At 49.5% G+C, this 144,179-nt stretch overlaps 1 protein-coding gene across 5 annotated transcripts; it reads right to left on the minus strand.

Annotated features, from left to right (window-relative positions):
• Window positions 1-7,781: 7,781 nt before the first annotated feature.
• Window positions 7,782-98,032, minus strand: PARP14 (poly(ADP-ribose) polymerase family member 14). Of its 5 annotated transcripts, none has more exons than XM_083154314.1 (12): window positions 97,754-98,032; window positions 95,151-95,287; window positions 93,327-93,357; window positions 92,886-93,080; window positions 91,431-91,667; window positions 87,219-90,763; window positions 86,460-86,535; window positions 71,945-72,544; window positions 54,279-54,337; window positions 45,056-45,166; window positions 17,905-18,243; window positions 7,782-8,186 (listed from the first exon to the last, which is right to left on the minus strand). In XM_083154314.1, exons 1-12 carry the CDS (start codon window positions 97,941-97,943, stop codon window positions 7,797-7,799), a joined length of 5,910 nt encoding a protein of 1,969 aa, XP_083010440.1. In that variant the 5' UTR covers window positions 97,944-98,032; the 3' UTR covers window positions 7,782-7,796. The 5 variants fall into 5 exon arrangements, with proteins under 5 accessions (XP_083010440.1, XP_083010439.1, XP_083010441.1 ...); XM_083154313.1 differs by having other exon boundaries at window positions 54,198-54,337; XM_083154316.1 differs by having other exon boundaries at window positions 7,972-8,186; window positions 18,111-18,243; window positions 54,198-54,337.
• Between the last annotated feature and the right edge of the window lie 46,147 nt (window positions 98,033-144,179).

Raw genomic sequence — 144,179 nt, forward strand, 5'->3', positions numbered from 1 at the left:
CCTAACCCTCACCTTCCACAAGCTTAGCCCAACCATAACCCTCCTTCAGGCAGCCTAAAACTCCCTCCCTGCAGCCTAACCCTAACCTTCCCTCCCCTCCCCGCACCCTAACCCTAACCTTAGGTCCCTGCAGCCTAACCCTAACCTCTCCTGCCGCAGCCTAACCCTAACCTCTCCTGCCACAGCCTAACCCTATCCTCCCCTCCCACAGCCTAACCCTAACCTCCTCTCCCGCAGCCTAACCTCCCCTTCTGCAGCCTAACCCTAACCTCCCCTCACATAGCCTGACCCTAACCTTCCCCTCCCGCAGCCTAACCTCCCCTCCCACAGCCTAATCCTAACTTCCCCTCCGCAGCCTAACCCTCCCTCCCACAGCCTAACCTCCCCTCCCCGCAGCCTAACCCTAACCTCCCCTTCCCATAGCCTAACCCTAACCTCCCCTTCTCTCCGCCTAACCCTAACCTCCCCTCAGCCTAACCTCCCCTCCACTCCGCCTAACCCTAACCTCCCCTCCGCCTAACCCTAACCTCCGCCTAACCCTAACCTTCCCTCCCTGCAGCCTAACCCTAACCTTCCCTCCCCGCAGCCTAACCCTAACCTCTCCTGCCGCAGCCTAACCCTAACCTCTCCTGCCGCTGCCTAACCCTAACCTCCCCTCCCGCAGCCTAACCCTAATCTCCCCTCCCGCAGCCTAACCCTAACCTCCCTCCCGCAGCCTAAACCTAACCGCCCCTCCTGCAGTCTAACCCTAGCCTCCCCTCGGCCAGTCTAACCATAACCTCCCCTCCTGCAGTCTAACCCTAGCCTCCCCTCCTGCAGCCTAACCCTAACCTCCCCTCCTGCAGCCTAACCCTAACCTTCCCTCCCGCAGCCTAACCCTCCCCTCCCGCAGCCTAACCCTAACCTCCCTCCCCACAGCCTAACCCTAACCTCCCCGCAGCCTAACCCTAACCTCCCCCTCCCCTCCGCCTATCCCTAACCTCCCCTCCGCCTATCCCTAACCTCCCCTCCCCGCAGCCTAACCTCCCCTCAGCCTAACCCTAACCCTTCCCTCCCCGCAGCCTAACCCTAACCTTCCCTCCCCGCAGCCTAACCCTAAAGCAGCCCATACACGCTGCTTTGTGGGCGTGCTGTACTAGCACGGATCACATTGCATTGCATTGCATGTGCATCCGTTGTGCATGCCATGCGATGCAATGTGATGAAACCTAAGTACAAAAAGTATGTGCTTGCACATACTTTTTGTACTTAGATTTCATCACATTGCATTGCATTGCATGCACAACGGATGCACATGCAATGCAATGCAATGTGATCCGTGCTAGTACAGCACGGAAAGCACGCCCACAAAGCAGCGTGTATGGGCTGCTTAACCTCTCCTGCCACAGCCTAACCCTAACCTCCCCCCGCAGCCTAACCCTAACCCTCCCCCCTGCAGCCTAACCCTAACCTCTCCTGCCGCAGCTTAACCCTAACCTCTCCTGCCGCAGCCTAACCCTAACCTCTCCTGCCACAGCCTAACCCTAACCTCTCCTGCCGCAGCCTAACCCTAACCTCCCCCTCCCGCAGCCTAACCATAACCATCCCCTCCTGTAGCCTAACCCTCTCCTCCCACAACCTCACTTTAACCTATCCTCCCTCAGCCCAACCTTCCTTCCCGCAGCCTAACCCTCTCCTCCCTCAGCCTAACCCCAACACTGCCCTCTCACAACCTCAACCTAACTTCCCTTCCCACAGCCTAATCCTAACAGTCCACTACTGGCGGCTGACATGTCTAGGTCAACAGGCTGACATACAATATGGGTTACAAGGTCAAAAGGTCCACATAGCAATGATTGACACATGAAAAAAGGGGATTTTGTACTTACCGTTAAATCCTTTTCTCAGACTCCATAGGTGACACTGAGAGTTACAGTGGGGAATAGAAGGCGACCACAGGGAGCTTGGGCACTTTAGAATAAATTAATAGTGACTAACTCCTCCCCTTCTACTTCCTCTCCTAGGCAGTTAAGTATGTGCCCGGAGGGAGCTGGAAGAAAGGAAAAACAACCCACTTCCGAGAGGAGGTCAAACTTAACATAACAAGTCACACACACACTCACATAGAGTGAACATATAGTTTGAAGAATAGCATTCATAACAGAATGAACTCATCCATAAAACTTAGTAAAACTTAGAACTCAGACTGAGTACAGTAGTCTCTTTAACCTCAGGTAATTGACCAACCTGAAAACCAAACAGTAAACCGGAGAGACAGCGTCGGGTGGGCGTCCAGTGTCACCTATGGAGTCTGAGAAAGGATTTAACGGTAAGTACAAATCCCCTTTCTCTTTCCTCCACTAGGTGACACTGGAGAGTTACAGTGGGGACGTCCCAGAGCTCCCAACACGGGTGGGATGACGCTGAGAACCCCTTAACACAGAACGGCCAAACCGCGAAGCGGCCGCCGCAAAAGTGTAAAACTTGTAAAAGCGGACAAAGGTCCTCTGACCAGACCACGTAGCCGCTCTACATAGATCTTGTATAGAAACTCCACGGGCAGCCGCCCAGGAGGTACCCACCGACCTTGTAGTATGGGCGGAAATTGAAGAAGGTGGCACCCTAGAGGAGGCCACATAAGCTTGACGAATTGTCAATCTGATCCACCTGGCCAGTGCCTGCTTGGAGGCTGGCCAACCAGGACGCAAGGAGTCATAGAGGACAAATAAGGCATCCGACTTACGTACAGACTCTGTTTCTGGCCACGTAAATTCGCAAGGCCCGGACCACGTCCAGCGCCCTAGACTCCTGTGAGTCCTCCCGAAAGGCCGGCACCACAATAGGTTGGTTAATGTGGAAGGCCGAGACCACCTTTGGGAGAAAAACACTAGAGGTGCGCAGCTCCGCTCTATCCTCATGGAAACGTAAGAAGGGTGCCTTACAAGAAAGAGCACTGAGCTCCGACACCCTTCTAGCTGAAGCCAAGGCCAAAAGAATGACAGTCTTCCAGGTGACGTATTTTAGTTCCACCTCCTCCATGGGCTCAAATACAGAGGACTGGAGAAAAGCCAGTACCACATCCAGGTCCCATGGAGCAGTAGGAGGTCTTAAGGGAGGTTGCAGCCGCAACACCCCCTGGAAGAAAGTCTGTACCTGAGGAAGAAGAGCCAGCTTCTTCTGGAAAAAAATGGAGAGGGCGGATACCTGAACCTTCAAGGACCCCAGCCGGAGTCCTGAGGCCAAACCCTTTTGCAAGAATAGCAGTAATCTGGCCAGTTTGAAGCTCACCGGAGAAACCCCCCTGGATTCGCACCAGGCCACATAGGCCCTCCGAATGCGGTGGTAATGCACCGAGGTAACCTGCTTCCTGGCTCCTATCATGGTTGGAATCACCGCCTGCGGGATCCCTGCCTTCCTCAAGATGGACCTCTCAACAGCCATGCCGTCAAATGAAGCTGCTGTAAGTTGGGACAGGCGAACGGACCCTGTGTTAGCAGGTCTTCGCAAAGAGGCAGAGGCCATGGCTCGTCTACTAACAGGCCTGTTAGTACCGTGTACCACGACCGGCGAGGCCAGTCCGGGGCAATGAACATCACCGTCACCGACTCCCGTCGGATTCTCTGCAGAACCCGAGGGATTAGAGGCACTGGAGGAAAGATGTAAAGGAACTGATCCGTCCAGGGTGCCGTGAGAGCGTCCACAGCCACCGCCTGTGGATCTCTTGTCCGGGCGCAGTACCGGGGCAACTGATGGTTGTGTCTGGAGGCCATCATGTCTATCTGCGGACAACCCCACCGACGGGTCAGGGTCTGGAAGACCAGAGGGTTCAGACACCACTCTCCGTGGTGTACGTCCCGCCGGCTGAGGTAGTCCGCCTCCCAATTTTCCACGCCTGGAATGAAAATGGCGGACACGGCCCCTGCGTGCTCCTGCACCCAGCACAGAATCCTCTTTACCTCTCTCATCGCTGCACGGCTGCGGGTGCCTCCCTGCTTGTTGATGTAAGCCACCGCCGTGGCATTGTCGGACTGCACCCTGATGTCCCTGTTCCGGAGAACCACTTCTGCCCGGAGCATGGCGTAATACACTGCTCGCAGTTCCAGCACGTTGATGGACATCTGTGCTTCCTCCGGGGTCCACAGTCCTTGGAAGTGGAGGCCCAGCGTGACCGCTCCCCAGCCCCTGAGGCTGGCGTCCGTGGTGAGGAGCGTCCAATTGTGAATGGCGAACCTCCTCCCCTCCTGCAGGTTGCTGGAGTTGAGCCACCACGCCAGTGACGCTCGAGCCTGATGGGAGAGAGAGATCCTCTGCTGTAGAAACAGGTGTGAGCCTGTCCACTGGCGGAGCAGACACAGATGGAAGGGGCGAGATCGAAACCGCCCGTACTGCACCGCCTCGAACGTGGCCACCATCCTTCCCAGCAGCTTTGTGCAAAGGAGAACTGTGACTGTTCGATGCTGCAGCACCAGTCGAACCGCTTCCTGCAGGGACAAGATCTTGTCCATGGGGAGGAACACCCTTCTCTGGACAGTGTCCAGAATCATCCCTAGGAACAGGATCCTCTGCGATGGGATCAGCTGTGACTTCTGGATGTTGAGCATCCAGCCATGGGACTCCAGGGTCCGACGTGTCAGTTGGATGTTGTGCAGCAGAACCTCCTTGGACGGAGCCTTCAGCAGAAGGTCGTCCAAATAAGGGACAATGGTAACTCCCTGAGCCCTGAGTATTTCCATCATGACAGCCATCACTTTGGTAAATACCCGAGGCGCAGAGGAGAGGCCGAATGGGAGGGCTCGGAACTGTAGGTGATAGTTCTGGACCGCAAACCGCAAGAATGCCTGGTGAGGAGGCCAGATTGGGATATGCAGGTATGCATCTTTGATATCGATGGATACAAGAAACTCCCCTGGTTCCAGGCCTGCAATGACAGACTGGAGAGACTCCATCTTGAAGCGAGTGAACCGCAGAAAAGGGTTGAGCTGCTTCAGGTTCAAGATGGGTCTCACTGAGCCGTCCGGCTTGGGAACCAGAAAAAGGCTGGAATAGAAACCCCTTGCCCTTTCTGGTTCCGGGACCGGGATAACCACCCCTTGATCCCTGAGCTTTTGGATGGCGGCCTGTAAGGCCCTGCCTTTTTCCTGAGAAGCTGGCAAACCTGTGGGGAAAAACCGTTGAGGAGGAGGCAACAAGAAATCTATCTTGTAGCCTACTGCTACCAGGTCCTTTACCCATGCATCCTTGCATGAACCGGGCCAATACCTGATGGTAAAAGAGAAGCCGGCCTCCCACCCTGTGATCTGGACAGGAGCTGGGGGAGTCATGCTGAGGGCTTTGAGGTAACCTTTGCATCAAGTATTGGAGCACTGGCTGATCCTCTGCCTCTTCCTCGGAAGCCTCTGGAGCTAGAAGCCGCTCCCCTAGACCTACCCCTGAATCTGGGGGTGGGCCGAAAGGACCGAAAGGACTGCCCTCCAGTAGTAGGAAATGACCTACGTGGGGGAGGGGCTGCAGTGGGCAGGAACTGAGACTTACCCCCAGTGGCCTGCGAAATCATTTTGTCCAGCTCTGGACCAAAGAGGGCCTCCCCAGCAAAGGGTAATGCCTCCACCGCCTTTTTGGAGTCGGCATCTGCATTCACTGTCTCAACCAAAGAGTACGGCGAGCAGAAACTGAGAGAGCAGAAATACGGGCCACAAGCATACAAACGTCTGAAGAGGCTTCAACCAAGTAACCTGCAGCCTCACGTATGTGTTCCACTAAGAGCAACATATCACTTGCCCCTGGGTCTAGAGAGGAGGCCACCTGGGATGCCCATACCTCCATGGCCCTATTGACTCAGCAACCCACCTGTGCCGGACGTTGTAAAAGACCAGCGGCTGTATAAACATTCTTCAGAGCACTCTCTAACCGCCTATCAGACACATCTTTTAGGGTAGAGGCACCTGGGATGGGTAACACTGTCTTTTTAGACAAACGTGATACCGAAGAATCAACAGCAGGTGGCGTCTCACATGACTTTCTAGCATCCTTAGGAAAAGGATAGGCAGTGAAAAATCTCTGAGAAACCTGAAACTTTTTGTCTGGGTGTAACCAGGCTTTTTGCAAGTGTTCATCCAGCTCCTCTGAGGCTGGGAAATATGCAGACTGTTTTTGCCTTTTAGCAAACACTGAGGGACGCGCAGCCGGTCTCACCTCCTCTGCTACATTGAGGGTTAACCGGACTGCTTGTATTAAGTCCTCTAAACCCTGAGAAGGGACCTCAGTGTCCTGCATAAGCGGAGCATCAGGCTCAGCATCAGGCTGAGCATCAGGGTCATGAAATTCACCCTCCTCTAGAGCTGGCATGTCATCATCTGTATCATCTAACAGAGGGACCTGAGGAAACATCCTACTAGCAGAAGCCAGTCTAGGGGGAGGGGGGGAAGAGGTGTCTGCATGCAATGCTCTAGACAAACTCTCCACAGCAGAGGTTAACTCTGCCTGCTGATCCCTGGCTGCATCCCTATCTTGTCTGGCAGAAGATAACTCAGAAGCTAGCTGAGAAATTACTGTAGACAATTGTGAAGCCCATACAGGAGGTTCCTGCCCCGATGTAGTTGGGGTGGGGGCTGGGGATGCAGTACATGAGGGACATAAAATGGCGCCCTCCGCGTGTGGCGCGAACTTATTGCTGCACTGTTTGCACGCAATCTTTTTACCAGCCATCATACACTCCGCAATCTTACACAGAAAGGAGAGAAAGATGGAATACCGGACAGGAGAGGAGGTATAGGAAAGAGGCAGAGTCTGCCACGAGGCCGCTACGCGCACTGTATATAAATATAACTTGCGCCGGCTAAGGGACCTTTTTGGACACAGTCCAAGCTGCCCTGACCTCCTATGTCCCGCTGTGACTCACTGAACCAGGGTCACCGGCACTTCACAGACGCTTCGAGGGAGCCGCGGATCACGCTGCTGCTTCAATGGCCGCCGCTCCTACCAAGAAGGAGGAAGCGGAAGTACCCAGCATGCCGCGCTCTCGCTTCTCAGGAATGGCGCCGTGTTTAAAAGTGCGCTGCCGCGGCTTTTTACACTGAATCCCCCGCTAGCGGGGAATCAGTGTTATACTTACCCCTGCCGTAGCTGTCGGGTGCGGCATGCTGAGTGGTCCTCGAGGCGCGCTGCAAGCAGCGGCGACGGGACTCCAGGATCAGTGGATCCTGCAGCCAGGTACCGGAGGCGAACTGCATGCAGTTGCGACCGGACCTGCCGACAGCGCCCGCGTCGCAGGCAGGTAGGGACAGGGAGCTACCTGCCTGTCCTCTTTGCTGATTGTAGCATCATTATTTATTAAAAAAAAAAAAAAAAAAAATTATAAAGCTCAGGAGTGAGCCTTGAACGCACCCAGCTCCCGCAGGGCACATGCTAAAACTGCCTAGGAGAGGAAGTAGAAGGGGAGGAGTTAGTCACTATTAATTTATTCTAAAGTGCCCAAGCTCCCTGTGGTCGCCTTCTATTCCCCACTGTAACTCTCCAGTGTCACCTAGTGGAGGAAAGAGAAAGGTCAAAATGCGGTTTGGGGATTTTTTTTCATACTTGAACATCCGAGAAGCGAGGCAAGCGAGGGGACGCTGAACACTATTTGGGGCACACATGCTCTGGTGTTGACACGGACACCTAAAGAACAGGGAAAACTCATGTTGAGCTTTTGGGGTCAGCCTATTGACTAGAACAGTCTGTGAGCTATACCACACCCTCATGGGCCAGTTTGGCTTCACCAGTGTATGGGTCGGATGGGCCAACAAGGACAGGAGGTTTCCCTTTCTAAACAGAGATTGTCACATTATATCACTGCTTAGTACATCTGTACTGTTCAACACCGCACTCACCGACTGAATGCCGCTCGGGATGTTGTAATTAATCTCTATAGTTCCACATTTCGGAAATCCCGGCAGAGACCCTGCATTAACATGGTGTACCATAGTCCCATCGGGCTGGTTTCCAGTAACCGTTCCGTACGAGGCACCACATATCGGGCAGACGGGCTTATGGGCCATGGCTTTCTGCAGACAGTCAGGGCAAAACTCATGCTTACATTTAAGAGCTTTTTTCTCCTTCATGTCGTCCAGACAAATAGGACATTTATTATCCTGATCATCGGCCCTCGTATCCTTGTATGCTGTACGGCTGGTACCAGAGAAACGCTGTCCTGGCCGGGGACGGGTCGTCTGAATGCAGGCAAAACAAGACAGGAACAAAACATCACATTCACCAATAAAACTATTTGCATCATAAGAAAGCAGCCCTGGATTCTGTGTTATTAAGTCTTTTTGGGCACGGGTCATTGGGTAGACCCAAATTAAGTCGGCATGCATTGGATCGACCACAGAAGGTCAACAGGCCTTAAGCAAACACCTGATATAGGTCAACATGGGTAAGGTTGACAGGGTCGAAAGGTTGACACAATCATTAGGTTGACAATGGGAAGGTCTACAGTAAAAAAAAGACATGAGTTAATCACGTTCCCCCCCCCCCCCCCCGAAGGTTGACACAGTCGACAGACACCATCTAAGTGTACCACTGCTCGACACACTATTCTATTTTCCCACCACGCCATAGTGGACGGTAGGGCATGAAATACCGCCTATCGGCACATGTAGGCTCACAAAAATTGCGAAAAACTAATGTCGACATTGACACCTGTCGACCCTAATAGGGTCGACCTAATAACCATATTCCATCTTTTCTAAGTAAAACATTTTTTTGTTACCAGCGCTGCCATCTGTGCCAACCCAAAAATAAACATTCAGTGGCCACCGACAGCACCAACACCTCTAGCTATTCATTTTGGCAGTTGCAGGAAGCCGCTCTCCTTCTATACGGCCCTCACTACTGTTTCCGGGGGTTGGGAATGGGATCCTGGCATCACAATAGACCTAGGGTAAGTATGCTAACCTTCTACCCTCCTTCCCAGCAGCCTGACCCTAACCCCCCCGCAGCCTAACCCTAACCTCCCCTCCTGCAGCCTAACCCTAACCTCCCTTCCTGCAACCTGACCCTAACTACCCCTCCCGCAGCCTAACCCTAACCTCCCCTCAGCCTGACCTTAACCACCCCTCCCGCAGCCTGACCTTAACCTCCCCTCCCCGCAGCCTGACCCTAAACTCCCCTCCCCTCCCCGCAACCTAACCCTAACCTCCCCTCCCGCAGCCTAACCTACCATTCTGCAGCCCAACCTTCTACTCCCACCTCACCCTAACCTCCCCGCCCCACAGTCTGACACAAACCTCCCCTCCCGCAACCTAACCCTAACCTCCCCTCCCACAGCCTAACCCTAACCTCCCATCCTGCAGCCTAACTCTAACCTCCCCTTCCGCAGCCTAACCCTAACCCCCCCATCCCGCAGCCTAACCCTCCTCGCAGCCTATGCCTAACCTCCCCTCCCTGCACCCTAACCTCCCCTCCTGCAGCCTTACCCTAACCTCCCCTCCCGCAGCCTAACCCAAACCACCCGCAACCTATGCCTAACCCTAACCTCCCCTACCGCAGCCCAACCTTCTACTCCCACCAAACCCTAACCCCCCCATCCCGCAGCCTGGCCCTAACCTCCCCTCCTGCAGCCTAACCCTAACCTCCCCTCCCGCAGCCTAACCCTAACCTCCCCTCCTGCAGCCTAACCCTAACCTCCCCTCCTGCAGCCTAACACTAACAACCCCTCCCGCAGTCTAACCCTAACCTCCCCTCCTGCAGCCTAACCCTAACCTCCCCTCCTGCAGCCTAACCCTAACCTCCCCTCCTGCAGCATAACCCTAACCTCCCCTCCTGCAGCCTAACACTAACAACCCCTCCCGCAGTCTAACCCCAACCTCCCCTCCTGCAGCCTAACACTAACAACCCCTCCCGCAGTCTAACCCTAACCTCCCCTCCTGCAGCCTAACCCTAACCTCCCCTCCTGCAGCCTAACCCTAACCTCCCCTCCTGCAGCATAACCCTAACCTCCCCTCCTGCAGCCTAACACTAACAACCCCTCCCGCAGTCTAACCCTAACCTCCCACAGCCTAATAATAACCTCTCCTCCCGCAGCCTAACCCTAAACTCCCCATCCCGGAGCCTGACCCTAACCTCCCCCTCCTGCAGCCTAACCCTCCCCCTCCCGCAGCCTGACCCTAACCTCCACCTCCCGCAGCCTAACCTCCCACAGCCTAACCCTAACCTCCCCTCCCACAGCCTGATCCTAACCTCCCCAACCCGTAGCTTAACCCTAATCTCCCCGCAGTCTAACACTATCCTCCCACAGCCTAACCCTATCCTCCCCACAGCCTAACCCTAACCTCCCCTCCCACAGCCTGATCCTAACCTCCCCAACCCGTAGCTTAACCCTAATCTCCCCGCAGTCTAACACTATCCTCCCACAGCCTAATCCTAACCTCCCCCCCCCCCCCCGCAGCCTAACCCTAACCTCCCCTCCCTGCAGCCTAAGCCTAACCTCCCACAGTCTAACCCTAACCTCCCCTCCCGCAGTCTAACCCTAACCTCTTCTACCTGCAGCCTCACCGTAACCTCTCCTCCTGCAGCCTAACTCTAACCTCTTCTCCTGCAGCCTAAACTCCCCTCCCGCAGCCTGACCCTAACCTCCCCTCCCTGCAGCCTAACCCTAACCTCCCCTCCCCGCAGCCTAACCCTAACCTCCCCGCAGTCTAACCCTAACATCCCCTCCACGCAGCCTAACACTAACATCCCCTCCACGCAGCCTAACCCTAACCTCCCACAGCCTAACCCTAACCTGCCCTCCAGCAGCCTAACCCTAACCTGCCCTCCAGCAGCCTACCCTAAGCTCCCCTCCCACAGCCTAAACCCTAAACCACCCCCTCCCGCAGCCTAACCCTAACCTCTCCTCCTGCAGCCTAACCTTCCCTCCTGCAGCCTAACCCTAATATATAGTACATGGGGGAGGGGCCCTAAACTGCACACCCTGGACACATGAGGTGCTACCTGCTGAGACCTGTACTGCAGCAAGTAGGAGGAGGAGTTTGCAGGTGCACACTAAATATAAATGCTAGACCTTTTGATATCTTTGCTATATTGCATTTGAGGTTATTAGCATAAGGATGGCCATTATTATGGGCTTGTCCACCGCATCCAGGTTACCTCAATAGGACAAGTCCCTAACACTACTCTGAGACAGGTCCAGGGCACAGGACCCCCCAGGCCAGCCCAGCAGAGCCACCCCATGGCATCACATTAGTGTGAAATTGAAGGGATAGTAAAAGGGATAGGGTAAATTATATGTGATAAGACTTACCTAAGTAAGAGGTAATAATAAATGTGAAGGGTGCTACATATATACTAAACAAACTAAAGGGGTGATGGAAAGTGTACGATATGATGCCATTGAGCAGCCCAGCAACAGCAGCCCAAAGAGCCCTGCGCCCCAAACACAGTCCCACAGACTAACACTCAGCATATATGTACAGTAGGACTTACCCTCATAGTGCCAAGCTGAGGTGTGCAGTCTTGAATGTTGGGACTCCAACCTAATTAAAAACAATCTGGGACAGGTGGGTGGGGTGCTAGTTAAGGAGGAAGGCGTCTCTAGTTCCTTCCAGTGTGTATGAATACACAATATATAGTACATGGGGGAGGGGCCCTAAACTGCACACCCTGGACATATAACCCTAACTCCTCCCTGCAGCCTAACCTCCCTTCCCGCATCCTAACCCTAACCTCCCCTCCTACAGCCTAACCCTAACCTCCCCCTCCTGTAGCCTAACCCTAACCTCTCCTCCTGCAGCCTAACCTCCCTTCCCGCATCCTAACCCTAACCTCCCCTCCTACAGCCTAACCCTAACTTCCCCCTCCTGTAGCCTAACCCTAACCTCTCCTCCTGCAGCCTAACCCTCCCCTCCCGCAGCCTAACCCTAACCTCCCCTCCTACAGCCTAACCCTAACCTCCCCCTCCAGCAGCCCAACCCTAACCTCCGGCAGCCTAACCCTAACCTCCCCCTCCTGTAGCCTAACCCTAACTCCTCCCTGCAGCCTAACCTCCCTTCCCGCATCCTAACCCTAACCTCACACTGCCTAAGCTCCCCCTCCCACAGCCTAACCTTAACATCCCCTCCCCGCAGCCTAACCCTAACCTCTCATCCGCCTAACCTCCCTCTCCGCAGCCTAACCCTAACCTCTCCTCCCGCAGCCTGACCCTAACCTCCCATCCCGCAGCCTGACCCTAACCTCCCATCCCGCAGCCTGACCCTAGCTTTCCCTCCTGCAGCCTGACCCTAACCTCCCCCTCCTGCAGCCTAACTCTCCCCCTCCCGCAGCCTAACCCTAACCTCCCCCTCCTGCAGCCTAACCCTAACCTTCCATCCCCGCAGCGTAACCCTAACCTCTCCTGCCGCAGCCTAACCCTAACCTCTCCTACCGCAGCCTAACCCTAACCTCTCCTGCCGCTGCCTAACCCTAACCTCTCCTCCCGCAGCCTAACCCTAATCTCCCCTCCCGCAGCCTAACCCCCCCTCCCGCAGCCTAAACCTAACCGCCCCTCCTGCAGTCTAACCCTAGCCTCCCCTCCTGCAGCCTAACCCTAACCTCCCCTCCCGCAGCCTAACCCTCCCCTCCCACAGCCTAACCCTAAACTCCCCACAGCCTAACCCTAACCTCCCCTCCGCCTAACCCTAACCTCCCCTCCGCCTAACCCTAACTTTCCCTCCCCTCCGCCTAACCCTAACCTCCCCTCCGCCTAACCCTAACCTCCCCTCCGCCTAACCCTAACCTCCCCTCCGCCTAACCTTCCCTCCCCGCAGCCTAACCCTAACCTCTCCTACAGCAGCCTAACCCTAACCTCTCCTGCCGCAGCCTAACCCCCCTCCCGCAGCCTAAACCTAACCGCCCCTCCTGCTGTCTAACAGTAGCCTCCCCTCCTGCAGCCTAACCCTAACCTCCTGCAGCCTAACCTCCCCTCCTGCAGCCTAACCCTAACCTCCCCTCCCGCAGCCTAACCCTCCCCTCCCCAAAGCCTAACCTCCCCTCCCCACAGCCTAACCCTAACCTCCCCGCAGCCTAACCCTAACCTTCCCTCCCCGCAGCCTAACCCTAACCTTCCCTCCCCGCAGCCTAACCCTAACCGTCCCTCCCCGCAGCCTAACCCTAACCTTTCCTGCCAAAGCCTAACCCTAACCTCTCCTGCCGCAGCCTAACCCTAACCTCTCCTGCCGCAGCCTAACCCTAACCTCCCCGTCCCGCAGCCTAACCCTAACCTCCCCCTCCCGCAGCCTAACCCTAGCCATCCCCTCCTGTAGCCTAACCCTCACCTTCCACAAGCTTAGCCCAACCATAACCCTCCTTGAGGCAGCCTAAAACTCCCTCCCTGCAGCCTAACCCTAACCTTCCCTCCCCGCAGCCTAACCCTAACCTTCCCTCCCGGCAGCCTAACCCTAACCTCTCCTGCCACAGCCTAACCCTAACCTCCCCTCCCGCAGCCTAACCCTAACCTCCTCTCCCGCAGCCTAACCTCCCCTCACATAGCCTGACCCTAACCTTCCCCTCCCACAGCCTAACCTCCCCTCCCACAGCCTGATCCTAACTTCCCCTCCCGCAGCCTAACCCTCCCCTCCTGCAGCCTAACCCTCCCCTCCCGCAGCCTAACGTCCCCTCCCCGCAGCCTAACCCTAACCTCCCCTCCCCGCAGCCTAACCCTAACCTCCCCTCTGCCTAACCTTCCCTCCCCGCAGCCTAACCCTAACCTCTCCTACAGCAGCCTAACCCTAACCTCTCCTGCCACAGCCTAACCTTAATCTCCCCTCCCGCAGCCTAACCCCCCTCCCGCAGCCTAAACCTAACCGCCCCTCCTGCTGCCTAACCCTAACCTCCCCTCCCGCAGCCTAACCCTCCCCTCCCCAAAGCCTAACCTCCCCTCCCCACAGCCTAACCCTAACCTCCCCGCAGCCTAACCCTAACCTTCCCTCCCCGCAGCCTAACCCTAACCTTCCCTCCCCGCAGCCTAACCCTAACCGTCCCTCCCCGCAGCCTAACCCTAACCTCTCCTGCCAAAGCCTAACCCTAACCTCTCCTGCCGCAGCCTAACCCTAACCTCTCCTGCCGCAGCCTAACCCTAACCTCCCCGTCCCGCAGCCTAACCCTAATCTCCCCTCCCGCAGCCTAACCCTAGCCATCCCCTCCTGTAGCCTAACCCTCACCTTCCACAAGCTTAGCCCAACCATAACCCTCCTTCAGGCAGCCTAAAACTCCCTCCCTGCAGCCTAACCCTAACCTTCCCTCCCCTCCCCGCAGCCTAACCCTAACCTTCCCTCCCGGCAGCCTAACCCTAACCTCTCCTGCCACAGCCTAACCCTAACCTCCCCTCCCGCAGCCTAACCCTAACCTCCTCTCCCGCAGCCTAACCTCCCCTCACATAGCCTGACCCTAACCTTCCCCTCCCGCAGCCTAACCTCCCCTCCCACAGCCTGATCCTAACTTTCCCTCCCGCAGCCTAACCCTCCCCTCCCGCAGCCTAACCCTCCCCTCCCGCAGCCTAATCTCCCCTCCCCGCAGCCTAACCCTAACCTCCCCTCCCCACAGACTAACCCTAAACTCCCCACAGCCTAACCCTAACCTCCCCTCAGCCTAACCCTAACCTCCCCTTTGCCTAACCCTAACCTCCGCCTAACCCTAACCTTCCCTCCCTGCAGCCTAACCCTAACCTTCCCTCCCCGCAGCCTAACCCTGACCTCTCCTGCCGCAGCCTAACCCTAACCTCTCCTGGCCGCTGCCTAACCCTAACCTCCCCTCCCGCAGCCTAACCCTAATCTCCCCTCCCGCAGCCTAACCCTAACCTCCCCTCCCGCAGCCTAAACCTAACCGCCCCTCCTGCAGTCTAACCCTACCCTCTCCTCGGCCAGCCTAACCATAACCTCCCCTCCCGCAGTCTAACCCTAACCTCCTCTCCCACAGCCTAACCCTAACCTCCCCTCCCGCAGCCTAACCCTAACATCCCCTCCTGCAGCCTAACCCTAACCTCCCCTCCCGCAGCCTAACCCTCCCCTCCCGCAGCCTAACCCTAAGATCCCCTCCCCACAGCCTAACCCTAACCTCCCCTCCCCTCCGCCTATCCCTAACCTCCCCTCCGCCTAACCCTAACCTCCCCTCCGCCTAACCCTAACCTCCCCTCCGCCTAACCTCCCCGCAGCCTAACCCTAACCTCTCCTGCCGCAGCCTCACCCTAACCTCTCCTGCCGCAGCCTAACCCTAACCTCTCCTACCGCAGCCTAACCCTAATCTCCCCTCCCGCAGCCTAACCCCCCCCTCCCGCAGCCTAAACCTAACCGCCCCGCCTGCAGTCTAACCCTAGCCTCCCCTCCTGCAGCGTAACCCTAACCTCCTGCAGCCTAACCTCCCCTCCTGCAGCCTAATCCTAACCTCCCCTCCCGCAGCCTAACCCTCCCCTCCCCACAGCCTAACCCTAACCTCCCCTCCCCACAGCCTAACCCTAACCTCCCCTCCCCGCAGCCTAACTCTAAGCTTTCCTCCCCGCAGCCTAACCCTAACCTTCCCTCCCTGCAGCCTAACCCTAACCTTCCCTCCCCGCAGCCTAACCCTAACCTTCCCTCCCCGCAGCCTAACCCTAACCTTCCCTCCCCGCAGCCTAACTCTAACCTTACGTCCCTGCAGCCTAACCCTAACCTCTCCTGCCGCAGCCTAACCCTAACCTCTCCTGCCGCAGCCTAACCCTAACCTCCCCCTCCCGCAGCCTAACCCTAACCTCCCCCTCCCGTAGCCTAACCCTAGCCATCCCCTCCTGTAGCCTAACCCTCACCTTCCACAAGCTTAGCCCAACCATAACCCTCCTTCAGGCAGCCTAAAACTCCCTCCCTGCAGCCTAACCTTAACCTTCCCTCCCCTCCCCGCAGCCTAACCCTAACCTTAGGTCCCTGCAGCCCAACCCTAACCTCTCCTGCCGCAGCCTAACCCTAACCTCTCCTGCCACAGCCTAACCCTATCCTCCCCTCCCGCAGCCTAACCCTAACCTCCTCTCCCGCAGCCTAACCTCCCCTTCTGCAGCCTAACCCTAACCTCCCCTCACATAGCCTGACCCTAAGCTTCCCCTCCCGCAGCCTAACCTCCCCTCCCACAGCCTAATCCTAACTTCCCCTCCCGCAGCCTAACCCTCCCCTCCCACAGCCTAACCTCCCCTCCCCGCAGCCTAACCCTAACCTCCCCTCCCCACAGCCTAACCTCCCCTCCTCTCCGCCTAACCCTAACCTCCCCTCAGCCTAACCTCCCCTCCACTCCGCCTAACCCTAACCTCCGCCTAACCTTCCCTCCCTGCAGCCTAACCCTAACCTTCCCTCCCCGCAGCCTAACCCTAACCTCTCCTGCCGCAGCCTAACCCTAACCTCTCCTGCCGCAGCCTAACCCTAACCTCCCCTCCCGCAGCCTAACCCTAATCTCCCCTCCCGCAGCCTAAATCTAACCGCCCCTCCTGCAGTCTAACCCTAGCCTCCCCTCGGCCAGTCTAACCATAACCTCCCCTCCTGCAGTCTAACCCTAGCCTCCCCTCCTGCAGCCTAGTCCTAACCTCCCCTCCTGCAGCCTAGCCCTAACCTCCCCTCCTGCAGCCTAACCCTAACCTCCCCTCCCGCAGCCTAACCCTCCCCTCCCGCAGCCTAACCCTAACCTCCCCTCCCCACAGCCTAACCCTAACCTCCCCGCAGCCTAACCCTAACCTCCCCTCCCCTCCGCCTATCCCTAACCTGCCCTCCGCCTATCCCTAACCTCCCCTCCCCGCAGCCTAACCCTAACCTCCCCACTCAGCCTAACCCTAACCTTCCCTCCCCGCAGCCTAACCCTAACCTTCCCTCCCCGCAGCCTAACCCTAAAGCAGCCCATACACGCTGCTTTGTGGGCGTGCTGTACTAGCACGGATCACATTGCATTGCATGTGCATCCGTTGTGCATGCCATGCGATGCAATGTGATGAAACCTAAGTACAAAAAGTATGTGCTTGCACATACTTTTTGTACTTAGATTTCATCACATTGCATCGCATGCACAACGGATGCACATGCAATGCAATGCAATGTGATCCGTGCTAGTACAGCACGGAAAGCACGCCCACAAAGCAGCGTGTATGGGCTGCTTAACCTCTCCTGCCACAGCCTAACCCTAACCTCCCCCCGCAGCCTAACCCTAACCTCCCCCCCGCAGCCTAACCCTAACCTCTCCTGCCGCAGCTTAACCCTAACCTCTCCTGCCGCAGCCTAACCCTAACCTCTCCTGCCACAGCCTAACCCTAACCTCTCCTGCCGCAGCCTAACCCTAACCTCCCCCTCCCGCAGCCTAACCATAACCATCCCCTCCTGTAGCCTAACCCTCTCCTCCCACAACCTCACTTTAACCTATCCTCCCTCAGCCCAACCTTCCTTCCCGCAGCCTAACCCTCTCCTCCCTCAGCCTAACCCCAACACTGCCCTCTCACAACCTCAACCTAACTTCCCTTTCCACAGCCTAATCCTAACAGTCCACTACTGGCGGCTGACATGTCTAGGTCAACAGGCTGACATACAATATGGGTTACAAGGTCAAAAGGTCCACATAGCAATGATTGACACATGAAAAAGGTCAAAATGCGGTTTGGGGATTTTTTTTCATACTTGAATATCCGAGAAGCGAGGCAAGCGAGGGGACGCTGAACACTATTTGGGGCACACATGCTCTGGTGTTGACACGGACACCTAAAGAACAGGGAAAACTCATGTTGAGCTTTTGGGGTCAGCCTATTGACTAGAACAGTCTGTGAGCTATACCACACCCTCATGGGCCAGTTTGGCTTCACCAGTGTATGGGTCGGATGTGCCAACAAGGACAGGAGGTTTCCCTTTCTAAACAGAGACTGTCACATTACAGTATATCCATGCTTAGTACATTTGTACTGTTCAACACCGCACTCACCGTCTGAATGCCGCTCGGGATGTTGTAATTAATCTCTATAGTTCCACATTTCGGAAATCCCGGCAGAGACCCTGCATTAACATGGTGTACCATAGTCCCATCGGGCTGGTTTCCAGTAACCGTTCCGTACGAGGCACCACATATCGGGCAGACGGGCTTATGGGCCATGGCTTTCTGCAGACAGTCAGGGCAAAACTCATGCTTACATTTAAGAGCTTTTTTCTCCTTCATGTCGTCCAGACAAATAGGACATTTATTATCCTGATCATCGGCCCTCGTATCCTTGTAGGCTGTATGGCTGGTACCAGAGAAACGCTGTCCTGGCCGGGGACGGGTCGTCTGAATGCAGGCAAAACAAGACCGGAACAAAACATCACACATTCACCAATAAAACTATTTGCATCATAAGAAAGCAGCCCTGGATTCTGTGTTATTAAGTCTTTTTGGGCACGGGTCATTGGGTAGACCCAAATTAAGTCGGCATGCATTGGATCGACCACAGAAGGTCAACAGGCCTTAAGCAAACACCTGATATAGGTCAACATGGGTAAGGTTGACAGGGTCGAAAGGTTGACACAATCATTAGGTTGACAATGTGAAGGTCTACAGTAAAAAAAAAGACATGAGTTAATCACGTTCCCCCCCTCCCCCCCCCCCCCCGAAGGTTGACACAGTCGACAGACACCATCTAAGTGTACCACTGCTCGACACACTATTCTATTTTCCCACCACGCCATAGTGGACGGTAGGGCATGAAATACCGCCTATCGGCACATGTAGGCTCACAAAAATTGCGAAAAACTAATGTCGACATTGACACCTGTCGACCCTAATAGGGTCGACCTAATAACCATATTCCATCTTTTCTAAGTAAAACATTTTTTTGTTACCAGCGCTGCCATCTGTGCCAACCCAAAAATAAACATTCAGTGGCCACCGACAGCACCAACACCTCTAGCTATTCATTTTGGCAGTTGCAGGAAGCCGCTCTCCTTCTATACGGCCCTCACTACTGTTTCCGGGGGTTGGGAATGGGATCCTGGCATCACAATAGACCTAGGGTAAGTATGCTAACCTTCTACCCTCCTTCCCAGCAGCCTGACCCTAACCCCCCCGCAGCCTAACCCTAACCTCCCCTCCTGCAGCCTAACCCTAACCTCCCCAACCCGTAGCTTAACCCTAATCTCCCCGCAGTCTAACACTATAATCCCACAGCCTAACCTCCCCCTAACCTCCCCTCCCGTAGCCTAACCATAACCTCCCCCTCCCTCATTCAAACCCAAATATACCCTCCCCGCAGCCTAACCCAAACCTCCCTTCCTGCAACCTGACCCTAACTACCCCTCCCGCAGCCTAACCCTAACCTCCCCTCAGCCTGACCTTAACCACCCCTCCCCGCAGCCTGACCTTAACCTCCCCTCCCCGCAGCCTGACCCTAAACTCCCCTCCCCGCAACCTATGCCTAACCTCCCCTCCCGCAGCCTAACCCTAACCTCCCCTCCCGCAGCCTAACCTACCATTCTGCAGCCCAACCTTCTACTCCCACCTCACCCTAACCTCCCCTCCCTGCAGCCTAACCCTAACCTCCCCTCCCACAGCCTAACCCTAACCTCCCCTCCCACAGCCTAACCCTAACCTCCCATCCTGCAGCCTAACTCTAACCTCCCCTCCCGCAGCCTAACCCTAACCCCCCCATCCCGCAGCCTAACCCTCCCCGCAGCCTATGCCTAACCTCCCCTCCCTGCACCCTAACCTCCCCTCCTGCAGCCTTACACTAACCTCCCCTCCCGCAGCCTAACCCAAACCACCCGCAACCTATGCCTAACCCTAACCTCCCCTACCGCAGCCCAACCTTCTACTCCCACCAAACCCTAACCCCCCCATCCCGCAGCCTGGCCCTAACCTCCCCTCCTGCAGCCTAACCCTAACCTCCCCTCCCACAGCCTAACCCTAACCTCCCCTCCTGCAGCCTAACCCTAACCTCCCCTCCTGCAGCCTAACACTAACAACCCCTCCCGCAGTCTAACCCTAACCTCCCCTCCTGCAGCCTAACCCTAACCTCAACTCCTGCAGCCTAACCCTAACCTCCCCTCCTGCAGCATAACCCTAACCTCCCCTCCTGCAGCCTAACACTAACAACCCCTCCCGCAGTCTAACCCTAACCTCCCACAGCCTAACCCTAACCTCTCCTCCCGCAGCCTAACTCTAAACTCCCCATCCCGGAGCCTGACCCTAACCTCCCCCTCCTGCAGCCTAACCCTCCCCCTCCCGCAGCCTGACCCTAACCTCCACCTCCCGCAGCCTAACCTCCCACAGCCTAACCCTAACCTCCCCTCCCACAGCCTGATCCTAACCTCCCCAACCCGTAGCTTAACCCTAATCTCCCCGCAGTCTAACACTATCCTCCCACAGCCTAATCCTAACCTCCCCCCCGCAGCCTAACCCTAACCTCCCCTCTCTGCAGCCTAAGCCTAACCTCCCACAGTCTAACCCTAACCTCCCCTCCCGCAGTCTAACCCTAACCTCTTCTACCTGCAGCCTCACCGTAACCTCTCCTCCTGCAGCCTAACTCTAACCTCTCCTCCTGCAGCCTAACTCTAACCTCTTCTCCTGCAGCCTAAACTCCCCTCCCGCAGCCTGACCCTAACCTCCCCTCCCTGCAGCCTAACCCTAACCTCCCCTCCCCGCAGCCTAACCCTAACCTCCCCGCAGTCTAACCCTAACATCCCCTCCACGCAGCCTAACCCTAACATCCCCTCCACACAGCCTAACACTAACATCCCCTCCACGCAGCCTAACCCTAACCTCCCACAGCCTAACCCTAACCTGCCCTCCAGCAGCCTAACCCTAACCTGCCCTCCAGCAGCCTACCCTAAGCTCCCCTCCCACAGCCTAAACCCTAACCCACCCCCTCCCGCAGCCTAACCCTAACCTCTCCTCCTGCAGCCTAACCTTCCCTCCTGCAGCCTAACCCTAACTCCTGCAGCCTAACCCTAATATATAGTACATGGGGGAGGGGCCCTAAACTGCACACCCTGGACACATGAGGTGCTACCTGCTGAGACCTGTACTGCAGCAAGTAGAAGGAGGAGTTTGCAGGTGCACACTAAATATAAATGCTAGACCTTTTGATATCTTTGCTATATTGCATTTGAGGTTATTAGCATAATGATGGCCATTATTATGGGCTTGTCCACCGCATCCAGGTTACCTCAATAGGACAAGTCCCTAACACTACTCTGAGACAGGTCCAGGGCACAGGACCCCACCAGGCCAGCCCAGCAGAGCCACCCCATGGCATCACATTAGTGTGAAATTGAAGGGATAGTAAAAGGGATAGGGTAAATTATATGTGATAAGACTTACCTAAGTAAGAGGTAATAATAAATGTGAAGGGTGCTACATATATACTAAACAAACTAAAGGGGTGATGGAAAGTGTACGATATGATGCCATTGAGCAGCCCTGCAACAGCAGCCCAAAGAGCCCTGCGCCCCAAACACAGTCCCACAGACTAACACTCAGCATATATGTACAGTAGGACTTACCCTCATAGTGCCAAGCTGAGGTGTGCAGTCTTGAATGTTGGGACTCCAACCTAATTAAAAACAATCTGGGACAGGTGGGTGGGGTGCTAGTTAAGGAGGAAGGTGTCTCTAGTTCCTTCCAGTGTGTATGAATACACAATATATAGTACATGGGGGAGGGGCCCTAAACTGCACACCCTGGACATATAACCCTAACTCCTCCCTGCAGCCTAACCTCCCTTCCCGCATCCTAACCCTAACCTCCCCTCCTACAGCCTAACCCTAACCTCCCCCTCCTGTAGCCTAACCCTAACCTCTCCTCCTGCAGCCTAACCTCCCTTCCCGCATCCTAACCCTAACCTCCCCTCCTACAGCCTAACCCTAACCTCCCCCTCCTGTAGCCTAACCCTAACCTCTCCTCCTGCAGCCTAACCCTCCCCTCCCGCAGCCTAACCCTAACCTCCCCTCCTACAGCCTAACCCTAACCTCCCCCTCCAGCAGCCCAACCCTAACCTCCGGCAGCCTAACCCTAACCTCCCCCTCCTGTAGCCTAACCCTAACTCCTCCCTGCAGCCTAACCTCTCCTCCTGCAGCCTAACCTCCCTTCCCGCATCCTTACCCTAACCTCCCACTGCCTAAGCTCCCCCTCCCACAGCCTAACCCTAACATCCCCTCCCCGCAGCCTAACCCTAACCTCTCATCCGCCTAACCTCCCTCTCCGCAGCCTAACCCTAACCTCTCCTCCCGCAGCCTGACCCTAACCTCTCATCCCGCAGCCTGACCCTAACCTCCCATCCCGCAGCCTGACCCTAGCTTTCCCTCCTGCAGCCTGACCCTAACCTCCCCCTCCTGCAGCCTAACTCTCCCCCTCCTGCAGCCTAACCCTAACCTCCCCCTCCTGCAGCCTGACCCTAACCTCCCCCGCCTGCAGCCTAACTCTCCCCCTCCCGCAGCCTAACCCTAACCTCTTCTCCTTGCAGCCTAACCTCCCGCAGTCTAACCCTAACCTCTTCTACCTGCAGCCTCACTGTAACCTAACCCATGTATGTGACAGGGGCAATGACATATGTCATGGAAAAAAAACAGGTGTGCCCAGGCATTTTCAGGGAGGAACAAGAAAAAAAAACAATATAAACTGCGCTATAATGGAATTAATATTTTAATAAAAAAATAATTAAAACATACATAGATATAATTATACCTTTTCTACGCTAAAACACAATTACTAATCACTGACAGAAAATGTGCACAGTAATATTTTAAAGAGTCGATGACCAAAAAAGAATGAATGGCCAGGATTATCAAAACAAGATGTTAGTAAATAAAGATAGCAAGCTTGTGGGTATTTCGCAAACAGCTGTTAGTTTTCATGCAGCTTTTAGATAGGGTTTAGAAATGAGGCTTATTAGCCTAGGGTTTTGAAGTTAGGCTTTTATAGTGCAGGCACTTGAAAAGATATATATTGAAGCAGTTTTTAGCAAGTTTATAGGGTGCAAGCATTTGGAGGGGATATAATTACCACATCTTTCAGGCAATGTTAAATTATTTTCTCTTTATTGAAGATTTTGTATCCAAAAGATAGTGAACCAATACATTTGGTGAGATAAATTGGCTCTTGATTCCTTAATGGATTTAGCAATCCCACTTTAGCATATAAGGGTCCACACTTGGTCAGGTTGTGGGTTCTTGGCTCCCAATTCCTTGTTGGGTTTACACTCCCACTTCTCCTTGTCAGGGTCAGCCCACAGTAGAGAGAGCCAAGTGGTAAGAACTGGTACCAGATAGTGCTATGGCTTACGCGTTTCCCCGCCTAGTAGGACTTCAGCGGCTTCCTCAGAGACAGTGTCCCTAGCGCACAGCCCCACATTTTCTCTTGTCTTTTTTAAATTTTCAGGGAGGGTCTATGATGCCAGCTTTAGTTTTTACACAGTGGAAAAACCATTTCATGGCGAATGGATTTGCAGCTAGTCTCCAATTGGCAATCTCTTTCCAAGCCATTTGCGAACTTGCATATGGCGTTATTTCACTCTGGGCGGCAGCTATTTGATTGCACGGCACTGCTAATTCGTCCATCAGCAATCAGCCCTGAATAACCCCGATTGTCTTTAGTTTTGTCCCTCTATGGTGGTAGCCATTTTCACAATGCTCTGCTCCTGCACTTCCCTCTTTGTTTGTCGGGAGGCTTGCCACCTAGCAACAGCTGGTGGGTTATGGTGTAAGCCTCCCGACATACGCTGGAATGGTATAGTGAAATAAAATTTTCACTTACCTTACCACAGCCAGGGGAGTAGGGAGCTTAGCTGCTGATGCATGACATGTGCACAGGCAGTGCACATATACTGCAGGTCATGCAGGTGCACTCTAGTCACATGCACCTGCTGTATATAAGGCTAAGCCCCACCCCCTGAGGTCAGATTTTTCCTCAGCGCTGAAGGATGGAGGAAGCTGTGTCTGTGTCTGCTACAGACAGACTAATAAAATCCCCATCCTTCAGCAAAACAGACGGCCCTCCAAACATTACATGGCTGTGGCTGCTTATACCTCCTCTTCCTCTCAGAATGAGGTATTGATAGCGTTATTTAAACCCCCCTTATATTTGAATATATGTTTATATATCATTATGTTTAATCATTTAAGATTACATAGCTTTTACAAATCCATTTAGTCTGGAAAACGTTTGACCTCTGTAACTGTTTCTGCTGGGTTTGTGAAACTGAGCTTAGAGGAAGTAACGAGCTAAGAGCTCAAAGGAAATGGCCGACCACAAACTGTATGGAAGAGGAAGTGTGTCCAGATGCTATGGCCTCGTGGTTTGAGAAAGCAGAATAGATCCCTTAGAGCAGCTTCCTTTGAGACAGTAAACAGTTTAGTGGAATTTTCCAGACAACTCAGCATTAGGGTGTCACAAGATAGCTTAAATCCCACCCCAGTGATACAAGATGGACGACAAACGTGCTTACGCTTGTTACGCAGATCATGGTCTGAACCTAACTTTGGATTTTAAATCCTCCCCATTGGGGAGGATCATATATGAATATGTATGAATTTCTCCTTAAGACCCAACCTCTAAAGGGAAGGGCATGATTGTGTATTCCTATAAAGATGTATGCTTTGCCATTAAAAACTTTAGAGTATTAGAGGAAATAGACCATACTTGTCTTGTGTCATTACTCTTTTACTCTCCTGAATCGATTCAGCAACTGGTGCCAAGGGGTGACTGACAATAAATCGAAGGTCATTATTACGATCCATCATCTGGGGGCGAGCCCGGGATTGATACTTTAAAGGAGAGATCTAATGGTACTCGCTCTTCGCTGGAAGATACAAGCAGTCTCTGACTAAAACTAAAAAGAAATAACTGATTGATTTTTTAATCGTGTTTACTCAACTCAGACACTGTTTGTATCATAGCTAGCACCTTTTATTAGAGCACAATTATACATTTCTGTCTCCTTATAAAACAATCAAAAAAGAAACCCGATTTATTCAGATCACACATTTAACAATGCATTGTATGTTGTAATAATCCTTTGTGACATTGCAAATGTTTGTTATACTGTTCTGTCTAAAGTAAATGTTGAGTGAATGATTGGCTACAACGGTTACCTTCACGGAACCAGCATGAAAGATTACACCCTGCAGTATCACTTCGGTTAACGCTGTAGAAGGAAATCTGTAAAAATGTTTTGTGTTGTCTGACTGTCTGGTAAATATTAAGGTGAATAAGGTTCAGTGTCATCTAAAATTTCATGCTAAGTTGTACTGTGTGTACACAGTGTTACATTGAACCCATTAGGACACAGCTCTTATGGAATAGTGCTCTCTATGACCTATGTCACCACGTGGAACTTGTGCAGAGTGTAAGAGCAGTATAATCTTATGGTATGATATAAAAAAAGATTATCATAGGGAACCAAAATTAATTGCAGTAACAAAACCAACAGAGTTTAAAGCCACAATTGATGTACAGAAAGACCAGATCAGACAAACTGTTCTAGTATTGGGTTGTCATCTAGAAATAGAGGTTCTTCAGAACCTAGTTGACAAACCCTATCCCTGGTTTTTTAATTGGGTACCAATAAACAGGTGCAGTCTCCCAATCATATGTCCAAACAGTTTCTTAGAGATATCAGAACTTCCGGAGGGTGAAATATTATGGATCTTTCTGGATGAGAATTCAGATTATATTTTTAGGGAAAGGAATAGATAGTGGCGAAGGTGGATCAATAAACAAAAGAGATTTGCACATTCACATTGATGGTTTTATTCCATGTCACACCCTAGACACCCAGAACGCGGTACCTGTTTAGAGTGTAAATGTAGTGTTATATTGTGGTTTGACAATCACAATAGAGACGACTTCTGGCCAAAATTAACAGCTGTAATCAGGGAACCTACACAATTTAGATCTAGTGTCCAAGTTTCACAGGACCACAAAATAGTTGAGTTTGTAGTAATTTTGGGTTGTCACTTAGAACCAGAGGTTATTGAAAAATATATCGGTCACACATATCCTTTTTGTGTAGATGATATACCATTAAATCTTTATACTCATCCAGTTATATGTCCTTGTACCATTATTCAAATCTCTAACCTTGCACAAGGAGAACAATTATTAGAGACATTAGATTGTACAAGGAACATTCTTTATAGGGACCAAGTAAGGAGGTGGAGAAAATATCTGAAAAGTCACAAGAGCCATAGAGTCAGAGCAAACCCAAGCCAGTGATACAGTTTTACTTCATTGCACACAGACATATCCCGTCTCACCGCAGGTGGATAAGGCCACGCCCTTGAACGGTTGTTTCAATGGGAGGGAACGGGAGTAAGAATATGGAACGTTCCCCTTTAGAAATAGTTGCATTGAAGGAAGGAAAAAAGGGAATCAGGAAAATTAGTACAATCCTGAGACGGGCCAATTTTCCCGAACAAGGGATCTTGGATTCTCAGGCCTGGCAGAGATTCCTAATTACAGATACATGCTGGTTGAGAGATAAGGGTTTCTTAGATACGGCAAACATATGGCTCACCGTCTCACAAGAGTTAGAAGATGAACAAAGGAAAAAACAAGATTTATTGTTGGATAGCCCACCACCATATCATTTACCCAGACCACAAGCAGCACCTCTGGCAAATCAAGCAGTAGGACAGGGACTAGAATTAGAAGTAGTAAATTATGATATAAATATTGCACCAACAGCCCCAGTAACTACACCCTCGATTACAAGTTTAGTTTCAGATAGAGCCACAGCAAGCACAGTTACTCCAGGGACAAGAAAGAAAACAATGTACCCAATTCCAGATTTAAAAACACTTAAAATAGCTCAGGACTATCCACAAAGGAAATGTACGTACTGTCAGTTTTGTGTACCTGAAGGGGATACATCGTGCCCGAGCTGTGGCAATTGGGTAGAAGCCTCAGCTCCACCCTGTGATCCAGATACCAGTGCAAGATCCCTTAAGAGGTTAGCTGGACATAATACAAGTCCTAGAAGAAATTCACTACCAGAAAATAGGTTACGTACTAAGCCAGAAAGGTATGGTGATCTGGTGCCCAGCAATACCCCCAGTCTATATACAGTTGCCATGAATAGTTTCCCAGGGGACTACATGCCACAAAAAGATCACCCGTTATACCCAGTACGTGTAACCTATCATCCCATGACTGATGCACAGGGTGTGACAACTCTAGTACCCAGGCAGAACTATAAACCCTGGTTTGCGTCAGATCAAATGAAAGTAGTAAATGACTTACCTGACATTAGGAAGAATCCACTTGAATATGATAAAAAAATCCAGCAAGCCATTACTGTGTACAGACCATGCTGGATAGATTTAGAACAGGTCATTAGAGCTACTGCTGGCACTGGAGAATACAATTTAATTCTTAACATACCTGACAATGCAACCGGTGATGGTTTGCCAGTCTTGGTAGTTGTCCCTGATGATAAATATACCACAGAGAGCGGAATCATGCTGGGAAACAGAGTAAAACACAGATGCCATACACTAGCAGCACAAGCCCCAGCAGAACCAGATATCATGCAGAAACAAATGTCAAAGACTATTATGACAAAGTCATTACCAGACAAGAGAATGAAGGCTATCCAATGACCACGGCTGCTAATCAGAGACTGTTTAAAACAAAATTTCTAAATGGGTTACGTCCTGACTTAAAGAATCAGCTACTTCAGATCCGACCAGAAGCTAATTTCATGGAATCAAGTGCTTTATTACAGGTGTTGGAGGGTCTTCAAGAAGTTGACAGACAAAGACAGGAAAGAAAGAACAACAGGGCACCAGTTTTCAATGTCAATATTGTCCAGCCCTGGGATAACAGAGACACCAATAAAGGTCCAAAGACAGGCACTAGACCAGTAAGGGTGGTGCAGCATGACGCTCAGGGCAATGATGTCACAGGCAAGTGCTTTTGGTGTAAAGGGGTGGGGCATGTCAAAAAGGATTGTAGGAAATACCAAAGATGGCTGCAAGGCAAGAATTTGACAGATGGCCTACCCTATAAGAAACAAGCATGACAATTCCAGACCTCCAAAGGCGTGGCAGCATTTCATCTCGAAGAAAAAGCAAACTCTCCAAAAGGTACTGTTTCTCTCACTCTCCCCACAGGACACAAACTTGAATGCCTCATTGATACAGGTGCCAGCCTTACCGTCCTAAGAGAAGAGGAAGTACCAAGTCAGCTATTATCCGGAAGTATTGTACAAGGTACAGGACTGGGCGGAAAGCCACTCCCACTTCAAAAGAGTAAGCCAACCTCTTTACTTATCAATGATGAATGCACGCCCATACCCATTGAATTTCTCACTTCCTCTACATGTCCTGTTAACCTGTTGGGTGCTGACATTCTGCAACTCATGCAAGCCTCAATTGAATATACCAAAGATGGCCTGAAATACAAGTCCAATATCTCACAAAACTACTTACCACAAATAGAGGCAGCTGTGTATTTGTTTCTCTCCCAGTCTTCTTCCACAGACTCTGCTGATGCTATACTACCTGACTGGGTTACCTCTCAAGTACCTGACAGGCTGTGGTCAAAGGGAAAAATGTATACTGGCAAGCTTAATGTGCAGCCCGTCCAACTGCAACTAAAGCCAGGAACAGTTCCAGTATCTGTGAAGCAATATCCACTGACCCCTGATCAAAGAACTGCTATCACCAAGCAACTACAAGCTTATCTACAGTCTGGTATCCTGGTCCAATGTAGATCCCCATGGTCGACTCCCCTTTTTCCTGTGAGGAAACGGAACATCACCGGTTCTGATGAGGTCCAATACAGAATGGTGCATGATCTAAGAGAAGTTAACAAGAGACTGTTGATAAACTGCCCCATTGTACCTAATCCGCACACCTTACTCAATCAGATCCCACCTTCTGGGGCCTGGTTCACAGTAATCGACCTTGCTAACGCATATTTTTCAGTACCTATCACCAAAGACTCACAAGAACTGTTAGCTTTTACACATGATGGCAAGCAATACTGCTGGACACGATTACCCCAAGGGGGCGCCAGTAGCCCCAGTGATTATACTGAAGCCATGTCACTGGTTCTCCAGGCTTGGAGACCCCTCTACCCAGAAGACACCCAGCTTATCCAATATGTTGATGACCTCCTGTTAACCACAACAACTCAGGCCAAATGCCAGCAGGAAACAGCGTCCCTACTCAAGTTTCTGGAAGAGCAAGACTGCAGGGCTTCGAAAGACAAATTACAGCTCTGCAAACAGAAAGTCATATTCCTGGGCCATTGCATTTCTCAAGGCATCAGACACCTGACAGAAGATAGAAAGAAGCTCATCCTGCAAGCCAAGGTACCAAAGACTGTTAAACAAATCAGGTCATTCCTAGGCCTGGTTGGCTACTGCAGGGACTGGATTCCTCTTGCATCCGTTTATATGCAAACCTTGTATGATGCCACAAAGAAAGAATGTCCATGCCCGTCAGAGGAAGAAATGTCTCAAGCGGTGCAGCAACTAAAGGCAGCCATAGCTTCTTCACCAGCTCTAGGCCTTCCAGACTATTCAAAACCCTTTTCTCTCTATTGTCATGAGGAAAGAGGACATGCACTGGGAGTCCTTACACAGCTACATGGGACAAAACAAAGACCTCTTGCCTATTACTCCAGCAAACTTGATAATATCATTCAAGGATCACCCACGTGTATCAGAGCGGTTGCATCTGCAGCAGTATTGAAAGACAAATGTACAGACATTGTTCTAAATCATGAACTGATCATACAAGTACCACATGCTGTTACTGAGATCTTACAACAAGCAAGAACCAAACACCTCTCAGCAGCCAGACTCACCAAATATGAAGTCTCCCTATTGAGTGCAACCAATGTAACAATAAAGAGGTGCACAACTCTTAACCCGGCAACGCTACTGCCAGCTCTGTTGCAGGAACAAGTGTGTGAACCTACAGATTCAAAAGCGGGGAGATTAGGGGGACAAGCACCTTCTACAAACACACCTTTATCTACAGCAGGCCAGAGAATGGAAGTAGATTCAGAGGAAGAAAATGAAGGTGATGAAACAGAGGGTGAGGAGGGAAATACTCATACTGAAACTTTTTCCCATGACTGTCTTGCTTTAATGGAACAAGAGACTCAGACATTACCACATGTCCAGGATACCCCCATACCCAATGCACATTATGAACTGTATGTTGATGGGTCCAGATACTATGAGGATGGCACACCCTACACCGGATATGCCGTCACTACCGACACTGAAGTAGTAACATCTGGAGCCCTACCAGCACACCTATCAGCACAAGCAGCTGAACTTGTGGCCTTACTAAGGCATTGGAACATGCGGAGAACACAACAGCAAACATTTATACAGATTCTAGATACAGCTGGGGAGTAACGATGGACTACGGGTTGATCTGGAAAAGCAGAGACTTTAAAACAGTCACAGGCAAACAGATACAGCACGCTGACCTCATAAAGAAACTTTTCCAAGCATTGATGAAGCCACACAAAGTTGCCATTATCAAGATTCAAGCACATACAAAGAATCAAACAAAAGAAACAAGAGGAAACAACTTTGCAGATGCAGAAGCCAAAAGAGCAGCCAAATCCCAGTCAGTAAAACAAAGAAACTACATGGTTGTGACAGAAACAGAAACACAACACATGGCCAGTATGCAGGAATTGAAGAAATTTCAAGAACAAGCAGGAACAATGGAAAAGGCAGAATGGCAAAAGAAAGGAGCAACAGAAGATGAAGAAACAGGGTTCTGGAAAAATGACCAGGTGTTATGCCTACCAAGAGTATTATACCCAGCCATGTGTCAAGTCGCTCATGGACAAACACATCTCGGAAGAGATCAAATGACTGCCATTACTAAAGAAAGATGGATCGCTCCAGGGTTCCAAGCGGCAGCAGCACTTCATACACAAGCATGTTGGATCTGTGGAACAAACAACCCAGGGATAAGAGTAAAAACTCCACAAGGGGCAATACCAAAGGCAACAGCGCCTTTTCAGAGACTCCAGATTGACTATATCCAGATGCCTAAGTGTGGGGCCTATGAGTACATATTGGTAGTGGTAGATATTCTGTCAAAATGGGCCGAGGCTTTCGCTGTGGCAAAGGCCACAGCAAGGAACACAGCAAAAAAGATCCTCTCAGAGATTGTCTGTAGATACGGTGTCCCAGACGTCATTGAATCAGATAGGGGCACACACTTTACAGGTGAAGTTATGACACACATAATGGAAGATTTAGGCATACAACAGGCCTTTCACACAGCCTACAGACCTCAGGCGAGTGCACTCGTTGAACGCACTAACTATACTTTGAAATCCAAGGTAACAACAGCAATGAAAGATACAGGTAAAATATGGGTGGAGTGTCTGCCATTAGCATTGTTTAGCATGAGGACCACACCTCATTAAAAGTCAGGATATTCCCCATATGAAATATTGTTTGGTAGCAAGCCAAAAATAGGGTGTTATTATCCGCAAGAACTTGTGCATAAACATGCTGATTTAACGAGTTATGTAAAAGAACTGGCCGAGAGACTAACTCAACTTCATATTGCAGCCTATGCTTCACTTCCAGACTAGACAGCAGAGAACAACCCTCATCATCTCCAACCAGGAGACTGGGTTTATGTGAAAAAACACGTGAGAAGATCACTTGAGCCCAGATACGACGGCCCATTTCAAGTCCTGCTGACCACCCCAACATCTGTGAAGCTGAAAGACAAAGTATCTTGGATCCACGCCTCGCACTGCAAGAAATTGAAAGTTACGTTTGATAATGCAGTTTGCTAGGATGTTATTAGGGCCCAAACCAGATAGGGGTCTATGGGGATGTATTATGTGTCTTGCAGTCACAACAGTGGCAGTAATTGTTGCACGCCGCCGTCCGGGTATCCCTGCACCTGGACGGACGGCGAGTGCAGCGTCATCTGACGCTGCGGGGGACGTTGCCGGGCAGCGTCCCAAGCCTCACTCTGAGGCTAAGCGTCGGGGAGTTGCTAGGCAACGTCCCCGAGCTTCCCCCCGGTGGCCAGGGACGCGCGCGCCTGACGTCAGTCAGGCGGCGCAAAATTTAAATAAATAGCCGGCGTCTGCTGGGCACAGACGCCGGTTATAGCTTTATGCACTTGTTGCTAATTGCTTCTACTCTCCGGTCCCCTGGGTCCTTGGTCCCAGTCTTCCTGGCTGCAGATCTCCAGTGCAGCCCGCCTGGTCTCCCAGCCTGTCAGCTGTGTTTGCCTGTGGATCCCTTGATTCCAGTACTTCACCGGACTCCTCTGCTGTATTCCATCCTCAGCCTGTGAGCCTGCAGCGGACCCACTGTCTCCATCTTCCGTGGGTCACGTAAGTGCTCCAGTGGAGCTCCGGTCTTTTTCTTCTTTGGTTCTCTGGCCCTCCGTGGCTAAGCCCCTCCGTGGGACTATCCTTGGTTATCTTCTTTGGTATTCTTGTCCCCGTCTTTTGTATGTGTTCCCTGGCCCCCGTCTGTCATTAGTGTTCTGTTTAGGCAGGAGTGTCACCGTTCTTCCAGATCCTTGCTTTGGGAGTCACGGTCCCTTCTGAGTATTCTTGGGGACTCCCTTCTATCCGCTGGTGTCTGCGACTAGGTCGCACTCCCCGTCTTGGCCAGGTGCCGGCAGTTAGGGGCCAGTTTCCAGTTAGGTCCTTTAGTCAGCTTATCCTCTTGAGTGTTCCCCGTGGCGATCGCTTACCCCTTGTCACCACATAAGACCTGGCTGCATCGGGGTCGGAGCGGGCTTAACTCGCTCCTTCGAACGCGGCGGCCACAGGTGAAGCCTAGCTCCGCAGGGGTTTGCCATCTGCCTCGGGGACTCAACAGAGAGAGTGTAGGACCCGCTGTGGCCGTCCTAACCGGCGGTCCCGGCTGTGGGCTCACGCCTTATTATCTTGCCGTCTGGAACCCGTATTGTCCCTGGTGCCCAGGCCAGGGCAACGTAACAGTAATATGGTTGGTTATAGTGATTCTTCAGTATGGTAGTGATACAGTTCCTGCAATACCCACCTTAACCCTGCAGCCCACCCCCAAATGGGACAGAAGGGCGATCACAAGTAAAGGTGGGGATTCACAGTATCTATCAAGTATGCCCCAGGCCTACTCGGCACTACAGGCTCATTATCCATCAGGAAAAAAATTAAAATCAAGAGATAGCTGGGTCCGTTCGCATCCCCCTCTTAATGCAAGATCTAGGCGTTGGCTAGGGGTCCCACTAACCATAAAAGAATCACATAATATTTTGGCGAAAAAAAGGGACAACAAGCTCACTTTAACACGCCAGAAACGGGAAGTAGTAAACCCCAATCATGAATGCAAATATTTGCCACCCATTTCAAGGTGTATTTGTGAGTATTGTGGACATCCACCAGAAGAAGTATGTAGTAAATGGTGTAAGGCCCCTAGTGGACTAAACCAAAACATGTTTTTGCAATTGCATGATTTGATAGGAAATGCCCTTAACACCACAAACTGTTGGGTCTGCTCTCATGGTCCCACCTCAGCAGGAGGAGGAGAGTGGACATTTGTCCCCATCACATTTGAAGAATGGGCATAGTTTGAAGATAACCGCACAGATGGTGTCCCATTCAGGGTATCAGTAGGCCAATATATCCACAAGAAACCCCCTAGGTTGCTAGCACATTTAGTTGCCCCAAATGTATCTTTCTGCATTGAATTTAGGAAAAGACGAAGAGAAAGTATACTTGACCAGGGTAAATATTATTTTCCGTCAAACACCTATCTGGGAACATTTTATCCATGCGCTAAGGCCCCTTTCCGAGTTGGTGATGCCCAATATATTAAGAAACCAGGAGTACCCCCATTCCCCATATTTCTGACACCACATAAGGGGGAGCCAAAAAGAACGATAATGGTAAACATTGGAGTATGGCCAGGGCCGGGATTTCCTAGCTGGATGAATGAGACAGGAAGCAGTCCCATCCAGTTTGTAGTAAATGGTACAGTAGCAGCTAAAGGACTGGAAAACCTAAGAAGTATGTGGGATGCCATACCCCCAATTCTCCCAAAACACTTGTATTTTTTGTGTGGCAAATATGCCTACAAGTGGCTTACCTTTGGCGACTATGGGAATTGCACCCTAGGACGCATAGTACCTACAGCACGACCAATAGATCATGAGGATCTGAAAGAAATGATCAGAAGCCAGAAAGGCCAGGTAGGAAAGCATAGTCCAATACACAGAGCCACAAGGGAGGTTAAAAAGGAGCAGGAAAAAATGCAAAAAAATTAAACTACACACCCTGGCATGAGAGAATGGGATTTTTGGACCTATTTGGGTCAAAATCATACTATAGAATTGAATCACTTGCAGAACTATTAGATAACATCACTGAAATATATGATAGTACGTTTAGATATGTAGGAAAGGAAATTCAGGAAATTAAAAAAGAGCAATTACAATCCAGAATCATTATTGATTATTTAACGGCACAGACAGGAGGCTATTGTATGACTTTATATACAGACAGGACAATTGTGCTGTACATTTATTACCAATGAAACAGACAATGCTCAAGAGACAATAGAAAGACATGTGCAAGAGGTAGAAGAAGAAAAACGGATTTATGCCAACAAACATAACACCCCTGACACCCTAGGAGGTGACTGGGGCTGGTTGTCCTGGTTGAATCCAGCCACCTGGTTCTCAGGAATCAGTGGATGGGTTATAGGAATTCTCATGTTCGCCCTGAAAATTATAGGATTAGGTATATTTGCTTATATTGCCTTCAGAATATTAATGTGTGCTTTTTCTGTTTGTCAGAAAAGATGTCAGTCTGATGTAACTTCAGCCAGGTTCAAGAAACTCACAGCTGCGAAGATACAGAAAGCAGAAAATCAGTCTGTTCCGATGGATGTGAGAGAACGGTGAACAACCTCCTAAGCTGGACGCAAGAAGTGCAGATGGCTTCAGGAAAATATCCACTAGAACCATCCGATTAGACTGATACTTTGCATATTATAGGTAGTCTGTATTGTAAGATGTCCGACCAGTGTGAGCTTTCTCATGAGCTTCCTTTATAGCATATATACAGCTTTTTGCATATTCATATCCATAATATATATATTGGTGATTGTAAAGGATTATTAAATTGATTGTGATATCATTTACAAAATGGGGGAATGATAGTGTTATTTAACCCCCCCCTTATATTTGAATATATGTTTATAAATCATTATGTTTAATCATTTAAGATTACATAGCTTTTACAAATCCATTTAGTCTGGAAAACATTTGACCTCTGTAACTGTTTCTGCTGGGTTTGTGAAACTGTGCTTAGAGGAAGTAACAAGCTAAGAGCTCAAAGGAAATGGCCGACCACAAACTGTATGGAAGAGGAAGTGTGTCCAGATGCTATGGCCTCGTGGTTTGAGAAAGCAGAATAGATCCCTTAGAGCAGCTTCCTTTGAGACAGTAAACAGTTTAGTGGAATTTTCCAGACAACTCAGCATTAGGGTGTCACAAGATAGCTTAAATCCCACCCCAGTGATACAAGATGGACGACAAACGTGCTTACGCTTGTTACGCAGATCATGGTCTGAACCTAACTTTGGATTTTAAATCCTCCCCATTGGGGAGGATCATATATGAATATGTATGAATTTCTCCTTAAGACCCAACCTCTAAAGGGAAGGGCATGATTGTGTATTCCTATAAAGATGTATGCTTTGCCATTAAAAACTTTAGAGTATTAGAGGAAATAGACCATACTTGTCGTGTCATTACTCTTTTACTCTCCTGAATCGATTCAGCAACTGGTGCCAAGGGGTGATTGACAATAAAATCGAAGGTCATTATTACGATCCATCAGTATTATTTAAGAGGAGAAAGTTATTTAACCCTGTCAGGTCGGAAGACAGCAGGGAATTTCTGTGGAGAAAGGAGAGCCCAGTCAGGCAGTCTCTCCTCCTCCCCCTGCCTATTCTCACAGTGTTGTGGAAAGGCACAAAAAGAAACAAACAGTTCATGTTTCTTCAAGAGATGCCTGTTCAGGCAATAACATCTCTTTACCAGGTATTGCCTGCAGTAGGAATACCTGAGAGGTCTGTAACAGACCACCCTATCTTGCCCATGGCCGGCACATTTTCCTGCCTGTCACTGGCAGTATGCTCAACAACAAGCTCATAACAGGGACTAGTGCTCAGAAAAGGGACTAGTCACCACAGTACACAGTCCCCAGCTAACTCATACAGGGAGTGGCTTGGGAGTTGGAGGATGTAACAAGATCCAGTGAATCCTCTCACAGGGGTGAATATAGTGATTTGCAAATGACCTGAGTGGCATTGGCAAGTGAAATGCCCCATTTATGCTATACACAGCACTTCCCTGCCCTGAACAAGTGCTTGAGGTGTATTAATTCACCCAGCTGGCTTTTGCAGCCCCTCATTAAGGAGGACAGATTGTTCTCTGTAACACATGGGCATTCCTGAAATCCCTGCCCTGTTTGCCCTAGAGATTGACCCTGCTTTCTCAGCAAAAGTGGGGGAAAAAGTGCTGGAAAAAAAAGTCAAGTTCAAAGTAACTGACACTGTGGGCCAGTATTATTTGCCCTGGATAAGGCAGAGTAAGAAGGGTTCCAGCGAACTCCCTAGATTCCCTGCTTCCAAATGGCCCTATTGAAAGCTGTTAATAGAGCTACCCTGATGATTGGCCAGGCCTTTAATTCTATTTCAAATGCCCGCAGAACTGCCAGCAAGCAAGTGCAGATCTCAGTAATGTAGCTCCTGCATCAGTGGATGTCCCAAAACTAATTCTGATCTTTCAGTCCTGACTTCATACACAAGGTTAAGTTCTGCTAAAGTCCCCAGCCCTTCAAGGGGCCTGTTTGCTAGGAGGGTCATTCTGTTGGAGCCAGCAGTTTGAACCTATAGCAATGTGACAGCCACAGAGTGCTCAGAGGAGGCTTCTCCCAGACACAGGTCATGAGAGGTGAAGTGAATTTCATCCTAATAAAGACAGAGGATTCCTCCCTGTCTTTCCAGAGCATTGGCCTCCTGTAGGCGGACTACCATGTACAGGTGGGGGGAGGTGGCATGTTCCCCTTGTTCCTTTTCCTAACCAGATATGCTCCCATCCAGGGAACACTAGTTCTGGATGCTGGATGAATAATGTCCCTGTCCCATTAACAGGGCTAGATCGAGTCGGCAGACAATTGCAAATAGGTTGGGTCAGCTACCATTTCCCTGTAAGGAAACAGGACCGTTCATACAGGCCAGTACTGAATATATATGAAACCTTGGTCTTTCCATATGGAGGGTTTAGCAGATATACCCTTTAGGCTGGCACAAGCGACCATTGTATCTTAAGAGACATGAAGGAGGCCTTTAACATGATACTGGAACATCCAAATCATAGGGCGATTGTTAAGTTCCCTGTGGAGAGACGTTCCATACAACTGAACTGTTATGGATTTTGGACTGTCCAATGCCCCTTACATACTCATATGCATCATGAAGGCAGCAATTACGCACCTCAGACTGTAAAGGGTTTGCTGTTATTATCTACCTAGGTAATCTCCTGGTAGTGCATGCAGAACAATTGTCCCCCTTTTCTCCCAGGTATCTTATCCTGTTGCTCCTCTGACATCTAGGTTTCATAAGAACCTTGAGAAATTTGTATTAATACCTTCCCAATCTGTTGTCTTTCTGTGGTATTTGATAGATTCTTCTTTATCAATATCAGTTCCCTCAGACAAGTGGAACGTCATACAAGTCTGTTTCTCAGGTGCTCAGTTTTCACTGAGAGACTTGGCTGATAAGGAAAATGAGAGCCTCAGATCCTGGGTTTTCTCCACGTTCCTCTCATATGCAGACAATTCCAGAACCTCCTATCATCCCTTATTTGACAGGATTTGCACAGGACAGACAAAATGATACTATCTCCCACAGTCCACAGGGAGATTCACAGTTGGATAACATTTCCTCTTCTAGATATCCCCTACCTCCTACTCCAGACATAGTCATCACATCAGATGCATCCCTCATGGGCTGGGGGGCATTCACCCAGTGCAATACAGTAGGAGGGAAGTGGACCGCTTGAGATTCTAAAGCCCATATCAATCTCTTAGAGCGAAGAGCTGCCAGATTGGCTATATCCTCTATATTTCCCTCAGACCACGGGATAATTCAGTTAAGCTCTGTCTGGACAACAAAACCACTGTTTATCTAACTCAAAGGAATGAGAGGCACTTGATCTTGCATTCAATAAATGTCTGGAAGTGGGCAGTACAGCGGTCCATTCTGCTGTTTGCTACACGCATACAAGAAGAGTTAAATAAGCTAGCCATTTCCTTATACATAACCAGTCATACTGTGGGTTGAGCATCTCTCCAGTTCCTTTGGAGGTGTAGATTTAGATCCAACTGCTGCCATAACACACCAGAGATCTTTCTCAGAATTACAAAGACCTTGGGTCACCCACAGGTGGATACGTTTGCAACACCATTAAACGTACAAGTTCTGACATTCATATAGAAAATTCGGACTCAAGGGACTCTCCACATGGACGCTATGTCCTTTTTCGTGGGCTGACATTCCACTTCCATATGCCTTTTTCCCCCTGGCTCTGCGGTTGTGGGTCCTCCACAAAATTAAGACAGACGTGTCCAAAATACCCAAATATTTCTGGCATACTCTGTCTGGCCCTCCAGAGTTTTGTTCCCTTTATCACCTTTTTCACAAGGTTCCGGGCTTCCTCTAGGTTCATCTACAGACTGCTTCCAGGGCAGCACAGACCTACTGAAACATCTTCCACATTGCATGCGGATTGCAACATTACTTGGATGCAGACCATTCCCAACCTCTCGGCCTTTTCCACGCCTTGCCTGTTTTAGGCCTAGAATAAGATCCAGATATCAATCCATAACTGATGAATTTCTGGCCTTACAGTCCTCTAACCTTCCTTCTTCAGGCCCCCTTTTCAGAGTCTAGCTTAGACTTCCTTGCCACCACATTTGAAACAGGTTTGGCTTATGCCAAGATATGCTCATATGGTTTTACTCTAGCTCTCCTGATCCCAGGCCTCAGAGAATAAGATTACTTAAAGGATTCTTTCCAGCTAGACCACCATGTCTATGACATTCTACCTGGTGGGACATTAGTCCCTTTTTGTACTTCTTGGCCACTATACCACCATCTGCAGATATCTTTGGCCTTTCAAAGAAGTTAGCTTTACTGTTAGCCCCTGCCTTTGCAGCGAGAGGGGCTAAGTTTTCGTCAAACCACATATCTGAACCTTGGATGACCCCTACCCCAATGGGTTTTCTTATTATTCTACGGGGACACAAAAAACAAGTTCCATGCACACACCTCTGGTGGAATGTGATTTGGTCAGAGACCAATCAGATTCAGATCTTTGTATAGTTGATTGCCAATCCATTTACTTACCCCTCACAGTAATTGTAAGGAGAGACATCAAACAAACTTCTCTCTCACATGCTAGAATATTTTTCATCCTGCCAGACCTTTTTATGACCAGGGAGTGTATAGTTTCCACCATGCAGAGTTCTGGAATAGACATTCCACTTCAGAGGCCATCCCCTTCACTGTGACGCAGTAACTTCAATGGCTGCTAGAGGCTTACCATTACAGCCTGTATTGCAAGCTGCACATTGGTCATCCTCTTGGACTTTCTTTAGACATTACCGGAGGCCTTCCGGTACTCAAAGAATTGCGTTCCTTAGAGCAACCACCAGGTGTGTGGTAGTCTACCCACCAGCTGTTGCTAGGTGGCAAGCCTCCCGACGAACAAACACTAGTTTGCAGGAATCTATGATCTGCAAACTCTCTTTGTTCTAGGGAATAGGATTGCCACCTAGCAACAGCTCCCACCCTTCCCACCCAGTACCTTGCTAGGTCTGCTACTTGTACTCTCTAAGGTTCGGTTATATACCTAACTTATCCTTTGATTCAAGGCACTCCAAAGGCCTAGAAGAAGCAACAAGTGCAGCCACCTAAAGATCAGAAATGAATTCTTTCCTCTTCTCTGCTATACTCAGAAGTTTGCCTCAGTTTATAACATGCCTGGCTACAGTACAGCATGGCAGCTATTTCAGTTGTTGGTTGCTAGTCCAACCCAGTTTCATTCTTATAGTGTGTACACATGGTCTGATTTCCTTTCCGATGTTGACGATATAATCAACATCGGATCGGCATCGGATCGGATGCAGATCGCAAGGGTTTTAACCCTTGCGATCCCGATCCGATCCCGATGCGCGTTCACGTATCGGAAGCCAGAAAGTCTTGGCTGCCTTGTCTATATAGTGCAGATCTGCACTATATAGTCAAGATTGGATGCAAATCGGATGTGCCTTAAGATCCTATCCACGATCCGATCTGATCGGATCGTGGATAGGATCTTAAGGCACATCTGACATCTTAAGAAACAGACCGTAAAAGCTTGTAAAATAAAACTGAGATTACAAAAGAAAATAACACAAAATCGGAATGGGACAATATCTCTGAGTTGGATGCACAGATACAGAGTCTATACAGCGACTCTATTGCCAATCCATGGTACCGACACGCTGGGTGGACAGGGGGGGGGGAAGAACTACCTGTGGATGACTACTATTACGCGCAGATGGGGGACGGGCTGCTGTGTTTGAGGGAGGAAGCTTACTATCCATGGCAGGGCTGGATTAAGGTCTGTGGGGGCCCTGGACAACAAAATTGTGGGGGCACCCACAGACACCCTATAACCGCCGGTGCCTGCAATGCCTCCCCCCCCGAATCGCCCGTCCGCAGTACCTGTGTGCTGCTGCATCTTTAATTGATGACAGCCGGGCAGACTGTATGTGCGCTGCCCGGCTGTAGTCTCCGGCAGGAGAATCTGTATTTTCATACCTCCCGCTGGACTGCCAGGCAGCCAATCAGGAGCGGTGGCATTGATAGCCGGTGGTCCAGCAGGAGATCTGTGAAAATACAGATACTCCTGCCGGATACTTCAGCCGGGCAGCGAACATACAGTCTGCCCGGCTGTCAGCTACCTATGGGCGGGCGGGCGGACGTCCGGGCGGAGCACGGGGCGACAGGAGCCCCGGTGTGGGGGCCCTGTGTTTAATCCGCCACAGATCCACCTTGGTATGGTTTAACCATCGTATGTGGTAAATGTGGCCTGTCTGGGCACAACCAGAATGATTTTTTTTTATAAAAGTTGCCACAATCCCATTACTTTAGTTGGGAGATCGGGTGTGAAAAACAAGTGAATCGCCCCCTATACACCCTACCCGATGCTGTCTGTGGCCATTATAGTAAACCAGGCATGTCCAAACTGCGGCCCTCCAGCTGTTGTGAAACTACACATCCCAGCATGCCTTGCCAGTTTTAGCATTCCCTAATAGCAAAACTGTTTCAAGGCATGCTGGGATGTGTAGTTTCACAACAGCTGGAGGGCCATAGTTTGGACATGCCTGTAGTAAACTATATTGGCCACGGATCACCGATATGAAGTGTACACATTGAATGATATCGGTAAACAATATCGTTTACTGACGTCACTAGGAGCAGCTGAACATGCGGGTTGTTTGGCACGTTTGTTTGGCAAGTTGTGTACACACGGGCGATTTTAGCTCATATCGCTGGCAATATGGTCACCGAGCGACCATATTGCCAGTGATTTCATGTACTGTGGGAGATAAATCGCCGGGAGCGCACTCGCCACTGCATCCCCTGCCAGCTCTTTCGGGGGGGGGGGGGGGGGGGCAGCTTCTGCCGCATGTGTCCCCGGGAGCCCTCCTTCTCCACCACAGTGTCCGAAACAGGCAGGGAGGCTTCCATCTCCCTGCCTTGCGCCGTTCCCCCCAGCTCACTGCGGCATTCCCCGGGGTTGTTAAAAATCACGGTCAGGGGCAGCGAGCCCCTGCGGTGTTGAATAGGGTGAGAGGGAGGGCTGGCAGCTAATGCTCCAGCCCTCCGGAACGCAGCGAATGTAAAGATTAAAAGGATTGCACCCTAGAGAAATGCCACCATATTTGCCGAGTGTGGCCTTGGAATTGGGACAGACACTACCAGGACCGTTACCTTCACTATGTCACGTTCATAGAAGCACCAGCTGTAGAGTAACGGAGGCTAGGTGCTTTAACGTATGGGGGTTGCATCCACGACAGAAGGGAGTGAAACAAATAGGATAAAATAAATTTTGTTTAATAAAGATATTGCAAGACAATGATACTGATGGCACAAATGATATATGGCAGATTATGCAAATGTAAAAGTCAATAGTCCAATATGTCATTGCAGAATATGATGATGCTTGGTACTTGAAAGAATATTGTAATGTTGCTTGAAGAGTTGAAGAATAAACGAAGAAGAAAGGATTTGATTGGATGATTGAAGACTGGATGATTGGGTTGAAGATTGGATGATTTTATTGAGGATTGGATGGTTGGATTGAAGATTGGATGATGGGATTGAAGATTGGATTGAGGATTGGATGATGGGATTGAAGATTGGATTGAGGATTGGATGATTGGGGGTTAAAGATTGGATTGAGGATTGGGTTGAAGATTGGATGATTGGGTTGAGGCTTGGATGATGAAAGAATAATGAAGAAGACTTGTCCTTGCTGAATTGGATCGTGGCTGCAAACAGAGGTGACCGCGGGAAATAACCGTCCGGAATATGGAGCAAGGTAATACCCCTTTGGAGGGCTAACCTTGCTGGAACCGCATTGGCGGCAATGGAGTCCGTGGCACTTGAAGAAGCAGTAGACGATCAGCAGGGAGATTTCCTTGAAGACGCTCAGGAGTGTAGTGGGAACTACAGAGCCAGACCGGAGCAATGATGCATAGGGTTAGACATCTTTGTACTGACTGTAGGTCTCACCCGGACAGTCAGTACTTAACAGGTGGACTGTGCAGCGATAGGTCAGGCAATTGACAGGGGAGGCGGAGCCGCACAGGAGAGGCTGAGGATATACACATGGAACTCTCTACGTTCTAGCCTCTATGTACGGATCAGTAAGAACGGTTGCTTAGCGACAGTACGGGTAACACCCATGTGATATGGTCTGATATACACATGGAACTCTCCACGTTCTAGCCTCTATGTACAGATCAGTAAGAACGGTTGCTTAGCGACAGTACGGGTAACACCAATGTGTAATGGTCTGATATACACATGGAACTCTCTACGTTCTAGCCTCTATGTACAGAACAGTAAGAACCGTTGCTTAGCGACAGTAAGGGTAACGCCCATGTGTAATGTAAAATATAAAGAAATATAATCTCTGGCGCAAAAGAGGGCAGCGCTTAACCACACTGGGAGTTAACTTCCCAGTAAGAGTGAACAATAGAAAATAAATAAATGGGATAAAGCGCTCAACTGTTAGATACAGGGTATTATAGTCTTATGCTGGGTACACACCAGGACGACTAGGGCCCGATCCCCTCAATCTAGATCCAATTCCGACCAATTGGATGTAGATTGTGTGGTGATTGGGCCCTTTTCTGTCCTGGTGTGGACCGATACCGATCCGATGCGCGGTCCCGCGGGTCGGTCGGTCGTTATTGAGATCCTACCTGCTGCAGGTAGGATCTCAATGGCGACCATACTGCCGGGTGCAGGTCGCCATTGGATCGGACCCGCTCACGGTGCACATCGTGAGCAGGTCGTGCCCCCCCCGCGTCACCGTGAGCGGGTCGGACGAGACACTGACGACCCGCTCACGATGTGCATCGTGAGCGGGTCGTCCTGGTGTGTACCCTACATTACTGTTTGTTGAAAATGTCCAATGGTCTTACAATCCTAATAAACAGTTCAAAACATCCAACGGTAATTCTCAGGCTTTTATCTCCGTATAGGACATTGTGACCGGACGCCTGCCCTTATGCTCTGGCTACGCCCTTCGGGTCCACAGATAGCGGATCCTGGTCTCACGGGACCTGGCCAATAGGGGATTCCCTGTTACCGTCAGTAACCGCCTGTTACTGACTCCAACCCATAACGCAGTGGGCGGGGTTATCGCTGCCACCACCAGACTCCTCCTAAGTGGCGTCTGGAACCACGGATACCTCCTCAGGCCCAGCCACTGGCGCCTGAGTACTACCTGCGTCGACACGCTGCTCGCGTCGACTGATCCCCCACTGGTCACGGACAAGACCTCTGCGTTGGTAGCTGGCAGAGCGGAGACTCGGAGACGCTGGATGCTATGCCCAGAACAGCCGAAGCACGGAACTAGTGCAAATAATTCTGTTGATCGCAAGATGGGCAAAAGATGGTTTATTGCCAATGGATCTGAAAAGATCCCTTCTCCTTTCCGAGGTATACAGCATACAAGTGATGTTTACAGCATTCACATCAGGCAGATTGTACCAATACTTGGGCTCACAGCAGGGGCGGATTGGGAATTAAAACCAGCCCGGGAAATATCTTGAGGCAGCCCTGGGGGGGTCCTGTTGCGCGCCGTAGGCGCGTCCGATTTTTTTGGGGGGTGTGGCCTAGGACTATGGGGGTGTGGTCTATTTCAATGAGGCCACTGCCCATTTTCTGACGCTGTGGGGGCATGGCTAGTGGCTCTCTGAGCTGCTGGCTATGTCCCCAGCCCCTCAGGCTGCAAATGAGGTGCATGGGAGGGGAGACGCAGGGTGGCGTAGTATGCTGGGCGGGGAGATGCAAAGTGGCTGAGGACAAAGGGAGGGAGGACGTACGCAGGGTGGCATAGGATGCAGATTGTGAGGGGGACATGGTGGCACAGGATGCAGGGTAGGAGGGGGAATGCAGAGTGACAGAGGATGCAGGGAGCGGAGTCGCAAAGTGGTGGAGGATGCAGGGAGGGGAGATGCAGAGTGGCGTTGGTTGCATGGTGGCAGAGGATACAGGGAGGGGGGACGCAGGGTGGCATCGGATGTAGGGTGACAGAGGGGAGATGCAGAGTGGCATAGGATGTGGGGTGGCGAAGGATTTAGGTAGGGAGGGGGGAAGCAGGGTGGCATATATATATATATATATATATATACACATATATATATATATATATATGTGTATATATATATATATCTTTAGTGGAGCAAAAGCCGACGTTTCGGGGTCTGCAAACCCCTTTATCAAGGTGCAAAAAGTGTAGTGAATAAAACATACCTTATATAGCTGTGCGGTGGTGTGCGCAGGGAGTCCCGGTCTCGCCAGACAGGGATTGGCGCTGGTTGCGTCTTGTATGTGATGTTTGCCAGCGCTCCAGGACAGGGATCCCTGGTGAAAGAGGGTATCATAGGTTACAATCTGTGCACTTGCAGTAGTGAAAGTGACATCGATAAAAAAGACTTTAGTGAGGGTAGGAAGCTGCGTAAAAAAGGCAGCTAAGTTGAATGTAATCGGTGACTGAGTGACAACGTGATCTAGGCGGATGGGCAATATAGAAATGCATGGATCCAGGACTCATGGAAATAAAGTACACATAATTGACAATACTGTAAATGAAATTGTAAATAAGGCTGGATGAGGAGGTGTTGGACTCAAGGGTGTCTCAACAATTTTATATATATATATATATATATATATACATACATACATACATACATACACACACACACACACACACACACACACACACACACACACACAGGGGCGTAACTAGAACTTTGTGGACCCCATACAAAAATGTATAATGCCCCCCCCCCCAACTACCAGTGCGCACCAGTAGTGCAAACAGTAAAAATGTGCACCTCCAATAGATATTTTAAAAATAAAGAACGCACACATTCTAAAAAAAAAGGTGTGTCCCTCACACATTATACGACACACAGCAAAGCCCCTTACACATTATGCGACACACAGCAAAGCCCATCACACGTTATGCAACACACCGCAAAGCCCATTACCCGTTATGCGACACACCGCAAAGCCCATTACCCGTTACGCAACACACCGCAAAGCCCATTACCCGTTATGCGACATACCGCAATGCCCATTTCACATTATGTGACACACCGTAATGCCCATTACATGTTATGCGACACACCGCAAAGCCCATTACACGTTATGCGACACACCGCAAAGCCCATTACACGTTATGCGACACACCGCAAAGCCCATTACACGTTATGGCAGGGGTATCTGCGGCAGCCGGCTGTGGTGGGGGGTATCTGCAGCAGTCAGCAGGGGGAGAGGTATGGAGGGGTATCTGCGGCAGCCGACAGGGGGCATCAGCGGCAGCTGGTGGGGGGCTGTGCCTCTCTGGACACTGTCACCTCCGCGCACGTCACTGACAGGAGTCTTCTCTTGGCGCACACTGCCGTGCCAAAGGTCAGACTCCCTCCTCCCTCGTAGCAGGCAGCATGGGGGCATCTGGTCCCGATGTATGCGGCTGCTTCTCTTTGACTCGGGGGCCTGCCTCGCACCCCAGCTCTCCTCTGTCTACGTCTCTCCCGCAAGCAGATCAGCCTTCCTACAGGCTCCCGTGGCACTCTGAATAAAAATAGTAAGCATGGTGCAGGGGTGTGCCTGCTGTCCATCGGGCGCCCCCAGCCGCCGGGCCCCATAGCAGCTGCACCACCTGCACCCATGGTAGTTCCGCCACTGAATATATATCTATATCTATACACACACACACACACATATATATATACACACACATATATATATATATATATACACATATATCTCCTATATATTTGGCTACATCTGTCACTCAAAGTGGGTGTCTGTGTCTATAACGCTCTGTTCCTGGACTTTCCTCTTAATGTGTGATTGCCTTCATCTGTGCTGAACACCTTTCTGAGAAATTAACCTGTTTAAAACAGGTGATGGCAATCATACATTAAGGGGAAGTCTAGAAACAGAGCATTGTGTCCCTCCTGGAGAGGGTCATGTTGGGAGGTATGTGACAGAGAACCAGCCCAGTGAGCCCACAGACAGTGCCAGACACCCACTGCCTTCCCATGTTGCCCAGCACTGCTACTCCACAGCCACCAGGTGAGCGCCCCCCTCCCGCGATTTGCGGCAAAACCTCCCCCCCCCGCGCCCCCCCCCTCCCGCGATTCGCGGCAACACCCGCGACCCCCCCTACCGCGATTCGCAGCAAAAACACCCCCGCTACCCCCCCTCCCGCGATTCGCTGCAAAAAGAACCCCCCACGACCCCTCCCGCAATTCGCGGCATAACCACCACCCCGCGTCCCCCCCTCCCGCGAATCGCGGCAAACCCTCCCCCGTGACCCCCCCCCCCCCCGATTCGCGGAAAAAACACCCCCCCCCCGCGACCTCCCTCCCGCGATTCGCGGCAAAAAGAACCCCCCCGCGACCCCCCTCCCGCGATTCGCGGCACCACCCCCCCCCCCCCCCCCGCAATTCGCAGCAGCCCAGGATTAAATGGCACATGCAAAACACTGACATGGCTATGGTCGACAATGAAAAAGGTTGACATGAGTTTTTGAAGATTTATTTTTAATTTTTTCATATTCATTGTCATGTGTCGACATGGACACCAATGAAGTGGCACACTTATGTCAACATTTACATGTGTTGACCTTTCTGTGTTGATTTTTTCTTGTGGCGATTCGCGTCACACCCCCCCGCAACCCCCCTCCCGCGATTCGCGGCACCCCCCGTGACCCCCCACCTCCCGCAATTCGCGGCAACCCCCACCGGAACCCCTGTGAACCCCGCCCTCCCGCGATTCGCGGCACCCACCCCCGCGACCCCCCCTCCCGCAATTCGCGGCACCCCCCCGTGATTCGCGGCAGCTCCAGAATTAAATTGCACATGGAAAACACTGACATGGCTATGGTCGACAATGAAAAAGGTTGACATGAGTTTTTGAAGTTTTTTTGTCATTTTTTGAATATTTTCATATTCATTCTCATGTGTCGACATGAACACCAATGAAGTGCCACACTTATGTCAACATTTACATGTGTTGACCTTTCTGTGTTGATTTTTTCTTGTGGCGATTCGCGTCACACCCCCCGCAACCCCCCCTCCGGCGATTCGCGGCACCCCGGCACCCCCCCGCGACCCCCCCCTCCGCAATTCGCGGCAACCCCCCACCGGAACCCCCATGAACCCCGCTCTCCCGCGATTCGCGGCACCCACCCCCTGCAACCCCCCCCTCCCGCAAATCGCGGCACCCCCCCCGCGATTCGCGGCAGCCCCAGGATTAAATGGCACATGCAAAACACTGGCACGGCTATGGTCGACAATGAAAAAGGTTGACATGAGTTTTTGAAGATTTATTTCATTTTTGAATGTTTTCATATTCATTGTCATGTGTCAACATGGACACCAATGAAGTGGCACACTTATGTCAACATTTACATGTGTTGACCTTTCTGTGTTGATTTTTCTTGTGGCGATTCGCGTCACACCCCCCCGCAACCCCCCCTCCCGCGATTCGCGGCACCCCCCGTGACCCCCCACCTCCCGCAATTCGCGGCAATCCCCCACCGGAACCCCTGTGAACCCCGCCCTCCGCGATTCGCGGCACCCAACCCCGCGACCCCCCCTCCCGCAATTCGCGGCACCCCCCGTGATTCGCGGCAGCTCCAGAATTAAATTGCACATGGAAAACACTGACATGGCTATGGTCGACAATGAAAAGGTTGACATGAGTTTTTGAAGTTTTTTTTTTTTCATTTTTTGAATATTTTCATATTCATTCTCATGTGTCGACATGAACACCAATGAAGTGCCACACTTATGTCAACATTTACATGTGTTGACCTTTCTGTGTTGATTTTTTCTTGTGGCGATTTGCGTCACACCCACCCCCCCCCCCACAACCCCCACTCCCGCGATTCACGGCACACACACACACACCTCCCCCGCGATTCTCGGCACCCCACCCCGTGACCCCCCTCCCGTGATTCACGGCACACCCCCGCGACCCCCCCTCCCATGATTCGCCGCAACCCCCGCCCCGTAACCCCCCTCCCGTGATTCGCGGCACCCACCCCCGCGACCCCCCCTCCCGCAATTCGCGGCACCCCCCGCGATTCGCGGCAGCTCCAGAATTACATTGCACATGGAAAACACTGACATGGCTATGGTCGACAATGAAAAGGTTGACATGAGTTTTTGAAGTTTTTTTTTTCATTTTTTGAATGTTTTCATATTCATTCTCATGTGTCGACATGGACACCAATTAAGTGCCACACTTATGTCAACATTTACATGTGTTGACCTTTCTGTGTTGATTTTTTCTTGTGGCGATTCACGTCACACCCCCCCCCACCCCCCCCCCCCCCCGCAACCCCCACTCCCGCGATTCTCGGCACCCCACCCCGTGACCCCCCCTCCCGTGATTCATGGCACACCCCCCGCGACCCCCCTACCATGATTCGCCGCAACCCCCGCCCCCGTAACCCCCTCCCTCCCGCGATTTGCGGCAACCCACCCCGCGACCCCCCTCCCGCGATTCTCTGCAATCCCTCCCCTCCCGCGATTCGCAGCATCCACCCCCCCACAACCCCCCCTCCTGCAATTCGCGGCACCCCCCGCGACCCCCCCTCCTGCATTCGCGGCACCCTCCGCGACCCCCCCTCCCGCGATTTTGCGGACACCTAAGTTGCAATACAGGGCATCTTTCATACAATTCTAACCATATTTCTCATATACAAACGTTCACAAATTAAGGGGGCGCAGCCCCTTACGACGGTGTGAAGAGCGCCCGTAGGGCGCGATGAATCACCTAGTATATATATATATACACACATATAATATATATATATATATATATATAACATATCTATATATATATATATATATATATATATATATATATATACACACACATATATATATACACACACAAACATATATATATATATATATATATATATACATATACACACACATATATATATATATATATATATATATATATATACACATACATATATATATCTATAGTCTTAGTGTATTAATTATACGGTACCTGGATAGATCCTGGTTAAGTGCCTCAGCCGCAGCCAGCGTGCCATCAGCACGTCATCTGATCCCTGTGTGCTGCTGCTTGCTGGGGATCAGATCGTGAGCTCACAGGGGGCAGCCGCCAGCCATCCTCAGGACCGCGGGAGCAGCTGCGTGCGGCCGCGCATGCGCACCAGCCCTCCCGCGGCCATTTTTACTTTGGTGTGAGCTGAGGCTGGCGGCGGCCATCTTTGAATTGGGGAAGAAGCTGCGGCCGCGGCCGCTGACCGCGGAGGTGACGGTCTATGCGGTCCGCGGCCCAGCAAGGTGTTGTGCGGCCCCTTTATACTTGTAATGGGCGCGGCCCACCGGGATATGGCCCGGTTTCCCGGTGGGCCAATCCGCCCCTGGCTCACAGGCCCTGCTTATAAAGACAGAAAACACACTGGCATTGTCAGATCCTCCCACATACATTTACGATTTGCATCTCATTTCCTTATCGCAGGAATTCCTTCCTTAAGTAATTTTCAAAGTGCATTTTCACATTTAAAATACATTTAAATTACACTTTATACATCATACAGAGCCGGTGCTCAGCAGACGCTTCTGACACCACATAACACTGCAGCGGTGGACCCTCAGTCCCAGCTCAGTGATTCACATATATTAATACATTTAAAATATCTTTATTTAACCCATTGCAGCCCAGCTGCAGGCTACAACTTACATCAGCACTGCAGAAGGGGTCCTGTCCCATCTCAGTGCTACTCATACAGTTTAAAACATGTCAACTGCCCTTGTTCTGAATAACGGCAAAGCACGGAGAGTTAACCCCTTCATTGCTGTAGCCGCCATTAACCCCGTGTGCTGGGCTCTCCGGCCACAGACATGAAAAATAAAAATATAAACAAACAATGTGTTGTTTTGTCTGGTACAGTCTAGTAATATTGGTATTCCCCAGGGATGGAAAATCCTGTATATATTTTCTCCTTTTCCCACTAGTGCCTGTTCCAACGGATAACTTGTATAGGTTCACCACGTGTCCCCCAGTCAATAATGTTCTTACATGTATGCTTACATGTAATCTACACACATCCAGGTTTCTTTCAATACAGTTGTGCGTACTTGTATGCTTACTTTCACAGTGCTTGACTCCTCCTATCATGGTTTCTTTAGATGGACATCTTAGACACGATAATGGTCCAAAAAATATTTTATTGGTAAAAAAGTGTTTTCTTTTTCCTCATATAAAATACAACAGTCCACAAAATAAAATAGAAACCCGGACCACACCCACTGGTACTTTCACTAGGAGATTACCTGATGTTATTTAGAGGCCTCGAGAAGCTCACCCGTTCCAGTAGGAGGTAGAATTGTATTTAGAAGGGGAAAGGGATTGGGAGTTGTTTCTGCACCAGATATATACAAGTTTGTTATGATAATCCCCAGATATTAGTTACTGGGTTAATTTACAGTAAAGCTAACGTTGGGGGTGCTGCCAAAGACAATAGGTAAGTACGAAGGAAGGACAGAGAAAAGGATTGTCTTTTTTCCTGGCGCACTTTTAAAGAGAAGAAAAAGAATACATAAAATTTAACTTTTATTTTTATATTATTAAAACCGTTTAAGTGAAATATTAAACCACACAATTGAACTTTAAAAACATTGAACAGTAAAATAAAATGAGAAGCACGTGTTGTATAAGTTGATGTGTTGCTCTAGTGTACAGTGCTCTAATGGTATTTGGCGGAAATGTTACAATTGCTGTCAGGACAGTTTCTTACAAAGTAACACTCTTAATGTAATGGTGTTCTATGTAATTTTTATGTCATACCACTCTCTTAGTAAATACTAAAGAGAGTAATTCCCTCCGTTAGCTATTAGCGACAGTACAGGTAACACCAATGTGTAATGGTCTGATATACACATGGAACGCTTTACATTCTACCCTCTATGCATGGAGCAGTAAGAACGGTTGCTTAGCGACAGTACAGGTAACACCAATGTGTAATGGTCTGATGTACACATGGAACTCTCTACGTTCTAGCCTCTATGTACAGATCAGTAAGAACGGTTGCTTAGCAACAGTACAGGTAACACCAATGTGTAATGGTCTGATATACACATGGAACTCTCTACGTTCTAACCTCTATGTACGGAAAAGTAAGAACAGTTTCTTAGCGACAGTACGGGTAACGCCCATGTGTAATGGTCTGATATACACATGGAACTCTCTACGTTCTACCCTCTATGTATGGATCAGTAAGAACGGTTGCTTAGCGACAGTACAGGTAACACCAATGTGTAAATCTGTAATGGTCTGATATGGAACTCTCCACGTTCTAGCCTCTATGTATGGATCAGTAAGAACGGTTGCTTTGCGACAGTACGGGTAACGCCCATGTGTAACGGTCTGATATACACATGGAACTCTCCACGTTCTAGCCTCTATGTACGGATCAGTGAGAACGGTTGCTTAGCGACAGTACAGGTAACACCAATGTGTAATGGTCTGATATACACATGAAACGCTTTACGTTCTACCCTCTATGTATGGATCAGTAAGAACGGTTGCTTAGCGACAGTACAGGTAACACCAATGTGTAATGGTCTTATATACACATGGAACTCTCTACGTTCTAGCCTCTATGTACGGATCAGTAAGAACGGTTGCTTAGCAACAGTACAGGTAACACCAATGTGTAATGGTCTGATATACACATGGAACTCTCTACGTTCTAGCCTCTATGTACGGAACAGTAAGAACAGTTGCTTAGCAACAGTATGGGTAACACCAATGTGTAATGGTCTGATATACACAGGAACTCTCTAAGTTCTAGCCTCTATGTATGGAACAGTAAGAACGGTTGCTTAGCAACAGTACGGGTAACACCAATGTGTAATGGTCTGATATACACATGGAACTCTCTACGTTCTAGCCTCTATGTACGGATCAGTAAGAACGGTTGCTTAGCGACAGTATGGGTTACGCCCATGTGTAATGGTCTGATATACACATGGAACGCTCTACGTTCTAGCCTCTATGTACGGATCAGTAAGAATGGTTGCTTAGCGACAGTACAGGTAACACCAATGTGTAATGGTCTGATATGGAACTCTCCACGTTCTAGCCTCTATGTACGGAACAGTAAGAACGGTTGCTTAGCGACAGTACAGGTAACACCAATGTGTAATGGTCTGATACGGAACTCTCTACGTTCTAGCCTCTATGTACGGATCAGTAAGAACGGTTGCTTAGCGACAGTACGGGTGATGCCCATGTGTAATGGTCTGATATACACATGGAACTCTCTACGTTCTAGCCTCTATGTACAGATCAGTGAGAACGGTTGCTTAGCGACAGTATGGGTAACGCCCATGTGTAATGGTCTGATATAGAACTCCCTACGTTCTAGCCTCTATGTACGGATCAGTAAGAACGGTTGCTTAGCGACAGTACGGGTAACACCAATGTGTAATGGTCTGGATATACACAAGGAACTCTCTACGTTCTAGCCTCTATGTACGGATCAGTAAGAACCGTTGCTTAGCAACAGTACAGGTAACGCCAATGTGTAATGGTCTGATATACACATGGAACTCTCTATGTTCTAGCTTCTATGTACGGATCAGTGAGAACGGTTGCTTAGCGACAGTACAGGTAACACCAATGTGTAATGGTCTGATATGGAACTCTCTACGTTCTAGCCTCTATGTACAGAAATGTAAGAACGGTTGCTTAGCGACAGTACGGGAAACGGCAATGTGTAATGGTCAGATATGGAACTCTCTACGTTCTAACCTCTATGTACGGATCAGTAAGAACGGTTGCTTAGCGACAGTACAGGTAACACCAATGTGTAATGGTCAGATATGGAACTCTCTACGTTCTAACCTCTATGTACGGATCAGTAAGAACGGTTGCTTAGCGACAGTACGGGTAACGGCAATGTGTAATGGTCTGATATACACATGGAACTCTCTACGTTCTAGCCTCTATGTACGGAACAGTAAGAACGGTTACTTAGTGACAGTACGGGTAACACCAATGTGTAATGGTCTGATATACACATGGAACGCTTTAAATTCTAGCCTCTATGTACGGATCAGTAAGAACGGTTGCTTAGCGACAGTACGGGTAACACCAATCTGTAATGCCACCCTCTCAGAGATGCCCTGTGCTCATGTCTATAACAGTGCAGCCTCACCGATGATGGAGTAAATGACCAGTACGACTGGTGGCACTTTCTATGTAGACTGGGCCTGGAAATGTGCAAATAACCTGTTCTCAGCAGCAACAGTATTAAAAGGATTGCACCCTAGAGAAATGCCGAGTGTGGCCTTGGTATTGGGACAGACACTAGCAGGACCGTTACCTTCACTATTTGCTGGTCACAAGTTTTGGCAAATTTCTGCTGGACATTTAAATATTTGGGTGTTCCGGCAAGAACATTCACCTCCATCACAAGACTGTTGCCCATTGGCTGCCATTCCTTCGGTAACCCGAGTGATGACGCTTCGAAAAAAAAGAAAAACTATTTATTAGTCATCCAATAGAGCGGACATACTGGGATACTGGTAGCGCTAATGGACCGCAGTGATTGGCTGTACTGGATTAAGTTGTTGCCTTGTGCTGTTAGTGATTGGCTGTACTGGATGAAGTTATTGCCTTGTGCTGTTAGTGATTGGCTGTACTGGATGAAGTCATTGCCTTGTGCTGTTAGTGATTGGTGGTACTGGATGAAGTCATTGCTTTGTGCTGTTAGTGATTGGCTGTACTGGATGAAGTTATTGCCTTGTGCTGTTAGTGATTGGCTGTACTGGATGAAACTATTGCCTTGTGCTACTGGTGATTGGCTGTACTGGATGAAGTTATTGCCTTGTGCTGTTAGTGATTGGCTGTACTGGATGAAGTTATTGCCTTGTGCTACTAGTGACTGGCTGTACTGACTACAGGGAGCTTGGTACAGCAGCCCCCATAGATTACTAGGCAGGCTACTTTCCCACTACAAGAGGGCTGCAGCGGATTCTATGGTCCCCAGAAAATACATTTGGGGGGTATTTATTATTTGCAGGTAAAAATGTGGGATATCCCGCAAAATGAGATTTACTGTATGTCTTACCTGGTAAATCTCTTTCTTCGAGGACATCAGGGGCCACAGCTTTACAGTGGGTAATAGGAGTGGGAGAGAGCTCCAGCACCCTAGAGGTTAACTTTAACTGCTTCCCAGGCAGCCAGGCTCCTCCCCTCCTTTACCCCGCCTCCAGGCCAAGGACCTCATTTATTTTTAACAAGCCATGGCAGGAGACAAGAGAGAAGGAATAGAAGCACCACACAGACACACATTCTGAAACATGTTAGTACCCTCAACAGAGGAACAATATAACATAAGCATAACTTAACGCAACTTTAACTAAAGTAAAGCAGGAGCGGCAGGGAGGGATCCCTGTGGCCCCTGATGTCCTCGGAGAAAGAGATTTACCAGGTAAGACATAAATCTCATTTTCTCCTTCGGGAGACATCAGGGGCCACAGCCATTACAGTGGGACGTCCTAAAGCAGCCACCTATGGGTGGAGACGCGCCTGTGCCGCAGCCAACACACTCTGCCTGAAGGCCGAGTCCTGGGACCCTGCTCAGCTGTTGCACCGCCCCTTACAGCCCAAGACGCCCCCACAGACCTAGTGGAATGTGCCCGGATACCAGCCTGAACCGGAAGGGAGGCGCTCAGGTATGCCTGCCTGATGACAGAACGAATCCAGCGGGCAATAGTCTGTTTACTGGCCGGCCATCCTCTCTTCTGAATGCCATACAGCACAAAGAGAGAGTCCGAAAAGACCGAGAGCGGCGCACATAGATGCGCAACTCCCGGACAACATCCGAAGAGGACTGATCCGGAGACGCATCTGACCCCTGAAAGGCCGGAACCACGATTTCCTGGTTAACGTGGAAACTGGACACCACCTTTGGTAAATGAGAAGGGACGGTGCGAAGAACCGCACGGTTAGCGTGCAAGACCAGGAAAGGGGACTTGCAAGACAGAGCAGACAGATCCGACACCCTTCTGGCTGATGCTATAGCCAATAAGAAAACCGTTTTCCAGGTGAGCCAACACAGGTCTACGGACCGCAAAGGCTCAAATGGTGGTTTCTGAAGTGCAGATAACACCAGGGAAAGGTCCCAAGGAGCAACCGGGGGGACAAAGAGAGGTTGGATATGCAAAACACCCTGCAGAAAATGTGCGAACATCCGGCAAAAGTGCTAATCTGCGGCAAAACAAGATGGACAAAGCTGAGACTTGAACCTTCAAGATAGATAAGCGCAATCCAGCCTCCAGGCCCTTCTGTAAGAACGATAGAATCAGAGTCAGGCGGTAAGTCCTAGGATTGAAGTGGCGAGTTCTACACCAAAGAAAGTAGGCCCACCAAACACGATGGTAAGCCCTCGCCGAGGAAGCCTTCCTCGCTCTAAGCATGGTGGAGATTACTCGTGCATTAAATCCCCTGGCTTTCAACAGGGAGGTCTCAATAGCCACCCCATCAAAGCCAGGCGCCTCAGATCTGGATGCAGACACAGACCCTGAGAGAAGGTCCGGGCGCAATGGAAGGTGAATTGGGGGGGCCACCGACAGAGCCTGAAGATCTGAGAACCAGACTCGTCTGGGCCAATGCGGAGCCACCAGGATCAATGTGCCCCCCTCCGCCTTCAGTTTGCGAACCACTCGCAGGAGGAGGGAGAATGGCGGGAAGGCGTACATCAGCCTGAACAGCCACGGGGCGGACAGGGCGTCCACCAAGATGGCGGCCGGGTCGCGAGCCCTGGATCCGTAAAGAGGGACCTTGTGGTTCTGTTGAGAGGCCATCAAGTCCACCTCAGGTAGACCCCACCGTCGTACCAGCATCTGAAACACCTCCTGATGGAGGGACCATTCGCCGGCATTCAATGTTTGACGGCTTAGGAAGTCCGATTCCCAGTTCTGGACCCCTGGGATAAAGACCGCTGAAAGGGACGGAATCTTCTTTTCCGCCCACTGAAAGATGCGGGACGCCTCCCCCATTGCAGCCCGGCTGCGGGTGCCACCCATGTGGTTGATATAAGCCACCGTGGTCGCATTGTCCGACTGGACTTGTACCGGGCGACCCCTCAGCCAGGGTTCCGCCAGGCAAAGAGCTCGGAAGACCGCCCTCAGTTCGAGGACATTGACTTGAAGCTTGGCCTCCGAGGTAGACCAAAGGCCTCTGGCAAGTGACAGCACCCCAACCGCGGAGACTGGCATCCATGGTGAGGAGGGTCCATTGGTGGATCCAGAATGGCCTTCCCATCATGAGGTTCTGGTCCAGGAGCCACCATGAGAGAGAGACGGACTGTCGGTGATAAGGTTATCACCTGAGGTTGGAGAGAAAGGTAGGATCCCGGCCACTTGGAGAGGATCGCCTTCTGAAGGGGGCTTGAGTGGAACTGGGCATATTCCGCCATGTCGAAGGCCGACACCATGGAACCCAGTATCTCTATGCAAGTATGTATGGACACTTGTCGAGGATAGAGGAGATGACGAATTCGGGACTGTAGAGTCCGACGACGGTCCTCCGGCAGCTAGATCCTCTGATGGATGGTGTCCAACCTGGCCCCCAGGTGAACCATCGACTGGGGCGGAATCAGTGAAGACTTGTCCCAATTGATGATCCAGCCATGTTGTTCCAGGAGCTGTATCACCACAGTCAGGTGGTCCCGGAGAAGGTCTGAAGAATGCGCAAGAATCAACAGGTCGTCCAGATATGGGAGTATCCGGATACCCTGGCTGTGCAGACTGCTGCCCATCACTGCCATAACTTTCGTGAAAACCAGGGGGGCAGTGGACAGACCAAATGGTAGGGCCCGGAACTGAAAATGCTGGTCCAGGATGGCAAAGTGCAGGAACCGTTGATGTTCCGGACGGATGGGGATGTGCAAATACACATCCTGTATGTCCAGGGATGCCATGAAGTCCCCTGGCTGAAGGGCCAATACAATGGAGCGTAGGGTCTCCATCCTGAACATGAGGATGGGCCTGTAGGATCCGTTTGGTTTCCTGACCAGGAAAAGGCTGGCGTAAAACCCCAAACCCCTTTGGGCCAAAGGGACGGGTATGATGACGTTGAACTGATTGTTCTAACGCTCTGCGCTTTTCCAGGTCTGATGGTAGACTCGTGGAAAAGAACGAACTCGGTCGGCGAAGCCAAAAAGTTAAGGAGTAGCCCTGAGAGACCACCTCATGAACCCAAGCGTCTGTGGTGGATTCCAGCCAGATGGCCGAAAACCCCAACAGGCGACCGCCCACCTTGGGATCTCCCAGGTGGGGGCCCACCCCGTCATGCGGAGGGCTTGACCGCAGGCTTGGCGGTCGGGGCGTCTGGTGGCCCAGGGACGCTTGCCTCTAGGACGGGAAGATCTGCCCCCATGGGAAGCTCTGGAGGAGAAGGCCTGTCCCCTACCACGGCCCTGGAAATGAAAGGACTGAAAAGCAGGCCGGGTCCGTGTAGCCGGGGTAGATGGTAGGAAGACAGTTTTTGAAGCTGCCACTGTAGCAACCATTTTATCCAGTTCAGGGCCGAATAAGAGGGAACCGTTGAAGGAAAGAGCCTCCAAAGCCTTCTTAGAGTCAGTGTCAGCCTTCCAGGAACGCAGCCATAGGGATCTTCGGGCGGCCACTGCTGAAGCTGACACCCTAGAGGAGAGAGTAGCGGAATCAAGAGCCGCCTCGCCTAAGTAGAGGGCAGCCTGATGTATCAACTCTATAGTAGGTAGTAGAGTTTCTGCTGGGGCTCCCTCAGACACCCCTGCCGCCAGGACAGCAGACCATTTAGTTAGGCCCATAAGCACCCAGGCTGACGCCAGGGCAGGCCTGCCTGCTGCTGCCCCAGCCGTGGTGTAAATAAGCTTCAGGAAGTTTCCCAACTTCCGGTCTGCTTGGTCCTTAAGAGACACTGTAGGAATTGGCAACAGAGAGGCTTTTACCAGTTTTGCCACATGAGCGTCTACCCTGGGGGCCGTCTCCCAGGGGTCCTATCCTCCTGGGGGAGAGGATAGAGGGAGGAGAAACGTTTGTGAAAAACAAACCTCCTATTGGGAACCTCCCAAGCCTCTCTAATGACCTTGTCAAGATTATCAGACTTGGGAAACAAACCCAAGGAGCGTTTAAGGCGCTTAAATATAGGGCCCGACTCCGCAGGCGGATCAGCGTGGTCGTCTATTAGACCTTCTTAACCGCTGTAATCAGGCCTAGTACATCAAGATGAGACGGGGGGTCCTCTCTAAGGCAGGCGTCCCCTACGTCAATGGCGACGTCAATGGCGTCATCGACGGCCTCCTCCAAATAATCGTCATTCTGATCCTCATCATCATCATCCGAATCATGCATGAGGAGGGGCCGGAGTGCCGCAGGTTTTTTAACTAAAGACCTGCGTCTATCTGCGGGCAATGAAACCTCCCCCTGGGCATCCAATGCTGGGGGGGGCTACACCCACTGCCGATGAGGACGGCACAGGCTGCCGGGGCAGTGCAGCTGAGACCTTGTCCACTAGCTGCGCCATCATCTGCACAAGGGATGAGGCCCAAGCAGGCTCCTGAGAAGAGGCCGTAGGCGTGGGCAGCGCCTGCGCATTGTAGCAGCTTGCGCATAAACCATCCTGTACATAGTCCAGGGGAGATAGGCCCGCATTACAGGCTGTGCATGTCAGCAATGCTGGGGCCTGCCCTTGTTGGGCATAATCATTGAAAATACAGGAGGGCTAAGTACAATATGACACCAAATACAATGCAGCAGTTATTGGGTTAATAAGTACACAGAATATAGCAAGCATACATAGGCATACAATGCAATTAAGGCAAATGGCACTAGGCTCTTGCAGCAGCTATGGCTGACTGGAGCACTCAGTAACTTTGACCTGTGTCCCGCAGGAGAGGTACAGGAGGGATTGCCCAAGCCTCCTGGCAGTGAAGGAGTGGAACCCTGGGTGGCTGGGAGCTTCTCCGTGTCCCTCCTCACGTGCAGCCAGGCATGTCAGTGGCGGGAACTCTCTGTGCGCCAAGCACAGTTCCCTGCCTACTGTCCCCGGGGGAGGGGCTGATGTGGGGGGAGCCACCTCCCCCTGCTAACAAATGACCCCCAGGGAAAATGTCCACCTGCAGCGCCGGTAAAATGGCGGGGATCCGCATACCGGCACTGCTGCCCACAAACTAGGATCCCTGGTGGTCCAGCGGGAGGGGCGGCGAACCGGCCGACCGCTTGTCAGCACAGCCGACTGTCACCCCTCGCCGGCTGTAACAGCCGCTCTGTGCGCCTCGCTGCACTATCGCACGCGCTCCCGGCGGGGAGCGTGATACTCACTGTGCACAGGCACTTGTGGTCCCCGGCGTCCGGTGGCGGCTGAAGGCTCCCCAGTGCCCGGGGGCCGCTGCAGGTCCCCACCCACGGGTGGTGATGCAGCGCCGGACCCGGGTGTTGGAGCCGGCAGAGCAGGGGTCTGTTCAGACCCCCAGCGCTGCTGCTCTGACACTGACAGTCAGTGTAAAATAAAAGATAAAAAAAAAAGTTATGGTTGCTAATATAGCAGCCCCTCTTTTGGGTGCATCTGGCTCCTGCCAGCACCCTAAAAAACTGAGGTCCTTGGCCTGGAGGCGGGGTAGAGGAGGGGAGGAGCCCGGCTGCCTGGGAGGCAGTTCAAGTTTAACCTCTAGGGTGCTGGAGCTCTCTCCCACTCCTATTACCCACTGTAATGGCTGTGGCCCCTGATGTCTCCCGAAGGAGAAAATGAGATTTGTCTTACCTGGTAAATCTCTTTCTTCGAGGACATCAGGGGCCACAGCCATTACAGTGGGTAGTTGGAGTGGGAGAGAGCACCAGCACCCTAGAGGTTAAACTTGAACTGCCTCCCAGGCAGCTGGGCTCCTCCCTTCCTCTGCCCCGCCTCCAGGCCAGGAAGCTCAGTTTTTTTAACCAGCCAAGGCAGGAGACAAGAGAGAAGGAAGAGAAGCACCGCACAGAAACACATTCTGAAACATGTTAGTACCCTCAACCGAGGGACAATACAACAAAATCGTAACTTAACCGTAACGGAAGTAAAGCAGGCGCGGCAGGGAGGGATCCCTGTGGCCCCTGATGTCCTAAAAGAAAGAAGACAAATCTAATTTTCTCCTTCGGGAGACATCAGCGGCCACAGCCATTACAGTGGGACGTCCTAAAGCAGCCACCTATGGGTGGGGATGCGCCTGTGCCGCAGCCAACACACTCTGGCCGAAGGCCGAGTCCTGGGAGGCAAACATGTCAAAAACGCAAGACAGTATTGGCGGACGATGAAGTCGCCGCCCTGCAAACTTGTTCAACTGTAGCACCGCCACTAACAGCCCAGGACACCCCCACAGACCTAACGGAATGTGCCCGAAACCCCACCGGAACCGGGAGGGAGGCTCCCAAATATGCCTGCCAGAGCGAATCCAGCGGGCAGTAGTTTGCTTAGAGGCAGGCCACCCTCTCATCTGAAAGCCATAGGAGTACAAAGAGAGAGAGAGAGAGTCTAACTAGTGCAACGGCCCATAACGGCATACATACTGTAGATGCGCCACGGCCTGGACAACGTCCAAGGAGAACCAAGCAGTAGAAACCTCGTACTGACTTAATGTCGGAACAATAATGTCCTGGTTGACAGGAAAATTGGACATCACCTAAGGCAGGTGAGTGAGAGAGAGAGGACGGTACAAGGAACCACCCGGTCATAACAAAAGACCAAGAATAAAGGACTTACAGGACAGAGCTGATGGGTCAGAGACTCCCCTGGCCAAAGCTATCGCCAACAAGAAAATGATCTTTCAGGCGAATCATCACCGGTTCACCTACCGCAAGGGCCCAAAAGGTGGGCCCTGAAGCCGACAGGACTAGCGAGATCCCATGGGGCAACCGGGTAACAAAGGGTGGCTGGATATGCAAGACACCCTGCAGGAATGTGCAGACATCCGTTGAAAGGGCCACCTGTCGACAGAACCAGATGTACAAGGCCGAAATCTGAACCTTTAAAGATGATAAATGCAACCCAGCCTCCAGGCCCTTCTGCAAAAAAGACAGAACCCTAAGCCATGTAGTAAGTCCCGGAATTTGAAGTGTAGAGCTTGACACCAGGAAAGATAAGCCCTCCATATGCGATGGTACACCCCCATCTAGGAAGGTTTCCTCGCCTTGAGCATGGTGGGGATCACTCTTGAGTGAAAGCCCCTGGGTCTTAACCCGGAGGTCTCAACAGCCCCCCTGTCAATGCCAGGTGCCTCAAGGCCAAGAGTTAGATGTGGACCCTGAGAGAGCAGGCCTGTGCATAGGGGTAAGCGAATAGGAGGAGCTACTGACAGGGGCTGCAGATCCGAAACCCAGATCCGTCTGGGCCACGGTGGAGCAACCCGGATCAACATGTCCTCCTCCGGCATCCGCTTGCGAGTAATTCGCAAGAGGAGTAAGAATGGCGGAAATGCGCCATCAACATGCTGTCCTCCGGCATCTGCTTGCGAGTAATTCGCAAGAGGAGTAAGTATGGCGGAAATGCGCCCTCAACATGCCGTCCTCCGGCATAAGGTTGTGAGTCATTCGCAAGAGGAGAAAAAAAATGTTGGAAAAGGGGATTTTTGTAAGAACTTACCGTTCAAACCCCTTTCTCTGAGTCCAGTCCGGTGACACAGCTTCACCTTGGGATGTAGGAGGGTCCGCAGGAGCCAGGCACCTATAGCTGAAGCTTTTCCCTTGACTGCAGGCTCCCCCCCTTCTGCATTCCCAGCATGCTCCAGTTCAAACTTAAAAAGCACACTAGGATACACAACTCGGTACAATGCTCAACATCTTAAATGCACAATCATCTTACCATAACATGACACACATGCACGGCATGACTTACTGAGCGTAGGAGAGGGATCGCTGTGTCACCGGACTGGACTCAGAGAAAGGGGTTCGAACTGTAAGTTCTTACAAAAATCCCCTTTTCTCTTTCGTCCAGTCCGGTGACACAGCTTCACCTTGGGACGTTCACGAGCCGGTATTATGGGAGGGCACGCTCAGACCGCCAGTTCTCAACACTGTCCGTCCGAATGAGGCGTCCTCCAACGCGAACTCATGAAACCTGTAAAATTTGGTAAAGGTATGAACAGAGGACCAAGTGGCAGCCTTGCACAACTGCTCCGCTGTAGCCCCATGACGCACTGCCCAAGAGGAAGCTACTGACCTGGTGGTATGCGCATTAATCCTAGAAGGAACAGGTCTACCAACCTTGGTGTAAGCAAAGGCAATTACTGACCTAAGCCACCTGGCAATAGTCTGCTTAGAAGCAGGCCAACCTCTCTTATGCACATCAAACAAGACCAACAACAGATCTGTCTTGCGGACATCCTTTACCCTGTCCACGTAAATTCGCAAGGCGCGAACTACGTCCAACTTTCTCAATTTGTCCCTATTTTTGGCGCCTTCTGGGGGGGAAAACACCGGGAGAACAATCTCCTGGTTTAAATGAAAGGAGAAAACCACTTTTGGCAAAAACTTAGGTACTGTTCTAAGCACAGCCCTATCCTCATGAAAAATTAAGTGTGGAGATTTACAGGACAACGCTCCCAACTCCGACACGCCTAGCCGAGGCAATCGCCAACAAAAACGTAAGTTTCCAAGTCACATACTTCAGGTCGGCCGACCTAAGAGGTTCAAACGGGGAACCCTGTAACACAGATAAAACTAAAGATAAATCCCACGGCGCCACCGGCTGCCTGTAAGGTGGTTTTAACCTTGTCACACCCTGTAAAAAGGTCTGGACTTCTGGCAGAAAAGCAATTCTTTTCTGGAAAAAAATGGATAAGGCAGAAAGTTGTACTTTCAAAGACTGCAGACTGAGTCCCGAAGAGAATCCATCCTGTAGAAACTCCAGCAATCTAGAAACTCTGAACCTGGAGGTGTGAACCTTCTGACGCTCACACCACCTGATGTAGATCTTCCACACCCTGTGATAATTTGCAGCTGAGACTGGCTTTCGAGCCCGAAGCATAGTCTGAATCACTGCATCTGAAAGCCCTTTCTTCCTTAATAAGGAGGTCTCAAACGCCACGCCGTCAAACTGAGCCGAACGAGGCCCTGGTGGAGAAACGGCCCTTGCCTTAGCAGATCTTGACGTAGAGGAAGAGGCCAAGACTCCACCGACAACCTCAGAATGTCTGAGTACCATGACCTCTTGGGCCAGTTTGGTGCAATCAGAATTGCATGCACCTGCTGTGACCGCACTCTCCGTAATACCCTCGGTATCATAGGAAACGGAGGGAAAACATAAACCAGGTGAAATGTCCACTGAACCGTCATGGCATCTACCGCCCAAGCAACCGGGTCCCTGATCCTGGAGCAGAACTTCGGAACCTGACAGTTGTTCCTGGACGCCATAAAGTCCACCTCTGGGAGCCCCCAGCGATGCACAAGCTCTTGGAATACCTCCGGATGCAAAGACCATTCCCCTTCCCGCAGGTCCTCCCTGCTGAGAAAGTCCGCTTCCACATTCCGGATCCCCGTAATAAAGACAGCAGATAGAGCCGGAATGTTGCATTCCGCCCATGTAAAGATCTTCGAGACTTCCCGCATAGCCATCCTGCTGCGAGTCCCACCCTGATGGTTCAAGTAAGCCACCGTCGTGGCGTTGTCTGATTGAATTCTTATCGGCAGGCCCTTCAAGCAATCTTCGGCCTGCAAAAGAGTCTTCCAGACAGCGCTCAATTCCAGAATGTTTATTGGGAGTCTGGACTCCTGTTGTGCCCAAAGGCCCTGCAGCCGAAGATGAAGAGCCACTGCTCCCCAGCCCCTGAGACTGGCATCGGTAGTCACTACCACCCAGTCCCAGGACCGAAGAGACCGCCCGAGCTGCAGAGTCTCTATGTCCATCCACCAGATTAAGGATTCCTTCGTTTCCTGGGAAAGCAACAAACTTTCTTGCTTCATAGTTTTTGCATTCCCCGACCAACAGGATAGAATGTTACACTGAAAAGTTCTGGAATGAAACCTGGCATATTGCAGTGTTTCGAAGGTCGCTACCATCTTGCCCAGCAGTCTCACCCCCTGCCAGACTGTGGGCCTCTGAGCTCTTAGTAAAAGAAGGACTAACTGGCGGATGTCCTTTGCTTTGGACTCCGGCAAGAAAACCCTGTGTAAATGGGTGTCCAACAACAGTCTCTGAGACGGAATTAGATGAGACTTGGGTAGATTTAGAACCCAACCCATCTCCTGGATGTCTACTGATGCTAAAAATTCCCCAGGCTCTATGCTGCCAAGCACTGAGCGCAGGGACTCCATCCTGAAATGATCCACCCATAAGTGTTGGTTCAGGGATTTTAGATTTAGTATGGGTCTGACTGACCCGTCTGGCTTGGGTACTAAGAACAGGATTGAATAAAATCCTTTCTTGCGTTCCTCCTGAGGAACTGGGACCACAACTCCCTTTTCCCTGAGCGCCAATGCCGCCTCCAACAGGAGTCTGCATGCTCTGGCCTCCCTTGGCAAAAGGGTAGGTAAGAATCTCTTTGGAGGATTCCCCCTGAAATTTATCTGATAGCCCTCTGAGACAATGGACAGAACCCACTGTTCGGATGTTGGAATGTCCCACAAGTCCCCATACTGCAGGAGGCGACCCCCCACTCTGAGGCCAGAACGGGGAGCCTGTACCCCGTCATGCGGAGGACTTATCCTCTCCCTTGGACCCCTGTCTCTTACTGAAGGGACCAAATTTGGACTTGGTAGCTTTACCTCTACCTGCCTGGAATCTACCTCTTCCTGCTTGCCCCTTTCCAGAGGCTCCTCCACGAAAGGAGGATCGAAAAGTAGGTTTAAACACCCCAAACTTAGAGCCTGAGGGCTTAGCAGTGGTAGGAAGGAAAGTGCTCTTTCCACCCGTGGCTTGTTTAATAATGGCTTCCAATTCCGAGCCAAAGAGAAGCTCCCCTTTAAACTCAAGGGTTTCCAGGGCCTTTTTGGAATCACTGTCAGCCTCCCAAGCCTTTAGCCAAAGAGCTCGCCTGGCTGACACAGAAGTGGCAGAAACCTTAGACGCCATTTTAGCGCCCTCCTCCCCAGCCTCAGAGATATACTCTGCAGCACACCTGAGTTTTTCTGCTAGGATAAAAGCCTCAGAATCAGGCCGCAGCTGATCTCCCGGGGCCTCTGCCCACTTAATCATAGCTTTTGCTACCCAAGCAGAGGCAATAATGGGGCGGAGTGTAAATCCCACTCCCTCAAATCCTGCTTTCAGGCAACCTTCCACTTTTTTATACACCGGGTCCTTAAATGCAGCAGAACCCTGAACTGGCAACGCTGTTGCCTTGGACAATCTCGCCACCAGCGCATCCACCAATGGGACTTTCTCCCACAATTTAACATGCTATTCCGGCATGGGATACATGTTTGCATATCTCTTGGAAATAGACACCTTTTTGTCAGGTGCTTTCCAAGCCTCCCCTAACAAAGAGACCATACCGGGGTCTGAGGGGAAAGTAACAGCTTATCTGCGCATCTTTTTAAAAATGCATTGAGCCTGCACTCTATCCTCTTCTGATAAGTCTAACAGCCTGTATAAGATCCTCAATGCCAGGGACAGAGACGTCAGCCTCTTCCCTATGATCAGCAGAATCATCTGCACACACACCATCATCATCTGAACCAGCCAGCAAAGATGGTGCAGCAATCGGCTGCCTAGAGGAAGGACTATCAGGAGTTTTAGCAAACTTTTCCATGAGAGCATTCATTTTATGCACCCCTTGTGCGGTGTCCTGACCCGCAACAACATGGGGTCTCCCTGCGCAGGGGCAATGGACCCCACCGAACCCTGGGAGGAAGAACTGGGACCAGGAGACCTCAAACTGTTCCTCTGCCAATTTAGTGCCTCTACCAGGGCATTCATAGACCTTCCCAATGACACAGCCCACGCTGGCTCGCGCTCAGCCTCTTGGGCAAGTGACCCCCCGGGCACAGACTTACAAGCAGGGCAGGCCACCCCTTGGTCCATCTGTTCACATGAGTAATTAACCCCGCAAATAGTGCAGTTTAAAGACATGTCCAGCGCTCCCCCCCCCCCCCCACAGCAACAGCATCATCATCATCACACGTGTCAGCCATGACTAACACACAGTGCACAATGTCAAGCAAAAGTACCCAGCAGTGTAAACAGTGGCACTTATCTGTCTGTTGGCTGTTTTCTGTGACTTTCCAAGCCTCAGCGGGGGCAGCGCTTCCAGGAGACGTCAGACTGTGTGCAGCAGCGTTACCAAGCCAGCTTTCAGCTCACACTGTGTAGAGAAAATGGCGCCCGCACACAGAGAGGAAGGAACCAAGTCCCTGCTTCAGCGGGGTAGGAAACCTTAATTGGCGCCTGTTACCCCCTTTAGCCGCTCCCCTAGTGTAGTCTCCTCACCTCCTAGTGCCTCCCCTTCTTCCTGGGATCACTTGGAGTCGCCCAGCAGCGCTGGACACCTGTAACAGTCTTCACTTCCCCGGAGGGATTTCAGACTGTAAGCCCTTTCAAGATGGCGGGCGCCATCGCAGGAGGTCCTTCCCCCATGATCCCCTTCTGTAAGGAGCCGGTTCCAGAGCGCTCCCAGGGCCCAGGCAACCCCCAGCAGAGCTAGGGTTAAGCGCTGTGCAGAGGGTGCAGACAGACACCCCTGCACACAGAGCGCTGATAGGACACGCTTCTATCAGCCTCTGCTGAGCTCTCAGTGTGCTGCGCTTCTGCCAGAAGCCACACACTGGAAAAAAAAAAAACCTGCACTAACACTAAAGTTAATAAAACAATAAAATCCTCACTAACTAGTGAAAAATCAAGAAAAAAAACGGCTGCAGCAGCAGCCTGTCAGCCAAGTACCCACTCCTGTGGGCACCTAAAACGAACTGGAGCATGCTGGGAATGCAGAAGGGGAGGAGCCTGCAGTCAAGGGAAAAGCTTCAGCTATAGGTGCCTGGCTCCTGCGGACTCTCCTACATCCCAAGGTGAAGCTGTGTCACCGGACTGGACGAAAGAGAAATGCGCCATCAACGTGCCATCCTCCAGCATCAGTTTGCGAGTCATTCGCAAGAGGAGTAAGAATGGCGGAAATGCGCCATCAGTGTGGACAGCCACGGGGCGGACAGGGCTTCCACCAGGCAAGCCCCCACGGGTCAAAAGACCCGGGCACGCCCAGTGGAGATATGTGGTTATAGCGAGAGGGCAACAAGGCCACCTTGGTTAGGCTCCACCATGGTACCAGCATATGAAACACCTCCTTATGGAGGGTCAAGTCGCCGGCATCCAGGGTCTGACGGCCAAGGAAGACCGTTACCCAAGATAGGACTCCTAGGATAAAGATCGCAGAAAGAACAGGGATCCTCTTCTTCAGCCCCTGAAAGATGCAGGATGGTTCTGTCATTGCTGGCTGACAGCGAGTGCCACCTTGGTGGTTAACATAAGCCACCCGTGTCGCAATGTCCGACTGAACCTGCAGGCGGAAAGCCCGGAAGACTGTCCTCAGTTCGAGGATGATGATGAAGAGCTGGGCCTACAGAGTGGTCCAGATACCCTGGAATGACCTTTGACAAGTGACCTCCCCCCAAACACGGAGACTAGCCTCCTCTAGACAATCCTAATTCTAGGTGTCCTCATTTCTGTCTCTGCTGACGGAGGAGTATGGACAACGGGGGTATCCACAACCTGTGTGTACAGAATGCTTCCCCTGTGCGTGGGGCCACACCCGCCAAGGATGGATAGGGAAGCACCCACTCAAGGGGGTTCCACCCTGAGGATGATGCTAGTCCAAGGCTGCAGGGGCGGTGTAGATGAGAGCTTTTTCTACTAGCTGCACCGTCAACTGAGTAAAGAACTTGGGCCAAGCAGGCTCCTGCGAGGAGGCTGTAGCTGTGGGCTTTGCCCACGCATTATAGCAGCTTGCGTATAATGGTGTGCACACACGGGAGCAATATTAGGTAAAATCGCTGGGAATATGGTTGCTGAGCGACCATATTGCCAGTGATTTGGAGCGCAGCTGGCGATAAATCGCCAGCTGCGCGCTCCCGTGTGCACTCCCTGCTGGTCGCTGGTCGCAGGAGCATGCTCCTGCGACCAGCGGCTTTCCCCGGCGTTGATCAGCGTTGATCTCCCCAGCCCGTGCCGCTGCTCCCTCCCTCCTTCACAGAGGTCAGCGCCGGGGAGATCAGCATTGATCTCCCCAGCCCCGTGCCGCTGCTCCCTCCCTCCTCCCTTCACGGAGGTCAGCGCCGGGAGATCAGCATTGATCTCCCCAGCCCTGTGCCGCTGCTCCCTCCCTCCTCCCTTCACGTAGGTCAGCGCTGGGAAGATCAGCATCGATCTCCCCAGCCCTGTGCCGCTGCTCCCTCCCTCCTCCCTTCAAAGTGACAGCAGCAGCGTCTGCTGCTGCTGCTGCACTCCCCCTCCGCCCCGTAGCAGTGTCTCCTTTTCATCGCTGATGAAAAGGAGACACTGAGCAATATGATTGCTGGCAATATATTGCTAGCAATATATCGCTAGCAATCATATTGCACCGTGTGTACACAGCATAAGCTTTAATTAGTCATGGGGGCCTAGGCCAGCATCACAGGATGTACCAAACATCAGCGCCAGAGCCCCAGAGTCCCAAGGACTACTCTGGAAGGTATTGCAGTATTATTGCACTGTGAACCGGCAGCTAAAGGCACCGTGAACACAACATACTTTTGACAAGCAGGAATAGTCCTAATACAGTACACAATATACAGCAAGCATACAAGGCAAACAATGCCATAAAATAGGCAGGACACCTATATGGCACCTCCAACGCATCATACTCCTGTGAAAGCTACGCACAGTACCCAGTAAGCTTGTACTAAGCACATATTGCAATGATATAGGCAGGCAGCCTATATGGTGCCGATAACACAGCATACCTGTGTGTACTATGCATACATTGCAGTGACGTAGACATTTAGCCTATATGGTACTGTTAATACAGTACCTCTGTGTTAGAGCTATACGCAGCACACAGTAAGATTGTACTATGCATATATTGCAATGACATAGTCATATATGGTACAGCCAATAGTCTGACAGGCAGTGATAGTGTTAAGGCTATATACAGTACACAGGAAGCTTGTATTAGTCATACATTGCTTGTACTAGGCATATGTTAATATACCCATACATTGTTGCAACTTAGCACTGAGGCTGAGCTAGGGATGGCCATCGTTGCCTTTGCCATCGATGGCAAAAGTGCAACAGCCCATCGATAGTGTATAACCATTCTATGGATAACCATCGATATTTTTGCATATCGATGGTCATCCATTTTCTCTGATTGAGTGGCCTGTGGGCCAATCAAAATGTGGGGGCGGGGCTTCGCGGGTGCCGGGGGCGGAGCTATGCTCCGTGTCCCGGCACTGTAGGGAAAAAGCAAAAACGAAACTATTCGTTTAAGCTTTACATCGATGGTGGGAAACCATCTGGTTCTCCCCCATCGATGGCAAAACTATTCGACATCGGCCATAAACCATCGATGATTTCTAATCATCGATGGTCGATGGCCATCCCTAGGCTGAGCTCTGCAGCTGCAATAGCTGACTAGGGCATGAACTCTGTCTGTAACCTGACTCCTGTTTTTGAGGAGACTGAGGTACAGGGGAGACTGGTCAGGTGCCCCGCAGTGAAAGAGTGGAACACCAGACTGGCTAATAAGCTCTCTGTGTCCCTCTACACATGCTGTAATACAATGCAGGCAAGCATAGCAGAATGCAATGCAATAATGGCACAATGGCTGGAGCACTATACTGTACAGTGTCCCGAAGGAGGGGTACAGGGGGGACTTGCCCAAGTGACCTGGCAGTGAAGAAGTGGAACTCCTGGTGGCTGTTAGCACCCCCGTGTCCCTTCTCACATGTAGCAGGCAGGCAGGAAGGGATGTCAGTGGCGGGAACTCTCTGTGTGATAAACACAGTTCCCTGCCTACTGTCCCCGGGTGGAGAGGCTGATGTGGGGGGGAGCCTTCTCCCCCTGCTAGCAAATGGCCACCAGGGATTGAGTCCTCATGCAGCACCGGTAAAATGGTGGGGATCCGGCGCGCGCCAGGCGGCCCCGCATACCGTGCGCTGCTGCCCACAAACAAGTTACCCTGGTGGTCCAGCAGGACGGGCGGCGAACCGGCCGACCACTTGCTAGCCACAGCCGGCGGTCCCCCTCGCCGGCTGGAACAGCCGCTATGTGCGCCTCGCTGCGCTACTCACATGCGCTCCCAGCGGGGAGCGCGTTACTCACTGTGCCCTGCACTTGTGGTCCCCGGCGTCCGGTGGCGGCTGTATGCTCCCCAGTGCCCGGGGGCCGCTGCAGGTCCCCACCCATGAGTGGCGATGCAGCTCCGCACCCGGGTGATGGAGCCTGCAGCACAGGGGTCTTTACAGACCCCCAGTGCTGCTGCTCTGTCACTGACAGCAGTCAGTGTAAAATAAAAATAAAATATAAAAATGAAGTTAGGCTGCTCAAATAGCAGCCCCTCTAGTAGGTGCATCTGGCTCCTGCCAGCACCCAAAAAACTGAGCTTCCTGGCCTGGAGGCGGGGTAGAGGAGGGGAGGAGCCCGGCTGCCTGGGAGGCAGTTCAAGTTTAACCTCTAGGGTGCTGGTGCTCTCTCCCACTCCAACTACCCACTGTAATGGCTGTGGCCCCTGATGTCTCCCGAAGGAGAAATAATAATTGATATATAGGCTTGGTAGTCTCAACAACTTTGAAGGCCACGGACAGAGCAATGCATTAGGGGACCCCTCCACACCCATTCACGGGACCCAATTTGAATAAAAAAACAAAAACAGTTACATGCCCCACCTGCTATCCTACGCCATCTCTCTACATGCTTCCATACAGTCACTGGCTGTCAGCACTCTGATTGGGGGATATAGCTATAGCCATCCACCAATCAAAATGCTGTCTGGCTACAACCTGGGAGGCCACTCTGATTGTGTGACCACCACCCACCTCTGCTTGTAGGCCCCTAGAATTGTGGTGCCCTAGACAGCTGCCCAGTTTGCAGAGATGGCCCAGAATAGTCCCCAACATCTGAAGCAAGAAGTAAACGAAGTGACGTTACCGTGTTTCAGGACTCGCTCGATCTTCATTTGGTTCCCTTGTTGGTCACTAGCGGTCTCCGTCTGTAAGTTCACCTTGAATTCCTTCCCCTGGGTCCGGAGTGTAATTTGCGTTTTATTCCCACTCTTTGCCTCTTCCAGTTCCAGGTTTGCCATCTTGTCAAACGGGCTCATTTTAGAAGCACACTCGTATCTCCACTCCACCAGATTCCCGGTCAGCTCCGCCGCCCTCTCTCGGGTTTTACGGTCCCGTACACAATTTATAATCTTCTGGATTTCCATAGACGCATACAGGACATCCCTAGTGAGCCCGGAAATACGGATGGAGGGGTCGGGCGGCTTGTAAATCATGGAGACCTGGAACTTTTTTTGGAGGTCGCATATGGTCTGCTTGTCGGTAACCTCCAGCTCGGAGATCCATTCCTCGGTGAGAACCTTCTCAGCCTGTTCTTTCTCTATCTGTTTTTTGAGCCAAGCCTTCGTCGTCTCCACACTGCTCCGGTCTTCAGCGCAGAAAGAGAAGGTCACCGGCTCAATGTTATCCATCAACTGAAAGGCCGTCAGCTTCTGGGCCGGCTTTTTAGGTTTCGGGGTAAAAAAGCCTGGGAAGAAAAGTAACAATTATTATTTCCCAGGAACTTTATAATAGGACAATGTAGCATATGTACATGATATCCAACCATTGCTGTATCAGGGGACCGGACATTGAAATAAGAATCAGGGTGGCAGAAAGCGAGGGTTAAATCCCGGGGTTGGGAGTATGGCTTCTAAGGATAGATGCTTTTTCAAGGATGCTTTTTTTCCTTGAAGCATCTACCCGATGTGAAATGCGTTGGTTGGGAACCTAGGAAGGTATCAGAAGAAACAGCCACTGCCGAGGTCCACAAGCCGCCGTGCTGCCGTTACCAAGAGTCCGACAGAAGCCCGGTGCGCAAATCGCGAGACCTGTGCCGCCCACTGCCGCTTGGAGTATCTATGCATACGGACTCCAGGTAGGATAACATTGGGTGAGATAGCATCCCCGGACTGATATCTTCCACTCTTATTCCTACAAAGGAATTGTAAACATGCCGCATTCATTTTTTATTTATTTTATTTTTACTTATTTTATTCATCTTATTCATCCTTTTATCTTCTATTACTTTCTTCCTACCATCCTACTTATTCATTAATTTATTTCAACTCCCCACCTTATCTCTCCCAACATTGTAACTCCCTACAGTGAAATCTCAGTTTTCTGTCGCATTTGTCACTTTTCTTTGTTTCCCAACAAGCGCCTGATAAACCCTGCTTTGCTAGCAATCCACACAATTAATAACCCTTTTATCAGGCAGCTCAAACAGTAGCGCAGACATGTTTTGTGGATTTCAATCCTAACACCCCAGATGGGATAGATAATGAGCGTGGAACAGAGGGTTAGGATTAGAGATGGGTCGTTCGCGAACGATCCGGTTCTTTTGAACGGTTCCAGTTTCGTTTTGCATTACATACAATACAATGCATTGCTTGAGCTCAGCACTGCCACCTTTGGCAGCTGAGATATTTTCTTCTAATTGGAGACTGAGTGAATAGAAAAACAAGCCTGCTTGTGCTGCTGCTGCGTCATGTGCAGATCTAGATTCTTCTTGAAGCCCTGAAGGAGGTCAATAGCAGACTCAGCAGAGGCATTGCAAGATTGCTTCACCATCTTCTACTAGTACAGTATCACAGAAAGTTGTGTAGAAGTATGAACACACATTCTCACAGACACACAGACTTTAGTTAGGCAGTGCACATGTTTTTTTTTTTTTTACTAGATCTGTGTTTGCTGGGCTGTGTAGTACTTTTAACTTTAATTTGGAGGGGGAGGGGGCCTTCTTTTAACTTTCATTTGGGGGGGGGGGGGGCTTGGCAATGAGCAAATTTAGTCCCCCTTGGCAATAAGCAAATTTAGTCTCCCTTGGCAACGAGCAAAATTAATACCCCTTTTACACCGCCGCGAAACCCCGGGTCTTCAGCGGGTCAGACCCCGGTCAGCGGCAGTGTAAATGGGACACGCCGTGTCCCTTTACACGGGACTTCTACCCAGGTCCTGGGAACTGGATTGTTCGTCAGACAAGCATTGGTCAGACAGTCACTAGGTCGACATGCAGAAAGGTCGACATGGGAAAATGACGACATGGAACAAGGTCGACGTGGTTTTAGGTCGACGTGGACGTTAGGGTAACATGAGGAAGGTCGAAAGGTCATAAGGTCGACATGGGGTTTTCGCTGTTTTTTGACCCAAATGTCAACACAGTTGGAAGTGAAATCTGACCCTTGCATCGCTGGCAATGCTTCGGGCACAGTGGCTCACTTCGCTCGCCACACTATTATAATCTCACTCCATGCCCTAGTGGATGGTAGGGCATGAAATAGCGCCTGTCGGCACATGTCGGCTCAAAAGACAGTGAAAATCCCCATGTCGACCTTATGACCTGTCGACCTTCCTCATGTTGACCTATACCCATGTAGACCTTGTTCCATGTCGACGCAAAACCACGTCGACCTTGTTCCATGTCGACCTAAAACCACGTCGACCTAAAACCATGTCGACCTTTCAGCATGTCGACCTAGAGTTGTTGACCTAATGTCGACCTAGTTCAGTCGACCAAAGGACCGTTTCCCCAGGTCCTGACCTGAGTAGAACATGACTGACCTGGGTAGAGGGCGGTGCAGTGGCGTAACTATAGAGGGTGCAGGGGATGCAGTTGCTATGGGCCCCGGCAGTTTGGGGGGCCCCAAGGCAACCCACTGCACCCTCTATAGATGGTAGTCCAGCATTTGACTTATTAGATGGAGGACGGCGGTAGTAGTTGAAGCTGCTATGTTTTCAGACTCCGGAAGCTAGGAGTGGAGCTGACAGTGCGCGGCTGCCTGAGTGTACTACAAGTATAATCAATGCGCGCATGTTGGCTGTACACCGCTGCGCACTGGTGTCAGCGCCGCTGCTAGCTTCCGGACTCGGAATCTGACTGTGAAAATGAAGCCTCTGAGTGTGAATATACATCACCGGCGATCTGGGATGCTCTCTCCCTCCCCGGACGCTGGAGACCTGAGCCGCACTGTCCTCACAACCCCCCCCTATGCCGGAGATCAGAGATGCTCTGTTCCCCTGCCTCCACAGACTTCAAAGATCTAAGCCGCTCTGACATCCCCCTAGACGGCGACGCTAGAGATCAGAGATGATATGTCACCCCCTAGACACTAGGGATCATAAACGCTCTGTTCCCCACCTCCACTGATGACAGAGATCAGAGCCGCTCTGCCACCCCCGCTGGACGCCGGAGATCTAAGCTGCCCTCTCCCCCACCAAGTAGACCCGGCACCTTCTTCCTTCAGGAGCTGCACCATGAGGAGGAGTGGTGCTTGGCCGGCTTCGCTCTCCCACCAGACGGACATCGTGCTTTGCAGAAGTTCATGCTAGATCCCCATTCTGGATTCCCTTGCCATTTCACCCTGCGCCTGGGTCCACAGGCGACACCCTCACTGACACCCTGCAGATCATTACCCCACATATTGGTAAGTGCCTGGTGAGCCCTGCACCAACCTACCCCCCCCCCCCCGTGTGTGACCCCCCTGTATTTGTGAAACCTTATCACCACCCTACCCTCTTCCTCTGTGTGTGTGACTCCCTCAAACCCCAATCATCTCTGGTAAATGCCCCCCTGTAACCCCTATCCCAATGTGTGTGACACCTTGAGCCCCTTACCACCATAATCCCTGGTATGTGACCCCGCAACCCCTGTGTGTGACCCCCCTCACCCAGTGTCAGAGCCCCTGTGTGTGACCCCCCTGTAGCACACTACTCTTGTGCGTGTGTATATAAAACCCTGTCCCATGTATGACATTGTGTACCCTCCTAACCCTGTGTGAATATTTTTGTGACACCTTTTATCCCCACACTACCCCTGTACAAGGGGGCCCTTCTTAAAATTTTGTTATGGGGCCCAGTGAGTACTTGTTACGCCCCTGGGGCGGTGTAAATGGGTACACTGGGTCATCCGACCCGGCTCCCATTTACATCAATGGGGGACCGCAGCATCCGCAGGTTGGACAGGGGGGCACAGACAGCCTGCGCTGCGGTCTGCTATATTCAGCAGACAGCAGCGGAGGAGGTGAATGGATGCCGGTGTGAGGCATCCATTCACCTCCAGGACGATGGCTGGAGGGGTGCACGGGGGCTGGGGGCAGCCCAGCAGCTTACCTTGGTGCAGCTGTACATGTACCAGAGACAGGGTATCTTCTACTCTAGTAAGCCAGTACTAGTACATTTATCAAACCATATTTGCGGCTAAATCCCTGAAAACACACATTTTCGGGGTTTAGCAGCAAACATGAAGTATCCCCTAAATGTATCATCGGGGAACCGCAGCAGGAATCTCTGATCCCTGCTGCGATCCCCCTTTCAGCGCCGCCGGCCGCATCCCCATAGGTTTCTATGGGGGATGCGAAGCTGCCCGATGTATCAACATCGGGCAGCCCGGCTTCGCACCCCTGGGCTACCACCATTCTGAGAGATGGCGATAGCCCATTGTAGTTTATGCCTACACATCGCACTGCCCGGCTCGGATGAGAGGGGTCAGCGGGGGTCGGACCCCCCGGCTTCCGGGTTAGGGCTTCGCAGGGACGGGCTCCTTTCGGAGCCCTGTCCCTGCGCCCTCAAAATTGATAAATTGCCCCAATATGATCAATACCCCAGGATACCACCTTCTCACAAAGGATTATTCCCTGTATTTGTCATTGTACAAGTATATAGGTAGGCATGAGGGAAATGGTTGTATTTAATGGGTGAGTAGACACTTTTATTTTTATATCATAGGGACCCCCTCCTCCCTCCCGAAACTGGCAATGAAAAGGGGTCTTCAAGAGGGAGGCCTGATTTGTACAGTGAGCCACAGAATGTCAGACTCCACCTCCCCCTACTGCCGTATCCGGCGGCGTGTATGCCTGAAATGCTGAGGGCGTATTGGGGAGATATTCAAGGGGAGGGGCTACAGGCTAATTGTAGTAGTACAGAGACCGGTAGCCCCACAGATATATAAGGGGGCAAACCCAACGTATTCAATATTCAATTATCTACTGTGTTTACCACGCAGGGCTATTCAATTATTAGTCAATTTCCCCTGTGTGTAAAACCATAGATTCTACGGGCTAATACTACGGAGAACAATCTATGTTAAGTGCACCACCTAGGTCAGGGTTAGAGAACCTTTGGCCCCAGCTGTTGTTGGACTACACATCCCAGCATTCCCTGCAACAGTTTTATCATGGCCAAATAGTAAATTGTAGCAGGGCATGCTGGGATGTGTAGTCCAACAACAGCTGGAGGGCCAAAGGTTCCCCATCTCTGACCTACGACTTTGCTCTGTTTCTGGACTTCCCTCTTAACGAATGATTGCTATTACCTGTTCTAAACAGGTAAATGGGTAAGAAAGGTGTTTCCACACAGGTAATAACAATCAAACATTAAGAGGGAAGTCCAGAAACAGAGCATTGTGTCCCTCCTGGAAAGGGCCATGTTGGGAGGTATGGTACACTAACTCAAACCATAAATAACTGTCTTTTTTACACAAACTGAGTCGTTGGCCAGCCCAAAGGATCCGTATCTTTTCACCGACCGGCCCGGGCGGGCCCGGATCCGCTCAGTGACCCGTTTTGCCCATCTCTAGTTAGGATGAGAGTTGGTTGGGTTTGGGTAAGAAGTGGGGTCTTGACATTTGGTAGAGAGGTGGAGAGTCTGATGGAGAGAGGTAGAGCATTCCAGAGGTAGGGAGCACCACGGGCAAAAAGGGGATTTTGTACTTACTGTTAAATCATTTTCTCAGACTCCATAGGTGACACTGGAGAGTTACAGTGGGGGAATAGAAGGCGACCACAGGGAGCTTGGGCACTTTAGAATAAATTAACAGTGACTAACTCCTCCCCTTCTACTTTCTCTCCTAGGCAGTCTAGGTATGTGCCCGGAGGGAGCTGGAAGAAAGGAAAAACACACACTTCCGAGAGGAGGTCAAACATAACATAAGAAGTCACACACACACTCACATAGAGTGAACATATAGTTTGAAGTAGCATTCATAACAGAATGAGCCCATCCATAAAAAACTTGGTAAAACTTTAGAATTCAGACTAAGTACAACAGTCTCTTAACGTCAGGTAATTGAACCAACCTGAAACCAAACAGTAAAAAGGAGAGACAGCGTCGGGTGGGCGTCCAGTGTCACCTATGGAGTCTGAGAAAAGGATTTAACAGTAAGTACAAAATCCCCTTTTCTCTTTCCTCCACTAGGTGACACTGGAGAGTTACAGTGGGGACGTCCCAGAGCTCCCAACACGGGTGGGATGACGCTGAGAGCCCCTTAACACAGAACGGCCAAACCGCGAAGCAGCTGCCGCAAAAGTGTCAAACTTGTAAAAGCGGACAAAGGTCCTCTGACCAGACCACGTAGCCGCTCTACATAGATGCTGTATAGAAACTCCACGGGCAGCCGCCCAGGAGGTACCCACCGACCTTGTAGAATGGGCGGAAATTGAAGAAGGTGGCACCCTAGAGGAAGCCACATAAGCTTGACGAATTTTCAATCTGATCCACCTGGCCAGGGCCTGCTTGGAAGCGGGCCAACCAGGACGCAGGGAGTCATAGAGGACAAACAAAGCATCCGACTTACGTACAGACTCCGTTCTGGCCACGTAAATGCGCAAGGCCCGGACCACGTCTAGCGCCCTAGACTCCTGTGAGTCCTCCCGAAAGGCCGGCACCACAATAGGTTGGTTAATGTGGAATGCCGAGACCACCTTTGGGAGAAAAACACTAGAGGTGCGCAGCTCAGCTCTATTCTCGTGGAAACGCAAGAAGGGTGCCTTACAAGAGAGAGCACTCAGCTCCGACACCCGTCTAGCCGAAGCCAAGGCCAACAGTAGGACAGTCTTCCAAGTGACATATTTTAGGTCCACCTCCTCCATGGGTTCAAATACAGAGGACTGGAGAAAAGCCAGTACCACATCAAGGTCCCATGGAGCAGTAGGAGGCCTGAAGGGAGGTTGCAGCCGCAACACCCCCTGGAAGAAAGTCTGTACCTGAGGAAGAAGAGCTAGCTTCCTCTGGAAAAAAATGGAGAGGGCGGATACTTGAACCTTCAAGGACCCCAGCCGGAGTCCTGAGGACAAGCCCCTCTGCAAGAACAGCAGCAATCTGGCCAGCTTGAAGTTCACAGGGGAGACCCTCCTGGATTCGCACCAGGCCACATAGGCCCTCCAGATGCGGTGGTAATGCACCGAGGTAACCTGCTTTCTAGCTCCTATCATGGTTGGTATCACCGCCTGCGGGATCCCTGCTTTCCTCAAGATGGACCTCTCAACAGCCATGCCGTCAAATGTAGATGTTGTAAGTTGGGACAGGTGAACGGACCCTGTGTTAGCAGGTCGTCGCAGAGAGGTAGAGGCCATGGTTCGTCTACTAACAGGCCTGTTAGAACCGTGTACCACGACCGGCGAGGCCAGTCTGGAGCGATGAACAGCACTGTCACGACTCCCGTCGGATTCTCTGCAGAACCCGAGGGATGAGAGGCACTGGAGGGAAGATGTAGAGGAACTGATCCGTCCAGGGTGCCGTGAGAGCGTCCACGGCCACTGCCTGTGGATCTCTTGTCCGAGCGCAGTACCGGGGCAACTGGTGGTTGTGTCTGGAGGCCATCATGTCTATCTGCGGACAACCCCACCGACGAGTCAAGGTCTGGAAGACCTGAGGATTCAGACACCACTCTCCGTGATGGACGTCTCGGCGGCTGAGGTAGTCTGCCTCCCAGTTTTCCACGCCTGGTATGAAAATGGCAGACACGGCCCCTGCGTGCTCCTGCACCCAGCACAGAATCCTCTTCACCTCTCTCATCGCTGCGAGTGCCTCCCTGCTTGTTTATGTAAGCCACAGCCGTGGCGTTGTCCGACTGCACTCTGATGTCCTTGTTCCGGAGAACCACTTCCGCTCGGAGGAGGGCATAATATACCGCTCGAAGTTCCAGCACATTGATGGACATCTGTGCTTCCTCCGGGGGCCACAGTCCCTGGAAGTGGAGGCCCAGCGTGACCGCTCCCCAGCCCCTGAGGCTGGCGTCCGTGGTGAGGAGCGTCCAATTGTGTATGGCAAACCTCCGCCCCTCCTGCAGGTTGCTGGAGTCGAGCCACCACGCCAGTGATGCTCGAGCCTGATGGGAAAGAGAGATTCGCTGATGTAGAAACAGGTGTGAACCTGTCCACTAGCGGAGCAGACACAGATGAAAGGGGCGAGATGGAAACCGCCCGTACTGCACCGCCTCGAACGTGGCCACCATCCTTCCCAGCAGCCTTGTGCAAAGGAGAACTGTGACCGTTCGATGCTGCAGCACCAGTCGAACCGCTTCCTGCAGGGACAAGATCTTGTCCATGGGAAGGAACACCCTTCTCTGGACAGTGTCCAAAGTCATCCCTAGGAACAGGATCCTCTGCGATGGGGTCAGCTGTGACTTCTGGATGTTGAGCATCCAGCCATGGGACTCCAGAGTCTGACGTGTCAGGTGGATGTTGTGCAGAAGGACTTCCTTGGACGGAGCCTTCAACAGGAGGTCGTCCAAGTAAGGGACAATGGTAACTCCTTGAGCCCTGAGTATCTCCATCATGACAGCCATCACTTTGGTAAACACCCGGGGCGCAGAGGAGAGGCCGAATGGGAGGGCTCGGAACTGCAGGTGACAGTTCTGGACAGCAAACCGCAGGTATGCCTGGTGAGGGGGCCAGATGGGGATATGCAGGTATGCATCTTTGATATCGATGGATACGAGAAACTCCCCTGGCTCCAGGCCTGCAATGACTGACTGCAGTGACTCCATCTTGAAGCGAGTGAACCGCAGGAAGGGGTTGAGCTGCTTTAGGTTCAAGATGGGCCTTACTGAGCCGTCCGGCTTGGGAACCAGAAAAAGGCTGGAATAGAATCCCTTTGCCTTTTCTGGTTCCGGGACCGGGATAACCACCCCTAGGTCCCTGAGCTTTTGAATGGCGGCCTGCAAGGCCCTGCCTTTCGCTTGTGAAGCTGGCAAACCTGTTGGAAAGAACCGTTGAGGAGGAGGCAACAAGAAATCTATCTTGTAGCCTACTGCTACCAGGTCCTTTACCCATGCGTCCTGGCATGATCTGGCCCAAACCTGATGGTAAAACAGCAGCCGGCCTCCCACCCTGTGATCTGGACAGGAGCTGGGAGAGTCATGCCGAGGGCTTTGAGGTAACCTTTGCATCCAGGATTGGAGCGCTGGCTGAACCTCTGCCTCTTCCTCGGAAGCCTCTGGAACTGGTAGCCGTTCCCCTAGACCTACCCCTGAATCTGGGGGTGGGCCGAAATGACCGAAAGGACTGCCCTCCAGTAGTAGGAAATGACCTACGTGGGGGAGGGGCTGCAGTAGGCAGGAACTGAGACTTACCCCCTGTAGCCTGTGAAATCATTCTGTCCAGCTCTGGGCCAAAGAGCGCCTCACCAGCAAAGGGTAATGCTTCCACCGCCTTCTTGGAGTCGGCGTCTGCATTCCACTGTCTCAACCAAAGAGTACGGCGAGCAGAAACTGAGAGGGCAGAGATACGAGCCGCAAGCATACAAACATCTGAAGAGGCTTCTACCAAGTAACCTGCAGCCTCGCGTATGTGTTCCACTAAGAGCAACATATCACTTGCTCCTGGGTCTAGAGAGGAGGCCACCTGGGATGCCCATACCTCCATGGCCCTATTGACCCAACAGCCCACTTGTGCTGGACGTTGTAAAAGACCAGCGGCTGAATAAATATTCTTCAGAGCACTCTCTAACTGCCTATCAGACACATCCTTAAGGGAAGAGGCTCCTGGAATGGGCAACACTGTCTTTTTGGACAAGCGTGATACCGAAGAATCAACAGCAGGTGGCGTTTCACATGACTTCCTAGCATCTTTAGGAAAAGGATAGGCAGTGAAAAATCTCTGAGACACCTGAAACTTTTTGTCTGGGTGTAACCAGGCTTTTTGCAAGTGCTCATCCAGCTCCTCTGAGGCTGGGAAATATGCAGACTGTCTCTGCTTTTTAGCAAACACTGAGGGACGCGCAGCAGGTCTCTCCTCCTCCGTGACATTGAGGGTTAACCGGACTGCTTGTATTAAGTCCTCTAAACCCTGAGAGGGGACATCAGTGTCCTGTATAAGCGGAGCATCAGGCTCAGCATCAGGCTCATGAAATTCACCCTCCTCTAGAGCTGGCATGTCATCATCTGTGTCATCTAACAGAGGGACATGAGGAAACATCCTATTAGCAGAAGCCAGTCTAGGGGGAGGGGGTGTAGAGTGGTCTGCATGCAATGCTCTAGACAGACCCTCCACAGCAGAGGTTAACTCTGCCTGCTGATCCCTGGCTGCATCCCTATCTTGTCTGGCCGAAGATAACTCAGAGGCTAGCTGAGAAATCACTGTAGACAACTGGGAAGCCCATACAGGCATATCCTGCCCCGACGTTGAAGGAGGGGGGGCTGGGGATGCAGCACATGAGGGGCATAAAATGGCGCCCTCCACGTGTGGGGTGAATTTATTGGTGCACTTCTTGCACTCAATCTTTTTACCAGCCATCATACACTCAGCAATCTTTCACAGAGAGGAAAGAAAGATGGAAATACCGGACAGGAGAGGAGGTATAGAAAAAAGGCAGAGTCTATGTCCCGCTGTGACTCACTGAACCAGGGTCACCGGCACTTCACAGACGCCTCGATGGAGCCGCGGATCACGCTGCTGCTTCAATGGCCGCCGCTCCTACAAAGAAGGAGGAAGCGGAAGTACCCAGCATGCCGCGCTCTCGCTCCTCAGTAATGGCGCTGTATTTAAAAAGTGCGCTGCCGCGGCTTTTTACGCTGAATCCCCCGCTAACGGGAGATCAGTGCTATACTCACCCCTGCCTTGGCTGTCGGGTGCGGCGTGCTGACTGGTCCTCGAGGCGCGCTGCAAGCAACGGCGACGGGACCTCAGGATCTGTGGATCCTGCAGCCAGGTACCGGAGGCAAGCTGCATGCAGCTGCGACCGGACCCGCCGACAGCGCCCTCGTCGCAGGCAGGTAGGGACAGGGAGCTACCTGCCTGTCCTCTTGCTGATTGAAGATCATTTATATAAAAAAATTAAAAAGCTCAGGAGTGAGTCTTGAACGCACCCAGCTCCCGCAGGGCACATGCTAAGACTGGCTAGGAGAGGAAGTAGAAGGGGAGGAGTTAGTCACTGTTAATTTATTCTAAAGTGCCCAAGCTCCCTGTGGTCGCCTTCTATTCCCCCACTGTAACTCTCCAGTGTCACCTAGTGGAGGAAAGAGAAATCTTGGAGGTATCAGTGGGAGGAGTCAATCAGTTGGAAGGAAAGGCAGCATGCATTAGTGGAGCAGAGGGTACAGCAAACAGGTCTGAATCAGGCCTATAGGGGAATGAGTTGTCGGAGCTGGTGAGAGGCATGGGGAGGGGTGGACCGGGAAAGGCGAGTTGGCTGGTTGCAGAGGGGTGGTCAATGAAATAAAGTGCAGGTCGCAGGGTGAGGGAGCACATCAATATGCTAAAGTGCAGCCCTGCTCCACACCACTCCAGTAATGGGCATGCACTTCCAGTTTAAATTCCAGCAAAGTGGGTGGGGGAAATAGGCGGATGGGGCTCCTAGAGAGGAGATATCAATGTATGGGGCCCCAAAGTTTCTGTTGCCAGCCCTGTACACTCCCCCACCCCCCTCAATATGAGGCCAGTGCTCCCATCCCACCTACACGGGCCCGCCAGTGCTCCCATCCCACCTACACGGGCCCGCCAGTGCTCCCATCCCACCTACACGGGCCCGCCAGTGCTACCATCCCACCTACACGGGCCCGCCAGTGCTACCATCCCACCTACACGGGCCCGCCAGTGCTCCCATCCCACCTTCACGGGCCCGCCAGTGCTGGCATCCCACCTTCACGGGCCCGCCAGTGCTCGCATCCCACCTACACGGGCCCGCCAGTGCTCGCATCCCACCTACACGGGCCCGCCAGTGCTCGCATCCCACCTACACGGGCCCGCCAGTGCTCGCATCCCACCTACACGGGCCCGCCAGTGCTCGCATCCCACCTACACGGGCCCGCCAGTGCTCGCATCCCACCTACACGGGCCCGCCAGTGCTCGCATCCCACCTACACGGGCCCGCCAGTGCTCGCATCCCACCTACACGGGCCCGCCAGTGCTCCCATCCCACCTACACGGGCCCGCCAGTGCTCCCATCCCACCTACACGGGCCCGCCAGTGCTCCCATCCCACCTACACGGGCCCGCCAGTGCTCGCATCCCACCTACACGGGCCCGCCAGTGCTCGCATCCCACCTACACGGGCCCGCCAGTGCTCGCATCCCACCTACACGGGCCCGCCAGTGCTCGCATCCCACCTACACGGGCCCGCCAGTGCTCGCATCCCACCTACACGGGCCCGCCAGTGCTCGCATCCCACCTACACGGGCCCTCCAGTGCTTGCATCCTACCTACACGGGCCCGCCAGTGCTTGCATCCCACCTACATGGGCCCGTCAGTGCTCACAACATAAATGCAAGATACCTCATTGAAAGATAAAAATATTCTGAAATACGGAAAAATCGGTTACCCACAATACTTCTGGTCCTGAGCATTTTGGATAAGGGACACTCAACTTGTACTTAACAATTTTGGAACTAAAGTGAAAGGAGTGACCTGTACGGAGAGTAAAGTTCTGGTTTGAGGAATGGACGATGATCTGAGCCTTTTCCTTGGTTATATCCCCTGTTTTCACCTTGAAAGAGACTGGTCCGATTTTCATTTCATGAACCCCGAGTGATGGGTTTGTGACAGTCCCACAGAAAGATGTAGAATAGGGACATTAAACGGAGAATTAAGGCAGCACTGTCACTGAAATGTTATTCCTCTAAAAATGCAGAAATGGGTCTATTTCATCAGGGACACCTAGTGGATGAAGGAGAAATCTATATATGTAGACACAGGTAATATTATTGAAAATTTTCTTTCATGCATTTGGTGGGCACTGGGACAGTGGGGTGTAATAATTGAAAAGTGGCGTGGTGACTCCTGCTGTCCAGTGTCTTGTGGTCAGGACAGTGAACAGGGGATGAGAGAGACTCCATAAGAAGATGCAAGTAAAGTCATAGATTGTGTATAGAGACTTTTACTTAATGCAGTTAACACATGCTGTGATCCTGCCATGCAACTGGGTATTAAATGTTTGGGTACTTGTGTATTTTGGCGGCGCCCGTCGTGGGCATCGTGTGCCTTAACTTTAAGACACAGGACGCGACGCGATGGACGCGATTTCTCCATAGGCTTCAATGTTAAAATATTTTTAACATTGAACCCGATGGAGAAATCGGGTCCATCGCGTCGCGTCGTGTGCCTTAAAGTTAAGGCACACGACGCGACCGACGCGACCGACACGATTTCTCCATAGGCTTCAATGTTAAAATATTTTTAACATTGAAATACTGTCGGTCGCGTCGGACTTGTGCCATTATAATGGCACAAGATCAAATGTAGTTGATAAAGTCCATCTAACATAGAAAACAATGGGAAATGGGCCAATATGGCCCAATTCTCATTGTATATGGCCCCGTCATGTCCAAATATAAATGCCCCCCATTGTCAGCGGCACCCCAGTATTGACGCCAACCCGAAGCGTGGCGAGCGTAGCGAGCCCGCGAGGGGCGGCGGTACGCGTCCTACGACCTTTTCATACCCCTACTATCCACGTCGGCGTGGAGTTGAGAATAGAATAGTGTGGCGAGCGCAGCGAGCCACCGAGCCCGAAGCGTGGCGAGCGCAGCGAGCCCCGCGAGGGGACGCGGATACCTTCACAGGTATCCGCGTCCCCACGCGGGCTTCACAGGTGTCCGCGTCCCCTCGCCACGCTTCGGGCTCGGTGGCTCGCTGCGCTCGCCACACTATTCTATTCTCAACTCCACGCCAACGTGGATAGTAGGGGTATGAAAAGGTCGGAGGACGCGCACCGCCGCCCCTCGCGGGCTCGCTGCGCTCGCCACGCTTCGGGTTGACGTCAATACTGGGGTGCCGCTCACAATGGGTGGGCAGTTATATTTGGACATGACGGGGACATATACAATGAAAAATTGGCCATATTGGCCCATTTCCCATTTTATTCCATGTAAAATGGACTTTATCAAGTCCATCTTATCTTGTGCCATTATAATGGCACAAGACCGACGCGACCGACACGATTTCAATGTTAAAATATTTTAACATTGAAGCCTATGGAGAAATCGCGTCCATCGCGTCGGTCGCGTCGTGTGCCATGTTAATGCACACGACGCGACGCGATGGACCCGATTTTTCACACACGATGGACGCGATCCTCATCGTGGGCGCCGCCAAAATACACAAGTACCAATGTTTGATTTAATACATACAAAGAGAATTACAGTAGCATGAGCAGTTGTTGCAATGAAGACTTCTATACGATTACACCTACTTGATCCTGTCCCGGATGGTTGTCTATTGCTTGCTGCAGTTGGATTAGTGAGGATTCCCAACTGGTTTGAAAAGGCCTGGTAACAAATGACAGAAAGTGGATTACACGGAGGAGAAAGGTGGCAGAAGAGGACCATGATTAGTAATATTATAACATCAATTTCCAGTCGTATTATTACTGTCTATGACATAGCTGCTTATCACTACAGATAGAGGAGGGGGGGGTCCTACTACTGAATGCCCTCTCCCCCACTCCACTACCCAGTGTTAAGCACCTGTTGCCCCTGACGTGTCCCGGAAAATAAAGAGGGGGGCGCGCCTAGTATAGACAGAGGGGGGCACACCTATCGCAGAGAGAGAGGGTGACTTCCTGCCAGAGGCTGCCCATTACCACCAGGCCTCACAACCCACACTACCACCAGAGGATGCCCATTACCTGCGAGAGGCTCCTAATTTCCGTCAGACCTCAACCTCACGGCCTACACAACCACCCGAGTGACTTCCTGCAAGAGGCTGCCCATTGCCACCAGGCCTCAGCCTCAAGGCCCACACTGCCACCAGGGTGACTTTCTGCCAGAGCCTGCTGGTTATGGGTGCCAGACGGGGTCCCGACAGTCATTTACCATGACTGTTAAAACACAGACAGATGGGTTCCCGATTGTTGAAACACAGACAGAAGGGTTCCCAACGGCCCCCGGCTATTCTCCCTCATCTCGTACAATGCTATCAGAATACCCTACAGACATGTCATGATACATACCGTGGAGTCTTCGATGTTCCGCTGAACAAGCGTGAGGATCAGCCCTTCTTTAGTGGTCACGGATTCTGCATTGCCACTGCTCGCTCTGACTTGTGGGCGATCTTTTTCTCCGGAGCCGGTAGGATGCTGGGGCCCCGCTGAGGACGCAGAGCTGCTTTGGTCTGTAAAAGTGGCTTTTGCCACTTCAGAGAAAATCTTAACGGTCTCCAAACTCATATCGACCAGATGTATCCTCTGCAAACTGCTCCGCTGTCCCTTGGTCTCCGCGTACTCCCTTATGGCTTCCATTATAGTTTCAACACAAGGTTTCAGAGGAAATCCAAAAACACCTGAGCTGACAGCAGGAATGGCAATTGAGCTGTGAGCGTTCTCTGCCGCCAGCTCTAAACTGCTTGCTATGGCTTTCTGCAGAAGTTGTTTACATCTAGTCGCTGCGCTTCGGTTCCAGCAGGGTCCGACCGCATGTATAACTTGCTTACAAGGAAGATTACCGGCATCTGTAATGACGGCATCACCTGCTGACAGCGCACCCTCCTTCCTGACAATGCGGTCACAATCGTCTTGGAGTTTGGGTCCAGCTGCTTTCAGTATGGCCAGTGCTAGACCCCCAGTGTGCTTTAAGTCCTGGTTGGCTGCATAAATGATCACATCTACAATGTGGTGGCACAGATTGTCTTGAAATACCGAGATGGTCATACCATGTGGCAGTTTTACTTGGAAGTGGTGGTCACCCAGTGGCTCGGGGCCTCCACCCATCTCTAGAGAAATCACACAATTGAAATGGGTCTTTGCTGTAGTCGCGTGCATCTCTTTGTTTTCCATGCAGAATTTATTGGCCCCCGGTTTAACTATGCGCAGCGTGCCCTCATGGAGCGAGGACAGAATGTTACGGATGAGTGATGCTGCTGCTTCAACCTGCGTCCTGGGACCAGACAGGGACACCTTGTTCACATCCGTCACCACTTTTATACTATTCTTAAGCGTTTCCCAAATCTGTTTTTTTTCCACCAGCAGGAACTGCATCGTTGCAGTGGAGCGGACTGGAATATTTACTTCTATCGGACAGTTTGTCTCCAGAAAATCATGGATGTCTTGGTAACTCTTTTGTACAGGTGTGGAGAGACCAGTGATGACCACGTCACCCTCCGCTCCGGTAGGGAACTCCTGTATTAGGACTGTGCACCTCTCTGCATTATGGGACTCTGACAGATGCATAGAGAGGCTCCTCCACTCTGGAATTTGTAGGATGTTCTGGTCATCAACTGGAACTTGTCTACAAATTATTTCTTGTCGAATTTGTATTTCGGCATCTACCAAATCTTTTGTGGTGTGACCAATGAGTTTAACAGCGTCGTCTTCGATTTCGATCAGAGCATTAATATTGTGAAGGAGTAGACCAGACAGTTCTTCATTATCAGCGAACATCAGGAACTGGAAGATGTGAGGGTTCAACTCAATGGTTTTCGATTTCAGTTGCTGCTTAGTATCGAGTATTTCACATTTGGCGAGGAGAACCTCCTCTCGGAGTCCAGTCAGCTTTAGGTATCCTGCCGATGTGTCATAATCCATCTTCAGCTCTGGAGTATCCTCCAGAATCTTTTTATCTAGACCACTCTTATGTATAACCTGATAAAGGGCCGGGGACATGGCTACAGTCATGGAGATGCTTTGTTTCTTTCTTGGAATATTTACTTCTATCGGACAGTTTCTTTTAAGAAAATCATGGATGTCTTGGTAACTCTTTTGTACAGGTGTGGAGAGACCAGAGATGACCACGTCACCCTCCGCTCCGGTAGGGAACTCCTGTATTAGGACTGTGTACCTCTCGGCATTATGGGACTCTGACAGATGTATAGAGAGGCTCCTCCACTCTGGAATTTGTAGGATGTTCTTGTCATCAACTGGAACTTGTCTACAAATTATTTCTTGCCGAATTTGTTTTTCGGCCTCTACTAATTCTTTTGTGGTGTGACCAACGAGTTTAACAGCGTCGTATTCGATTTCGACCAGAGCGTTAATATTGTGACGTACAAAGAGTAGACTAGACAGTTCTTCATTATCAGCGAACATCAGGAACTGGAAGATGTGAGGGTTCATCTCAATGGTTTTCGATTTCAATTGCTGCTTAGTACCGAGTATTTCACATTTGGCGAGGAGAACCTCATCTCGGAGTCCAGTCAGCTTTAGGTTCCCTGCCGATGTGTCATATTCCATCTTCAGCTCTGGAGTATCCTCCAGAATCTTCTTATCTAGACCACTCTTATGTATAACCTGATAAAGGGCTGGGGACATGGCTACAGTCATGGAGATGCTTTGTTTCTTTCTTGGAATATTTACTTCTATCGGACAGTTTCTTTTAAGAAAATCATGGATGTCTTGGTAACTCTTTTGTACAGGTGTGGAGAGACCTGAGATGACCACGTCACCCTCCGCTCCGGTAGGGAACTCCTGTATTAGGACTGTGTACCTCTCGGCATTATGGGACTCTGACAGATGTATAGAGAGGCTCCTCCACTCTGGAATTTGTAGGATGTTCTTGTCATCAACTGGAACTTGTCTACAAATTATTTCTTGCCGAATTTGTTTTTCGGCCTCTACTAATTCTTTTGTGGTGTGACCAACGAGTTTAACAGCGTCGTATTCGATTTCGACCAGAGCGTTAATATTGTGACGTACAAAGAGTAGACTAGACAGTTCTTCATTATCAGCGAACATCAGGAACTGGAAGATGTGAGGGTTCATCTCAATGGTTTTTGATTTCAATTGCTGCTTAGTACCGAGTATTTCACATTTGGCTAGGAGAACCTCATCTCGGAGTCCAGTCAGCTTTAGGTTCCCTGCCGATGTGTCATATTCCATCTTCAGCTCTGGAGTATCCTCCAGAATCTTCTTATCTAGACCACTCTTATGTATAACCTGATAAAGGGCTGGGGACATGGCTACAGTCATGGAGATGCTCTGTTTCTTTCTTTCGACTTCTCTTGTAGTCTCTTCCACCAGTTTTCTGAATGTTGGCTCGATCTTAATAACATCCTTCAAAGTGCCGGCCAGGAAGACCTTCTCCTCAGCAGAGTCTTGTTTGATCAACACTCCTTCATAGGTGGAGCTGGAGACCTGTTCTCTGATGGCTTCCCAGACTGAGAAATTCACTTTACATTCTATGACTTTGTACTTGGAGATAATAAGCGAGAACTCGGCCGAGACCTCCTCATTCCAAGTCCGAACGACTTTGGCCATGGTCCGGAGATGGGTGGCCAGGGTGCTGGAGATCCCAAGCTTCACGACGGGGTTGGTGCAGTTTCTATCTGGCCACATGATCTGACAGGTTTTATTTGCCATGAGGATGTCAATTTCGTCTTTTAGCTGTTTATTATTCAACATATATTCCAGGATGTATGGGCTAATATGGAACTCTAGTGGCTTGGGTATTTTTACACAAGGTGGGGTGTTTCCGTATAGATATAGGTCTAGCACCGGGTAGTATGGATACACAGATACTGGGGTATTATCCAGCACATGCCTCGTCTTCAAGACTGTCTTTGCAACTAGAAAAGAGAAACGCATGAAGATACTTCAGAGAGCATATGAGGTTGCATACATATTAGAATGACGGCCAACTGGCGCAATGGGCGGGGGGAAGAATGGCCGTACACACTGAGTAATACAATGAACAACATCTGGTACCATCCTCTATGTAACTGCTCACAATAAGACGATATTGTATACAACCTGCGGGAAAAATTAATTGACCGTACACAGTCTAGGGTAGGGGGTTCTCAAGACCCCACACAGCTCACGTTTTCCAGGTCACCCAGCAGGTGCACTCATTACTCATTGAAACATTTTAAAAGATCCACAGGTGGAGCCTATTATTTCACTTGTGATTCTCTGAGGAGACCTGCAAAACATGCTCCGGGTGTGGGGTCATGAGGACCGAGTTTGAGAACTTGTGCTGTATGGGGTAAATTTACTAAGATGAGAGTTCTATTGAAGATGAGACATTGTACATAGCAACCAATCAGATCCTACGTATTTATTGAGCACCTTCTAGAAGATAATAGAATCTGATTGAGCAGAGGGTGTACCTTAGACTCCGAAAATTAACAGTCCAGCGGCTGAGACGTTCTGCGGACACATTAAGTTACTGCCGCTCATTGCTGTATCATTGCACCCGCCCTGGATTTCTTGCCTTCATCCTGACCCCCGACGTACCTTTTGCACTACGAAATGTAATCAGCGCGGCCCCTTCCTCCGGTAACATAAACGTTTCCTGAACTCCTCCGCCTCCATGTTTGGAACTCTCAAAGTAAATGGCCAGGTGGTCCCTGGAAACGTTCCGCGACAAATTTTCAACCCTAATACTTGTGGTTTCTTCCAGAGGTCTCGCTAGCAGCTTGTGTTGGGTGACTCTGAGGCTGGTGGAGAACTTTCTCATAAAACCCGGGATGTCTGCGGAAGAACCACGGTACGGCGTTACGTGACATTGGCACCATAGTGTCATAATACTGGGCATAAATCCATCACATCGCATGTTGGGGGAAATTTACTAAGATGGGAGTTTTATTCCACATGAGATGTTGCTATGGGCAATCAATCCGATCTGTTATCCTCTAGAAAATGCTAAATAAATAAGTAAATCTGATTGGTTACCCATAGCAACATCCCATGTGAAATATAACTGCCATCTTAGTAAATTGACCTCGTTATAGGCTGTCGGTTGCTGCACTGAGGGTTGAGCGCTTAGGAGGGTGTGCTATATTTTGTCAACATTCATCATCACTGACCACTTCAACATTCACCGTGTCGGCAAAATGTCCCTGGTGAACACACAAATTCACCAGCAATAAAAAAAAGTTATATAAAAGTATGCATATGTTTTATAATAAATGTACAGATGTATTTAAACATCAAAATTGATAAGTATAATAAAAATGTAAATAAAAATAAATAAATAGAAGAAACAAACAATGGCTCGTCTAGGGGTATATTCAATTGATGCCGGATCCATTCCAAAATCCTTATCCCGGAATGGATCCGGCACCCATTATTCAATGCAGTGGCCAAATCCTGATGTCTGATTTGGCTGCTGGTTGATGCTCACCCGCCTGGCGCGGGGACCGGGTGAGCGCGGTGGCGGGAAGCAGCAGGAGCTGGGACGGAGACTGGACGGGGCAGCTCACCCGGCCCGGCGGCGAGTGCGGCGGGTGGGTAAGGGAGCCGGAGGGAGGGTGCGGGCTGCGAATTGTAAACTGCTGCTGCTCACCCAGCGCCATCCTCCGTGCCTCAATCCGCCATCTTTTCATGTCTGATTGAGATTGCTGGAAACATGGACAAAACCTTTCAGTTTGGGTTGTGTGTCCGTCAAAAGCAGGTGGATTAGCGGCTATTCTATCAATCTATCTAGTTTTCGGCAGGTCGGAACATTTCGTGAATAGAGGCCATGCGCATGCATACAGCATCTGTTCACATAGACCAGAGAGATTGGGGGAGGCTCAGGACCTCTGTAGGTGCCGGGCATGCTCCCGGCAGCGACGTCAGTGGGCGTTCCCTCTGCGCCCTTCTGTGATCCTGGATGAATGCGCAGTGTATTGATAATCATCAGCCGCACAAATTGGCAGCTGTGCGGTCAGCACTGAATTACCCTCATGATGCAGAGTTTCTACTCACCGATGTCACACGTGAAGGTGATAGCGGCGGAGTGGATCTCAGGAATCATCTCCACATAGAAGTCACTGCCCGCGTTCTTCTCACTGATATTCTCCACCAACAGGTTCAACATCTCAGGTAAGCAGCCGTCCCGGACGTTCTCGATCAGAAACACGGTGGATGGTGGGTTCTCCGTCTCGTCATCGTCTTGTGTGCCTGTATCAATGGACATTATATATATATATATATATATATATCTCTATATGGGGCACAAGCTCTGCAGTACCCACCCCAGCCTGGGCAGACGCTCAGTTCTCTGCATGACTACAGGGCGCACAGCAAGTGTGGCGGAGACCCTGACCTGCCAGAACAGTAGCCAATCAGCGTTCTCAGTCCATGCACATCTGCGACCCTCCACCAACCCTTATATAAAGCTATAAACACATGATTGACACTTCTTACCTGCCCCCGTGCTGGCTCCTGAGGATGAAACCTAAAAGAAGATGACAGTTATGAGCATTGATGCTGTATCTGCAATTGCTCTAGTTCTGTTACAACTACAATGTGACCATTAGGACCCGACCAGCCTAGTGGAGAGAGATAAAGGGCCTGATTCGGCCTTGTTTGCCAGGCTAGCGAACAGGTAAACATCACCCTGATACTTTATCTCTTTCTATCACCTCTCCAAGGCCTAGTACATCTGCCCCATAGTGTGCTGAAAGAGAATTAATGGAACAGTCCAGAATTCAATATTGCAAATAAAGTTTCTTTTTTTAAATCAATGGGAATTCCTAACTACTAAAATTCAGATCTAATTCCAATACTAAAAGAAGTTTGTGCAAATCAGGATCCAGATAATTGCCATAGTTTATATACAATAAATACATTTGAAAGGCATGTCGCCATGATGTTGACATGGTATGATGGAGACTTTGTTGGAATGTCAACATTAAAAAAGTCGGTATCAGCAGAATGTTGCCAGGTTGACGTGAAAGGTCAACATTCTGCAAGGACTGCTGGGTTAGGCTACTGGAGGTGTTTGTTAGGGTAAAGGCCCCCATACACTACTCGATTTGGCCCCGATTTCACCAGATTCTGGAGGATTTGGCCGAGAAATCGGATTAAATTGGCCAAATCGCGTAGGGTATGACATCTGGTCTGATCGATGCGCAGTCCCGTGTGCATAGTATCAGATCCAGATGTCGGACGGTCTGCACATAAGATTAATCATGTACAGCCATCTGGGGGAGCATCAGGAGCAGGCTGGCAGTGGGGACCTGTCCGGGGAGCGGCAGGAGCAGGGAGTGGTCCGGGGAGCGGCACGAGATGTAGTGGCAGGCAGGGAGAAGGGATCGCGGCGCAGATGCTGAGCACTGAGCAGAGACCGGGGCGCGGCGGGAGAATAGAAATAAATCCTATTCAAAAGACTGGGCGGCCGCTGATTGGCTGGGAACTCAGCCAATCAGCGGCCACCCGGTCTTTTGAATAGGATGGTTTCTATTCTCCCGCTGCTCTGCGGTCCCCACGGCGAGCGGGAGAATAGAAACCATTCTATTCAAAAGACCGGGCGGCCGCTGATTGGCTGAGTTCCCAGCCAATCAGCGGCCGCCCAGTCTTTTGAATAGGATTTGTTTCTATTCTCCCGCCTCGCCCCCGGTCTCTGCCCAGCATCTGCGCCGCGGTCCCCGGACCAGTCCCCACTCCCAGCCTGCTCCTGCCGCTCCCCCCCGGATTTTTACATGTGATAATTCGTATCCGATTATCAAGTGCCAAATTTTATCAAGCTCCCCCCGGGGAGCTGCCCGGGAAGCTCAGGGGAAATCGGGGCTGACTTGTCCTTAGGACAAGTCGCCCTAGTGTATGGGGGCCTTTAGGTTGTGGGAGGGAAGGGTTTCTCTGGGGCGGGTTAGGCTGTGAAAAAGGAAGGTTAAATTAAAGGGGGGGGGGTTAGGATTAGGCTGAAGGAGAGTCAAGGTTAGGCTGCGGTAGAGGAACATTAGTAATTAGGGTAGTGACACAGGTAGGCTGCTCATGGTTTGGCGCCCCCTACAGGGCATTTTCTGAAAATACAAAGTCTCATGGGAAAAAACAAACGAAAATGTACAATTTGCAGGGGGCAAGCCACATAACACATAACACTATTTGTGATAATCAGACAACAAAGAAATGGCCTCAGCACAGGGGTGAGGAAACCAGCAGCGAATGGACTAAAAGACATCTCATGCACCCAAAGCCCAAAATGTTAGTTGAGGACGCCTTAACGCCCAGCGCGGAGTATATACTCACAGTGTGAGATTCTGGGGTGCTTGAGTCCTTACTCTCTTCTGGAGTCCCGGAGTCTGGCAGGGAGACATCCAGCTTTATCTTCTTCCCATTCGGCAGCTCCATCTCATGGGAATCTTTCTGAAGAACGCGATCCCGGACTGCAGGGAAACACACAGGAAATATTCCCTGTTAGGGCAGTTCCCCAATTTCAGGAGCAACTTTCACCTGTTACCTGCTGTCAGCCTCCGGACACCACCGGTGCTCAGCCTGTTACCTGTCGTCAACCCCCTGACACCACCGGTGCTCAGCCTGTTACCTGTCGTCACCCCCCTGACACCACCAGTGCTCAGCCTGTTACCTGCTGTCAGCCTCCGTACACCACCGGTGCTCATCCTGTTACCTGTCATTACCCCCTTACACCACCAGTGCCCAGCCTGTTACCTGACACCATCGGTGCTCAGCCTGTTACCTGCCGTCACCCCCCTGACACCACCGGTGCTCAGCCTGTTACGTTTTGTCACCACCCCTGACACCACCAGTGATGCTCAGCCTGTTACCTGCCGTCACCCCCCTGACACCACCTGTGCTCAGCCTGTTACCTGCTGTCACCCCCCTGACAACACCGGTGGTGCTCATCCTGCTACCTGCTGTCACCCCCCTGACACCACCAGTGCTCAGCCTGTTACCTGTCGTCACTCCCCTGACACCACCGGTGCTCAGCCTGCTACCTCCCGTCACCCCCCTGACACCACCGATGCTCAGCCTGTTACCTGCTGTCACCCCCCTGACACCACCAGTGCTCAGCCTGTTACCTGTCGTCACCCACCTGACACCACCGGTGCTCAGCCTGCTACCTGCCGTCACCCCCCTGACACCCTGTTACCTGTTGTCACCCCCCTGACACCACCAGTGCTCAGCCTGTTACCTGCTGTCACCCCCCTGACACCACCAGTGCTCAGCCTGTTACCTGCTGTCAGCCTCCGGACACCACCGGTGCTCATCCTGTTACCTGTCATTACCCTCTTACACCACCAGTGCCCAGCCTGTTACCTGACACCATCGGTGCTCAGCCTGTTACCTGCCGTCACCCCCCTGACACCACCGGTGCTCAGCCTGTTACCTGCCGTCACCCCCCTGACACCACCGGTGATGCTCAGCCTGTTACCTGCTGTCACCCCCCTGACACCACCTGTGCTCAGCCTGTTACCTGCCGTCACCCCCCTGACACCACCTGTGCTCAGCCTGTTACCTGCTGTCACCCCCCTGACACCACCAGTGCTCAGCCTGTTACCTGCTGTCACCCCCCTGACAACACCGGTGGTGCTCATCCTGTTACCTGCTGTCACCCCCCAGACACCACCAGTGCTCAGCCTGTTACCTGCTGTCACCCCCCTGACACCACCAGTGCTCAGCCTGTTACCTGTCGTCACCCCCCTGACACCACCGGTGCTCAGCCTGTTACCTGCTGTCACCCCCCAGACACCACCAGTGCTCAGCCTGTTACCTGCTGTCACCCCCCTGACACCACCAGTGCTCAGCCTGTTACCTGCTGTCACCCCCCTGACACCACCAGTGCTCAGCCTGTTACCTGTCGTCACCCCCCTGACACCACCGGTGCTCAGCCTGCTACCTCCCGTCAACCCCCCTGACACCCTGTTACCTGCTGTCACCCCCCTGACACCACCAGTGCTCAGCCTGTTACCTGTCGTCACCCCCCATGACACCACCGGTGCTCAGCCTGTTACCTGCTGTCACCCCCCACACACCACCAGTGCTCAGCCTGTTACCTGTTGTCACCCCCCTGACACCACCAGTGCTCAACCTGTTACCTGTCGTCACCCCCCATGACACCACCGGTGCTCAGCCTGTTACCTGCTGTCACCCCCCAGACACCACCAGTGCTCAGCCTGTTACCTGCTGTCACCCCCCTGACACCACCAGTGCTCAGCCTGTTACCTGTCGTCACCCCCCTGACACCACCAGTGCTCAGCCTGCTACCTCCCGTCACCCCCCTGACACCCTGTTACCTGCTGTCACCCCCCTGACACCACCAGTGCTCAGCCTGTTACCTGTCGTCACCCCCCATGACACCACCGGTGCTCAGCCTGTTACCTGCTGTCACCCCCCACACACCACCAGTGCTCAGCCTGTTACCTGTTGTCACCCACCTGACACCACCGGTGCTCAGCCTGCTACCTGCCGTCACCCCCTGACACCCTGTTACCTGTTGTCACCCCCCCCCCTGACACCACCAGTGCTCAGCCTGTTACGTGTTGTCACCCCCCCCCCCCCCCCACCACCACCACCACTGTGCTCAGTCTGTTACCTGCTCAGCGCCCCCAACACTCACTACCAGTCCTATCCTTTCCAAGACCCAGGCAGCAGCACTCTCCATTCCCCACCAGTCCCCCATCCCCGGGCAGCACTCCCCCGTCCCCACAGTCTTCCCCCCTAGTAGTCTCCCCCCAGTCCCGGGCAGCACTCCCTCATCCCCCCAGCCCCGGGCAGCACTCCCCCGTCCCCACAGTCCCGGGTAGCACTCCCCGTCCCCCCAGTCCCGGGCAGCACCCCCGCGTCCCCACAGTCCCGGGCAGCACTCCCCCGTCCCCCCAGCCAGCACTCACCCTGCTCCTCCCTGAAGTGGACGAGCACGTAGCCCCGGATGGTTTTCGGCTCCCGGATCTCACACTCTCCCCCCTGAGACTTCTTCTTACTCCCGAAGTACAGGAGAAGTTTGTTCCGCAGCTGTCTCAGACTGTCGGGTCCCTCGTCGCACCGGAGGGCCACAGGGAAGCGGCACTCAGCGTCCCCCATGCTGAGGGCCGGAGTGTGAGTTACCCATACAGACTTACACAGGGACACTCAGGGCGGCGGCGGCTGCCCGGAACAACACACTGACACTTTCTGTTTCGTTTCTCAAGTCTCTCTCGAGTCTCGACCCTCCCAGTCCCGACTCACAGGAAAGTCCCAGCTGTGACCTCCCCTCACCCACAGCCAGTGTTGCCAACTCTGAAACCTAAAACAAGCAACTGAGGACCAAAAAACAAGCCCAAACTAATCCTAAAAAGCCCCAAAACAAGCCCAACTTACATTTGATTATAGATAGATATTTTACGTATTATTTGTACAATCTACATGTAATGTCTTTACAATGATCTTTTATCAGCACAAAACAGTCTTTTAAAGAATACTATAATACTTCCTGCTTCGCCTCATTAATGAGGTAAAGCAGGAATGGACATCACAAGATGTATTAACATCTTGTCTGCAGAAGCGGGCGAGCACAAACTCCCCCCTCTGGCGATGTCCCCTTGAGCGCATGCCCAGGGCTGTACTGGGCATGCGCGAGATCTCGCTACTCACGTGAGATCCCCAGCGCAGCCCAAAGCCAGCAGCAGGGACAGTGATGTCGCTGTTTTGGGTATAGGGCTTCGTCACCCTGCAGCAAGTGGATAGCGGCAGGGGGCGGAACAGTCAGCGATGTGGACCGTTCATACATTTACCTTACATAGCGGCCTGTGCACACCGGCTCCTTCTTACATGGGGGAGAAGCGGTATAAGTGCACATAACGTGCGCTGATTCCCCCTTCTTCCCCAAAGCGCGCCTTCATACAACTGCCCCAATATGCGCTGTGTGTGTATCTGTGCCGCGCTGTGTGTTTGTGTGTGTATCTGTGCCGCGCTGTGTGTGTGTATCTGTGCCGCGCTGTGTGTGTGTGTATCTGTGCCGCGCTGTGTGTGTGTATCTGTGCCGCGCTGTGTGTGTGTGTGTATCGGTGCACATAACGTGCGCTGATACCCCCTTCTTCCACATAGCGCGTCTTCATACAACTGCCCCAATATGAGATATTTTACTTTCATTTTTTCTCTGAAGAAAAATCTCAAGTGAACATTGTCCTTTGTACGCACTGAGAAATATTTACCATACATGGGGCGGGATGTACTATTTACCGCATTGCTGTAGCGGGATGCTTGCGCTGCTTTCGCAGCCTGTCCATGGCGTTCCCGGCTGTTCCCGCCTTCGTCTTCCCCGTATGTAACATTTTTTATGTGACTAGCAGTCACAGCTGAGAACACAATCCACTAGCTGGCTGCATGATTGCTGCACATGCGCATCCCCATCTGTGGATGCTGTCATGCACAGTAAAAGCCAGAGAGGACAGGAACGGGTGATAGAGTGGATGGCTGAGCGCAGAGGATGGCAGGGAGCACAGGAATGGGTGATAGAGTGGATGGCTGAGCGCAGAGGATGGCAGGGAGCACAGGAATGGGTGATAGAGTGGATGGCTGAGCGTAGAGGATGGCAGAGAGGACAGGAACGGGTGATAGAGTGGATGGCTGAGCGAGGTATGGAAGTCGAGTTACACACACGCCATTTTAGGATAGTATGGCCGCCATTTTGGTTCGCAGAGTTGCGCAAATAAAGTTTCCATACCCGAGTATGCGTGGCAAAGTGGACCAGAAGAGTAGCCATACTATCACACATAAATTCATAAATACATACTGACCCTAAGTAAAATATAGTTAAAGGTTTAGAACGCCACACATAGCTTAGTTAGCCCTGCATACATCTATCTGTATCGTGTTTAGTACTGTTCCGTTCAGTTCATTATGCGAAGTATTCCGGTCATTGCGAATATTTCGCAATATACACTGCCCGATAGTTATGGACATAATCCATAATCCAGGGACAGTTTCTGTTGAAAGAATGTAACAAAGAAATCCAGATGAAACCAGTTCTTATCACTGCTGACGCCGAAACCACCGAACAAAGGACTCTTAAAGTTCACTCCCCTGGACCTAGCCAAACCAGGTGTATCAGCTTACCCCCCAATCACAGCTGACCTGACATTCGACCCCTGACCAATGAGAACGGCCTTTGACCTCCCCTTTTCTGACCCTATAAGATAGGCGACCCAGAGCAGCCAAAGTCTCTTCGGCACATCTACCTTTCCCTGACCTGACCACCGGACTATAGTTCATCCCTGAACGATAGTGAGCTCTGACCGGACTACACTTCGCATATTTGATGAGAACGGTAACGGTTGCATTAACGGTATTTGTCCTTATTGTATTGATTGGCTGATTGTGTCTTGTATCTGTTTTCTTTCCCCTTAGCAGAGTTTGTTTAGTATTCATTGTTAGTATATTGTGTTACTTGTTATACCTGTTTATTCTTATTTCTGTAACCCCCTTTTTGTCCATTAGGGACTTAAATACAACCTTTTACGGAGTTCTTATCTCCTTATTTCTATACAGTGGTCGTGTCTGTTTATTCGCATGATAGCGACAAGGTATATTACGGACACTGTCCGATAAGGTATATTCGCAGTTTAGAGACAAAATACTGCGAAGGAATCTCTGATTAAGGTACTGGTTCTCCGTGTACATAATACAATAAAAGGTACACTACGCTGCGCTACGCTTTGTACGCACGTAGTTAGGTATAAAGGGTACGTTGGTTGCGGACTTATTACGTAACCTGCGCTGTTCACTTATTCTCTCTCTGGTCATATTTAATCGCCATTAACAATTGGGGGCATCGTCCGTCCGCTCCACATTCCAGAACTCAGTACCAGGCGTGCGACCCGACCTATACCAGCAAAAGGGTGGAAGTATTTATTTGTTTCCATTGCTGGATAGGCCGAGTCCGCGGCGGTGCGGGGTTCGGGAAGTGCTAGCGCTGAACCCGGAGTACAATAAGTGAAAGCCACGTGTTTTAAAGCATATCATACCAAAGTGTTTAGTAAACTGTACTTCTGCCTGCCACAAGTAGTTTAACGGGGTATAGTGTCTTGGGTTGCTTGTTTATTATAGTATATGTACCACGTGCGATAAGGTTCGCACACGTGGAGTCTGTGTTTATTATAGTACATAGAGGATCCCCTCTGTGCAAAACTATAACTTTTATTGTTAGTTACTGCAAAACCAGAGACTCCGCCACGTGGCGACAAGCCCTGGGCCTTTTGCAGTAACGTAAAGCGTCTATTGTGTATTACGCAAGGTGCGCGCGCACGTGCCCATATCGGGAAATTTTCGCATCTCTGTACGTGATTTACGGATTAAGTGCGGGATTTATTTCGCATCTTGATACGTAACTTTCGGACGGAGTTAAGGGATTTATTCCACATTTAGGCGCAATTACTGCGTATAGCGAAACCCGAGTGCAACCTTGCAAATACACTATAGAACACGTGGGTGGCCGATTCACCGGCGGCCTGTGAACAGCGCATGTACACACGTGGCTGTTCATTGGTACTGCACATGCAGCACACATAGGAACTCAAAGGTGAACAGTATTGAACCACTAGCTTTATTTAAACAGTATAGCAATATACTGTGGATAAGGTGGTGATTTAATAAAGAGAAAAAAAATAAGTTTTTTTTTCTTTTGTTCATTTTTTTCATAAGCAAGCAACTCAAGCATTATTTTAATAGATTCCTATAGCGTATTATAAGGGATTTATACCTGCATAAGTATCTAGTGACAAGCTACCGGCCTGGGAAGATTTTCTGTACAGAAATATTTCAAATATATGCATAAGACCAAGGTGTAACCAGCGCCCAGTGTGAAACATAACTGAGGCGAACGGGTGTGTGACGACACGACTCAAGCGCAGTGTAGTCCAGTGTAGGACAGTCCAGGTAGGACAAGGTTAGGGTTCACGTGACGACGTGCCCATAGGAACTGCCCCTTCAGTGGAATTGATTCCGCTAGGAGGGTACAAGAAGATACATCGGAACGCACTTGTTTCCGATTAGCTACTTTAGAAATCCAATTTTTGGGGGTATAGGAAAACAAGTTTGTTATACCCTGGAAAAATTGTGCCGCACCAAGCAAGTTGGCTAGAAGTTCGCTGCTAGTTGAAAGACTTGGTGATTGAGTATCGTACCTCGTATCCTTCGCACCTGCTTGACTGTGGGATGTTCTAGGAAGCTGTAGAAGTGAGTGTTTGGGGAGCTCTCAGATAAGTAATAACCCACCGATATCTATTAAGCTGTGAACGTTTATTCCTGTAACTATGGGTAATAACGGGTCACGCTGTGATAACGTGCATGTTAGGGAGGAAGCAAGCCGGCCAAAAGGATCGGCTGCTTTTATTATGTGCAGGAAGCACGGTGAACTCGCAGTTGTTTACCAAAATAAATGGAGAAAAATGACACAAGGCAGCAAGTTAGAATTTCCCAGTGTTGGTAGCTTCGATCCGGAAATCTTATCAGCAGTAAAAGATGAAATATGCCTACTCTCCAGTCGTAAGGAGAGAGTGAAGCATATCAATATTCTTAAATTGTGGCAGAAGGAAGGACAGGAACAATGGGGAAGCAGAGGTCTGGCAATACCTGACGCAATCAGCCACAATATAAATGCAACCGCTGCCACAATAGAATCAGCTCCCCCACCCCCATATGTGCCGAAGGGGATAATGACTCATAAGAAAAGTATAAGTAATAATGTATCCGTTGCTAACCTGTACCCTGTCTTATCCCCTTACAAGGAAACCCGAGAGGAAAACGAGCAGCTGTTGGCACTGGCCGTCTCTCATGCAATTAATATGATTGAGGGAAAAGCTCAACCCGCTGTTGAGGCCCCAGCACAGGAGGAGGAGACGGCTGATGCCAACAGCATAGTATTGGACTCAGGTAATGATGCACCACACAGCACAGACACAAATGACTCCCAAGCAGGTCCCAGTAATGCGAATGTGGTACAAACATACCCTGTACGCACACTGGAGGTTCCCTATGGTAAGGCAGACAGAGAGGGTGTGATACCTACCAGAAAGATGACCATGCTAAACCCATGGACACGGTTAGAGCTGCGGTCCATCATTACAGATTTCCCTGACCCAAGGAAAGATCTGGCATTGTGCCGGAAATTTGTAAGGGATCTAGGAAACTCTGATGAGCCCACCAACAAGGATTGGAGAATCATGTTGAGGGCCTGTCTCCCCACTCACATTGACATCCCGAAATTCATTCAGGATAGTGGATTGAAAGTGGACAAGGAGATAAATGATGAGATCAACCAGGAGAATATACGCCTGATTAACTTACAGTTGGGAGTATATTTTCCTGCGGCAGTAGAATATAGCAAGATTTTCACCATCAAACAGAAAGATGGCGAAACTGCTGCTGATTATTTTACAAAGGCCTTACTGGAGGTATCAAAGTACACTGGTGTCTCCGAGCCTAAGGACGACCCCCACCTGAGGGAGATGATTGTCTCTGTGCTGGTGGAAGGGCTTAGGGAAAACCTGAGAGCCAGAGTCCAAACTTCTTTTCCAAATTGGCGTGGAATGACAGTGGATGCCCTACGGGAATCTGCTGTGGACCACGACCGCAACATTAAGAAGCACAGGGAACTGCAAACTGACAAACTGATGATGGTTAGCATCCAGGCCCTTTCTAATGCCCCAAACAAAGCTGCATACCAACCACGAAACACCAGGGACACAGGTAGAAAGCCAATTATCTGTTACAACTGCAATAGGGAAGGTCATTACTCAGCTCAGTGTAGGGCAGGAAACCCCAGGAGTTACCAAACACATAAGCGAGAATGGGAATCTCACAGAGGTGAGACACGGAGATACCCAGCCCCTAGACAATGGGAGGAGACAGACAGGTCTCGCAACATGCCTCCTCCCCATCTGATGGCTGACACTGTGCTAAGGGCAACCCAGGTCAGACCATAGGAAACAGGTCACACCTGTATCCTACAGCCAGTTAGACTAACACAACACCTTGGAGAGGAACCTCAGGTGAAGGTTGATATAGCTGGAGTAAGGCAAACCTTTTTGGTTGATACAGGGGCGGCCAGATCTGTTCTCAACACTCCTCTTCACTTGGGTTTCACTAACCAATCAGTAGCGGCAATTGGGGTAACAGGAAAAATACAACATTACCCACTGACGAAACCAGCGGAGATTACAATCGGGCCTCTGCATACCAAACACTCTTTTCTGTTGGCTGCAGCGGCCCCGACTAACCTCCTGGGTAGAGATTTACTATGTAAAATGGGATGTGTCATCTATTGCACTCCCGATGGGGTATTCCTAGATACTCCTAAAAATCTTACACAAGAAGTGCAAGATATGCTGGACAGTCCTCAGAGGCTAATGTTGTATTCCACTGTTGTAGAATCAAATCCATCTAGGGTAGCTGAAATTACAGCACAAATACCGAGTTCCCTTTGGACTAAAGATGGACAGGACGCTGGGCTAATGGCAAATGTAGCTCCAGTAGAAATCCGCTTAAAAGAAGGCAGAATAGCCCCAAAAATACCGCAATACCCTTTAAAACCTGAAGTTGAGCTAGGAATATTTCCAGTGATCCAACGATTGCTCCAACAGGAAATCCTAGTTAGAACTTCCAGCACGGCCAATAGTCCCATCTTTCCTGTGAAAAAGAGCGGGGGGAGGGGCTACAGACTAGTGCAGGATTTAAGAGGGGTAAACAAGGTAGTTGAGAGCCAATTCCCCGTAGTGCCAAACCCAGCTGTCATCCTAATGCAAATCCCACCTCATTGTACTCATTTCACAGTCATTGATTTGTGTTCAGCATTCTTCTCCGTCCCTTTGCATCCTGACAGCCAGTATCTGTTCGCCTTTACTTACAGAGGAGTACAGTATACCTGGACACGACTTCCCCAGGGGTTCATAGACAGCCCCAGCATCTTCTCCCAGGCCTTGCATGATTGTTTACAATCCTTCCAACCCATGAGTGGTTCGATACTGATACAATATGTTGATGACTTATTGTTGTGTTCTGAGTCACTGGAGTCATCAGTGGATGACACTAGACAGCTGCTGATGCATCTCTCAGAGACAGGACATAAAGTATCTAAGGATAAGCTGCAATTATGCCAGACCAGGGTTAAGTATCTGGGCCACTGCCTTACCCAAGGGCTGAGACACCTCACCGACGACAGAATCCAAGCGATTCAGAATATGGTACTGCCACAGACCCAGCATCAGATCCGTACGTTCCTAGGCATGTGTGGATACTGTCGCAATTGGATCCCAGGTTTCTCTATTCTGGCATTACCACTACAAGAGATGGTTTCCTCAACTAAGCCAGATCGGGTCTCTCATACTGAGGAATCTGAACTGGCTTTCGAGGAACTAAAGGTGAGCCTAACAAAGGCCCCAGCACTGGGAATGCCAGATTATGGAAAACCCTTTGAACTGTACGGAACTGAATCAGGTGGGTGTGCGGCAGGAGTACTTGTACAAAAGCATGGTGATGCCAACCGACCAATAGCGTACTACAGTGGCCAGCTGGACACAGTAGCACGCTCACTCCCAACTTGCTTACGAAGTGTGGCTGCAATAGCACAACTAGTAAGTAAGAGTGAGGACGTAGTGTTGGGACACGATTTAACTGTTCATGCTCCCCATGCTGTCTCTGCCCTCCTAAATTCTGCCCAAACACGTCATGTGTCCTCAGCACGGTTCACTAAGTGGGAACTGGCGCTGATGGCCCCAGTAAATATTACCATCAAAAGATGCAACACACTAAACCCAGCCACATTCCTTCCTCATGTGCCTTCCAAGGCACAAAGGGTGGAGGGTGATGGGAATGTTGCTGAATATGGTAAAGCAGAGTTTAGTGAGAGTGAGGACAAACATGATTGCATGTCCTACCTGAATCAGACCTTCACAGCACGTCCTGACATAAGCGACAGCCCATTAAGTGAGGTAGACATAACCTTATTCACAGATGGTAGCTGTCATAGACAGACGGACACGGGAGAGCTGTGCACAGGCTACGCAGTAGTAGATGGAGAAGGTATTGTGGAAGCTGAACCCTTGGGACCACCTCACTCAGCACAAGTAGCGGAACTGGTGGCACTGACCAGAGCATGTGAACTGGCCCAAGGAAAATCAGTCAACATATATACCGACTCCAGATATGCTTTCGGAGTAGTCCATGATTTTGGAGCCCTATGGCGCCTCCGAAATTTCATGACGGCGGCTGGCACACCAGTGGCGCATGCGACATATATTAGGAGACTTCTGGGAGCTATTCAGCTTCCAGACAGAGTGGCTGTTATCAAGTGCAAAGCTCACACATCAGAGAAGGACCCGGTGTCACTTGGTAACAGCCGCGCTGATGAGGCAGCGAAAAGGGCCGCATGCCCTGTAAATATTTTCACCCATCCCACCAACCTTTGTACACTGAACATGGTATCCACATCCAAACTGATAGACATGCAGAATTTGTGTTCCCCACAGGAAAGAGCAGTATGGAAGTCGAAGGGATGTGGCCAAGAGTCTACCGGACTTTGGAGAGATGGACACGGGAAACCAGTGGCCCCCAGAGCATACCTTCCTAGTCTAGCCGAGGCGGCCCATGGGCTGACACATCTTGGGAAGGAAGGTATGTGCAAGCTGGTAAAAGCCTACTTGTGTGCACCAGGGTTCGCTTCTCAAGCAGGTAGAGTGGCAATGTCATGCCTCACCTGTTTGAGGAAGAACGTTGGAAAAGCCATCCCAACAGAGCCATCCCACATCCCTCCTACAGAAGGCCCTTTCCAGGTAATACAAATCGACTTCATACAGTTACCACCCTGTAGGAATTTGAAATATGTATTAGTTTGTGTTGACATGTTTTCTAGCTGGGTGGAGGCTTTCCCCGCTGCCTCCAACACTGCTACCTTTACAGCAAAGAAAATATGTCAGGAGTTTGTCTGTAGGTATGGTATCCCAAAGGTCATTGAGAGTGACAGAGGCACTCATTTCACAGGAGAGGTCTTCCAAATCATGTGTAAACTCCTGGGGATTAATAGTAAACTTCATACTCCATATCGTCCCCAGGCGAGCGCCAAAGTTGAGAGAATGAATGGTACTATTAAGAACAAATTGGGTAAAGTTATGGCTGAAACAGGGTTGTTATGGCCAGAGGCATTGCCTATTGTGCTGTATAGCATTAGGACCACTCCCAGGACTCCGCTCAACTTGTCCCCCTTCGAGATATTGTTTGGTCGGCAGCCACACATCATGATAGACCCACAGGATGATCTCAAATGTAACAATGAGCTAACTGTACAGTATATCCTAAAGCTAAACAAACAGCTAAGGGAGCAACAAAAGCAGCTGAAGTTACTGAACCCTGATATGCCTACAGAGAATTGTCATAATCTGAAACCAGGAGACTTTGTTATGATCCGAAATTTTTTACGCTCAGGTTGTTTGATAGACCGTTGGGAAGGACCGTACCAAGTTTTGTTGACCAGCACTACATCAATTAAAGTCGCAGAGAGAGAGACTTGGATACATTCGTCCCACTGCAAGAAAGCCAGTAACCCAGAGTCCCAGTGTGCAGAGAGCGAGAGAGAAGAAGTGTCGCTAGAAGCATTGTTTCGGGAACACTGAGAAGCAGCCAAGGTCGAGCAACCTGAGCGAACAAAGGTCTAAGAGCAGAGCAAAATAAAAGTCCCCTGGTAGAGATGATGGAAGGACTCCAAGCAAAAGGTTCACAGTTATGCATATATGTCTTTGTTTTCTTTCTGTGTTCTTTTATTCACCCAAAGATACTCGGTGGCTGCCACATCCTAGAGCGATCGGAGCGGAGTTCTGACAGTGTAATAATGGACCCAGATATGGGTGAGGTAGAATCCCTAAACCAGCTTGACACTTTGCCCATGACAGGAGAAGGTAAAAGGTATGAGGGAAACGTAGTACAAGGGCTATGTGATGAGTTATTGTCTGGTGAGTACTGTGTCTGTAGATATTGTCAACCTAAAATGGAAGAAGAATGCATCCAGCGATGTCAGTCGACAAGTAAGGCAACTACCGTCCGACATCCCTTGAGTGATTACCACTCACTAGTGGGTAAGGTTTTAAACCAAACAGAATGCTGGGTGTGTTCACAAGTGCTACATAAAAGGAGTAGTGTAGGCCTAGTCCCATACCCGCTTAATATTTCAGAGATAAGCGTATTAAATAAGGGGAGGCCATTGGATTGGATAAGAGATACCTGTATACCAGGTCCCCTAGTCTTAGATTACACCCATACCAAGTGGATAAATCCCTGGTATGTATGAACTTCTCGAGTTCCAGAGCGATTGGTACTTGGGAAGTGACATGGCATAACCAGACAATAACTTACTCCCAACGTCCAGATGGAGAGCCTATTGATAAAGAATTGTTGTTAAAAATCCGAACCAGTGGGAGACACTATAAATATGTCTACACGGTGAAGAGAAGTAAAATGATGGCCGGCAGAGTATCAGCCGGCTACTGTAATGTAACCCTACAGCCAGAAATCTGTGAGGAACAAGTCAGGGAACAGAGGACGGGGATGTTCTTATGGATAATGTGTGACAAGATCATGAAATACTCTGTCCCTTATTTTCTCCCTGACGATGTTTATTATATTTGTGGTAGGAGGGCGTACAAATGGCTCTCCATGAACTACGTTGGTATTTGTTATCTAGGCAGAGTGTTACCGGAAGTGATGACCCTCACACATGATGAGATGATGAACATACACAGAGGTATTTCTCCTCCTTACACTCATACCCATTATGACCAAATCCATAAAAGGGATTTAACCATCAGGAAAGAACCCCTAGCTTCCGAAATGATACACGAGTCGTTCGGTATCCAACTCCTCATTGCTTTAGATATCACCCATACCGCCAGAGGAGTCATAAATTTTAAATATATACAAGCATTAGCCAGCTTGGTAGATAACATCACTGAGATTTATGATGACACCTTTAGATACACTGGGAAGGAGTTGCAAGCGTATAAAAGAGAGCTAGTCCAACATCGAATGGTGTTGAACTATCTGACAGCTATGACAGGAGGATATTGTGTCACCCTTTCTACACAGTTTGGGGTGAAATGTTGTACATATATCACCAACAATACTGAAGACCCAGAAGAAATCATCGATCACCGGATGGATGAGATTCTTTAGCTTAAATGGGAATTTAGAAGGGAACATAATATCAGCCTGGCAGAAATAGGTAACAAAGTTAGTGAATGGACCTCCTGGTTGAATCCAATGCACTGGTTCTCTGGTTTAGGAGAATGGGCGCAAGGGATCATAGCTAGCATAGGAAAACTCCTTCTCTGTATCGCTGGTGCCATCATAGTCTTTGTGCTATTGTTCAAATGTTTAAAGGTGGTGACCCGGGGAAAGACAAAACGTACCGAAATCATGAGTGTAAGAACGAGAGATACAGAGGAAGACCAGGGTTTGGTATATGACCCTAAAATCGAAACCACCTCCCTTTAAAGAAACCATATTTGTGAACGTGTATATGTTGTAACCACCCCTGTTTTTATTTTTATCCCAAAATTGTACATTATCCTTCGTGACCCTGAGTAGGTTGTTCGATAAATGCGGCCCATCGTTTATCCATGATCCTGGATCGGCCGAGAGCAGATGGTTTACTCCCCTTATATGTTTAATTCATGTATCCCAATTTCTCTGTTAGGATTATGAATTTCTGTATTGTCGTGTGAAATGTTTTGTATTGTAACAGTTTTATAATTACTGTTAAAGGGTGGACTATGGAAGTCGAGTTACACACACGCCATTTTAGGATAGTATGGCCGCCATTTTGGTTCGCAGAGTTGCGCAAATAAAGTTTCCATACCCGAGTATGCGTGGCAAAGTGGACCAGAAGAGTAGCCATACTATCACACATAAATTCATAAATACATACTGACCCTAAGTAAAATATAGTTAACCCCTTCCCGACATTTGACGTACATTTACGTCATGGCCGGGATGTACTTCCCGACACATGGCATAAATGTACGTCATGACTTTAAACTGTCACTGCGTCTCGAGACGCAGTGACAGAGGGACGATGTCTGCTGTCCCTGACAGCAGACATGTCCCTGCATGCCCAGGGGGGGCTGCGATGTCGCCCCCCCGTCGGCGATCGCTGTGATTGGCTGTTCAGTGTGAACAGCCAATTACAGCGTTTTCCTGTGTTACCAGCGAATCAGACGCTCGGTAACACAGGTGTCAATCACCGCCAGGCGTCAGGGGGCATGAGGGGGTCATCGGTGACGATGACACCTCACCCCACCCTCACCCCACCTGCCCCCAAGGCTGTGATTGGTCCGTGGGACCCACGGACCAATCACAGCCAAGGCGCGACATTTAAACTAACGGTGACTGCGCTGCAGACGCCATTCCGGTCTGGAATAGCGTGCAGAACGGTCACCGTGCCTGTCTGCCGTGAATACCGACCTGATCCTTGCTAATACTTACCTGATCCTTGCAAATACCTTACCTGATCACTTGATCACTGCTTGTAGCGTGCTGGACGCTTCCTGGATCTGACTTCCTGAGACTTCCTGCTGCTGCTGCAGTGTGATAGAGAGATAGAGAGATAGAGAGAGAGAGATAGAGAGAGATAGAGAGATAGTGACAGAGAGAGCTATATTTTGTGTCTGCTACCCCCCCTTTTTGGGGGTGCAGGGGTTTTTTATATATAAATAACTGTCGCTGCTGCTGCAGTGTCATAGTGATAGATAGTGATAGATAGTGAGAGATAGTGATAGATAGTGAGAGATAGAGAGATTTGTGTCTGCTACCCCCCCTTTTTGGGGGTGCAGTTTTTTTTTTTATATATATAACTGTCAGTGCTGCTGCTGCAGTGTCATAGTGATAGATAGTGATAGATAGTGAGAGATAGAGAGATAGAGAGAGATAGTGACAGAGAGTGATAGAGAGTGTATATTTTGTGTCTGCTACCCCCCCTTTTTGGGGGTGCAGGTTTTTTTTTATACATATAACTGTCAGTGCTGCTGCTGCAGTGTGATAGATAGTGATAGATAGTGATAGATAGTGAGAGATAGAGAGAGATAGTGACAGAGAGTGATAGAGAGTGTATATTTTGTGTCTGCTACCCCCGCCTTTTGTGCTGATCACCATATCTGAGGTGATCAGCAACTTTTTGGGGGCGCAGAGGTTTTTTTTTTATATATACCTGTCAGTTGCTGCCAGTTGCACCAAAGGTTGTGCACCTGCTGCCCCTCACTGGTAATCAGTGTCGCATCACTGATCACCTTTTTTTTTTTTTGTGGGTGCTGTGTGGTCTTTTTTTAATTTTTTTTTTACACACACTGTGATTTTGTGGGTGTCCTGTGGCCACTGTGCGCTGATCAGTGACGTACATCACTGATCAGCTTTTTCGGCACAGGGTTGATCTATTTTTTTTTTTTTTTGATCAAATTCCTGTTGCCTTTGAGCGCTGTTCAGTGACAGACGTTACTGACCAACATCTGTGCTCAATTTTTGGCGCAGGACCTTTTTTTTTTTTAACCCCTTCAATTTTTTTTTTTAACCCCTTCAATTTTTTTTTTTTTAACCCCTTCAATTTTTTTTTTTGGTATAAAGTATTTTTTTTTTCTGCACTACATACACATTACACACTACATTCCCCCCAGGTTGAAATAAAGTTTGTACCCCCCCCTACACTATACACGTGTTGAAACATTTCACTACCAGTAACACAAAAATAAAAATGGCATCCCAAATGTCCTCCCAAATGTCCTCCCAAATGTCCTCCCAGTCATCCAGGAGAATGTATTCAGTGGAGGAGGCATATGCCATGCTTGCCTCTGACTCTGACACAGCCAGTGATGCAAGCGGGGAATTTGAAGGATTCGTCTTAAGCTCCTCTTCCTCCTCTGGTGATGAGGGACCCCCTCAAAGACGCCCCCGTAGAGCAGCTGAGACCCCCCCCCCAACAATTGATCTCGTATGGACCCCACCACCAGACAATTTTGAGCCCCAGGTTCCTGAGTTTTTGGCCATGCCAGGAATCCAATTTGATTCCACAGGTCTCAGAGAAATTGACTTTTTCAAATTATTTTTCTCTGATGATTTTATAAATTTAATGGTGGACCAAACTAATTTATATGCCCAGCAGTTTATTGCTCAAAACCCCACGTCATCATTTGCTAGGTGGACCCCTGTAGATGCAGTAGAGATGATGACGTTTTGGGGTCTGGTGTTTCATATGGGCATAGTAAAAAAGCCAGAAATTAGGCAATATTGGAGTACAGATGTTCTGTACAGTACTCCATTTTACCGTATGGCCATGACCCGGACTCGATTTGAGACAATTCTTAAATTTATACATTACACCGATAATGCACAGTGCCCACCCAGAGATGATCCCACCTTTGACCGGCTATTCAAAGTCAGGCCGGTCATTGATCATTTCAGTGCCAAATTTGAAGAGGTGTACATCCCTGAAAAATGTATTTGTATCGACGAGTCCCTTATACATTTTAAAGGAAGGGTTAAATTCCGCCAGTACCTTCCCAGTAAGAGGGCAAGGTATGGCATAAAAATGTATAAACTGTGTGAAAGCACCTCAGGGTACACCCACAGGTTTAGGGTTTATGAAGGGAAGGATTCAAGAATTGAACCGCCAGAATGCCCCCCCTCCCTCGTAGGTGTTAGTGGGAAAATTGTCTGGGATTTAGTGCACCCCTTCCTGGATAAAGGTTATCACCTCTATGTGGATAACTTTTACACTAGCATCCCCCTGTTTAAGGCCCTTGGTTCAAGAGGTACAGCAGCTTGCGGTACTGTGCGCAAGAACCAAAGAGGCCTCCCAAAAACGCACATTGCCCAAGTAATGAGAAGGGGTGAAAGCAGGGGAATATGCAACGAAAATATGTTGTTGGTCAAATATAAGGACAAGAGGGATGTCCTTATACTGACAACAATTCACGGAGACAGTACCACCTCCGTCCCTGTACGAGGTACCAGTACCCACACCTCAAAACCTAATTGTATCCTGGATTACAATAGGTACATGGGCGGAGTGGATCTTTCAGATCAGGTACTGAAGCCGTACAGTGCCCTGCGGAAAACAAAAATCTGGTACAAGAAGGTGGCCGTGTATATCATCCAGATGGCACTGTATAACGCTTACGTGCTATTCCGTTCTACCGGCCAGAGGGGGACATTTATGCACTTTCAAGAGGAAGTCATAAAGGGCCTAATATTTGGGAACCAGCAGGCAGAGGGCCCCAGTACTTCTAGTACTGGCCCCCGTATTGTACCAGGGCAGCATTTTCCTGATGAAATCCCCTCCACTGGAAAAAAGGGCAGGACACAAAAAAGGTGCAAAGTTTGCTATAAAAAGGGAATAAGAAAGCAAACTATTTTCCAGTGTGACACTTGCCCCGACAAACCCGGCCTATGTATAAAGGAGTGTTTTAAAATATACCACACATCTATGGAATATTAGGTTCATAATTTCACCGTGCTTCGGGGGTCTTGCTAATGCCACATAGCACCCACCATTCATTCCACCAGAATCTGAGCCGCAAAATCCAAAAATCACTCCTTCCCTTCTGAGTCCTGCCATGCACCCAACTGGTATTTTTTGGTCACATGTGAGGCATTGCCGTACTTGGGAGATATTGGGGCACAGATTTTGGGGTGCTTTTTCTCCTTCATTCCTTGTGAAAATGAAAAATTTTGAGCCAGAACTGCATTTTTGTGTAAAAAAATGTAATTTTTCATGTTCACTGCCCAGTTTTATCAAAATTGGTGAAACCCCTGGGGGTTTGAAATGTACACTATACCCCTAGATGAATTCCCTGAGGGGTGTAGTTTGCAAAATGGGGTCACTTGTGGGGGGGTTCCACTGTATTGGTGCTTTGGGGGTCTTGCTAATGCGACATAGCACCCACCATCATTCCACCAGAATTTGTGCTGCAAACTCCAAATATCACTCCTTCCCTTCTGAGTCCTGCCACTTTTTGGTCACACATGAGGCATTGCCGTACTCGGGAGAAATTGGGGCACAGATTTTGGGGTGCTTTGTCTCCTTCATTCCTTCTGAAAATGAAAAATTTTGAGCCAGAACTGCATTTTTGTGTAAAAAAATGTAATTTTTCATTTTCACTGCCCACTTGTATCAAAATTGGTGAAACCCCTGGGGGTTTGAAATGTACACTATACCCCTAGATGAATTCCCTGAGGGGTGTACTTCGCAAAATGGGGTGACTTGTGGGGGGGTTCCACTGTATTGGTGCAACATAGCACCCACCATTCATTCCACCAAAATCTGTGCTGCAAAATCCAAAAATCACTCCTTCCCTTCTGAGTCCTGCCATGCACCCAACTGGTATTTTTTGTTCACATGTGAGGCATTGCCGTACTCTGGAGAAATTGGGGCACAGATTTTGGGGTGCTTTTTCTCCTTCATACCTTCTGAAAATGAAAAATTTTGAGCCAGAACTGCATTTTTGTGTAAAAAAATGTAATTTTTCATGTTCACTGCCCACTTGTATCAAAATTGGTGAAACCCCTGGGGGTTTGAAATGTACACTATACCCCTAGATGAATTCCCTGAGGGGTGTAGTTTGCAAAATGGGGTCACTTGTGGGGGGGTTCCACTGTATTGGTGCAACATAGCACCCACCATTCATTCCACCAAAATCTGTGCTGCAAAATCCAAAAATCACTCCTTCCCTTCTGAGTCCTGCCATGCACCCAACTGGTATTTTTTGTTCACATGTGAGGCATTGCCGTACTCGGGAGAAATTGGGGCACAGATTTTGGGGTGCTTTTTCTCCTCCATACCTTCTGAAAATGAAAAATTTTGAGCCAGAACTGCATTTTTGTGTAAAAAAATGTAATTTTTCATGTTCACTGCCCACTTGTATCAAAATTGGTGAAACCCCTGGGGGTTTGAAATGTACACTATACCCCTAGATGAATTCCCTGAGGGGTGTAGTTTGCAAAATGGGGTCACTTGTGGGGGGGTTCCACTGTATTGGTGCTTTGGGGGTCTTGCTAATGCGACATAGCACCCACCAAAATTCCACCAGAATCTGAGCTGCAAAATCCAAAAATCACTCCTTCCCTTCTGAGTCCTGCCATGCACCCAACTGGTATTTTTTGGTCACATGTGAGGCATTGCCGTACTCGGGAGAAATTGGGGCACAGATTTTGGGGTGCTTTTTCTCCTTCATACCTTCTGAAAATGAAAAATTTTGAGCCAGAACTGCATTTTTGTGTAAAAAAAATGTAATTTTTCATGTTCACTGCCCACTTGTATCAAAATTGGTGAAACCCCTGGGGGTTTGAAATGTACACTATACCCCTAGATGAATTCCCTGAGGGGTGTAGTTTGCAAAATGGGGTCACTTGTGGGGGGGTTCCACTGTATTGGTGCTTTGGGGGTCTTGCTAATGCGACATAGCACCCACCAAAATTCCACCAGAATCTGAGCTGCAAAATCCAAAAATCACTCCTTCCCTTCTGAGTCCTGCCATGCACCCAACTGGTATTTTTTGGTCACATGTGAGGCATTGCCGTACTCGGGAGAAATTGGGGCACAGATTTTGGGGTGCTTTTTCTCCTTCATACCTTCTGAAAATGAAAAATTTTGAGCCAGAACTGCATTTTTGTGTAAAAAAATGTAATTTTTCATGTTCACTGCCCACTTGTATCAAAATTGGTGAAACCCCTGGGGGTTTGAAATGTACACTATACCCCTAGATGAATTCCCTGAGGGGTGTAGTTTGCAAAATGGGGTCACTTGTGGGGGGGTTCCACTGTATTGGTGCTTTGGGGGTCTTGCTACTGCGACATAGCACCCACCAAAATTCCACCAGAATCTGAGCTGCAAAATCCAAAAATCACTCCTTCCCTTCTGAGTCCTGCCATGCACCCAACTGGTATTTTTTGGTCACATGTGAGGCATTGCCGTACTCGGGAGAAATTGGGGCACAGATTTTGGGGTGCTTTTTCTCCTTCATACCTTCTGAAAATGAAAAATTTTGAGCCAGAACTGCATTTTTGTGTAAAAAAATGTAATTTTTCATTTTCACTGCCCACTTTTATCAAAATTGGTGAAACCCCTGGGGGTTTGAAATGTACACTATACCCCTAGATGAATTCCCTGAGGGGTGTACTTTGCAAAATGGGGTGACTTGTGGGGGGGTTCCACTGTATTGGTGCAACATAGCACCCACCATTCATTCCACCAAAATCTGTGCTGCAAAATCCAAAAATCACTCCTTCCCTTCTGAGTCCTGCCATGCACCCAACTGGTATTTTTTGTTCACATGTGAGGCATTGCCGTACTCGGGAGAAATTGGGGCACAGATTTTGGGGTGCTTTTTCTCCTTCATACCTTCTGAAAATGAAAAATTTTGAGCCAGAACTGCATTTTTGTGTAAAAAAATGTAATTTTTCATGTTCACTGCCCACTTGTATCAAAATTGGTGAAACCCCTGGGGGTTTGAAATGTACACTATACCCCTAGATGAATTCCCTGAGGGGTGTAGTTTGCAAAATGGGGTCACTTGTGGGGGGGTTCCACTGTATTGGTGCTTTGGGGGTCTTGCTAATGCGACATAGCACCCACCAAAATTCCACCAGAATCTGAGCTGCAAAATCCAAAAATCACTCCTTCCCTTCTGAGTCCTGCCATGCACCCAACTGGTATTTTTTGGTCACATGTGAGGCATTGCCGTACTCGGGAGAAATTGGGGCACAGATTTTGGGGTGCTTTTTCTCCTTCATACCTTCTGAAAATGAAAAATTTTGAGCCAGAACTGCATTTTTGTGTAAAAAAATGTAATTTTTCATTTTCACTGCCCACTTGTATCAAAATTGGTGAAACCCCTGGGGGTTTGAAATGTACACTATACCCCTAGATGAATTCCCTGAGGGGTGTACTTTGCAAAATGGGGTGACTTGTGGGGGGGTTCCACTGTATTGGTGCAACATAGCACCCACCATTCATTCCACCAAAATCTGTGCTGCAAAATCCAAAAATCACTCCTTCCCTTCTGAGTCCTGCCATGCACCCAACTGGTATTGTTTGTTCACATGTGAGGCATTGCCGTACTCGGGAGAAATTGGGGCACAGATTTTGGGGTGCTTTTTCTCCTTCATACCTTCTGAAAATGAAAAATTTTGAGCCAGAACTGCATTTTTGTGTAAAAAAATGTAATTTTTCATTTTCACTGCCCACTTGTATCAAAATTGGTGAAACCCCTGGGGGTTTGAAATGTACACTATACCCCTAGATGAATTCCCTGAGGGGTGTAGTTTGCAAAATGGGGTCACTTGTGGGGGGGTTCCACTGTATTGGTGCTTGGGGGGTCTTGCTAATGCGACATAGCACCCACCAAAATTCCACCAGAATCTGAGCTGCAAAATCCAAAAATCACTCCTTCCCTTCTGAGTCCTGCCATGCACCCAACTGGTATTTTTTGGTCACATGTGAGGCATTGCGGTACTCGGGAGAAATTGGGGCACAGATTTTGGGGTGCTTTGTCTCCTTCATTCCTTGTGAAAATGAAAAATTTTGAGCCAGAACTGCATTTTTGTGTAAAAAATGTAATTTTTCATTTTCACTGCCCAGTTGTACCACAATTGGTGAAACCCCTGGGGGTTTGAAATGTACACTATACCCCTAGATGAATTCCCTGAGGGGTGTAGTTTGCAAAATGGGGTAACTTGTGGGGGGGTTCCTAAATTTTAGCATCTTATGGTGCCTAGAAACCTACATGGTGCCTAAAAAATAATCTCATAAAAAGGAGGCTCCAAAATCAAGTAGGTGCTCCTTCTATTATGAAGCCTGTGGTTTGGTCAACGTGCACACTAGGGCCACATATAGGATATTTTTGAAAACAAAAGAATTGGGGGAATCAATTTTTAGTCACATTTCTCTAGTAAAATGTACTGTGTTCCTTAGAAAAATGTATTAAAATTGCAAATCTGCAAAAAAAATGAAATTTTGAAATTTCACCTACACTTTCTTTTAATTCCTGTAAAACTCCTAAAGGGTTAACAAACTTCCAAAATGCTGTTTTGAATACTGTGAGGGGTGCAGTTTTTGAAATGGCATCATTTATGGGGGTGTCTCACATACAAGTCCCTCAAAGTCACATCAGAACTGAACTGGTCCCTAAAAAAATCAGTGTTTGAAATTTTCTTGAAAATTTGAGAATTTGCTATTCATATTGTAAGCCTCCTAGTGTCCAAAAAAATTAAAAGGAAGTTGAAATAATGATGGCAACATAAAGTAGACATATGGTCTATGTTAGTTATTAACTATTTTGAGTGGTATGATTATTTGTCTCACAAGCAGAAAATTTAACATTTTGCAAATCGCTAAATTTTCCATTTTTTCACGACATTTTGGTATTTTTCACAAAAAAACACAGACTGTATCGACCCAAATTTACCACTAATTTGAAGTACAATGTGTCACGAAAAAACAATCTCAAAATCACTGGGATAAGTAAAAGCAAAAAAAAGTTATCCCCACTTAAGTGAGACATGTCAGATTTGAAAAAAATGGCTCTGTCAGGAACGCAAAAACTAGCTCTGTCAGGAAGGGGTTAAAGGTTTAGAACGCCACACATAGCTTAGTTAGCCCTGCATACATCTATCTGTATCGTGTTTAGTACCGTTCCGTTCAGTTCATTATGCGAAGTATTCCGGTCATTGCGAATATTTCGCAATATACACTGCCCGATAGTTATGGACATAATCCATAATCCAGGGACAGTTTCTGTTGAAAGAATGTAACAAAGAAATCCAGATGAAACCAGTTCTTATCACTGCTGACGCCGAAACCACCGAACAAAGGACTCTTAAAGTTCACTCCCCTGGACCTAGCCAAACCAGGTGTATCAGCTTACCCCCCAATCACAGCTGACCTGACATTCGACCCCTGACCAATGAGAACGGCCTTTGACCTCCCCTTTTCTGACCCTATAAGATAGGCGACCCAGAGCAGCCAAAGTCTCTTCGGCACATCTACCTTTCCCTGACCTGACCACCGGACTATAGTTCATCCCTGAACGATAGTGAGCTCTGACCGGACTACACTTCGCATATTTGATGAGAACGGTAACGGTTGCATTAACGGTATTTGTCCTTATTGTATTGATTGGCTGATTGTGTCTTGTATCTGTTTTCTTTCCCCTTAGCAGAGTTTGTTTAGTATTCATTGTTAGTATATTGTGTTACTTGTTATACCTGTTTATTCTTATTTCTGTAACCCCCTTTTTGTCCATTAGGGACTTAAATACAACCTTTTACGGAGTTCTTATCTCCTTATTTCTATACAGTGGTCGTGTCTGTTTATTCGCATGATAGCGACAAGGTATATTACGGACACTGTCCGATAAGGTATATTCGCAGTTTAGAGACAAAATACTGCGAAGGAATCTCTGATTAAGGTACTGGTTCTCCGTGTACATAATACAATAAAAGGTACACTACGCTGCGCTACGCTTTGTACGCACGTAGTTAGGTATAAAGGGTACGTTGGTTGCGGACTTATTACGTAACCTGCGCTGTTCACTTATTCTCTCTCTGGTCATATTTAATCGCCATTAACAGAGGGTGGCAGGAAGCACAACTGTGGTCTTCATTAATGTAAGTTCTGTGCCATCTGCTTTTTATGCTGTGTGCTTTGTGAATAAATTAAAGGAAAAGTGCTATACTTTGCAAATTCGCCAGGTATATATAGCGAAATTAAAATCTCTATTGTCCTCCGCGGCTGCTATTAGTACATCCAAGTCCGCAATCTGTACATTTGAATTAATAGGCTGGAAATACTGCAATGGAAGACTCGCGGTATTTCACAATGCGGGAGAAATGCTATTTTTTTTGTGTGGGAAACCTTATTAATACATTAGAGAACACTGTGCCGCCACGGAAAACATGACATAACGTGGCAGAATAGGATAGTACATCCCGCCCATGGTGCGACAGGCGCTGTACGTTTGCAAGCGTTTTGAATGCAATGCAATGAGATGCAATCTAGTGAGCACATACTTTTTGTGCTGTGCAATGTACGCGGGAGCGCACATAGCACCCGTTAAATTGTACCATGTGTGGACAGCTTATGAAAAGATAGAACAATCTTACTACAAGCATCATTGTTAAAATCAGATTAGCCCTACTGAATACACACAAGCAGCAACTAGGATAATGGGAGTCATTACCATTTCTATAAGCCTAGTTCTAAAGGTGTCCACACACTAGAACGATTTTTGGGCCGATTGGCCGATATTTACCGATAATCGGTCGAAAATCGGCCGATGCTCGCTCCCGTGGATCTTTTGCTAAATCTTCTGATCTTACGTGCTGCACAAAAATTCAGAAGATTTAACAAAAGATCCATAGGAACGCACACGGGATCTTAAGAAAAATCTTTGGTAAAGATGTGCGCTTGCCTGAAATCTTTTGTCCAGATCGGACAAAAGATTTGAAGGCTAATTTATGCGCACATCTTATGATCGCAGATCTTTCTAGTGTGTGGGCACCTTAACCTGTGTTTGTCCCTTATCTCTGTGCTAAATAATACCCTTTTTAAACCGCCGAAAGATCCGGGTCAGCTGCGGGTCAGACCCGGATCATCGGCAGTGTAAATGGGGTATATCCTTGTCCATTTACACGGGTCCTCTACCCAGGTCCTGACCTGGGTAGAACCCGGACAGGACCCGTGTAAATGGCGGTGTAAATGGTCCCGTTGTGGGTGCAGGCACCCGCAGCGGGTCCACAGCGTGCAGCGCTGGGGAAGATGAGCCCAGCTGCTGCGGGAGGAGGGGGGTCCCTGCGGCTGCTGAGGGGAGGGGGGTACCTGTCCTGTCAGCCTGCGGTCGGAGCTCAGCGGAGGGGATGATGTGCGCCGCTGCTGTACCATCCCCCGGCAGCCGGTCCCTGCGGCGAATGGACAGTCAGTGTCGGCGGTCCCTCCAGCGCATGGGAACTAGTACTAGTTCCCATGCGCCAGAGGGACCCCCGCCACTGACTGTCCATTCGGCGCAAGAACTTTGCGGCTGCGGGGAGAGGTACAGCAGCGGCGCACATCATCCCCTCCGCTGAGCTCCGACCGCAGGCTGACAGGTACTCTCAGCAGCCGCAGGGACCCCCCTCCTCCCAGCACCTGGGGACAGCACTCCCCATCTATCCCCTCAAAAATTGTATTCAAACAGTAGTAATTATTTATAAATATATATATGATATATTTCTATAAATATATATATATATATATATATATATATATATATAATTTATATATATATATATAAATAATATATATATATATATATATATAACGATCCAGGGTGTCCAGCACAGCCTCCTACATAAGATACTGCATGGGTGCCCGCATGAGGAAGTAGGTAGACTCAAATAGAAGATGCGGCACACCATTCACAGACACAGGAACGATTCTTTTAATGTGACATTAAAAGAATCGTTCCTGTGTACGTGAATGGTGTGCCGCATCTTCTATTTGAGTCTATATATATATATATATATATATATATATATATTATAAATATAATATATATCCATTATATTTATATATATATATAATATATATTATATATATATATATATATATATATATATATATATATATATATTTAAGGCAGGGCTGACCCAGGTTCAGTGTAAATGGTGCAGATCCAGGTCCAACCCAGGTCAAAGTGCTGTGTAAATGGGGTATAAAGCAGGGTCAGACCCTGGATACTCCAGCATTCAAAGACCAGGGTCCGACCAGGGTTTTTGGTGTAAAAGGGGTATTACAGAGAAAAACAACGCCAAGCTAAAAATAAAACAAGCCCAAAACAAGCTACTAAAAAAAAATATAAGCCCCAAAAAAATATAAGTCCAAAAACAAGCAACAAGCAACCTTCAAAAAAAATAAGCAACACACCTGACATCCCATTTTCGAGGCTTTTGTCCTTCTTCCTGATGTATCAATAATGTTTCACGTTTTTAATTTCTGCATTTGTTTTTTTATAAACGTTTTATTGTAGTTTTTTTGAAAATAGAGAAAACAAAACAAATAATAATAAAATACAAATACAGGTAAACTGTTACATCAGAAGAGGTCTCCGGCATGCATTGTACACAGTCTCCGGTCTGCTTATCTCGCAAACTATGAATATAAATTACTAAAGCATAACTTGTCGGTAGTAGACAAAGCCACCGTACAAAGTTTTGAGACTAATACAGGTCCAGCTAGGAGGGAGAGATGGAGAAGTAACTCAGGGGTGACCACGTATGTGGCACCCTACCGTGTAAAGGTGGTTCATTTCCCGCCGTTATTTCAAATTGGACTTTTCCTCCAACATAACATAACGTTGGCCATAAACCGCCAACTGAACATTTAAACACATACGAACAAAGAGGGGAGGAAGGGGAAAAAGGGGGGTGGGAGGACAAGGAAGGGAAGATGACAAATAAATGAGACAATATAGCATTCACTATGAGATAAAGAAAAAGGGGGGGGGGGGGTTCAGAGTACGATCAATACTATGTAATCTGGCGTAGCATGATCCAAGTGGTATTTTCGAAAATCTTCTGAATGGAAGACTGTATTTCTGGGTCTAATGATTGAATAAAGAAGTCCCACTTAGCATAGAAACGAATCACACCTTTCTCAATGTCATGTAGGGATGCCTGACGTTCATAATACATGATTTTCAGTAATGAGTGTTTCAACTCCGTAAGCGACGGGGTAACCCTGTGGATCCAGTGGGTCAGGATCAGTTTTTTAGACTGGGCCAGTATCAAGCTAAGAAGTGGTATTATCCTTTTTTTATGCGGTCCAAGTGTCCAATTTTTAAAGTTAAGGAAAAGGATGGGGATGGGATCATATGTGAGTTGCAGGTTAAATAAGGTATTCAGGAAACCCAGGACTTTCCTCCAGAAAATTCTAATCTTGCCGCATTCCCAAAAATTATGGAAAAGGGTGGCACCTACTATCTTGCATTTAGGACAGAGACCCAGATCTCCCGGAACAAAGTGACTCCTTTGCCGCTGTGATACATAGGCTCTGTTAAGGAATTTCAAGTGGGTTTCCTGAAGAGAAGCAGACTGCAAGTGTTTGAGAGTGGTGGGGAGATTTTTTAGTAATGATTGGGTCAGTGGGAGTGAGGGGATATCAGTTTTCCACTTAATTTCCAACATTTGGAGGAGCTTGTCTCTTGGGAGTATAATGAGTGACTGGTATAGATTTCTTATTCTATAGCCCAGGACGTTGTGTGGGGCTAGTAGACTAAGGATAGGATCTGTGGTGACTGGGGATGTAAAAGGTGGGGGTAAAGACTGGGCATAGTGACGGGCTTGCAGATACATAAAGAATTGGGATCGCGGGAGATGGAATTTGTCGGCCAGTTCTGTGAAAGAGAGAATCTTTCCACCTGGGTCAAAAACGTTGCAGATAGCTGCGATGCCCTTCTGACGCCACTCCAGAAATAAGTGATTATTTAGACCTGGGGCAAAGGACGGGTTGCCCCAGAACGTAGCGTGGGGGCTACTAGTTGGGTTCCTAGCAAATCTTTTATGGATGGTGATCCACATTGTGTATGTTTCTTTGAAAAGGAGGTTGTCTTTTATAACGCTTGGAAGCTTGGTGCGTGGGGTATGGAGCAAGGCTGCTGGAGCAAAAGGGTGGAAGAGGGCACGTTCCAGGTTTTCATTGGTGTATGACGACTTGTTCAGAAGCCAATCTGTGGCGTATCTGAAGTGGGCGGCTTGGGAGAAGTTTTGCGCTTGGGGTAAGGCAAATCCCCCCTCAGCTTTAGGAAGGAACAGCCTGGTAAGGGGCATTCTTGGTTTTTTCCCCATCCAAATAAATTTATTGGCCATAGTATTATAACGGGAAAGATCTGCTTTAGTGAGGGCGAGGGGGAGCATTTGCAGCAGGTAAGACAATTTAGGGAAAATTACACTTTTGATCACCGTGATTCGGCCATAGAGGGATAAAGGGAGAGTGTGCCATCTTTCTAATAGTTTTGCAATGGCCTGCAATACAGGTTTAAAATTGGAAGTGTATAGTGCATTAAGGTGCAATGGTATCATAATGCCTAAATATTTCATAGGGGCCGTGCAAATGCTAAACTGACTCAATGCTGGGAAGGAATCGGGGTATGATGGGGGCCAGGCTAGGGGTAGAATACGGGATTTCTCATAGTTAACCTTGAGTCCCGAGAAGGATCCAAAATGGTCTATGATCGCCATGGCTTCCGGGATGGATTTGGGGGGGTTCGATAGGAAAAGAAGCATGTCGTCTGCGAACAGACTTAGCTTCACCTCTCTGGCTCCAACCTTAATTCCTGTTACCGCGGAGGAGGCTCTTAGTTTAATAGCCAGGGGCTCTAGGGCCAGAGCGAAAAGGAGTGGGGAGAGAGGGCAGCCCTGTCGAGTGCCTCGCTTCAGGTTAAACGGGGGAGACAAGTAATTATTGGTCAGAATCTGGGATGTAGATTGGGAGTAGAGATTCATAATTGCGGTTATAAATGGTTCTGGGAACTGAAAGTTTTGCAGTGTGGTGATAAGATGGTCCCAGGAGACCATGTCAAAGGCCTTTTCGGCGTCTAGGGAGAGGATGGCCTGAGGTGATGGGGATTTCAATGACTGGTGGTATTGCATGACTGTGAGGAGCTTCCTAATGTTTAAGACCGAATGTCTGCCCCATATGAAGCCCGTTTGGTCCTTGTGAATGATCTCAGGGAGTAGAATTTTTAGCCTATCAGCTAGAATTTTCGTGTAGATCTTGTAATCAGTGTTTAGAAGTGATATTGGTCGGTAGGATGAGGGGAGGGTGGGGTCTCGGCCTGGTTTTAAAATAAGCTTGAGGAGTGCCGAATTAAAGTATGGGGGTTGAGGAGTGCCTTTGAGGAAAGAGTTGAAGAGGGTTGTTAATGGGGTAACCAGTTTGGGAGCTAATAATTTGTAGTACTCACTTGTCAGGCCATCAGGGCCCGGTGCCTTTCCTGGCTTAAGGAGACCAATTGCCCTAGATACCTCTTCCTCCGAAATATCTGCCAACAAACTGGTGGCACTGTCAGTCCCTAGGGTCGGGATTGAGGTGGAGGCCCAAAAGGCCGTTTTACCAGCCTGGTCTACAGGTGAGGCGGTGTATAGCTGCGAGTAGAATTTATGTAGGACCGCTGAGATGTCGCTTCCTTTATGATGAAGGGTGCCCGTATCATCCTTTAGGGCGGTGATAGTGGTAGGGGGGTGTTGGCCCTGTAGTAGATTAGTCATAAGCCGATTGGATTTACCTCCAAATCTATGGTATTTGCTTTGGGTCTGGAAGGAGATCCTAGTCTCGAGCTTAGTCAGAAGGGCATCAAATATCGCTTTGGCCTGGGTAAACGCTATTTTGTTTGCATTGGTTGGTGACGTTTTAAAAATCTGATAGGCTGCCGTTAAAGATGCCTGCGCCTCTAAATAGTGCGCAGTTTTTTCTTTACGCAAGTGGGAGGTGTAGGAGATTACTGCACCCCGCAGTACAGGTTTAGATGCCTGCCAGTACATGAGGGGGGAGGCAATGGACGTGGATTCATTATTTTGTTTGTAGTCCATCCATGTGGATTCAAGTAGGGATTTAAATTTAGTAGAGTTAGCTAGGTGGCTAGGGAATCTCCAGTTTATGTATGTGCCCCTGTCTTGGGAAGAGTGTAAGGTGAGCCAGCATGCAGCGTGATCCGATATGGTGATCGTTTCAATTTTAGTATCTTGAACCCGGGGAAAGGCCTGTGTGGATAATAACATGTAATCTATTCGAGACAGTGTTCTGTGTGCTGCAGACAGACATGTGAATTCGCGTTCTACCGGGTTGTAAGCCCTCCAGACATCCGTCAGGTGAAGACTAGACATCAGATATTGGATCCCATGGCTGGGGGGGGACGTCTGGTTTTGGCTACTGAGTCCCTATCTAGCACATTGGAGGCCACAACATTGAAATCACCTGCCAATACAATAGTAGTATCCATATATGGGGCCTTATTTTGGTTCATTCTTTCTGACAAAATCCTTCTTATATGGGCAAAACCATGTGCACTGCAGGTGGGGCAGGTGTTACTTGTGCAGAGAGAATTAGATTTGGGTGGGGTTTTACTTCAAAGTGAGATCTATATTGCAGTGTAAAAATAAAGCAGTCAGTATTTTCACTGCACAGAAACAAAATTACTCACCCAAATCTAATTCTCTCTGCACATGTTACATCTGCCCCCCTGAAGTGCACATGGTTTTGTCCATCTAAGAAGGATTTTGTCAGAAAGAATGAACCAAAATAAGGCCCATGGTGTTAACAGGGTAACCAAGTTCCTAAAAAACAGTTTGGAAAAGGTATTAGGAGCATATACATTACACATCGTGATCCTAGTTGAGTGTACGGTGGCGTCCACGAGTACCCATCTACCTTCGGGGTCAGTAACAGTGCAGTGCACCTGAGTTGGGGTGCTCTTGTTAGTTAAAATGACAACCCCTCTAGATTTTGAGTTGTATGGGGATGCTGCCAAAAGTGACCAACCCATTGTGTTCAATTTTAAAGTTTCCTGGGGGGTTAGGTGCGTCTCCTGGAGAAACACCACATCCGCCTGTAGCTTATGAAGGTAAAGCAATGTCTTCTTACGCTTAGAAGGGACGTGGAAGCCACCTACATTCAATGTTACCACCTTCAAATTAGCCATTATCATCTAATGAGTGGGAAAAGCTGATCGAATTTCCATACAGTGCAACCGCCCAATATCCGAGCCACACAACACTGTGTATTAAAATGAATCTGATCATCTCTAGACATATTATCAAAAAGACATGGGGAGAAGACAGAAGGGAAGAACACGAGGAAAGGAGGGGGAATAGGAGCAACCAGGGGGTAGGAGGCGGAACCCACAAGTTTAACATAGTAAGAAGGGGTAGATCTTGCGTGGGCAAGGTGGGTTCCCCTCTGCACCCTAGCTCCTCAAGGAAAACAAACAATGCAAAACATACAAAGAGACTTCTGGAGTCCCAGCGGCAGAGACGGCCACTGGGTACCATGCCCCCTGGGGGGGGAAGCGAAACAGATACATGAGCCACAAGGCTCGCCCCGGCCATAAAATATATAATTTTTCAGGGCCAGCTTGAGGTCGGGACCAACGTGGTCTCCAGGCCCCACAACTGGCGCCGAAACAAAACCGCTAAATATAACATACTTATCAATATACGTTAAGAAAGACAAACAGTATAAAGCTGGTGGAAATCAGATGCAAAAATAAATTCGCACAAAAAAGAAAACCTGGAACTTTTGCAATAGAACTTAAGTAAGTTCTGTGATCGGGGAAGCTGCCGTTCACATGGATAAGTCTCGTAGAGCCAAAGAGTCCAGTGACTCACGGGGAGGGGGGGGGGACGAATCCAGGTTAGGGCCAGTAAGTAACGATCCCACGTCCAGCGTGGGAGTGACTAAGATGTGTGTCCCCTGATGAATGAGATGGGGGTGGACAATAAGGCAGTTGTAGATTGGACGTCAGGTAGTGGGTTTCAGATGAAGTCACTGGCCACAATCAGTTTCGGTGTCGTCAGGGCCCGCCGGTGAAAAGGAGGCTTGGGCTTGCTCCAATAGGTAGGCCTCTGCGTCTTGTACTGTACTGAACTCCTTAAAAGAATTTCCTGAAAACAGACGCAGCTTAGCGGGATATAGTAGCGCAAATTTCACTCGGTCTTTTACCAGTCTGGTACATAACGGGGAGAACTCCTTTCTCGCTCTCGTGACTTCTGCGGAGAAGTCCTGGAAAATCAGAAGCTTATTCCCATTCCACTGAAGGGGTCGGTTTTGCCTAAATGCTATCCATAGGACTTCTTTGTGTTGGAAGTTGAGGCATTTAAAGATTACCGGGCGGGGTCTGTTGGTGCGGTCATCGCGAGGTGGGCCTAGCCTATGCGCCCTCTCAATGATTATGCCCGTGCAGGCCTCTGTAACATTCAGTAGATCAGGGAGGGTGGATGAGAGAAAGGCATATAGGTCAGGGCCCTTTAAGGTTTCAGGGAGTCCTATAATACGGAGGTTATTCCTTCTGGAACGATTTTCCAGATCGTCCAGTTTATTCTGCATGGAATAGGAGGATTTCTGCAGATATTCCGTGGTGGTTTTTAAAGCTGAGATGTCCTGGAAAGCTTCTCCCAGGTGAGTCTCATTTGCAGTAACCCTTTTGGAGACCTGCTTAAGTTGTGACTTAATGTCCTGTACAGATTGCTGCAGCTTATTAGCGTGTGCATCCATAATGGGGTTTATAGTGTCCTGTATGGCTCTGACCACATCTGCATAAGATAATGCTGAACCCAGGGGTGGTGTTGGGGAGGGAGCAAACATATCTATCTGGGTGGAGGGTATAAAGGGGGCCTCTCCAGCACTTACTTGGGGCTGGGCAAACATTTCCTCTGCCTCAGCCTGTGCTCTCTGTGCCTGCTGCCTTGTGAGCTGTGTGTCGGCGGCCATCTTGGATGTGGCGCCCTGTGCTGTAGCTGGCTGGCGCTGCTGCTGTGGCTTCCCCTGGGGCAGGGATTTTGATATTGGTAGGCTTGGGGTGCTGGTGGGACCTTGTAGGGGCTGGGCAGACATCTCACCCTTCTCAGTCTGCGCTGTTTGTGGCTGCTGCCTCGAGTGTTGTGTGGCGGCGGCCATCTTGGATGTGGCATCCAGCGTAGCAGCAGTCTGGCAGTGCTGCTGTAGTCTCCCCTGGGCAAATAATTTCTGCATCGGCAGGGTTGGGGTGCCGGCAGGGGCTTCCTGCAGGTTTCTGGTGCGTTTTGAGGGGTCCTGTGCGGCGTAGTGTGGCTGGCTGGCCGGGGCGGTCAGGGAGCTCAGCACTCTGCTGCTGGTCCCATGGAAGCAGGAACCGGAAGTCAATTTCTGCATTTGTACAGTCTTGCAGTGGTCCTGCAGCGAAGTATACTTACATTGGTCTGAATGTAAGTTGACGTCCTGTGGAATGTATTAAAATTCGTGATGTCCTTTGTTGTTTCACCAAGTTTGACTGGCGGTGTAAAGCCCATTGGTCTGGAGAGGATACGGGACCTGGGAGTAAGTTGGGTGTGTGTGTAATAATGTGCCCCGGTGCTGGGACGGCTCCCCTGCTCCCAGCATCGGAGCAGCAGCAGCAGGGACAGGTAGCGCCGGGCGTGGGGATCAGCTATCTGATCCTCGCACCCACAGTACAGGTGTGTGGAGATCGGCAAGGTGGCAGACAGAGCGGTGCTTTGGATTTGGCGCCGCTGTAGTTTGAATCTCCTGCCATTCGAGAGCCAATCAGGGGTCCTGAATCGAGAACCAATGGCAGACGGCCGTGGCGAGCCAACCAGCGCTCGCCGCGCCGTCCTTGACCCTGATGTCAGACGCCGCCGGGAGGCGAAGGAGGAAGGGAATCCCACACCGGCGAAGTGCAGGAGCGCCTCGGCTGAAGAAAGAAGACGCCGCAGAGAGGAGGAGACCACGGCGGCAGAGAGAAGAGCTGAAGAGGCCAGAAGACGCCGGGATCAAGCCAGCAGATCTCCGGCGCCTCCTGGAAGAAGAAAGGAAGCGGCGCCGCCGCTGGCCAGGACAGGCCAGCGGCAGAAGAAAAGAAGATGGCGGCCGAACAAGGGGGTGGAAAGCACTAGATCTGATGAAGCTCCCCCCCCCCCCGCGGCCTCTCCCAACCCCAGGTAGGCAACCCCAGGCCACCTACCCCCTACCCTAGACCACCGGGTGATCGGGCACTAGTCTCGTGGGTAAAGTCAGGCCCTTCCGGCCTGTGGGCATTGTAGTCGGGCCCTCTCAGCCCGGGGGTATGTAATTGTTGGGCCCTCCTGGCCTATGTTGTAGGGGGGCCCGTGGCCCCTTCCCCCACCGGTGGCCCCACTAGGTCGGGCATTAGGCCCGTGCCCCCATAACCGGGCACAAAGCCAGAGGCCCCCATAGGTCGGGCGCTAGGCCCTTTGGCTTATTTAGTCAGGCCTGGGCTCTCATCCCAGGCCTGTCCCCAGTCAGGCACTAGGCCTGTGGCCACTGACAGGCACTAGGCCTGAGCTGCAGTTAGGATATGTTGTAGTGTAAGTGACTTTGGCATTAGGCCCAAGTCACCCTAGTGTGGATAGGCAGTCGCTAGGCCTGTGAGTAGTATTCAGGCCCCTAGGCCTGCAGGTGAATAGGGAAGGGCCAGGGGCGGATCCAGGATAAAATGACAGGGGGGGCACCATGATAAAAGAGGGTTTAGGTGGGGGCGGGGCGGTGTTAGTGGTGCCAGTGTACATGCTAAGAGAGCGGCAGAGAGAGGGTGGTAATGGGATTAAAAATAGGCCCTGGCATTTAAAGTACGCAGGCCCACCATGGCGACAAAAGTGAAGGCTGTAGTTGTGCGCGTGCCGAAGGCGCGCTCCAAAAAAGGGTGTGTGGTCACTCAACAGGGGGCGTGTCCTTGAGTGTAGTGTACAACACCATATACAACTTCTACAGATTATGCAACAAAATACTAGACCCCATTATACTTGCACATGATGCCAAATGGAATAAGCCAACATTCACATAATGCCATATGGATTGAGCCAAAATTCAAATAATGCCATATGGATTGTGTCAAAAATCACATAATAACACACGGATTGTGCCGAAATTCACATAATGCCAAATGGATTGAGCCAAAATTAACATAATGCCACATGGATTGTGTCAAAATTAACATAATGCCACATGGATTGTGTCAAAAATCACATAATAACACACGGATTGTGCCAAAATTCACATAATGCCACATGGATTGAGCCAGAATTCACATAATAACACACGGAATGAGCCAAAATTCACATAATGCCACATGTATTGAGCCAGAATTCACATAATAACACAAGGATTGAGCCAAAATTCACATAATAACACACGGATTGAGCCAAAATTCACATAATACCACACTGATAGAGACAGAATTCACATAATACCACACGGATAGAGCCAGAATTCACATAATACCACACGGATTGAGCCAAAATTCACAATACGCTTCATAAACAGGGACATTCTCGACCAAAGGCACGCATTAAACATTTACACCATAATGTCCATTACACGTTAAGTTACATGCCATTATGTCCATTCTGTATTATGCCAAACACCATAATGTCTTTTAAAAATTATGATACATAAGTGCTGCTTATCTACATGCTCATTGCTAAGGGTTCCATGCTCATTGCCACAGGTTCCATGCTCGTTGCCATGTGGGATTACATGCTAATTGCCAAGGGGGAATACATGCTAGCTGTAAATGGGGGACAGCCGCCGCCAGGCAGAAGTGATAGCCACTGACAGTGGCAGAGCCTGGCTGTATTAGAGCACTGCAGGTCCCGGCTATTTGAAATAATACCCCTTTCACACCTGAAAATGCATTCCCAGGTTGGTCCCTTTTACACCAGCCTAGTCCCTGCATTTTCTGGTGTGAGGGGGAGAGAAAACCACCCCTCCCCCCCCCCTTTAACCAGTTATCTCATTTAACCGGCTATATCTTCAGAACCAACTGACCTATTTACATGAGACAAGTATCATATTGAAGAACTTTTGAGTGGGCTTTGAATGATTTTGGTTCAGTGAAACTGGAACGTTTGGTTCCAGAGTAATCTGCCCTCAAAGAACGCGAACAGCCATGAAATTACATTTAAAAAATAAAAAAAACCGGTTTACACGCAATATCTCTGGAAGCGATTGACTGATATGGAGCAGCCTGGTATCATATTGAAGGTCCGGCGATTTGGAATTGAATGAGATCAACCACAAGCTTCTGTGATGCCAGGGGGGGAACTGGCAGCCATCGGAATCAGGTGGGGGTTGGAATTGACGGGTCCCATATTATCCTCTGGGGAAAAAACATTACAGCTTTGCCAGGCGATATCTCCGGTTCCCGAGGGGCTAGAGACACGGGGCTGGGCTCGTTGGAAAGCCCTGGTCTTCAGCTATAAAATAAAATGACAGGGGGGCACGTGCCCGGGTGCCCCCCCCTGAATCCACCACTGGGAAGGGCTCTAGGCCCCATATTGTGGTTTCTTGTGGGTGGTTGGGGTTAAGAGGTGGACGTGCTCCACGGCAGTCCCCTCGTGGGTCCCCAAGTGGCTAACCGGGATATTTTGGAGTGTGTAAGATGGCCAGCATTAGTTAGGAAGGGAGTAGTGACATCTGAAAGGTAGGTGGAGGTTTGAAGGGATTGTTTGTGGTAAAATCCTGTATCGTTTGTATATTGTGTCCGTGCAGAGCAAAGTTGTTTAGGATGATATAGTTGTGTTGCACCACACACACTTAGTTCTAGGGCTTTGTGTTGTAGTTAAAGTAGTCGTGCCACATCTAGGTCGTGTTAGGCTCTGCACGTTTCTGGTGTTGTTGTCCCCTTACAGGGACCTGTAAGGGACGTTAAGGAGAAGGAACAAGATTGGCGACGGTGAGTGTCATCTTGTCTGTCCATCTGTGTGTGTGTTACTGTCTGTCTCCCCTTCCCTTGAGTACCGGCTTAGGGACTGTACATGGACGTATGAGTCCCCTATCTAAACACCTGGGTGCGCAAGCGCCTATAGGTGAAACTGGGTGGCTGAGGCTCCAGCCAATCTCTGGATATGAACCCTTTAAATAGTAATATCACAAATATTTACTATTTAAAGGGTTTATTTATTAATTAACAGTTTCTTACATAGCGCAGCATATTCCGTTGTGCTTTACAAAGGAGACAGTGATACAACAGAGTATTTACAGAGAGTCAAAAGGTAAGAGGGCCCTGCTCGCAAGCTTACAATCTATAGGGAAATAGGTATCGATACATAAGTATACATACTGTATTCTTTATTGCATTGATTCATATACAGAGATTCAGGACACCTTGAAAAAGTGCTCTGCGGAGGAAGAAACGCGTTGGTGGACTGTATATGAAGCTTAAAGGAGACAGTGGAACCGGGATCTGAATAGAGGAAGCGCCCAGCTGAAGTGCCTGTGTGGGACTGTGTTTGAGCGCATTTGGAACTGGTGATATCTCAGTTCCTACAGAATCCGGTAATCCTCAGTCTCTGTTCTGCTTAGGACACCTGTGCACTTTATCTACAGTGCTCATTGTGTATGAAGTTTTTAAGGATGTTTTTATCCAATGTCCTTTTAAATACTGTGTGTAATTGCTGTTATTAAATGATGTGTTTCTGTGATTGACGTACTTCACTATTCCATTCATTTATTCTTTCACATGTGCTGAGTGAATCGGAGACATCAGTACAAATTCAGGATTCCAAGCGCCTGATAAGTTACTTTCCCAATTTTTGTCTATGTGGTGTTTGGTGAAGGTCTTTTGAGAAACCTTAGTGGGAAGTTTTACTTATTGGCAGCTGGATGCGCAACAGACCTATTCTTTTACTCTTGTCTACAAATGATGACCATTCACCCAGCCATAACCCCCTCCACCTTCAACTCTCTGTGAATTAAACGGTGGAGCCTTGTTAACCAACCCTTTGTTCCTGACAGTACGGCGAGGAATACCGGGAGAGGAATCCATCGGGAGAAATGGTCCATCGTGTCCGGGTGCCGGAGTTTCCAGGACCGTTATTTGGCACGGCCTGAAGGCGAGAGGGTGCGACGCCAGGTAAGTGGTCCGAGGACACCTGCACGGCAGCAGGCACCACACCACCCCTACACCCATCTCACATGTGTGTGGGGGAAACACATCCCCCGGGTGCCTGAGCCAAGGGACAGCTACTTTGACCGCACTGTGAGTGTCTGACCAGGGGCAGGAGGTCAGGATGCAAGACGTCTGCTGCTGGGAGCCTGAGCGGGTAGTGAGGCGGCATGCTGCGCGAGGTAGGGAGTGTGGGACCGGTGCCGGGTGACAGTCAGGGGTCGGAAACAAAAATCTCCTGCCGGCTGGAGGGGGGGAGGAATGCAGGACTGTTGCCGGGTGCCGAGGGAGAACAGACACACACAAAAAAAATGTGTACGCAGCCCAGAAACAAATAATACATAGCACGGAAAGTCCCGCAAAACGGATGCGATACAGGCACGAAAAAAAAGGTATCACCCACAAATATTGTTACATTTCGGCCTTAATGTGGTCAATGATTATACTAGCTGCAAACGTCTGTTTTTTAAAGGAAGATCTACATTTATTTTTTTATTTACAGTTTCTTATATAGCGCAGCAGATTCCATTGCGCTTTACAATAGTAGACAGAGATAAAACAAACTGGGTAACAACAGACAGACTTGGAGGTAGGAGAGCCCTGCTGCAAGCTTACAATCTATAGGGATATTGGAGAGAAACACAAGGACAGGCATCAGTAATAGCATAGCAGTCCCACCAAGTTACAAGTCCAGAAGGGAAGCTATATAATACATAAGTGCCTCAGAGGGTTATGCGTGTGGTATATAAATATGATTGGCTTGCCTGAAGAGGTGAGTTTTCAGGGAACGCTTGAAAGTTTGGAGGCTAGCGGAGAGTCTTATTGTGCGTGGAAGGGCATTCCATAGGATGGGAGCAGCCCGATGACAGTCCTGTAATAGTGAATGGGAGCTAGTGATCCGTGCAGAAGAGAGACGCAGATCTTGTGTAGAGCGGAGTGGTCGAGATGGGAGATATTTTGTGATAAGTAGAGAGATATATGCTGGTGCAGTATGGTTAATAGCTTTATATGCGAGTAGAAGTGTTTTATATTGAATACGGTAAGATACAGGTAACCAATGGAGGGACTGGCAGAGCGGATCAGCAGACGATGAGCGTCTTACAAGGAAGATCAGCCTAGCAGCAGCATTTAGAATGGATTGTAGTGGCAAGAGTCTGTTCTTGGGAAGACCAGTTAGGAGACTATTGCAATAATCAATGCGGGATATAATGAGTGCATGGATAAGAGATTTGGTAGTGTCTTGTGTGAGATATGGTCGTATGTTGGATATGTTTTTTAGATGCATGTAACATGATTTGGAGACAGATTGAATGTGGGGAACAGAGGACAGTTCAGAGTCGAGGATGACCCCTAGGCACCGAGCTTGTGGGGTAGGGTAGATTGTCAAGTTGTCAACAGTGATGGAGATATCAGGATGGTAACTGGTCTTAGTTGGCGGGAATATAAGTAATTCCTTTTTGGAAATATTGAGTTTGAGTTGGTGAGAAGACATCCAAGATGAGATGGCAGAGAGGCATTCAGAGACTCGGCCCAAAACCACTGGTGACAACTCTGGGGTTGATAGATAGATTTGAGTATCATCCGCATATAAGTGATACTGAAATCCGAAAGAGCTGATTAGTTTGCCAAGCGAGGAGGTATAGATTGAGAAAAGCAGAGGACCTAAGACTGAGCCTTGCGGAACTCCGACTGACAGAGGTAGTGAGGAGGAAGTAGAGTTAGAGAAGCGAACACTGAAAGAGCGATCAGATAGGTAAGATGTGAACCAGGAAAGGGCTGTATCATTAAGACCTAGGGAGTGTAGTGTTTGTAAAAGGAGAGTGTGATCCAGGTGTATAGAGGCCCATTTCCAGCAACCTTCACTCCAGTGTACATAGTTACATAGGGCCTTATTCTAGTTCACTCTTTCTGACAAAATCCTTCTTAGATGGACAAAACCATGTGCACTGCAGGTGGGGCAGATGTTACTTGTGCAGAGAGAATTAGATTTGGGTGGGGTTTTTCTTCAAAGTGAGATCTATATTGCAGTGTAAAAATAAAGCAGTCAGTATTTACCCTGCACAGAAACAAAATAACTCACCCAATCTAATTCTCTATGCACATGCTACATCTGCCCCACCTGCATTGCACATGGTTTTGTCCATCTAAGAAGGATTTTGTCAGAAAGAGTGAACTAGAATAAGGCCCATAATTACATAGTAGGTGAGGCTGAATAAAGCCTTGCGTCCATCTAGTTCAACCTATGTTTATAATAGTTTATCCCTTGTTGTATAGTATGTTCTGATATTTTAAAGACAGATTATGTTACTTATTCATACCCATGGATGTTTTTAACCAATAAATGTTTATCCAACATTATTTTAGACGTATTTATAGTGTCTGCCGACACCAGTTCTCCAGGAAGAGAGTACCAAAGTTTGACTGCTCTGACTGTAAAGAAATTTTTTCTTCTAGATCATGGGTCCTCAAACTGCGGCCCTCTAGATGTTGTGAAACTACAAATCCCAGCATGCCTTGCCACAGTTTTGCTATAAGGGAGTGTTAAAACTGTGGAAAGGCATGCTGGGATTTGTAGTTTCACAACATCTGGAGGGCCGCAGTTTGAGGACCCATGTTCTAGATAAACAAAATCTTTTTTCTTCTAAACTCGTGCCCTCGGGTCCTTGATTCCTTTCTAGCAGAAAAAAGGGTGTTTGACAGTTCCTTATATTGGCCCCTAATATATTTATACATGTTGAGCATGTCCCCCCTTAAACATCTCGGTACTTGTGTAGTTTCATTCTATGATGTCCTTTTTATAGTGTGGGGTCCAGAACTGCACTCCGTACTCGAGGTGCGATCTAACCAATGATTTGTACAGAGGCATAATTACTTTTGAGTCCCTAATTTCCATGCCCCTTTTAATACATGCGAGAATTTTGTTGGCCTTTTTTGTTGCTATATTACATTGAGCACTACACCCCAGTTTGTTGTCTATTTGGACTCCTAGATCCTTTTCAAGTACTGAATTACCCAATTCATCCCCGCTTAGGTTATAACTAGTACACTGGTTATGTCTCCCAAGGTGCATGACCTTGCATTTGTCCACATTGAACCTCATCTTCCATTTTTTTTGCCCACTCATCTAGATTGTCAAGATCATTTTGAGCATGGTGACATCTTCTGATGATTTAATAACTCTGCTCAGTTTTGTATCTAAATATTCCTGGATCCCATCTCTTAAAAATCCTTCAAATACTTTACCCACTATTGATGTTAAACTAACAGGCAGTGGCGGATTCAGGGGGGGGGCACCGGGCACGTGCCCCCTGTCATTATTTTGTAGCTGAGGACCAGGGCTTTCCAACGAGCCCAGCCCCGTGTCTCTAGCCGCCCGGGAACCGGAGATATCGCCTGGCAAACCTGTAAAGTTTTTTCCCCATAGGATAATATGGGACCCATCAATTCCGACCCCCACCCGGTTTCGACAGCTGCCAGTTCCCGCCCTGGAATCACAGAAGCTTGTGGTTGATTTCATTCAATTCCAAATCGCTGGGCCTTCAATATGATACCAGGCTGGTCCAAATCGGTCAATCGGTTCCAGAGATATTGCGTGTAAACCGATTTTTTTATTTTTGAAATGTAATTTCATGGCTGTTCATGTTCTTTGAGGGCAGATTACTCTGGAACCAAACGTTCCAGTTTCACTGGACCAAAATCATTTAAAGCCCACTAAAAAGTTCTTCAATATGATACTGGTCTCATGTAAATGGGTCAGTTGGTTCCGAAGATAAAGGCGGTTAAATGAGATAACTGGTTAAAGGGGGGAGGGGTGGTTTTCTCTCCCCCTCACACCAGAAAATGCAGGGACTAGGCTGGTGTAAAAGGGGCCAACCTGGGAATGCATTTTCTGGTGTGAAAGGGGTATTATTTCAAATAGCCGGGATCTGCAGTGCTCTGAATACAGCCAGGCCCTGCCACTGTCAGTGGCTATCACTTCTGCTGTTCCCCATTTACCACGAGCATGTATTCCCCCTTGGCAATGAGCATGTAATCCCACATGGCAACGAGCATGGAACCTCTGGCAATGAGCATGGAACCCTTGGCAATGAGCATGTAGAGAAGCAGCACTTATGTAGCATGATTTTTAATAGGCATTATGGGGTTTGGCATAACACATAATGGCGTGTAACTTAACGTGTAATGGACATTATGGTGTAAATGTTTAATGCGAGCCTTTGGTGGACATGTCCCTGTTTATGAAGTGTATTGTGAATTTTGTCTTAATCCGTGTGGCATTATGTGAATTCTGGCTCAATCCATGTGGCATTATGTGAATTTTGTCTCAATCCATGTGGCATTATGTGAATTTTGGCTCAATCCATGTGGCATTATGTGAATTTTGGCTCAATCCGTGTGGCATTATGGGAATTTTGGCTCAATCTGTGTTGCATATGTGAATTTTTTCCCAATCCGTGTGGCATTATGTGAATTTTTTCCCAATCCATGTGGCATTATGTGAATTTTGGCTCAATCCGTGTGGCATTATGTGAATTTTGACACAATCCATTTGGCATTATGTGAATTTTGGCTCAATCCGTGTGTGTTAGTATGTAAATTTTGGCTCAATCCATGTGGCATTATGTGAATTTTGACACAATCCATTTGGCATTATGTGAATTTTGGCTCAATCCGTGTGTTTTAGTATGTAAATTTTGGCTCAATCCATGTGGCATTATGTGAATTTTGGCTCATTCCATTTGGCATCATGTGTAAGGGGCAAGTATAATGGGGTCTAGTATTTTGTTGCATAATGTGTAGAAGTTGTATATGGTGTTGACACGCCCCCAGTTGAGTGGCCACACACCACAACTACATCCTTCACTTTTGTCGCCATGGTGGGCCTGCATACTTTAAATGCCAGGGCCTATTTTTAATTCCATTCCCACCCTCTCCTGTCGCTCTCTTAGCATGTACACTGGCACCACTAACACCGCCCCTCCCCCACCCAAACCTTTTTTTATCATGTGCCCCCCCTGTCATTTTATCCTGGATCCGCCCCTGCTAACAGGTCTGTAATTAGCGAGATCCTCCTTTTTCCCTTTTTTGAATATTGGCACTACCTTGGCTATTCTCCAGTCTTTTGGTACCTTTACTGATGATAGTGAATTATCAAAGATATAATGTAGGGGGGAAGCTAATTCCTCCCTTAATTCCATTAGTACCCTAGGATGAATCCCATCGGGCCCAGGTGATTTATTTGTTTTGATTTTGCTGAGCCTCAATAGTATTTCCTCGGTAGAGAAATCAATATTGAGGTCCGTCTTGTTCATCCCATTTGTGGTATGTGTGCGTTCCACAGTCTGCTCTCCCTTAGTAAACACTGATGAGAAGAACTCATTTAACAGTTCTGCTTTTCCCTTATCCTCCGTAAAACTTTTTCCAGTGATATCTGTTAGTGGGCCTATGTTGTCCTTAATTATACGTTTTCTATTTATGTATTTGAAAAACTTCTTGGGATTAGTTTTGCTTTCAGTGGCTATGCGCTCTTCATAATCCCTTTTAGCTACTTTGATTGCCCCTTTTTTTGCAATTTTGTTTGATTCATAGGGTGACAAAATCGCATTTTTTGCCGCGAATTCGCATATTTAATGAGGTGCGAATTCTGGAATGAAAAGTGCGATTAGGTGCGATAATGTGCGAATTTTAGGCATGAAAATGTGCGAATTTAAGGAAATGTGCGATTTTTTGTTCATAAAAAAAAAAAATTGGCGTGGGGTCCCCCCTCCTGAGCATAACCAGCCCCGGGCTCATTGAGCCGGTGCTGGTTCCAAAAATACGGGGGACAAAAAGCATAGGGGTCCCCCGTATTTCTGAAACATGCCCCGGACTCTTGGATCGGTCCTGGTTCCAAAAATACGGGGGACAAAAAATCTGGGGTTCCCCCGTATTTTGAAACCAGCACCGGGCTCCAACAGCCCTCGGTGTCATGCCACAGCCGGGGGACACTTTTTATATAAGGTCCCCCGGCCGAAACATGAGCACCGTGGCTGGTCAGCCTTGGACGGGGTACCTGGAGGAGTGGGGACCCCCCCAATAAAGGGGTCCCCCCCCAGGCTTCACCCGTCCAGGGCTGAAGCCCGGGGCTGTCACCGCCATCCCTGGCCAGTGGACGCCGGCCTGATGGGGTTAAATCTTCCATACATAACATTGCTTGATACAGGAGAACTACAAGTGCCAGCAGACCTCCCCCGCATGCTGGGACTTGGAGAACCACAAGTCCCAGCATGCAGGGCATTAATGGGCCCGCTGGGACTTGTAGTCCACCTGTAAAAAGAATGTTAAAAAAAACACACACAGAGAAGTAAAACTTTATTACATACATCCACACACCTCACTTTTACAACCACATACTCACCGATCCAGGTCCAGCGCTGTTCTCTTCACAGCCGGCTCCCCCCGCACTGACAGAGGGGACAACTGGCTCTCTCCGATGCCGCTAACAGCCTCTGTAGCGCTGTCCCAGCGCTACAGAGGCTGAGAGCGTGATTGGCCGATGCGTCTCCATGGAGATGCATAGCTCAGCCCTGATTGGCTGAGCTATGCGTCTCCATGGAGACGCATAAACCAAAGACGCTCTCAGCCTCTGTAGCGCTGGGACAGCGCTACAGAGGCAGTTAGTGGCATCGGAGAGAGCCGGTTGTCCCCGCTGTCAGTGCGGGGGGAGCCGGATGTGAAGAGGACAGCGCTGGACCTGGATCGGTGAGTATGTGGTTGTAAAAGTGAGGTGTGTGGATGTATGTAATAAAGTTTTACTTCTCTGTGTGTGTGGGTTTTTTTTAACATTCTTTTTACAGGTGGACTACAAGTCCCAGCGGGCCCATTAATGCCCTGCATGCTGGGACTTGTGGTTCTCCAAGTCCCAGCATGCGGGGGAGGTCTGCTGGCACTTGTAGTTCTCCTGTATCAAGCAATGTTATGTATGGAAGATTTAACCCCATCAGGCCGGCGTCCACTGGCCAGGGATGCCGGTGACAGCCCCGGGCTTCAGCCCTGGACGGGTGAAGCCTGGGGGGGGGACCCCTTTATGGGGGGGTCCCCACTCCTCCAGGTACCCCGTCCAAGGCTGACCAGCCACGGTGCTCATGTTTCGGCCGGGGGACCTTATATAAAAAGTGTCCCCCGGCTGTGGCATGACACTGAGGGCTGTTGGAGCCCGGTGCTGGTTTCAAAATACGGGGGACCCCCAGATTTTTTGTCCCCTGTATTTTTGGAACCAGCCCCGGCTCAATGAGCCCGTGGCTGGTTATGCTCAGGAGGGGGGACCCCACGCTATTTTTTTTGTCAAAAAACACTTTTCCACATTTTTTAACACAGGGCCATGCACAGATCTCTATGATCAGTGCAGGGTTCTGGCCAAATCGCATATCAGAACCTGGTCTAATTTTTTTGAGATTTTTAGACACATTTTTCAAATTCACATCTCATTAAATATACGAATTGTATACTTTTCAATGTGAAAACATCTGGATGCAAGTTCTGGCGAAAACTAAAAATCGCACTTTTAAAAAGTATTTTTTTGTCCAACCATGGTGGCTTTTTTATTGAATTTACCCTTATTTACTTTAGGAATATATTTAATAGTTAATGATTTGTGTATTAATGGTACATTGGGCGGTATTCAATGAGATTAATCGCTATGTGCAGCGAATCCTGTTTAGGATTCGCTGCGTTCCGGAGGGCTGGAGCATTAGCTGCCAGCAGAGCCGGCCTTAGGCATAGGCAAACTAGGCAATTGCCTAGGGCATTTGGAATGCCTAGGGGCATCAGCAGCTTCTGCTGATTAAAATGATATGCAGCATGCCTATATTCTGTGTGTGAGTGAGGCTGTATCTGCATATGAAATAGTGTATTCATGGAAATCATATGCAGGTACAGACACAGTCGCGCACAGAATATATTCATGCCACATATCATTTTAATCATCGGAAGCTCCTTGTGTGTGCTGGTCATAACAATGCAAATAAGATGAATTTTCAGCAAAAAAGGCACACAACGTTAGCAGAACTGGCCAGGAGCTGCATGGCCTATTGAGTCAAGATGTATGTGGAAACATCTGTATCCAAGCAGAGGCAGAGGTCACAGTGTTAGCGGCTGTGCGAGTGCTGTCTACGGGTGGGTTGGTTTTGCAATAGTGTTCGGCATATGTGTAAGGGGCATTATGTGTGTCATGTATAAATGCATTAATAATGTGCAACATATGTGTAAGGGGCATTATGTGTGTCATTATGTGTATGAAGGGCATTAATAAAGGTTGGCATAATGTGTAAGGGGCATTATGGTTATAAGGACATTAATAATGTGTGTCATGTGTAAGGGGCATTACTGTGTGGTATTATCAGGGGTGCCAAGAGAAAGGGGTAGGGGTACAAATTACCCAGGCCAAAAAGTCTGATAGAAGGGCCCAGTGGGGGCCCCCTCCCCTTAAGTGACAGCAGCAGCTGCAGCTCTTCTCCTCTGCCCAGCACACACTGCTTTGTGCTGGGTTGCAGTGCTTAAAATACAATATTTTCTCAGGATTTTTTTCTAAGGGCATAATGTGAATAATGTGAGGAGTAATGTACATAAGGTAAAGTGGTACTACTGTGTGATGTAACGTGAATAAGGGACACCATTGCATGATATAATGTGAATAAAGTTGCATTACTGTGTGGCATAATTTGAATTGGGGGTAGTATTGTGTGGCCTTGCCCCTTCCCAGCAAGAACACACCCCTGTTTGGGCTGTGCACCGATTGTGTGCACTGTTTCTATTTAAAATATTGCGGGTAGGAGCACCAAAATGATGACTGCTATGATGAGGGTTGATGGTGCTGGGAAAGGGGAGCAGGGTCAGAGGCAGAACTAGTGGCGGTGCTAAGGGGCACCAGCCAAAATCTTGCCTAGGGCGTCATTTAGGCTAGGGCCGGCTCTGGTTGCCAGCCCTCCCTCTTACCCTTTTCAAAGCCACAGGGGCTCGCTGCCCCTGATGGTGATTTTTAACCCCCCCCCCGGGGAATGCCGCAGTGAGCAGGGGGGGGGGAGGGCGGCGCAAGGCAGGGAGATGGAAGCCCTCTTCCATCCCCCTGTCACCCTTTTCCATACCCCCCATTACCCACTGCCTCCCTGTCACAATAGCGGTCACTTCACTTCACTATTTAGTGGTCAACTCATTTGGCAGCCATTCAGTAGTAACTTGATGGGATCCTGTAATAATTGTTATTGTCTGATGGGGTCACAGAGCAAAATAGTTTTGAGCATCCCGGCCCTAGAGGTTAAAGTAAGAAAGGGCTTTCTGAGCGAAACCTTGTAATATATCCTCTTGTCTGTACTCGGAGCAGGGGCGTAACTACCATAGGTGCAAGGGGTGCAGCTGCTATGGGGCCCAGAGCTGAAGTGGCCCCATCTTTCCTGTCAAACTAATATGTTTTGCATACATTTATCACCATCAGTTGATATATAAGGGGCCCTTACAAACTTTTGCTATGGGGCCCACGAATATCTAGTTACGACTCGGAGTATTGTTAATGGCGCGGGCTGTGTCTGCTGAACATGGCTATATATCCAAACAACCCGCATGTTCAGCTGCTCCCAGTGACGTCAGTAAATGATATTGTTTACCGATATCATTCAAGGTGCATACTTCATATCGGTGATCCATGGCCAGTACAGTTTACTACAGGCATGTCCAAACTGCGGCCCTCCAGCTGTTGTGAAACTACACATCCCAGCATGCCTTGAAACAGTTTTGCTATTAGGGAATGCTAAAACTATGGCAAGGCATGCTGGGATATGTAGTTTTACAACAGCCTGGTTTACTATAATGGCCACAGACAGCATCGGGTAGGGTGTATAGGGGGCGATTCACTTGTTTTTCACACCCGATCTCCCAACTAAATTGATGGGATTGCGACAACCTTTATAAAAAAAAAAATCATTCTCGTTGTGCCCAGACAGGCCACATTTACCACATAAGATGTTAAACCTTACCAAGGTGCTGGGAGTGACCAAAAAGTGAGTCGGGGCACCTTTCGTACATTTCAGCTCGCCAGGATGGGGGCGTGAGCTGAAATGTGTCTCCCGTAGTTTAGTGCGCCAGAACAGGACGATTGAATTGATCCGTTGAGCACCATCTAGTGGTTGCCGTGTGGACAAACAATTAAATTCCTCTAGAATGCATTCCTCGTTCTCTTCCCTACCTCTGGACATATATGTTTTCAGCTTTTAGTTGTACTTTTGTGAACTGCGAGGGTTTCTATCACTTTAGGTTGCTAGTCATTTCTGCTTAGTCACAGGCTTATGTTTACCTTTGCACGTTTATTGTTATACTAGCGGAGGTATCCGGCGTTACTGCTAGCTGAGGTATCCGGCTTTGTTTGTGCAATAAAGCGTAACCACTCTTACACCTGTCTGTGGTCGGTTCCGGGATCTGACCAGTTTTTTTTTTCTTAAACCCCATGTCCTCTACCCCCTTTATGTATGCAACTTTGCCATATCTTGCATCCCTGACCACTCTCTAGTGGCCGGACCCCTCTTTGGGCCCCAGGACCTCCCACGTGGGTGGTATGGGTGTCATACCCTCATAGTATTTGTTTCCCGATTCCAGA

The sequence above is a fragment of the Crinia signifera genome, chromosome 7, assembly GCF_055691185.1.
Source record: "Crinia signifera chromosome 7, ASM5569118v1, whole genome shotgun sequence".
NCBI lineage: Eukaryota > Metazoa > Chordata > Amphibia > Anura > Myobatrachidae > Crinia > Crinia signifera.

Excerpts from the sequence above, each read along its gene's own strand:
- PARP14 (XM_083154313.1), bottom strand. The coding sequence starts at position 97,943 with ATGGGGGACGCTGAGTGCCGCTTCCCTGTGGCCCTCCGGTGCGACGAG. Across the intron at positions 93,081-93,326 it reads AGGAGCCAGCACGGGGGCAG|GCACACAAGACGATGACGAG; the intron begins GTAAGAAGTGTC and ends CCATTGATACAG. Across the intron at positions 72,545-86,459 it reads ACCATCCGGGACAGGATCAA|GCTTTTTTACCCCGAAACCT; the intron begins GTAGGTGTAATC and ends TTTTCTTCCCAG.